Source organism: Cenococcum geophilum (genome assembly GCF_001692895.1).
Source record: "Cenococcum geophilum 1.58 unplaced genomic scaffold K441scaffold_54, whole genome shotgun sequence".
NCBI lineage: Eukaryota > Fungi > Ascomycota > Dothideomycetes > Gloniales > Gloniaceae > Cenococcum > Cenococcum geophilum.
Window position 1 is genome coordinate 832339 of NW_027137612.1, and position 141959 is coordinate 974297.

Here is a 141959-nt window from a genome sequence, read left to right on the forward strand (position 1 = left end):
ACTAGTGTCGTTACCTAACCTCAATGTAGTTGCCGCCGTTAATAGCGTTGTGGTAGCTGCTTTTAGTAGCATATTGTTTAACTTATTATATTAATACCGTAACTAGGTAGTGATTGTGTAACGGAACCTTATAGCAGGAACTACAATAGGCTCGTTATTAGGCTAGGTGTGTAGGAAATGTAAGTATAAAAGTTAACAACGTAATAATAACTGGTAGAGTGGTTGCCTAATAGATTAACTCTAATTATATTCTAAGAATCACTATAAGGAAGGAACTATCTAGGTAGGAACTAAGGGTCCTTAAATACACAACCGTACTCTTATAAAATCCTTCTTATACGTAATATACGTATGCTCTATCCGCTCTGTTATAGATCCCATAGATTATACAGATTATATAGATTACCCTACGTGACCTCGGTTACTACTTCTCGTTATATGGTTCTATCGGCTCCATCCTAGACCGTACTTGTATTAACCAACTAGCTTCTTCCGTCTCTTCTCTAAGTAGTTATAATATTGTACTTAAAGCGTCCGTAATACTATTATTTAATCGTTATCCTAATGGCGCGCGAAGCTTAAAGGCACGAACTCTTAGATTAAGGTCTATACTAATTATAAAGCCTTAGAGTATTTTATAATAATAAAGCAGCTTACCGGCCGATAGGCTTAATAGGCTAAAATACTCTTTTAATTATTCTTTATAATTATATACCGCCTAGGTATACAAAACTCTAAGGCTAATGCTTTAACCCAGAGAGAACAGGATATAGGCCCCTAGGATAAGCTAAAGGCGCAACATCGGACACGCGCCCTCTTCTGTCCTAAACAGCTCGACCTACGCATCCTTAAGGAACTAAGCTCTAAAGAGAACAAGCTAGCACTTATGGAAGGAGAGTTCTTAGACAAGCTAATGGGATTAATTAACTGCATCTTAACCGCAAACCGCACGGCCGAATCCCTAAAGGCCCTCCGTAACTAGGCCTTAAAAGGTAACCCTAATTTAGAAATAAAAGAAGGACTACTCTTATACTAAGAACGGCTTATAGTTCCGGATATTAACAACTTACGGATAGAGCTAATCTGTAAGGCCTACTATTAAGTCTTAACGGCGTACCCTAGTCGGGATAAGACCTACTAACTACTAGCGCCCTGTTACTATTGGTAAGGACTCCTATCTAATATAAAACGATTTATTAGAAACTGCTACGCCTATAAATACGCGGATGCCCCTAGGGATTAAACTCCTGGGTAGTTACGTCTATTGCCAGTTTTAGAACGCCTTTAGTAACATATTATAATAGACTTTAAGTTGTTTCTAAAGGACGCCCACGGCTATAACGCGGCCTTTATAGTAATCGACCGACTATATAAATAATCCGTCTCCCTCCCTTGCTTTAAGACCACAACTGTAAAGGATATAGCTCGCCTTTACGTTAATAATATCTATCGATTCTATGACGCTCCTAAATTAATTATCTCTAACTGTAATCCCTAGTTTATATCGGACTTCTAGAATAAATTCTGCCGTATCCTTAGGATTAAGATTAAGCTCTCTACTGTATTCTACCCTTAGACTAACAGCTAAACCGAGATTATAAACCAATACCTTAACTAGCGACTACGCCCCTTCGTAAACTACTATTAGGATAATTGGTTGGAATTACTGCCTATAATAAACTACGCGTAGCTTACGCTCCCCTATAATAGTATAGGGATGTCGCCATTTAAACTGTTTAACGGGTACGTACTACAAATATCCTTTAATTAGGATAGGCCTACTAAACCCACTACGGCTCGCGAACGCCTTAGCTATAAAGAGGCCTAGGTATTTGCCGAGAGAATATATAGGGCCTAGGAGACTGCTTAAATAATTATAAAAAAGGCGCAAGAGAAGAAAGAGGCTAACGTGAATTAGTATCATCGCGAAGTAGACTTCTAAGTAGGAGATAAGGTATAGGTGTTAATAAAGAACTAGAAAACCTAGAGGCCAAGCTATAAGTTAAACTACCAAATAGCTAGTCTATATAAGATTTTAGAGAAGGTAGAACACTCCTTTAGGGTTAAACTACTAGATTTAATGAAGATCTACCCTATTTTCTCCCTAAACCGATTATAAAAGGCTGCAAACGACCCACTACCTGGGCAGTATAACGACCCTCCGCCGCCAATTTAGATTGTAGAGGATAAGAAATGGGAAGTTAAAGAGATCCTAGCAGTTAAGAAGGTCCGTAGTGTCTTAAAATACTATATAAGCTAGGTTGGCCACAATAAGGACCTAGAATGGTATCCTACATCTAATTTTAAGTACTCCCCCTATAAACTATAAGACTTCTACCTAGCCCACCTAGACCTCCCCGGACTACTAAGTAAGTTAGATAGCTGGATTAAATACTAGGAAGAAGGGTTAGATAATTATAATAATCTAAATAACAATAAGGAACTCGGACAACGCCTAAGGGCAGGCTTTTTTAAGAGGGGGGGTGATATGACAGTGCTAGTGCGCGTCACCTGCCATATTTAACCAATTAGGATTTTCTATACCCGGCATGGAAAATCGCTATTGGCTCGCTTACCACTAGCGCCTTAGCGGCCCTCGCGACATGTCTACCTACTGCCCCTAAACGATTCTCCTTCTTCTCCTTAGCTTAGTATCTTTACTAAATAGCAATCTACAAGCTTTGGTTCAGAGGCATTTGTATAAGCCGTTACACTATCCTTATAGTTATAGTAGGTAGTTAACCTAGATATTATAGTTATAATAATCTAGATATATAGGGGACTGGTATAAATTATTAATATATATAACTCTAGGGTTAAAGGGGTCCTATAAATAGAGAATATTATATTAGTAATAAGCTTACTAGAAACTAAAGGTATAAAGTTTATCCTACTAGGAGATATAAACCTCTACTACCTATAGTAGGGGGGTATCTATATTGCTGCTAATTAATAGGTAGAGTGCCTACTAAGAGCTATAAACACCTAGGGCCTTAAGTTAGCTACCCCCCTAAAAGTAACTATATGGTAATAAGGAACCTCTAAAAGTATAATTAACCTTATATTTATAGACGAAGGCCTATACTAGAGACTTAAAAGGTATAACCCTAAAAAAGAATAGGCACTTGCCTTAGACTATATTCCTATTTAAATATAGCTAGACCTAGATATTAAGGCGCAACTAAGTAGTAAAAGATATATAATAAGGAAGCTTAAGATAGACAGTTTCCTTACTATAGTTAAATAACAACTCTAAGACCTAGAAAAAATCCACCTAATTCTAAACAAGCGAGGCTTATTAGCCACCCCTAAGGAAATTAACTAAAGACTAAAAAGGATTTAGGCAGTGATTAAAAATGGGCTAGAAGAGTACTGCCTAGTCTTAAAACCGGGCCCCTATACGTAATACGTATAGTCTATATAATACACAGTCCTTATTACTAGCTAATAATAAGTAAGAAGGAAATATATAAGTAGCTATAACCCTAAAGACAAGAGATAATATAAAGACACGAGAAACTAGTTAAAGAATACCCTAAAGAAAGAAGTAAGGAATAACTGGAGACGGTTTATAAACAAGCACACTTTTAACCTAAGCCTCCCCTATAATAAGGGCCTTTAGGCTATAGCAAAATAGGTAAAGAAAAAGGTAGGGCGCTTAGTAGAAGACTTATACCTATTACCCTTACAAAGAGTAGGGGAATTATAGTCTACTAATAATAATAATAAGAAGGTAAAGATTCTTATAGAAAGGTTCTTCCTCTAACCGGCTCTAGTAGACCTTAGCGATATTATAAGTAAAACACTAGTGACTTGCCTAAGGGTTAACAGCGATATAACAATAGAGGAAATGGCCAGAACTATTAGCCGCCTTTTAAATAATATAGTACTAGGACTAAATAGGATTCTAAATAAGGCCTTAAAAACCTATAGACTACTTATAGCACCCTAGCTTATAGATATAGCTAGGGCATGCTTTACTATAGGCTACTACCTATAACTTAGAAGATCTATAACGACGGTTATTTTACGGAAAGAAGGTAAAGTAGATTACTTAATTTTAGGAAGCTACCGCCCTATTGCCTTAGAAAACACCCTTAGTAAGATCTTAAAAAAGGTAATAGCGGACCGTATAGTAGATATAGCTAAGGAATATAACCTACTACTATAAAGCTAAATAGGGGCAAGAAAGAACCGCTTAATACTATTAGCACTTACGCTACTCGCTACTACTATTAAATCCGCATAGGCGATGCGAAGGGACTTTATAGTATTAATGCTTAGCCTAGATATTAGCGGCGCCTATAATAATATACCCTATAAGCGTCTCCTATATATCCTTAGGGTAAAAGGCTTCCTAGAATAGATTATATAATTTATTTAAGGGTTTATAGGTTAGAAAGAAATATTACTAGTCTTTAACGGATACTAGAGCCCCCCTATTATAGTTATAATAGGAATACTATAAAGATTACCCCTCTCGCCTATACTCTTCCTTTTCTTTATAAGTAACCTACTTAACTCCTTTAAGAAAGGGGCGACCTAGGGAATAGGCTTCGTTAACGATATAAACCTAATTATATACGGGCTAATAGCCGTAGAGAATTATAGAATACTAGAGAAAGCTTATAATACCTATATAGAATAGGTAAGACAATATAGAGTCTAATTCTTACTAAAGAAATACCAGCTAATCTACTTTATAAGAAAACGCAACTAATTTACAGATCTTTAGTATATAATTTATATCTAAGGCTTTAGGGGTTAACTAGTTTAGGGCCTAAGTATATTAGGAGTATAGGTAGATAGTAAGCTCCGGTAGAGCGTATATACGGCGTAAGCGGCCTATAAGGGCTAAGTATAGTACATTATATTATCTAGGATCGTTAATTTTATATAGGGTCCATGCTTCTAGAGGTTACGCCTACTATATATAGCAGTTGTCCGGCTAACTATAACGTATAGGTCTAGTATTTAGGCCATTAGAGAATCTAAGAAAGGCCCCCCTAAATNNCTCCTTAAACNACTCTAAAAGGTCNAAATAGCCTNCCTNTANAGTATAANAGGCGGATATAAGNNAACNGCNANAGNACTNCTTAAAAAGGAAGCNAATATTCCCCCCCTATAACTATATATTAAAGCCGCTATAATATAAAGGGCGCAAAATAAACGTAACTCTAATATTATAAAGTATATTAAAACACGCCTAAATAAACTATAGAGGGACCCTAGGGCGCCCTATAGGAGAATAAACTAATAACCCTAAAGTAAGGAAAATATATTAGAGAAATAGGTAAAGAAAGCAGAAGAAGAATAGTGCTACTTTAGGGCCTAGGCCTATATAGAGGAGGAAGGGAGACGTATAAAAGGCTAGTAAAGATAATAGTAAGAAAAAGAAAGGAGCTAAAGTAGAGTATAAAAGAACGCTAGGAAACTATCTACTATAATATAATACTGGCTAAACTAACGCTAGAGAGGTATATAGGAGTTAAAGGTATAGAGGCTAACTAAGGTAAGAGGAACCTAAGCTATAGCATAGTTAACGCTATAGGGGGTAAATACTTTAAGGCTCTAAGAAGGCCTAACAAAGGTAGAAAATATAATAGTAATACTCTTAAGAATAGGAATAATAGGACTAAAAGACTAGCTCTACTAGGTGGGTGTTCTAGTAGGCAGCCCGAGATATAAATATAGCTAGCTAAAACAGACACTAAAATATGTAATACTATTATGCCCTTTACGCACTAACTAAGAAGTAATACTCTTAGTAGCTAATATAAAGAACTATAATACACTGCTCTTAATATAAAAAGGCCTTAAGGTAGTTACCTAGTAGCTTATTAGCTAAAATATACTAAACTAGTTCCGGGTTATAAAGGAAATAGTAATAGAGGGTAGGGGGGGCGAGCAACGGGTGCCCTTTAATAACTCTATAGTGGTAGAGTAAAGTTTACAATACTAGTGCGTCCGTAGGCTTATTACGGCAGCAGTGGTTCCTAAAGAGGTTAAAAAGTAAGGTAGTAGAGTACTATAGGTGACTTGTAGGCGCCTTATAGGTATCTTATAGGCGAGTCCTAAAAGGCGGGGAGATAAATTACGGGGTTTTCTTAAATAGAGTTTTCTCCCTATATATATATAAGGAGTAGTCCGCGTGGGCCTAATAGGGATCCAAATCGGACGTTAAGTAATGAATAATAATAATAATATACTAATTCCTTAAGTTATAAAATATATAAATATAAAATTTTATATTAATGCGCCTTATGGTTATTAAGTTATTTAAGCTTAAAGGTGCCTAAAACTTGCAATTTTGTAGAAGTCTATCCCACCTCGTGCACGGTCCTACCTCGTACACAGCTACACCAAATTCCCCACCAAAAAAATGTCCGTTTTTATAACTTTTTAACACCACTATAAAATAACTTAAAATTTTAAAATATTATATTTAAAACCCTTAAAAACTTATATAGAAACTTTTTTTTTAAAAAAAAAATTGTTTATTAAGTTATTATTAATTATTTAAAATGGCTAAATAATTAAATAACTTAATAAATATTAATTTTTTAAAAAAAAAAAGTTTAATTACTTATTTTCTATATTTATGAGTGTAATATATTTAAATTTTAAAGAATTCCATTAAGGCGTTAAATTATTATTAAGGAAATAAAAAAGGTGTGCACAAGGTGGGGCCGTGTATAAGGTAGGATAGACTTCTATAGGAAAACTATACGTTAGGTGGGGAGTCTTAGTAGTTGACCCAATATTTATAAAATATTAGGTCGTCTCTCTAATAAATGAACTTTTAGTAGTATTTTATACCGTTATAGTTAAGCAATTCAACCGCGAGTATAGGGAAAACGAGAAATAAGCAAATTTTCCAAGGAAAATTTCTGAAATTGCTGACTTACAGCCGGCAATTTCAGTTCCTTGGAAAAGTTTACTTATTTCTCGCGCCTGCGGCGGGCTTTTGTCCTTTAGGACGAAGTCCTTTTAGGACAAAGTCCTACTACTGCCCTGCTACTGCCCTGCTACTGCCCTACTACTGCCCTACTACTACCCTACTGCCCTACTACCCTACTACCCTACTGCCCTGCTGCCCTACTGCTGCCCTACTGCTGCCCTGCTACTAGCCTACCGTTATAGTAGTAACGTAAGGATGCCTTTATGTGATAATCGCGTAATATAGATTCACATAATTAATCACGTGACGTATATTAATAATAGCTATTTATATTGTCGTCGTCGTCGTTATCTTCTTTTTCCTTAAGTAATAGCACTAGCACTATTACTATTACCACTGCCGCTGCTGCTGCTCCTGCTCTTGCTCCTGCTGCTACTACTACCACTGCTGCCGCCACCACTACCACTACTACTATCACCACCACTACCGCCGCTGCCGCCGCTATGTCCGCGCCCGGCCGCCGCCTCTCCATACCGCCGCCTATGCCGCCGCCGTCTTAGGCTAGGGTGCCTACGCGTAGAACTTCGGTCCCAGCAGATAAGCGTGCTGGTAAGTATTAGTACTATAAAATTTAAGAATTTAAGAATTTAAGAAGATACTGACATGTAAATAGGTACTGTAGCTATAGCTGCCGCCCGGCTTCTCCCCGCTCCTATTACTGCCGCTACTGCCGCCGCCGCTCCTATTGCTCCCCCCACGGCCGGCTTTACGGCCATTAATTAGCCTACCGCCCTCTCGCCGCCCGCTGCCCTCCTACCCTAAAATCCCTTGCCTGCCGCGCTTGCCGCTGCCGCTAAAGCCGCTACCACTAACATGGCTATAATGCGGGCGCTATATCCCCTGCCGCGCGTCTAGGGTGTATCTCTATGGTGGGCTCTTAGCCTAGGTGGAGCTCCTAGGGTCTACTAGGGGGTCCACCTTAAGGCTAGGGCCCTAAATACAAAGGCCGCCCTGGCGTAAAGCTGGGGTATAGTAGCCCTATAGGCTTATGCGTTGTATATATAGGGCGGTAGCCTATTTACGGAGTGTATATTAGTCGCTGGCTAGCTACGCGGCAGCTATACTAACTACCATTATAGCAGCAAAGGGGCGCGCTACTCCTTCTGGGCCTATAAGTTAGTAACATAATGGTAAAAAGCATAACTAATAGAGATAATAGCGTCTGCCCCTGCCGCGGCCGCGCATCCTCCCGCGCGTTATCCCGCGCCCCAGTCCCTCCTACTGCCACCACCACTGCCGCCGCTAATAACAATAATAACGACGACGATAATAACAACGACAATAATAATAAAGAGGAGGAGGCCCCGCCTGCCCGCGCCCGTCCCCGCCCTATAGGGCGCCAGTAAGTTACGGGGCTGCTTTATTATTTGGCGGATATAGTTAAGGAGTAAAAGGGGGGTAAGGAGGAGAAGTAGGGGAGGGGGGGTAGAGGAGGGGGGGTAGAGAAGGGGGGTAGAGAAAGGGGGTAGAGGAGGGGAGTAGAGGAGAGGGAGGGGGAAGAAGGGAGGAAAAAGGGAGTGTTTACTAGACCCTATGGGGTACTTATGGAGGTTTTACTGGCCCTATAGGGTAGTTATAGAAGTAGTTATATAATAAAATAACATACCTTATTATACTGCCACCGCTACTATACCGTCCCCCTATATCTTAGCCCGTAACGGCTAATAATATACTAAGACTATAGCAATACCTCCAGATATATAACATTAGTTATTATAGCATCCCCGTCCTGCGGCAGTAATAGCGAAAGCCTAGCTATATCCGTTACTCTTAATAGCGCAATATATAGCTGCCTATAGGTAAAGACCGGTATACGTAAGTTAACGCCAATAAAGTTAAAAGACTGCCCCTATAACTTATTTACGGTTATAGCAAAGCATAGCCGGATTAGAAACTACCTTCTACTAATAATAAACGGCAGTTCTCCTTCTATAGAGGTAAGCTTAATATAAGGGATCAGCCGTAGCTAGTTATAAAAGCTACCGCCAAGTATCTGAGTTTTAATACAGCGGCGGCCTATGCGCGTAATAACTATATAGGTGCCGTTATAGAGCCCTTTATTAAGGTAGAGGTTCCATAAAAAGATTACGGGCGCGCCTACCTTTAGGGAAAGCTTTAACAGAGGTAGGCTATTAGGGTTAAATGTCTGCAGAAGCTCCGCCAGTGGCAGTTCTATATAATCGTCTTCTCTATTTTACTCTATAGAGTCTATAAAATAAAAGGTACTTAAAAAGCTATAGAGCCGCAGAAGGATAGCGTTATTAATCTCAGCTATAGTATTATTATAAATAGTTAGGATAGCGCAATCGCGGAAGGTATTAGGGTTAGTATATACCTAAGTAAGCAGTTACAGAGGGTATATATACCCGTAAAAGGGTTCCTAGGACCGTAATAGGGCTATACTAGGCGGGATACTAATACTACTAGCTAGGGCTAGATTATAGGATAAGCTTTATACCTAAGCTGCGAACCGCTAATTTATCTCGCCCTAGCGGACACATATATTTAACCGTAAGGATAGTATACGGAAAGTAGGCTAGAGGAATAACCGCTATAGGCAGGCACCTACAATAGCTACGCGGTTCCCCCATAGGACGATAGGCAGTATTGTTGAGATTTATTAAGAATCGACCTTCTGGTGTCGTAGGGAGGCTAGGTACCCAGCCTCCCCAATATTGTATTATATAGCCACTAGCTCTCCAAGATTGGAGGCAGATAATATAAATCACTTTTCAACAGGTTATAAGCCCGGATTATGCAAATAAGCTAAGTCTTATAGTACCTTATAATTAAATATATAATCCACTAAAAATATATTCTAGAGGAACTTCACAGTCTTACAGCTGTCTTCCGCTACGCACCTCTGTAATATATATATACACTACCAAAAACCTAACATTATAAGAAATACGGTAAAAAGGAGGCCTGGAAGAACTCCTTATAAGAAGGCTGGGCGCTAAGACGCTAAAACCTAACCTCTTAAATTCTTTAAAAATCGTTAAACCCCTATACCAGCCTTCCAGTTATAGGACAACCGTGCTTCTAAACCCGAGATAACTATATAATCCAGTTAAAAACTACCATAACAGTAAAGAAACTAACTCCTTAACGTTTACGCCGAAGACCCAGAAGACCGGTTTTATACTAATTAAGACCTTAACCCTTACAACTAGCACGGTTCCACCGCTTCCTTAATACCTTCCTTTACTCCTATATAGTTAAGGACATTAGCGAAGACAACACCTATATTTTTACAGAAGACTTTAAGGATCAAGACTTTAACCCTAGCACTATACCCGTCTACTCCAGTGATTTAGATAACTCTTTAATATCTAACAGTATACTTTCTGTAGCCAGTTTAAATAAACTCTTCGGCCTTAAGGTTCAAACTCCTCCTTAATCACCTTCTAAGACCTCTACTATATCCATCCTACTAGATACGCTAGAGGATTCCGAAACTACATACGAATCTATTAAATTTAAAGGGTTAGAAACACTAAACCCCTCTAGCTCTACCACTAAGGACTCCAACCCTCTACCTAAAGCTTTAGCGGAACCACCTAAACCTCCCAAACCTACTGTCGCTTACACCTTACCTCTACCTTTACTATTACCTTTACCTGTCTCCCCCAAATATCCTAAACCTCCTCCTAGGCCTTAACGACTAAACCTATCCCTAATAAGCCTAAAAGACCTCTACCAGTCTTACCAAAGACACCTACAGTTAAGGTAAAGATAAATTTCACTGCTAAAAAAGGGACTAGAGGGCTAGATAAGATAAAGAAGCTGGAATCTACTACAGGATGGATAGAGTTCATTAAACAGATACGCCTCTACTTATTAATAAATGGGTATAGGGACCTACTTAAACGGAACGCAAAAAGACCAGAATAAGGGGCCCTATTGGAGACAGCATATAAAACTAAGTTAGACACCTAGCTTAATAAATAGGAATAAGCATATAGTATCATCCGAAGCAGACTCGGTTATAACGCCATAAGGGAAGTTAAAGAAATTAAAAATATAGATGAAATCCTTACTAAGCTATAAAAACGCTTTCGTCTGATAGGAAGTGCAGTCTACTAATATCTTGAAAGACGGTACCAGGAAGTTACCCTAGATACCTGTAAGGGGGTGATAAGCTATATGGAAAAGCTATGAGAAGCACAAACAGAGATTATGGAGCTTAACCCCGACTGCATAATTAGTAAAATCTCCCTAGTTAACAAATTCCTGACGGGACTCGGCCTGGACTATAACATGTTCCTAACCTCCTTCTACTAAAAATACTCCCTTCTACTAGAACGAAATGAAAAGAATAAGATTATAAAAGCAGCTGTAATATTTGATAAAGCTGTATAAGCGGCAGAAAGGGAAGAACAGAATATAAGAGGACGGGAAGACAATAAGACTGCCCTACTAGCAATCCCTTAAAATACCTAAAATATAAAAAGTTACACATACTGCCATAAGCTCTATTATATAAAGGATGAGTGTTAGAGACTACACCCAAACTTTAAAAGAAAATACTATAAGGAAAAGTATTAGGAAAGGAAAAGGAAACGAAGTAACTCCTATAATAAGGAGAATAAGAGACCTAAGGGTAGAAACGATAAACTTATAGAAGAAAACAAAAACGAACTAATAGTAGGTCTAAGCTACGCCATATTAGATAGCATAGAAGCCGTTTACCTTATAGCAGCCGATATAGATATAAATCTCATAGTAACCTTCTTCCTCAACTCCGGCTGCTCCTACTACTCCAGCTGCCAAAAAGAAGACTTTATGGAACTATGAAGCTATGCCGGTAGACCACTAAGGGGCTTTATAGGAGCGCGGGCAATACCAGAAGCGATTGGGACAATAAAACTATCCTGCCTTGTTGATAATAAAAACGTAGACCTCTACCTACACGATACTCTCTACGTCCCAGAAGGGGGTGTTAATCTAATCTCTATATCAAAGCTGCGGGCAAAAGGAGCAAAAATAGGTTTTAATGATAACGATATAATCATTACCATAAAGAAAACAAAATTCAAAGCATCCTTACTCCATAGCCTATACGCATTTAATATCTAATAATTAGAACCACCCCTAGGACTAACCGCCTATATAATTACTACCGCATGGCATAAAATCTAGCACGAAAGAATAGGCCACCTAGGGGAGCAAAATCTACAAAGACTTAAAACAATGTCAACCGGAATGGACCCCCCTCTAAATAACTGCGTATGTATCCCATGCGTCTAAGGACAAATGAAAGAAAAACTATATAAAAGGAAGTTTAAACTAGGAACTTACCCACTTGAATTTATCCACACTAATATCGCTGGCCCTTTTCCCGTTATAGGCTACGACTAAAGCTAATACTGGGTTACGTTTCTTAATAACTATACGCAAATAGCCGAAGCTTACCCCATTACTAAGAAAAGTAAGTTCTTCCGCTGTTTCTAATGTTTTATAGAAAAGTACTCCCGACCGGAATACTGTTGTTGACGCGTTAGACTTAACTAGGGAGGAGAAAACCGTTTAGATGAATTCCATATCTTCTGCGCAGACAGAGGAATTAATGTTAAAGTTATAGCTATAGAGCAGCACTAATAGAATGGAGCCGCTGAACGCTTAAACAGAATCCTTATAGATAAACTCTACCCTACGCTGCTAAAAGCAAATCTATATAAGAAATAGTGGCTAGAAATACTTATCTCTGTCGTAAAAATCCGTAACCGTAGCCCTAGCGCTTGTATTGGTAAAATACCTTATAAAGCCTGGTACGGTAAGGAGCCAGACTTATCCTTTATCCGAGTACTAGGATGTAACTGCTTAGTACTAAAACCCGAAAAGAAACGGCGAAAACTTGCTGATATAAAAACAATGCCGTGCAAACTCCTTAGCTTTAAAGGAAGTTAGAACTACCGTGTCCTAACCGAAAATGGCACAATTACTCGCTTTATAAATGTTATATTTATAGAAAACAGACCTTATCTAGGCGCCCTAAGTACTGAAGGGGAGACATAAAAACGGTTAAATAAGCGACTAGCTGAAGACCCTATAGGTCCCAGCAGGGCTCCCAAACGACTAAGAGTGTCTTACGTGGAAGATTTATACCCTACTAGTAGGGAAGATGGAAATCTAGTAGATAATAAGTTACTAGCCTGGCTATGGAACCTTAAATCCTCCGAAACCTTTAAAGGGGAAAACACTAGCGAGACATCACCTGAAAGGGAGACATTACCCGAAAGGGAGGGCGGCGTAAGCCCCTTAAATGGCAATAAAATGCTGGAAAGAAATAACGAAATGGACCTATAAAATACGGGTGAATTGTTAAACTAAACCAACACCGACCCTAATAGTAGGGAACCACCGTCCGAAACAGAGAATGTATACTTAGTACCTGGCAAGACACTTTAAAGCTACCCTAAGCTATGAATATCGACAAGAGCAACCAAAGGCCAATACTTAGAGGACTTAATAAGGAGGTATATGTTCGTCGTAGCGCTCCTAGGAGCGGCAAAAGCCGTAACGGAACCTTTTAAACTAAAAATACTGCTATAAGCTAGGGCTAATATATCTTAGAAATAATGGCTTGTAGCCATAAAGGACGAACATAAGTCCCTACTTGACAATATTACGTGGATCCTAGTCAACCCCCCTCTAAATAGATGGGTCTTATAAGGGAAATAGGTCTACAAACTTAAAAGAGGACTAAATGGTGAAATACTATGGTATAAAGCCCGCTGGGTTGTACGCGGATTTAAACAACAAGAAGGCGTTGACTACAACAAGATATTTATATTAGTAGTTAAACCAATAAGCTATAAGATGATCTTCGCTATTGCCGCTGCCCTTAACCTTGAAATTGAATAAATGGACGTTAAGACAGCCTTTCTGTATGGAGTAATTAACGAAGAAATATATGTTAAGTAACTAATGGGGCTAGAAGATGGGATAAAAAGAGTCTACCGACTAAATAAGGCACTCTACGGACTTAAACAATTACTATAAATCTAGTATTGTACTCTTGCCCTTTTCCTAAAAGGCCTAAGCTTCTTACCCCTCTTATCTGACCTCGGCGTATTCGTAAAAGGTTATATTTACCTAGCAGTCTATGTGGACGACCTACTGATAGTAGGCCCTAATAAAAGCGAAATATAAAAGATTAAAGACGCCCTTAGTAAACGCTTCTAGATAACCAACCTAGGGCCTTGCACCTACTACCTAGGAATATTAGTACGCAGAGACCGACTAACCCGCTCCCTTCGGCTTCACTAAAAGGGGTATATTAAAAAAGTACTACGAGAATTTAGTATGTGGGAGTGTAAACTAGTTGTAACCCCTATGGATACTAATAAACTGGAACCCTCTAAGAAAGGCTTTACAGCTATAGAAATGGACCAGAACTGGTACGCTAGGGCAATTAGGTCATTAATGTACGCTATACTAGGGACTAGACTAGATATTACATACGCGGTGTCAGTCTGCAGCCGCTACATAACTAACCCGGGAGAACCCTATATTAAAGCCGTAAAACGAATTTTCTAATACCTTTGAGGTACTATTAACCTAGAACTAAACTTCTCTGGTCCCTTAGAAGAACTAGTTAGATATACCAACTTAGACTAGGCGGGAGACATTGCGACTAGACGCTCTACCGCAGGCTACGTCTTTAATATTGGAAGCGGAGCAATTAGCTAGTCATTAAAAAGGCAACTAGTCGTGGCATTATCCTCCTGCGAGGTAGAATACATGGGAGAAACACAAGCCACTAAGGAAGCCATTTGGCTTAGGAACCTTCTAGCGGAGCTACTTAAGTTAGAAGAGCTAATAGCGACTATCATCTACGGAGACAACTAAGGCGCTATAGCCCTAGCTAAGAACCCCTAGTTCTACTCTAGAACAAAGCATATTGCGATTTAACACTACTACGTGCGGGAAAGACAGGCCGAAGGAGACGTGGACCTATAATACATCCCCACTGAAAAATAGGTGGCAGATGGGCTCACCAAAGCCCTACCAAAAGACAAATTCGTCGATTTTAGGAACGCGTTAGGGTTAAGGACGCACGAATCTTGAGAAGTTGTACGGACGAATAATAACGGTTAAGAAAAGGATGTAGGACCGGATCTATTTTGTAACTTCATAAAGGCACTCTTTCCCCTTTTTTCTAAGAGTTTTTTAAGGTTTAATGAGGCCTAAAGGAAGTCTTATTGTTTATCTAAATCCGCATAAGGATTAAGTGGGAGCTATATTTACGCCGCTAGTTTAAGCGGGAGCTATTGACCTACCCCAATCAGTTCAAGTGGGAGTGTTGAGATTTGTTAAGAATCGACCTTCTGGTGTCGTAGGGAGGCTAGGTACCCAGCCTCCCCAATATTGTATTATATAGCCACTAGCTCTCTAAGATTGGAGGCAGATAATATGAATCACTTTTCAACAAGTATCTAAGCAAAGTCACCGCCTAAGATAGTAGGGAGTCCGCTAAAGGTAGAGTTATTAAAATGGATGTCCGTAAGCATACGGTGTACGGCTTTATAGCAGTAGCGGTGCTATATTAATACCTTATCCTAGATAAGCAGAGAAGTACGGCGTAAAAGCTTAGCTAGATTTAAGCTTTTGGAGATATTACAAGTAGACTCTTTATATAGATTAAGAGGTATCTAAAAACGGGAGTGGGCAGTACAGCCGCCGGGCAGTAAAAGGGCCGTAATGCTAGAAGAAGCTATATAAAGAATAATCTTACCACATAAGCGGTAGTAGTGGTAGAGGTAGTAATAGAGAAACGTTTTACTAGTATTTATAGGGCCCTAGAGGAAAAAGCGGGCTGTTTACGGATCCGTATTTATAGCGGTAATAATAGTATTAAAGCATGCTACCTAATCGGCATTTAGCTGCTAGCGTAGCTTAGTAAACTAGCGACCTTCCTCTATAGGGTTATATTGCAGTAGCTCCGCTACAAGAAGCGGGTTACTTCCCTTAGCAATAACGGCTCACTAGTGCTGAAACTGGGGTAGGCTATAGTCTATAAGTGTCTTTTGGTGATCCGCAAGCATCTAATAGATAAGGTATAGGCCGTAATTAAGATAGGCGTTATTGTCCTTACCGACTATAGGAGGAGCATTAGGTTAGCGGGCTAGAAAGCGAGGCAGATTATTATAGATAAACTGTTTAAAGCGGTCCTATAAAGCAACTGGCTCCGTAATAGGGCCGTAAACTAAAGCGGTTATAAATAAGGAGCGTAGCTAGGCGCTAATAGTAAAAACGGCGGCCTCTGTAAAGTAATTAATCCACTTATAATTATCCTTTAGTAGCCCTAGAGCCACGTAGGCGGCCTAGAAGGTTAGATAAACTATACTAGTAATAGTATAAAGGTCTTTAAAGGAGGTAGGGCCGGGAACGGATATTAGCAGTAGCCGTAAGTAGAACCTCTTACCTATAGTAAGGCTGCAGTAATATATACGGCCTATTGCGGTACCTTACTAGCGAAGACGCCACTCCTAGTGCTTTAGATAAAAGATATACCGCTTAGAGAAGTCTTAATATAAACAGTTACGGCCATCCTTATACTCCGCGTTATACTTAAAGAAGGCCATTAATATAGAGTAGGAGAGCTTAAGGCGCTACTAGATCTCCTCTATAGACTAGTCTGGCTAAAAGTATACAGGCTGCTCGCCTAGAAGGTATACCGTAAGCTAGATTATAGGGGGAGACTCCTTATAAACAGGAAACTTAAATAGCCGCTAAATAGCCTCGGAGGGGCTAATATAACGGCCCTATAAATACTAGCTTACCTTATTACCGTCCATAAGTTATAAGGTAGTGCGGTTGTTCCCCTTATATATATACTTATAGATATACTTAATAGACTTTATAGAGGCGCAGATCTTAATATTTATATAGGCACGGTACTTTACGGTTAGATATAGGCTATATAGAACAATCTAGCGGTTATCTATTTTAAATGTAGCTCTAAAAGGCCCCGGTAAGCGGATAGACCATATCCGCCTATTATTATAACAGTAGTATTCTAGATAGCCGTTCTTATACATAACAGTAGTAGGGTTAAAAGGCTTAGGGTACTACTTTAAGTAGGTTAGCGAAAGACCTAGCCCTAGCAAAACTATATAGGGAGCTCGCGGATTCTAGGAGCCGCAAGGGCCATAAACTATTATTAACTTTATAATCTTAGTAAGACAACCGGTAGAATCGTCCTTCGGCTACGGAAGCTCCGTGGATATAAAACGGTCAATAACAGCTAGGTCTAGCAGCCTATCGCGGTTATATAGATATAGGAAGAGTAGTAGGTACTAATAGGGCAGGCCCCGTTTCTAGTACTTAATAGTCTAAACGCAGCCGCGGTACTAGCTGAAGATCTACTTCCGTTTTAGGTTGTGCAGGAGGTAGGTAACTTTTATATAGAAGACGCGCGTAACTAGATCGGGCCTATCTATAGCGGTTTACCCAGGCGGTAGCTTATGGGTAATCTTATCCCACCTAGGGTTAGCAGTAAACGTAAGAAATATACTTAGATGGCTGTATTTATAGACAATAGCTATTAAATCCTAATAGCACTGCCCGATAAAGTAAGCTCCGCTAAAGAAACTTAATAAAAGGACTACGCGGTGGCCTAATAATTAAGGGTCTAGATTAGCGTAGGTAAGAGTATCCGTAACGCTATTATATAGCTCTATACGGAGATTAGGTTAATAGAAACGGATCTAGTTAAGCTTATTCTAATTGTATAGCGCCTATATATCTACAACGTACTGCTAAAATAGCTAGTAGTAGGCAAAAGGGACCAACTTAGAGTTATTATAGACGTGTAGGTAGAACTAAAAGTACACCTACTGCGTTAAACGGTTTCACTATCAGGCTTAATTAGAGTCGCGTAGCTAGAGACCCTAGTGCCAGCCAGTATTACCGCGAGGGAAGAGCAGTATGTAGTAGAGCGGCATGTATACGGCATGCGTTAAGTTAATACGGCAGTAACGCGGCTGCTTATTAGGCACATAACGCTCTATAAGCATAATATTGCGGAAGCTAGTATTATTGTACTTATCTAGTATAATAACGGCCACCTCGTTACTTATTAGGAGGTTCTTACGGCGCTAATTAGCACTAGCCTCTAAGATAAGCCGCATCTATAGGTTTAAGATAATTTATAATAGGGCCGTTACGGGCTAAGCCTAAAGCCGTTCCCTTATAGTTTAATAAAGGGCGATAAAAGGGTTCCGTACCTTAGATAGCATAACAGTAAGGTATTGTAGAATAGTTATATCTAGCTAGATATTAGGACGGGCCCATAGCCGGATATCTATGGCATAACTAGGGTTATAAAAGTATAGCTAGGCATACTGCGGAGTAATATCGGTAGGAGGCTCTAACGGGCCCTATAGATAGTAAAGTTTACTATATATCTAGAAGCAATTTAGGCCGCCCCGGGCTATACTATGGTTAGTAACAGTATAGTTTACGGATGTAAAAGCTAATGCTACATTATATAAGCGGAGCCGCTCTCTAAACTGCCTAGTAGAAGTACTACGGGACTCTAAAAGGTCGCGTAGATATTTTAGCAAAGGCTAGAATAGAGGGAGGTCTATATTACCGTGCTTATAGCAGGCTTTAAACTATAGATTGCTGGGCTATAATATACTAATACGTTTATTAATCTAATATAGGGCCGCGTAAAAGTTATAGGCAACGTCTATAGGACTAAGATTAAGCTGCTCCGTAATAGGGCGGACTATAGTAGGACCATAATCTAGCTGCTCCGCGATAGGGCGGACCGTAGTAGGTTGCGGCTGGATTGATATAGGCGGTCGCGGCTAGATCAATATGGGTAGTATAAGGGGAGAAGCAGCGGCGGAAGCAGTAGCAGCTGTAGTTTGGTTTATAGGCTGCGGAAGGTCCGCTAAAGGTCGTTAAGACCGTCTATTTCTTTTCTCCTATATAAAGTTAGAAAGGTAGTAGGTTAGAAGAGTAAATAAAGGATTAACCTTATAAGATTTACAGGTCTTATACGGAGCTCCAAGACAGTTCGTTGTAAAGTTAGCAAAAGAGTAATACTGCTTACAGGCAGTACAAAATAAACGATTAGAAGGCATTTAGGCAATAGGTAGGGAGTAGTATTTAAGCAGTAAGGGTAGAATTTTGCAAAGCTTTTATAAAGTATTGTGCAGAGTTTTTACTAAGCTTCGTGCAGAGCTCCGTATAGAGCTCCATACACCCCCCGTAAAAAAATTTCCGTAGAGCTCTAAAGCTTTACATTAGCATAGTATCACTTAGCCTTTAGATATATAGACAAAAGTAGTGCCATTTTAAAGCGCTTTATAAATTCTATAAGTCTATATAAATAGAAATATTATTTACCTACTATTGGGGGGTGCATTGCAAGTGTAAGTATTAAGGTCGCTCGGTCGCGAATTGATGGGGTAGCACGTCCCTCATCAGGTGACCAGTTTTTTTCTAGACCAATTGGAAACTCAGGTTAGAAAGTAATTCAGTACATATAAGACGAGAAATAAGCAAATTTTCCAAGGAAAATTTCTGAAATTGCCGACTTATAGCCGGCAATTTGCAGTTCCTTGGAAAAGTTCACTTATTTCTCGCGCCTGCGGCGGGCTTTTGTCCTTTAGGGACGAAGTCCTTTTAGAAATAAAGTCCTTTAGGAACTAAGTAGCTGCCCTACTACTGCCCTTCTACTATTATACTATTATTACCCTTTTTCTACTATATATAGAATATATAAGAACTTACTTTATGTTTAACTACTACTCTATTTTTTTTTATTACTTCTACTTTTAATCCTATCTTTCCTTTTTTTTTCTTTTACTTTTACTACTACTATAGCCATTATTTTAATTTCTTTTTATTTACTAATTTATACCTATATTTATTACTACTTATATATATATATATATATATTAGTTACTAAACTTATTATACTATTTAGTTTAATACTATACCTTTTAAATAGAATCTTATTTATTTAGCTTAGTAGGCAAATATTATAACTATAATTATTACCTTTTTTATTCTTATTTTTATTATTTCTTTGCTATTATCCTATTACTACTTTTTTTACTCCTACTTTTACACCTACTTTTACTACTTTTACTATTTCTAATTTAGTTCCTCCTTTACTACTACTTTCTTTATTACTTTTATAACTATTTTAATTTTAATTATTATCTTTATCTTTATTTCTATTTCTATTTCTATTTTTAGTATTATCTTTATTTCTATTACTATTACTAACGTATTTTATTACCGAGTGTCCAACACCACTAAGTGTCCAACGTTAAAACGCACTAAAAATTAAGAAATTTATACCTTAATATCTTAACAACTACTTAATAATAAATTCCAAAGATTTATATTTGGACTTTTATATACACTTTACAGCTTCTATTAAAGTTACATAGTAGTTAGTTAAGTAGTTTTTAAGATATTAAATTTGGGGGCTAAAATAAGGCCAAAATTTTATATCTTAATAACCACTAAACTAATTACTATACAACTTTAATAGAAGCTGTAAAGTGTATATGAAAGTTTAAATCTAAATTATTAGAATTTATTATTAAGTGGTTGTTAAGATATTAAAGTATAATTTTCCTAAATTTTGGTACATTTTAACGTCGGATACTTGGTGGTGTTAGATACTTAGTAATAAAACACATTATTACTATTACTATTACGTTTTATCTATTATATTAATAAATTTTAATTTACTACCTTTACTACTTTAGCTATAGCTTTTACTTTTACTTTTATTTTTACTTCTATCTTTACTTCTACTTTTATTTTTATTTTTACTTCTCTACTTTTATTTCTACTATCTCTATATTTATTATAGTATTCTATATTTATTATTCTTTTTATTAATACCTTTACTATTATAAAGAGTACTTTATATTATAAAGAATATATTTTTAAGGTATATTCTATATTTAAAATTAAATTAAATTATTAAAGAGTTTATATAGTTATATAGTAATATAAAGAGATTTTATAAAGACTATTATAAAAGCTATTAATATTCCTATATATAATATATATAAAGTAGAAATAAGAATAATATATAATAAATATATTAAAGTTTTAATAGAGCTTTATATAGGCGTTTATATAGATATTTATAGACGTTTATTAATAATTAAAAGACTAAAAGATAAAAAGAATAATAAAGTTAGTATATTTCTCGCGCCTATAGTAGGCTTTTGTTCCTTTAAAACTAAGTACTACTATACTACTACTCTATTGCTATACTACTACTCTACTACTATATTACTACTCTACTGCTATACTACTGCCGTACTACTGCCACTCCCACCACCGCTGCTACTGCTGCTACTGCTGCCACTGCCTCTACTGCCTCTGCTAATTCTACTACTACCCCCACTGCTCCGTTTCCCGCTTCTGCTAATGCCCTAGCTATTATCTAGGCTGCTAGCAACCATCCTAGTAGCCACTACCCTACTCCTCCTCGTCCTGCTGCTGCCCCTCACATAATTCCAGATATTGCTGCCGCTATTCCTTATGCTGCTGCTCTTGCTCTTGCTACTGCTACTCCTGCATCTACTGTATAGCCTATAGCCGCTGCTGGCGCTCCTGTACCTGCTGCGGAGGCTGCTCAGGAGGCTACTGCGGAGATTGTTGCGGAGGAAGCTGCTAAGGCTACTGAGACTGCTGCTAAGACTACTGCGGAGACTGCGGAGGAAGCTGCTGCGGAGACTGCGGAGATTGCTGCTGCGGAGATTGCTGCGGAAATAGGTTGCGTACGCGATACGCGGTGGTTGTGTACGCGAAAGTTTGGTGTCCTGCACGTGATAGTATCCAGATGGGGAAGAGCTCCATGCACGGCTCCCCCTAAGCCGGTTGTAGAGCCGTTCGTAGAGCCGTTCGTAGAGCCGTTCGTAGAGTCGTTCGTAGAGCCGTTCGTAGAGTCGTTCGTAGAGTCGTTCGTAGAGTCGTTCGTAGAGTCGTTCGTAGAGTCGTTCGTAGAGTCGTTCGTAGTGTCGTTCGCAGAACTGTTGCAGAACCGTTCGTAGGGTCGTTTGTAGGGTCGTTCGTAGAGCCGTTCTAGAGCCGTTCTAGAGCCGTTCTAGAGCCGTTCGTAGAGATGATGCAGACCCGTCGTAGAGCCGTTCGTAGAGACGATGCAGAGCCGTTCGTACAGACGATTGTATGGGCGACTGTATGGGCAGTGGTAGAACCGTTATAGAGACGATGCAGGGCCGTTCGTAGAGACGATGCAGGACCGTTCATAGACACGATGCAGGGCCGTTCGTAGAGACGATGCAGGACCCTTTATAGACGCGATGTAGGGTCGTTCGTAGACGATATAGGGCCGTTCGTAGACACGATGCAGGGCCGTTCGTAGACACGATGCAGGACCGTTTGTAGAGACGATGTAGGGCCGTTTGTAGAGACGATGCAGGGCCGTTTGTCGAGACGATGCAGAGCCGTTCGTAGAGACGTCCGTAGAGGCGTCCGTAGAGACGATTGTAAGACTTCCTAGTATATTAGTGCTGCATATTAGTAGAGCTTTGGAGCTCCAGATAGGGCTTTAAGCAGAGCTTTGTAGAGAGCCTTTGCAGAGCTTCGTGTATTCGAGCAGTAAGGGGTAGGAAGAGGTTATGAGGTCGCGAATTTGCAGAGCCTGTAGAGCTCCGTGCACGGCTCCCTCTTCCGCAGAGCTCTTAAGCTCTATATCAGCATAATATATTACTTAGCCTTAAGATATATAGATCAAAGTAGTGTTATTTTAAAGCGCTTCGCAAGCTCTATAAATCTATATAAATGGAAATATTATTTAAGTAATATTAGGGGGTGCATTGCAAGTGTAAGGGGTTTATCACTCGGTCGCAAATTAATGGGGTAGCACGTGCCTAATCAGGTGACCCGAACATTTTCTAGACCAATTAAAACTCTCGCTCAAAATTAACTCAGTATATAGAAGATAGAAGACATAAAGTCGTGATTTCGAAGGTGCACCACGAAACGTGGTTAGTCACCCGCTTGCGGGCCGATTGACTCCGCACCAACGGAATTACGTCTGAGCTTGCTGAGGTAATCGTCAGCCTTTCGTGTCGACCTGAATCGAAATGTCTCAGTTACCTACCCCTTCACTCGGTCACCGACCCGGTACCGACTTAGTCTACTACCCCCCCTTCCTTATGTATATAAAGAGGCCCTAGAGCCACATTCAATAGACAGAGCCCTCATCCTTTATTGTCCGTTCGACATTTCGTCACCTACCTAGTGTGTATTATAAGGCTCTAGAGCCTCTTGTAGTAAGACGGAGTTCTCATTCTGAATTGTCCGGTCAACACTTGGCATGGCAGGTTTTGGTGGTTTTGCTGTTTAGGGGAAAGCTGATTAAGTACGCTAGGTACCGGATCCGCTATTCTGCTTTAGATTTGTCTCCATGATGCTTAGAGTTGATATAGCCGAGGATTGCAGCCTGGTTCGCGTGAGTCGCGAGGCTGAGATTCGACTTCGTGAGCAATAGCAAGGCGATGATGCATGGTGCCCTAGCCAATCATAGAGGTGTCAATAATAATAGAATTCATGCTATGTGAGGATGGTATATCTCATGAACTGATGTGGAAAGTAAGTGGGGAGAGTATGCTTACACTCAAGAAGTAAGGCGACGATGGTACCATCGGGAGCAAACTTCTATGGCTTCACAGTTTCGGGAGTAGAAATACTATTTACGCTAGTGTGCTCAATATAAATAGGGTTCAAGCGGGCAAATTATGAGAAAAGACAAAATGAAGGTCTAAGTCAAGCAAGGACCGTTTACTTAAAGCCTACGTATAAAGAGATGAAGACTAGGAGAATATTAGAAACCCAGTGCATTGGGCTCTGGCGGTTGCTAAAGCTTTTCAAGAGGCAAAAAAAGGCGGCCTGTTCACGTACTATTGAAGGAGTTGATCATCTACATATGGGTTGAGAGTGGATACAGGTTCATCCATGAAGTTTCTCATAGCCTGCTGGGATGGCCTCAAATCGAGCTGTATCTACTATGCTGACAGTCTTATGCGCCTTCACGCATGATGCGACATTACATAATGCGGGGATAATGGTAAGGCTCTCGACGTAGCTGCATTCGTCTACATTTGGAGCGCCGATCTAATGGTATGAACCTGACATAATTCTGCTGAGATCAGTGTAGTGGATGACCCTGACCTCTTAACTGCCGAGCCATTGAATGCCTCAAGAAAGAAAGGGGTAGCCAGGCTGTTATAGGATGATTAGTATCCTTTTAGATGATACTGCGACCTAATTGCGAGTTTCATGTGATGTTGGAGCGGTCTGTGCCACGTAGGCCTTTCTCGCATTTAGCTAAATGTCATAAAAGGGGTGTTCGTTGCAGGAAAATCTTCCTGCGCACCAAATGCAGAATGTGCAAAGAGGCCATATGGTGTAGAATTAGTATATAGAGATGTGTTAATCTAGTGCTGTTAATCTAGTGTCAGCAAACATTCCAGGGTGCTCAGTAAGCTTTTTGCGTTAGTGAGCAAACGGTGAAAACTTCTTCACGACTACTCTGATACTGCGTAGGATCTTCTTAATTAAGGACTGAGGGATTAAAGTACCCTTGTGGGCGGCTCTGTTCATTCAGCATGCTCAAATAGAGTTTCTATGAATCGGTTGAGCAATTTTGGTATCGGTTTTCTCCAGGTCAAGGATGAATAGCTCGGCAGAAACTAATATGCCTCAACAGACCTTGTAGCATGGTTCGGCATATATTGGCATATCACCCTTTAGGAGAGTACCGGGTGGATCACAGCCGCTCTGGGCAGTGTTCCTGCAAGACATCCCGAACCACTCGGTTCATCCTCGATCTGGAACATGGGCTGCAGAGATTTTCTCCAGCATGCCCGGAGGTCTGAGGGATAATAACATGGAAGATAACCAAGGCGATGCAGCAGGATATAAGGGAAAAGTGCGGAGGGCCAGGTGGCAGCCAGTTGGCAACCAGGTTTGTGCCCCTGAATTGCAGATGTTACCGGAGGGAATGGGCAGGATCAGAGGTATCCGACAAAGTACGGCGCCTATAATGGTGCATATAGACCTTGTTGTGAAGAAAATAATTCTTAATCTTTAGGTGGTCGGGTGCCCCTAAGAGTGAATTATTCGGAGAATCTTGAAAATTGGTGCGGTTCGTCTAACACTGCTGTCACAAGCCCAGCAAAGCAACAAGGTTGAGAGCGAGCTGGTTCTGGGATGGTCAAAGGGATGTTACAGGCCTCTTAACGAGCAAGGGTTGAGCTTACGCGGACAGCAAAAACTCCGGCTGTCCCGTCCTCTTCGGTCGCAGTGCGGAGAAGAGGGAGGTTTTAAGGGCTTCCTGTGGCTGATGTTCATAGGTCCTTGTGGCTAACCGGTCGTGTGGAAGCACTTGATTACTCTAACCTAGAAAAGGTCCTCCAATATTGCTCAAGTGTCAAAACTGGGAATACCTTCGTAGGGCAGATGCGTTGATTGACTATACGAGACGCGCGAACCCGGTGCCTCGGGACGAAGTCAAGAAAGTCCCGCATGGCTGTCCAGTATCGTCTGCCATTGTAGGTGCCACGACATTGCTTGGACGATTCGACGTTTTGCAGTATGCAGTTGAGGGACAAAAATAGATCTCTGATGATTGTGTAACGCTCCCAGCCATCTGCAGGACGCGCTCGTCCGACATGGAGAATTGAATGCGCTGTGGACCTTCAAATTCACTCGTACCCGCATGAGAGAGCGCGGCGTTGACGTTGGTGGTGGTGATTGTAGAGGAGTTGAAGACTAACTTGTAATCCCATTGCCTCTTCGACAAAGATACGCGCCGTCCAACACAGCGGATATGTTTGGTCATGATTGTTCCGTACCTGCAGATCCGCAAGCATGGAACCCTTCCTGGTGGAGATCCGGATGGCTTGACCAAGTAAGTGGAGATGGTGTGGGAACAATGGCCGCACTTGGCCTATGCAGAAAAGAGTAAAAGAGTAAAAGAGTGGCTGGGAGGGGTCGCACAAATGGGCCTGGGCTGCAGAGTGGTGGGGGGCCGTGTTTGAAACGCGGCATGTCGAAGCTGTTGCGTCACGGCTCGGGCCACACAAACTCGCACTTCGAAACTGCCAGTTCCCCCACGAGCGAGTACCTGGAATTTCCACGACGCACTCACTCTGGCACTCTATCGGAGCTCGGCGGCGCTTCTCGGGATCGTCGTCTTGCGCAGTTGTTGCACAGCGGCTGAATGCTAGCTTGACGCTCTCTCGTGGTGTAACACCGGGCCATTCTCATCGCGTGGCCTCAGCGGACACGACGAGGCAATGGCAACGGATATGGGAGACATTTCCTACCGTGGACCTTTGATGTGGGCACTGTCACTACCGTATGGGGGTGAAATGTGTATCACCATTTACCACCAAGACACCAGCGTATCGTTGCCCAAAGAGGCAGACTACAACATCCTGGTGGGAGGACGCGCCCATGCGGCCTCATTCTTGACCGCTAAAGCCTTTTCGCCTTGGCACGTATGCAAGGTACACAGGCGGCATATCGCTTCTTACTATCTGACCTTGCGATGTAAAACCTGTCGCTTCAGAGAGGAGGAATCCTTCACTCTGTTGGGAACGGGTCCTGCATTATGGCAACATGGCAATCGCTTGACGCCTGCGCTGTTGGCAGTGCAGGAGGGATAGTTCACGAGCTACTAAGCAAGATCAGTTGGTTTGCGGGGAAGTAAATGCAGTGTTGTTCTGCTCGTCTGCCGGCTGTTTCATCATCAATCTATCCCGATCAGCAGTTGATCTGGTGCTTGAAACGGCCAGCTAAGCTCTTCTGGGATGGAAACTTCTGGATTCAGCCATCCGACAAAATATCGAGATGTCGATCGACGAGTCTTTGCGCGCTTTGTATACGCATCCCGAAAGCATTAACCATTTATTCTAACCCCGGGGGGGACGAACGTGCCCCCCTGTAATTGTAGCTACTCAGGCGTGCCAGAGTAGATTTTATGGAGGAGCCAGGCCTGCCTCAGGGAATGATTGACCTCATCCTTCGGCGAGGCTTGCTCTCCCAGCACACCCTGGCTGTCGAGTCCTCTGCAGCAGCGCTAGCGCAGCCGACGGGCAAGTAGCCTAACGGCACTGAGCAGAAAACCTCCTTAACGGTTTTCTCCGCCAAAACAAGTCGCTTGGCCGCCCAATAATTCGTGGCGCTTGGTCGGCGTGGGCTGGGAGGGGGGAGCCAGTCAAGCTGGCGATGACAGGGAGTCTCTCTGTGAGACATTTCGAGAGAGAGTGAGGCGTGACAATGAGGGCCGAGGGCGGGCAGAGGATAACAAAGAGGGCCAGGTGCTGGGCCCAGCATCAAGCGGCTACTGCGACAATTTGCATCAATTTGCAGCAATTCGGGCGGGAGAGAGGTGAGACGGGGGCTCTGAGTGGCCCTCGCAGCAGTTTAGTTTAGCCGTTTTTCGTGGCTTCGACCATTCAGCTTGTGTCGCTGTGTTCCCTGCACGCTCATATGTGGAACCAAGCTACCGGGTGCAGCAGTTCGGGCCTTCTTTGCTTGACAGGCAGACCAGGGCCGAAGAAGTGCTAGACTTCATGCGGACCCCATCCTCCAGGCACTCCATCCCAGGCCCACCCGCGTCTCCCCGGCTCAGCAACACCATCGCATTGGCGAGCATGGCGGTGATGCTGCGTGCCCGGTCCTTGTGTATACTAGCCCGCCGTGAGCACAATTCTGTTCTCCACGCTACACCAACATGCCATCCCTACTGGTGGTGCTGGTGGTGCTGGTGGTGCGCAGGAGCCGGCATCACGCTGGAGCGTCACAGTCGCGGCACGAAAATCGCTGCTGCTGCTGCCGCTGCTGCTGCTGCTACTGCTGCTGCTGTTGCTGAGCCCATATACCCACGTCTCCCTTCGAGTCTTACTGTGCACCACTTCTGCCAATTTGAGGCGACGCCGCAATCATATCAATTCTCATTGCCAAAATCTCCCCGCCCTCTGCCCGTTAGGCTTATCGGAGCGCCCACGCCGTTACGCTTCTTATTTCCGACAGCTGCCACAGCGTATTTGCGAGAAGGCGTGCGCCTCAACCCTCGGTTCCCGCTCTCTTATTGTTCTGTTGTTAGCATCTACCTTGCCAATGACTGCTGCGCGTTCGTCTGTCATCCTGCTTAGAGGCCGTTCATTTCGCTATTGACCAGCTTCACCAGCCAATCATTTTAAGAGGTACGCATATATTGCTCACCGCGTTATTCCTGGTTGTCCTAGCTGAGCTATCCTCACCTGTCTGCCCGTCGCTGGTGGTATATCTCCGCCCCAGGTCCAGGTTCCTGCTCCTCTTTGGTCATACCCGAGATTGTCTCCTCCGCAGCCTTGGGTTCACGCACCAGATATACGGTCAATTGGTTCATTAACATGTCTAAATAGATTGCACACCTTACCCGCGCACTACCTCAAATCGTCGAAAAATATCAAGCACGCGTTCGTCGTTGCTCTTGCCATTATAGAATTCTCCGACTAGTCTTAACCCTCAACTCTTCATGGTTCTGTGTTTCACGAGCTTTGTCAAAAACCTGGGGTGCTCGGTCTAATTCCTAGTCTATATCTGCTATATACCGCGGCGCAGCCGTTAAGGAGCCGTTTTAATACCCAAGCGATGTTTTTCTTTAATAAGACGAACGCGTCGCTACTATATAGGCAATCCTCCGCAGACTCCCATGTCACTGACCCGTCGGCCACGGATTCCTGGGTCTCTCCATATTCAGACTCGTCCACGTATGGAGACATGCCTTCACCAGAACAGCGAGAACGTGGAGCGTTGGGGAAGAGGAGCTCTGTGTTCACGCTGCGTTCCAGGAGCAATACTGCCACCCCCGCCAAATCGTCTTTTCTCTCGCATACCTCGACGTTGGGCAGTACTGATAGCTCTTCACGCCGATCGTCGCAAGATGTCCGCTCTCTCACCGACAGTCAGACTAGTCTATCGGAGATACCTGGCCCCAAAAGATCGCTGTTCTCGCGTGGGAAGAGATTACGACGGCAGAGCAGTCAGCTGTTGTCTGCTTCTGTCCCGGATGAGATTGAAGAGGTAGACACGGGTAAAAGAAGTTCGGTCCTGCGGAAGAATCGATATAGAAGGGGAGGCTATGGCTCCCAGGGCTCAAGTGAGTGTTTCTGGTTGATGTTGGTTCACATCTAGGTGTTAATGGATAGTTGCAGTACCGGACCTGAAACATCGCATCTCGAGTCCATTCGGCTTTCAACACCTAACCCACACGCATCGGCAGCAATTCCCTGCTCTCGATCGCACGACGCAAAACGAACTCGTCGCTGAATTTTGGGCTGTTCGAGCATCTCAGGTTCCCCGTCGTGAGCTTCATGGCATCAAGGCGGAGGACCTGCATTTCCAGAACTTTTCTTCTGAAGCAGTCGATGCAACAAAACATGGTGAACGATCACGTTCTGTATTAGCAAGGTCCCCGCCACCTCTTAGCCCACAGCGATCCCGCGACTTAACGCTGCAAGATTCCCCATCGCCGGGTTCCAGTTTAAGGGGTTTACGTCACAGTCGATCTGTGGAAAGCTTCTCTCAACCAGTAGTGAAAGCACGCTCGCATAGGTTGTCGCATTCTGTTAACCCACCGCCAAGAGTGTCCTCCAGGATGGCTTTGACACGAATCGATGACTTCCATGGTGATGAGTATTCTGCAAATGCGGGCTCAAGTTCTGCACGCGGACGGTTCTCCCGAGCCTCTGGGACGTTGGATCGGTCCACACCGTCTAGTCGGCCCTCTACTGCAGGTAGTATATCTACTGTAACCTGTGATCCTGACTTCATTGCTCAAGCAGTTACGACCCCTGATGATACCGCATTACCTCTGCTGTCACCCGGTTTTGGCACAGAGCTGGAAAATGTTCCTGAGGAACCTGAACGATTCTTCAACCCACGGCCTGCCCCACGACCACCCATTAGAAGCCCACCCCTTGACTCCCCATTCCAGCGTTCTCCAAGGTCACCTACCGTAATGCGTTCAGCAAGCCGGACGAGTTCATATGGCACTACTAGGTCATTCAGCCAGCGAAGCCCGAAACCAAGACCCCTGTCTCAAATGTCGGATACTTTAGGTTCGCCAACCCTAGCACAACCAGGAAGGGGCTTCATACGCTATCCGCCATCTGCAAAGAGACAATCGTCATATTGGAAAAATTTTGACTCGTCTTGGGAAGATGATATTGACTACTGTTACGAACACGCCGCCGAAGCGGATTGCGATTTTGATTGGGATCGAGGCTCGATCGAGTGTGACGAAGAATCCGCTACTACCCAAGAACAACACGAAGACGATCAGGCTATTCGCTCGCCTGAATGCAATGACGAATCTGTTGAGACCGAGGACGATGCGACACTTCAAACTCGATTCTTCCCAGGAGCATTCCGCCCGTCACTCCTTGTACCAAGCGCGAACAATATCCCAGAGCTAGACCACCGGTCCGCTCTCTCGGCCTCCACTGATGCTGGTGCTTTAACGCCGTCAGATATTTTCACCCCGGCTCCAATTGACGTTGCAGCGGCGACTGCGTTTATAGATCCAGAAGGTTATAGCCTCACTCCTTCATTACTCGTCCCTCAAGACTTCAAGTATCAAGCTATGAGGGAAGAAATGTACGAAGATCTTCTGGCCGAGTATGAGACTTCAGATTGTCATTATCCCCTCATGGATGCAGCACAGAGTATCGCTAGCTCGAGCCGTAGTAGCCGTACCCGGCTTAGCAAGCGCAGCTCTTATGACAGCAGCCTCATTTCTGGCCCAGGCTCTGTCAGCTCTCCTGTCCGTCGGTCTGCTAGCTCCTCAGGAAGTATCCCAGAACTCGTACACAGCCGGCGAGTTCGGAAGACTTTCGATATGATGGTTGACCAGCTTACCGAGCAAGTCGCATCCTTCGCCCATCTAGACGAAGACGACGAGGAAGAAGCAGCAGAAGCCGCCGATGACGAAACTGCGTCTCTGCCCACTACGAACGGTAAGGGTACCTTCTTCGCTGCCGAAGATGACGACCGTAAGCGCGACGCCGAGACGAGATCTGATGTTAAAGGAGTCGAATACGAGCTGGAATTCGCTTCTTTAACCATCCCTGCGTCTGCCATTCACCATGAACGTGCGGCGTCGGACGGAGCCGCGAAACTGTTGGAAGCTGCTGCACGGCCAGCAGAGAAACTTCCAAAGACCCGAACGCGTGCTGCAAGCTCGAGTAACGCATACCGCGCCAGCAAGCAGGCTTACACGCTTTCGCTTTTCCCTACGCCATACAAGCCACGCAAAGCCACTCCATAGATATCGAACCGTATTTCCTACCCGAATGTTGATCTTCTTGCGAGGTCTTTCAAGGGGCCGCAGAAATAACGATCGAGTCTTGTATCATGCCCCACCTGTACCCCTACAATTCCCGATTTCCTTACACTGTATTGTATGCCGCCTTCCCCCCCTATTTCTCGCACTCTTTCCGGCTCTCGCCGACATAATGATGTTAACGTCTTGTTATGTATCGCCATTAATGACCTCGTACCAAAAATGAAAGGATCTGGTGTAATTTTTGGGCTAGGTCTATGAAAAGCATTTGGCTTTGATTCTGGGATTTTTTTAGGAAACGCGGCCGCGTCACTTTCCACATTGGGCTCTGTTTTCAACTACCGTTTTTGGGGCGAGTTAGGGTTATACCTATCTTCGCAGCAAGGCGAATTGAGAGGCTTTGACGTTGTATTCTTTTCCTTTTCTTCCAGGTTTTATTTGTTTGGCATTGCTGCAAAGAAATTGCGGCGCGGGTTCCCCTACCAGGCGTGGAGCGGGCCTTCGCGCTCCTCATACCCCGTCTGAGTGGCTTTTTTTCTTTGCCAATTTCGCTTTCAAGGAGGATTCGCGATTATCACGCGATTATGAAGCGAGTGGATACGAAGGTGGGGGGTTTGTCCGCAAGCCTCCGCCTGATGCAGCAGGAGGAGGATGTAGTTGACTTTCGAGCACGTCCCGTCTTTGTATCAAAGCTTGAGCGGACGGCTGCGAAGATATTACGTGCAGTGGTATTAAGAGATTATACTTCTAGACTTGCGTGCGTTGGTGCTGTGATGCACCCTATTCTATGATCGGCCTAACTAGCTTATGTGATTTGAAATACATCGTTCTTGAGCTCGGTCAAGCATTGTGCGTGAAGCGCTGTGCTTTAAAACGTCTGAACTCTTAGCAGTGATATCGCGGATGCTATCATGCGTGTGAAGGTCTCGTCACCTAGCCAAAAATGAAGAAAGCTGATTGCCAAATCTGGTGGGAAGACCCTAGTCTCTAACTAATCTATCAAGCCTGTAAACTCTGACTCCACCACGTTCTTGCGCCGTTGAGCTCAATGCTCCCCCATTAACGATCTCCCTCTCGCTCTACTGCACGCCCCACACTCCCAAAACATCCTTTGTCCCCTTTCCTTTGCGGCTCTCTAGCCTCCGCACCCGCCTCACCAACAACCCAACACCTAGCGGTCCTATAATCGTGCATAGCACGATTGCCCAGGTTACGATAAGGAAGATCTCGGAATCGCCCGTAGACGAGGAGCCGAAGATGCCGTTGCTTTCGGCAACGGCTGAGATTAGAAAGCCGATTTCGCCGCGGGCAACCATGGCGATGCCGAGGATAGAGGCGGGATAGAGAGAAAGTGGTTTCGGGGATTGATGGTTCGGTTGAGAATGGCCTGAGGGGGCTGCCGTAGGGGCAATCTGTTGCGCTGCTGGCATACTGCACTGCGGGAGTGCGGATGATGGTGCGGGAGAAAGACAGGGATTGGTTCCCGCTCTTTCTCCTTTCAGATGTTTGCCCCATAGGTGGGGTAATGCGGGGAGTTTAAGGGAGCTGATGCGCAGCTTGCTGGTGACGAGAGGAGTGGTGTGAAACCGGACGAGCCAAAGGCCGCAGATAAGTTTGCTAAAGGTCATGAGGAGTGCATAGATAATGCCGCGCCAGACGATGGGGCCGGAGAACATCCGTGTTATGGGAATTGAGAAGCCGATGGACGCCTGCGAGTGTAAGGTGGGTTGCATGATGATGGAAGATGGGTTGTAGGTGTGGAGGGAAAAAAAAAGGGGATACCGTACAAAGAAAAAGGGCTTCAATATCTTCTCCACTAGCTGCTGATAGTAACGTTCGTATACGGCGGAGCCGCTCGTGGGTAGGCTGCAGACGCTGCTGGAGTCAACGTCGGGGGTAGACTTATCCTGCTTTTCGCGTTTAGATCCGTCTGGGTGTTCTTCATTGGATACTACCTGGCTGTCTGAAGGGCCTGCCATGCTGTTCTCACCTTGGCCGGGGCTCGCTTCTGTAGATGCTGTACTACCGTGTGTAGGATGTGGTAGCTCACTGTCCCACCAACTAATTATTGCACCTGCAATATAAGATGCAAGCAGATTCGATGTCCCAGCATAGCTGGCGCCTATTACCAAGCCTAGCAGGATAGCTGTGTGGATTACAAATGCCGTCTGTCTGTAACATAATACCTTCTGTAGAACTCCAGACGGATTGTTCTCCCGGTGGCAGTTCAATAACAATGTCAGCGGTTTGACAAAATATCGACATGCAAGCGGAAGTACGACTGTGAAAGCAAGAGAAACAAGAATTGGTCTAACAACTGTCGTAGGACTGATGCTAGACCTAGACCCTCCAAGGTTGGAGATTACTTGGACCATGATAAGGCCAACAACATCATCCATCATGGCTGCGCTTGTAATCACAACGCCTAAACGTGTCGTGGTAAGCCCACTCGTGCTTAGGATCGTAAAGGTCGTCCCGAGACTAGTGGAGCATAAAGCTGCACCTGCAGCAAATGCTTGCAGAGAGGTAGTTCTTACTAATCCTTGAAGAGAAAAAGAAAGGGCAATGGGCACAGTAATACCAGTAAGAGCCACTGCTATTGAAACAAGGAGATTGGCCTTCAGGGAGGTAAAGGAAGTAGAAAGACCACCTGGGATAGAATTAGGGTGGCGAGGTTGAACCAGAGTTGTAAGGTGCAGAAATCACACCTTCATAGACAAGAAAAATCAGTCCGATATAGCCTAAGTGGACAACTGCTTCCTCTGCATTGTATGAGATCCATTTTGCGCCCGGAGTTCCCCATGTAATGCCAATGAGAACTTGTCCGAGAAGTCCGCAGTATAACGTGCGATCGAGAATGGAGTTGATGACGTTAAGAAGAAGGATAAATGAGGATTCGATAAGAATAGTGACCACCCCAGGTTCTTCATAGGGGAGGGAGGCGAAATTTCTACTCATAGTGGTTTGAAGCACCCTCGAAGCGTTCCTCTAGCCATCTTTAACATCACGCCAAGCCTCGTAATAACCACCTCTGCGCAACTACACCGTATAATTACTGCAAGTCGTGGCCGAGGAGGAACTTTTGGGTGGCTTATAACCTTAATTTAGTATATAATACTAAAAGCTCTACATAAACTCAATTAAGCGGTCAAGCAAGCAAGCAAGCCAAACGATTTCGACTAAGCAAGCCAAGCCAGCAAGCTCGAGGTACCCAAAATTGCAAGCCAGCAAGCTGAGGGCTCTCAGCTTGGCTTGCTTGCTTGTCACTCGCTCTAGCAGAAGACCTGTCCACTTCTCAAGAATCCAAAAAGGCAGGCGGGGGGCAGGCGTAAGACAAGTATTCCTTGAAACACCATAATTCCATAAAAAGCTCTTTGGATTAGATAAACGCTCACACCTAAAAACGGTAAAGCTTTCAATTTCTCCACCGGATTGTCTCGCAGGCGAGCTTTAAAAGCCAAGATAATCACAGCTAGAAAAGTCTATTAGGCCCGTGAACTTCCTAATCGCGTCTTCCTGACAGCTATTTGGCGCGGCACCCTCTGTGTTAAGACCTAATACGGCTTTAATTGTCATGCGGACCGCAACCTCGTCCTTTGCTAAATTTGCATGAGGCGTATACACAGCTAGGTTATCGGCGAGACAGGCATCTTCGACCTCTTTTTTAAACGCATCAACGTGATTATCGGCTTCAGGGAGACCTGTAATTGAAACAGCGACGGTGCGGACCATATCTGGAGGTGGCAGGATTGACGGATCAAGCCCGTAATCGACTGCACAGCTAACCACGATTTGAGTGCTAGCTCGAGGTAAGAGAGATTCGAAGGCTTTCGCTCCTATGTCCCCAATGAGGTCTCTAGGAGGGAACATTCCGCCTATTTCGTTTCTACCCGCGTTGGTGAAGGCGAGAAGGTAGGTAAGAAGGAGAAGCAATGATGATTGCCGGTGATGCATTGTAACGGTAATCGATCGGAAAACTGTTAATGGCTAGGATGGATGGCAGTTGTGGAGGTTATTACGATAAAAAAGGAAAGACGCTGGCCCGGACAGAACTGGTGGGCGTACTTGCTGATTCTTAAATATTTCCACAAACGGTGAAAACTGAGTGTTGCCTGCACTGCCCTAAGGCTAACCAAGCAGAAAATCTTTGCGCGATTGGCGTGAATTGCGCAAGACGGATTAAGGCGTTTGTATCCTCTTGTCCCCTAGTACTCCTTTTTGAGACGGCCACTATCGAAGGCATTTAACAATAGTTATTCTGACAATAGTTATTGCTAAAGTCTGATAATGGGACGGGTGGTTAAGTGTCGTTCCCGTTGCTGGTTGGTTGGTTGACAGGCGCAGCGACAGGCCCCTGCTGACTGCCAAAGCCAATCCCAGGCGGCCTTTGTTGTGGCCGCAAAACACATCACCATCGACTCCCACCGTAGCGCTGCCTTCATTCATACATGCCTCCACTACTTGCTCTCTTTGGCCATTCATACACTGCAGATGAGATTTTTTCAGCATGGCACCTCTCGAGCAGCAATGGGTCAAAGTTCAGCAGAAGACCTTCACGAAATGGTCCGCTGTCCCCCGCCGCAGCACATTGTGCGTAGCAACCACTGACTTCCTACTGCAGGCTCAACAGCAAACTCAAGGCACGAAATGTTGAAATTCAAGACTTAATCTACGACCTTTCCGACGGTGTGAGTGCTTGTCCGAATCCTCCATCCCTTCTAGCGCAATTATCCGATCCACCCACCGCTGTTTCCTCAAGTCCCGACGTTGATAGAAACAATATTAGGTTGTACTTATACACCTGCTCGAGATTCTTGGACAGGAATCTCTTGGACGATATGCCTCTCAGCCGAAGCTTCGCGTCCAACGGTTCGAAAATGTCAACAAATGTTTGGATTTTATTAAGGGTCGAGGGATACAAATGACAAATATTGGGGCAGAGGATGTTGTCGATGGCAACAGTAAAATTATTCTAGGTTTAATATGGACTTTGATTCTTAGATTTACAATTAGCGATATCAACGAGGAAGGGCTGAGTGCTAAAGAGGGGTTATTACTCTGGTGTCAGAGAAAGACGGCCTGCTATGACGAGGTGGAAGTGCGCGACTTCTCTACAAGTTGGAATGACGGCTTAGCCTTGTAAGTCGAAATCAGAGCTTCCCCATAGAATGAAACTAATCGGGAACCCCAGTTGCGCTCTCCTAGATATACACCGGCCCGATCTCATTGATTACGATAGCTTGGATAAGAACGACCACCGAGGAAACATGCAGCTCGCTTTTGATATTGCCTCGAAGGAAATTGGTATCCCAGACCTCTTAGATGTGGAAGATGTATGCGACGTTGCGAAACCCGATGAACGCTCCCTTATGACCTATATTGCCTACTGGTTCCATGCCTTCTCGCAAATGGAGCGGGTTGAAAATGCTGGCAGGAGAGTGGAGAAGTTTGTACAAAACATGCAAGGAGCATGGGAAATGCAAAACTCGTTCGAAAGGAGAATGCGGGAACTGCTCCGACAGATTGCAGAACAACAGCGAAAATGGGAGGAGGCTGAATTCTTGGGAACATACGCGGACGCAAAAAACCAGGCAGCCGAGTTTACGGCGTATAAACGGAAGAACAAACGGGCGTGGGTAGCTGAGAAATCGGATCTGGTGGGGCTTCTGGGTAATATCAAGACAAAACTCAGCACGTACCGACTGCGACCGTATGAACCGCCGGCAGAATTAAGTCTAGAAGCGCTTGATATTGCATGGGCGGGCCTTATGCAAGCGGAGAGAGAACGAAGCCAAATCATCAACGAAACCATTCGAGAGTATGCATATCTCTCGTGCTAATATTGAAGACGTACTGACTTTGCTTGTAGTATTAAAAACGCCCTTCGGAAATCTTTTGCTGATAAGGCAAACGATTTCGCACTTGCTCTGAACACACTGTCAATCTCGATATCAGGCCTAGAAGGGGATGTAGAGGACCAGCTGGAACATACTCAACAACTCAGCAAGAGTCTTCAACCCCTAGATCAGTTCCTGAACATAATAGCTTCGATAGACGAACAATGCCAAGAGGCTAATATTGAGGAAAATGACTATACTACCTACACTTACGATGAGCTCGAGTATGAGTTGGGCCTCGTTAGATCGAGTGTCTCAAAGAAGTTGGCGTTCCTTGAAAATCAGATGGTCGCTCGAAACATGACAAATCTGACTCCGATACAGCTGGAAGAATTTGAGTCGGTTTTCAGACATTTTGATCGCGATCTAAGTAATTCGTTACACGAACTAGAATTCTCAGCAGCATTGGCCAGCTTGGGACTTGTGTACGATGAGAACGAGATGCATGCAAAGTTTCGTCAGACGAGTGGCGGGAGAGATTATGTCACGTTTGAGCAGTTTATTCGTTTCATGGTGGATGAAACAGAAGACCAAAACACCGCGGAGCAGGTCTTTGAGAGCTTCAAGGAGGTTGCTGATGGAAAGGTGAGTTACGGGTTAAAGTCAAATTTACGCGTTTTCCGTTCTAACACTACGCAGCCTTATGTGACCGAATTGGATCTCCGACATTCTCTTGTGCCTGACGAGGTTATTGAGGATCTGCTTAAAACTATGCCAGAACACAAAGGTCCAGATCTTCAGGAAGATCGTGATATTCCCAAGTTCGACTACATTACCTTCATGGAGAACTTTATGGGAGGACTACCAACAAACGGAGGAATCAACGGCCAGCGTCACTAAATTGGAGCACAGCATACAAAAATGACCCTTTAACGGTGGGTTACATAAGGTTTTGGGGATTTGGCGTTGGAGCTTGTTTATTTGCACTGCATTGGAGCGGAGCGGTGCATTTTGGAGGTCGTATCTTTTTGGGCGACCACTCGAGTTTGTATACACCCGCTTCTTTATTTAGTGATATCCCTGCTAAACTTTCTAATGTATATTCTTTGCCACAGAAATGTAGGAACTAGCGGTGTCTAGTGGTCTCTTGTGATCACTCAAATACAGCCTGGTGTAAGCATGTTGGTTGTACTCGGGATTCGTTCTAGGTTAGTGCGAAAAGTATTTGGAAGCTGGTCCTGCAGAAACCCGGTGTTCGGGGCTGAGCTCTGAGATTACCTGGGTTTCTTGATCTGCTTAAGCATTTCAATTTTTGTTAACTGAGTATCATAATAAGAGGGTTTTCCTGCAGGTTTAGTAGCAGGGAAGGCGTGTGGAGCTTTTCGAATGTCCAGGTCTATTATTCAAATACTCTTCGCGTTAACAGGCTCTAGACGCGAGCAGATCTAAAGGTGGTTGCTTGTGAAGAGTGTAGATAAGCGAAAGAGAAACGGATGCCAGAAGTTCTGTTACTGGTTTGGAAGGACGCTGAAGGGGGAGAGATTACTCTTGTTAATGCAGCAGCGTTTGCTGCGGACTTATTAGAAATGTCAAAGAGAAGTGTGTACCATTTTGATGGGGGGGATGACAGTGAACGGCGGCTGGGTGAGTACTTTGCGTTACTGTCGGATGAAATATTTGGTAAAGTCCTTGTTTCAGGGCTATCCTGAATCAAGTAGCCCCCTAGGGTGAAACGAACGAAGCGGCCGACTAGTTTGCGCCATTGAGGGCACGAATGATCCTCACAGCCGCTATCCCAGAAATTGGAAGTCCGTACCACTCAAGCTTTCAGGCAGCCAAAGAGGCGCGCGAATGCTGCCGGCCTTCACGTCGCGTTCCCCGGCTTTGAAACGGGCTCGATGAATTGTCGTCTGCCTTCTGCATTTTGTGATTCAGTGCTGCTGCTGCTCGTCAGCGGAGAATTTCGCTCTTTTGCCTCTTTCCGTGCTACAAGGGGGGCACCTACAAATCTGCCAAGACGCTACCCCTTGTATTCGCGCGTCCCGCTCTGGCATTGGAGGCGCGCCCTAGCTTCAGCCACCCTGTTCACTCCCACTCCAGGATTCCGCCCCAATCACGTGTTTTGCCTGCCACTGCTTTAACGTCGCTAAACTTGTGTGAGGGGGCTCGACGCGAGTCGACTGGCTGCTGAGATACTTGAGCAACGCCTACGACTACCACTCACCTACACGCTCCCACCTCCCGCTATCGCCACCTTGAAGAGAGAGAGAGCACCTCCTGCCTTGTTGTGCTCTCAATGCTAGCCTCACCGCCCTAGACTGTTTGGCTCTACTATCGACTGCAGCCTGTCCGCCTCTCGCTCTTGTTAAAACCCTCAGTGCACTCCAGCTCCTCCCTCCACGCTCGTTAACGCCGTCACAACCGCCTCGCAAAAAATCTGGGACCTATACCGAAAACTACTGCAGCCTTTGCTGCTAGCCTAGCTGCTGGGTAGCGCATTCGCGCGGTCGCGTTTTGTCCGTCGCGACCCCCCACTTTTACAACCTCCGGAGAGGCCTTCAAAACACCCGTAATCTCCTAATCCTGTACTCACCCTGTACCTCAAAATGTCTTCCAACCAACCCACGTAAGTCTCTCAATATCTTCTGTTTGAAGCTGTCTCTCGTCATGGAAGATATCTTCAGAAATACTGTGTGAACTGACCGGGACTCATATCCACCCGTCACTGTATCTCAGGTATGTGATGACTGGGGCCTCAGGCAAGTGCTGATATTCTTCCGCGGCCTAGAATTTATAGTCGTGACCAGTTCATGAATCCTGGTCCGGCACCACGCCCGCCTACCGAACGCCCCCGCCTCGCCCTTACACCCAACACCAACTTACCCGGCAACATGTCTAGCCTCAGCTTGCAATCACCATCATTTAATAATTCATCGACCTCAGCATTGCAACGAACACAATCCGAGAAGCCAGCCGGTGGTGCTCTTCAGGTTGTGAAAGATGGTTGGGCTAAAGTTAAAAATGAGGGTCTTTTCAAAGGAATTCTATGGTCCGATAAATTCCTTGTTCTTCGAGAGTTCCAACTAGATTTTATGAAGAGCAACAATTCCCCGAAGGTGTCGTTTACGATCCAGCTCCGTGACGTAACAAGCATTACGAGGTCCGAGATCTACCCGTACTCCTTCGAGATTACACGAGCCACAAACACATCGAGCGGAGCATCTCCACCTCGTGATGCTCCCACCAAAGTAATTACTTGTAAAGTAAGCACCGACGATGAAGTTTATTCCTGGATTGATTGCATTTACCAACGATGCCCGAGCATGGGTGGGGTAAGCAATCCAACAAACTTTACCCACAGAGTACACGTTGGATTTGATCCTACAAGTGGAGCTTTCGTTGGCCTTCCGGTTGAATGGGAGAAGCTACTTACGGCTTCTGCAATCACCAAGGACGATTATGCTAAGAATCCCAAGGCCGTTCTGGAGGTTCTCGAATTCTACACCGAAAAGCTCGTCAAGCGCTCTGAGGATCCCGCCGCCTATCCAAGCTTAACACCTACCCCACCAGTCTCTTCAGGATCAGAAAAGCAGCTTGGATATGCCACTGGTGGGAATTCTATCGCTCCTCCACGTCCCGGACCTCCCAACGGTTTTCAACGTAAAGATAGTTACAACCAATCTCGAGAGAACACCCAGACTCCACCTCCCCAGTCTGGATATTCATCGGCTAGCGAGAAGTCGTCTAATTCATACCAACAAGCACAGAATGATGCTCGTGCTGAGGAAGAGAGACGTCGACGCCGAGAAGAGGAGGCCCGAACGCAGCGTGAGCGTGAACGTGAGCAACAGCGACGAGAACAGGAACGTCGCGAACGCGAACGCGAAGAGCTAGCTATATACAACGCATCTCTACCGAAGACCAAGACCCCAATCGCTAAGCAAGAAATCGGTGGATATGGCGGCGATGACTCGAAAGATCCGAGCCCATCGGGAGGTCCTGCACGCTACAATCCATCTCGCCCTGCCCCATCAACACCAGGTGCTCCCCGAGATCGACAACAACCGCCAGGCTCACTTCGCCAAATGGCCGCCCAGAGACCTGCTCCATCAGCACCGTCAACTCAGAACAACGGAAATGCTTATCCCAAATCTCCGTCAAAGCTCCCCACTTCATCAAATGGCCAGCGCCCTACTCAGTCTGGTGCCAGGTATCCTGCAGGATCTAATGGACAATCGACACAAGCTCGTGCTCCTAACAGCAGCGGGCAACCAGGGCAAACCCGCCTTCCCAACGCTACAGCACCAAAACCACTGAACGTGGCCACGAAGCAACCGACGGGGGCTCCAGTTAATGATGCTGTGAAGCAGGCCGAAAAAGCCCTCACTAGCAAGAAAGAGGAACCCGGCCGCAAGGATGTCCGCATGTCGAGCATGTCAGAAAGTGAGGTCATGGCTAAACTACGAGAAGTTGTTTCTAAGGATAAGCCCTTGGATTCGTATAACAAGCAGAAAAAGATTGGTCAGGGTGCATCTGGATCTGTTTACGTTGCTAGAATCCGAGAAGGTGCCACATCGCCAACGGCACGCAAAATTCTGAATGAGAACGGCCCAAGAGCGCAGGTGGCCATCAAGCAGATGGATCTGCGTAACCAGCCTCGAAAGGAGTTAATCGTTAATGAGATTATTGTCATGAAAGACAGCAAGCACCCCAACATCGTTAACTTCTTGGATGCTTTCTTACAGGAAGAGCATTCAGAGCTGTGGGTTGTGATGGAATTCATGGAGGGTGGTGCTTTGACGGATGTCATTGACAACAATCCTTCGATTAGCGAGGATCAAATCGCTACCATCTGCTTAGAGGTAAGATCGACTGCAGGAATATCGTTATCGGAACTTTTTCTAATTTACTGGTAGACCTGCAAAGGCCTAGAACATCTGCACCAGCAGAACATCATCCATCGCGATATCAAGAGCGACAATGTCCTGCTGGACGGCCGGGGAAATGTCAAGATCAGTAAGTACACTTGAAGTGTTTTTGAAGGAATAAGAGTCTAATGTTAATCTAGCGGATTTTGGCTTCTGTGCGAAGCTCACTGAGCAGCGCAGCAAGCGTGCGACCATGGTCGGTACACCATACTGGATGGCACCGGAAGTTGTTAAACAGAAAGAGTACGGCAACAAGGTCGACATCTGGTCACTGGGTATCATGGCCATCGAGATGATCGAGTCCGAGCCACCATATCTTAATGAAGAGCCATTGAAAGCTCTCTACCTGATTGCGACGAACGGTACTCCTCGCCTAAAGAAGCCCGACAAGCTCTCTAAGGAACTGAAGGCTTTCCTTAGCGTCTGCCTTTGTGTCGATGTCAAGTCCAGAGCCAGCGCGAGTGAGCTGATGAGCCACGACTTCTTGAAGTGCGGATGCAGCTTAGCTAGTCTAGCACAGCTCCTTAACTTCAGGAAGAACGGCAGCCATTAAGCAGCCCTAGCCAAAATAATCCTTCCCCCTCTACTTTTCCATAGGCTCTCGATATCCACTTTTGGGTTTCCTAACTCCGCTATTGCGCCGCTACTCACTATGGGCCATGTCAATTGGTGAATGGCGTCTGGCGGCAGGCGGTTCTCTATTTGGGCCTCGACTTATTTTGGCTGTCATCTCCTTTTGGTTCAAAGCGACAGCAGTAGTGCGCTGTTGCCTCTGAGAAACTTGCATAAATATCCTTATTTCATGCCACGGCCTCAGGCTTTCGGGTTTTTCCAACTATTGTTCTTCCTGCCTTGGGTGCGGCGGCTGCGGCTCTTTGTCTTTGCGGTTTCCAGTCAAATTCGTCCTTGATCGTATTGTGCTCGCATATCTCGTTTTCGGCTATAGCTGGCTGCGCGTCTCTGGGTTTTCTGTTGCGTAGGTGGCAAAGCGGTGGCCGGAAGACGGAGAAGGTAGGTCGAGGATGCAGCATGCATGAGATGAAATGGACGGAATTGCACATTCATGGGCTGTTTTGTTCTTTTGATTGTGTAGCGAGCGCCTTCTATCGTTCTTCCCTTGGATGGACGAAAATGGACTTTTTTTTCTGGAGTGGTTGTTGGGAACAAGCTATGTTATCAAAGGGTATAGCGATGGGTGACATAGAGATGATAGAGATGAATTGATGGGTTCGGATGGTGTTACCTTCGAGTGTTTTGGCCAGCGTGATGTGAGTCCTGCCGGTCACGCTTTGATGCCTTTCATTCCACTACGTTTTGTTTGATTAGGGAGAAATACATTATCGGTGTGACATAATCTCCAGTGACCCTTCGAGATTACTATCTGACCTATGTTGGCCATGTGCAGCTACTCTAAAATTGTTAATTATCTTTTAAGTATACTAACACTCCTGAGGTCTCTTCCACCGTATGCTCGTTAAATTTTAAACCGCCTTCACAAACAGTATTAGCGTTTCCATTTATGTCTAGCTAAGTTTAGGTTGTTTTTGTCGGGCATAGGCGTTCTCAACCGGCGTTAGAGTCCCTTGTATGCCTGCCGTGGCAATGCTCCTTGATGCTTCAGAGCCATATCCTGAAGTGAGTTTGGTGATCTCAGCAGTCAGTTGCTCGCTAGCTTTAATTGAAGCTTCCTGGACGCGATTCGTCTGGCGAAGTGTGTCTATGAGCGACTGTATAACCGTCTCCTGGGATTGCCCTTTGCGCTCGTTAGGTTCGCCCATTCTCAGTCTGCTTCTTTCCACTCTACCCCGGTTCATGTTTTCGATGGCACTCATTTCTAATCTCTTGTAGGCCGCGGGCGTGGCGTACAATGCTATGATGATCACAGTGCTAACAATAAAGATGATAAAAACATCCCGAGAGTCATTTCTTCCGCCCTGGGTGTCTAGGTGCCGCGTCCATAGAAATCCGAGATAGACCCCAAGACCTAACAGGAATGACCCTAGGGCGATGTTGATCATAGATGATGGGGCACTCATAACGAGAGCCGAAAATAATGAGGCGAATCTTGGAATTTGCTGTCGGGCTTGCTCCATGTCCGGCATGCTCGGGAGGTCCTTTTGATGTTCAGGCAGATCGTATGTCTGGGCGCCAGCGGGCTGAGCTGCTTGTTGAAGCTTTTTGATGCCTTCGACTGACTCAAGCATCTTCAAAGTCTCCTCGTCCGGTCTGGTGAGCCAGTCCCGGATGTCTTCTGCTCGATAAAGAACTCCCACGGTTCTCTGTAGTAGGCAAGCAAAATACACTGAGAGAGAACCGGAGATTAGACTCGCTATCCAAAAGGCGCGTGCAACCCAATGAGTTTCGCTAAGGAATGGTAATGATAACGCAGTGATCGCGACTTGAGCAATGATAGCACCCTGTTTGGTTGGGGGACGTTTAGCTTATGCGCCTCCCTAAGCATTAAGAAAGGAAAAGCTTACTGTAACTGCAGTCATGTTGCAATCAGAGATATAAGAGTTCCTAAAAGCAATCACTACTTCATCGTCACCTGGGAAAATCCGATCCTCGACCAATTGTACTCGCTGGAATACGTCCGGCATCAGGATCTTCACCATTAATGTAGGAAAGCTGCCATAGTGCGTGCGGAGCCTTGCTTCTGCGGGCTGTTGGAGGAATTGGATGGATTTCCGGATTCCGTAAAAAATTTGAAACCCAAGGGATGCAGCACCTATAACACTGCTCACAACGCTGATTGGATCTGCCATTTCAATTCGTAATTTAGGATAGAACACTGCGAAACGAGGCTACAAAGGTTAAGACAAACGCTGCGAGATCCGGATTACAATTTATAGCGGGCTCTTCTTCACCGGTGTGCCTTGTTGGACACGCAGCTGAGGTTTGGAGCTGATAAGGCTGATGCGGTGAAAGCCCAGCCTTGCTAGCCTCAGCCTTACCAGCCAGCATCCTCAAATGGGATGGATTTGCCGTCGTCTATCCACCAAATATACGAGCCGTTTCAACGATTTATTTACCCATCTATATACTGCATTTCAAGTTTAATAGTCAGCATTCCACAGAGGTGCCCAGAACTCCAAGAAAGCCGCTGGAAGAAATAAGTCCGATCCATGTTCCTAACTAACACATTCACAGCTACTTATAAAAAAGAGGCAGGACCCCAAGTCCCAAAGCGCCTAGTAATGCATGCCCGTACTGGAAACCGCAAAGCCCGCAATTCCCTATCCGGGGAACAACACGGACCAACCAGCCCAAAAAAACTCCCGACCCCCTTTCCGACCACTTCAACGTACAACCCATCCTTTTCTTCCCTTCTTTTCCGCCCATTTACTTCCCGCCGTAAGTGAAATTCCCAAAGGCCCCGCCGGGCGTCACCATCCCGCCGCCATGCCCCTGAGGCCCTGGCGTGCTCGCCAAACCAGCCGGATTCGTCGTCGGCGTGCTCGGTCCTCCTCCTCCGCCCTCACGATGCGTGTTCGGGGTACCGCCGGTATGGAAGCCCATCATGGCGCCATTCATGGTGCCCTGCTGCTGATACCCTCCGGCGCCTTGCGCGGCTAGCACGGCGGCCTGAGCAGCCGCCGACGCAGGCGCACCGACGCCGGTGAGGCCCCACATCTGGCCGTTCATCTCGTCCGGGATGGAACCGTCGAAGATCTTCTTGCGCAGCTCCCAGAAGACGGCGCCGGTCAGCCAGGCGTCGCTGCCGGCCGAGTGCTGCGCGCCGACGCGCTGGCAGCCCAGCTCGTCCGCGAGGTCCTGGAGCCCGCTCTTTGTGCCGAGGTTGTTGAGGATCGTGGTCGCCTGGCTGCCGATGGCGCCGCGCATGACGAGCTTGTTGGCGTGCCGCCACAGGAACTTGACGTCTAGCAGCCGCGGGAAGAATATGTTGACTAGCGCGCGGTACTGCTCCTCGTCTGTGGGCAGCTGGCGGCACCACAACATTTTGACTAGGTAGGCGAAGTCGTAGCCCGAGTGGAAGGATATCCAGTTTACGTCTGTGTTGAGGGTGAGGCCGGAGGTGATGAGCAAGGAGCCGAATTCTAGTGGGTTAATGCCTTGGGCGGCGTGTTTCTCAAAATCGGCGCCAGACTTTTTGAGAATCGAGATGCTTTCTTCGTTGTACATGTCGTCCTCTAGAGAGAACTGGAAGTTGAAAGTCCAGGTGCAGGGGCACATGATTAGGTTGTTGGCGTATTGCGGACGGGAAGGAACGCCCAAAGCGGATGAGTCTAATTGCGAGGGTGGAACGTCGCCGGTGAGGGAGAAAAGGGTTATGCCTAGCTGAATTATTTTGAGCAGATCGACGTTGCAGCGGACAGTTTGGTAGTGGTAGGATGCTTTGGTTTGGAACTCGCCCATGGGCCGGGCGACGACGCCGGGGAATTCAGTGTCCTGTGTCCAAATTCAGCCTCCATCAACACAAACCTATAAGTCCTATCAAGCGACAGAACTCGCAGCTATCTCCCTTCGGCTCCCCAATCTTCGTCTCTTGATATCTCCCAGTGATAATAAGGACCGAGATAACTTACCATACTAATGTACGGATACTGATCCACTAAACCCCTCAAAATCTCCATTTCCTGATGTAGATTCCCCCTCCATACCTCTCTAATCCTCTGCCCCATTCCCTTCCCGCCATCCGCTGCCCGTCCCATTGCCGCCTCTTGCTGCAACTGCGCGCCATGCGCAAACCCCATCTGCGCCGCATGACTTGCTAAACCCGTCCCTCCTGCTCCTCCCAGCCCGCCCGCGCCTAGTCCTCCCCCTATACTTGTATTAGCGCTAGGGAAGTTATTCTGATTCGGACCAAAGAGGTTCAGGTTATGAGGTGGGTTCCCTCCACCACCGAAGCCAGGGTGTGCGAGGTTCTGCTGGTGAGGCTGCTGCAAATGCAGTTGTTGATGAGGTGGGTGGTTGGGAAGGTGGGCGAAGGGATTGGAGAGATTGGAGCCCGGAAAACGGGACACGGTTGGTGGCATTGTTGTGTGCTACCGAAGGTGTAGATGAGAGCGCCGTCGGGGAGATTTGCGATGAGACGCGTTCATCCGGGGTGTTGGAAATTATTCGAGGGCTGGATGGACTGCAGAAGCTTTGTGGTGTTTGTGAGAATGATTGAAAGCTGTAGAGCTGGGTAGAGAGGGTCGTGGTGAAGGGCGTGGTGGGTGGGGAGTCCAGGTGCGTGTTTGATGCAGAAGAGAGCGGAAGGCTTGAAGCTGGTCAGTGCGGACTTTGAGGTGCTCATCAAGCGAGCCGACGGAGAAGCTTCAACGAACGACCGCGACGCAAGCCATATCGACTTCCCTCTCTTCCCATCGCCGGGAAGAAAATCCTGTGCGTATGATACTTATGTTTACATATCGACTAAAGATTCATCACATCAAGACCAATTGCTGACTCACTGTGCCTAGCATCACAATGGCACCACGCCCCTCCGTCACTGGTTTCGACCCTAAGAAGTTCGCCGCAGCAGGTGGTCATCCAAAGAATGATCCGTGGGCAAGAGCGTGAGTCTCTTTAATTACTTGGGGTTATTTCTACGGCGGGCTGAAGTGGAAATGCTGATGCCTACCGCAGAGAGGCATGGCGATATACCGGCCCTTTCACCCGCTTCAACCGATTCAAAGGCGCGTTCCCTGGTCTCGGCATAGCTACAGTGGCATTCGCGGGATATTTGGTGTATGAACAGATGTTCTTACAAGAAGAGCATGGTCATGGGGAGGAGCACCACTGAGGAACAGACCCACTAGAGGATATTTCGGCGCATCGGAGGCACGGGATTGGTTAGATATCATTGCTGCAATGGTTGTATATATGGGAAAAGTTATCAAGCAGTGAGAGGCTATTGGGGGAGGGAAGCTGATCACTAGATTTGGGCCCTCGTAAACTCTAGTAATGAACGAGAGGGCATGTATCATTGACCCCTAGCATAGCGGAATGATCGGTGTTTACGTCAGGTGCATTATCTCAGACAAAATATCTTTTGAAGCGCCAAATATCCCGGCCGGCCGGCCGTCCCGAAAGACAAAATTGTTGTGAGCTCAAAGGTCTGGATTTGAGTCTATTCCCTACTTTTATCACTTACAGTGCAGATAAAGACGACCGAGCAACATACACGCTTCATATAGATGAATAGGATACGGTGAGCGAACATCAATAATGATGCACATCTAACATTTGAAATGCAGTGAAGATCAATTTCATTGGTATCAATGCAAGCCTCTTTACATCTGGAACCTCGTCCGTACTTTCTCCATCCCCGCCTTCCATTCCCATTCCTGTCCACTTGTCCTCTGAATTCCCCTGTCGATTCTCCTTAGCTTCAAAGTAAATCTAGGGCCTAACTCCTGAAGGCCAGCTCTGATATCTTCAACACCCTTCACGACCTTCCCATCCGTCCCTACCACGCTCTTCTCAGTAGACCTCTTTTCTCTAAACACATACCGATGCCGGCGCAGGAAAATGTAATCACGCTGGTTATGTAACGTCACAACTTGTCTACCAGCGAGCTCTGGCTGGGGTGGGAACATTGTGCGGAAGAGATGTGCAGTCAGTAGACCTAACGGCGTGCGAAAGTTATTCAGAATGAGTTCTGGAAAATGGTTTGTTGGGTTGCCGTGGCCAGGTAACCTCCTGCCATCGACCCAATTGGAAATGGTAAAATGGAACATAGGACCCGATGGCAGGTGTACAATATCTAAACCCGCCGGCCGCTTTTGATCTTCCATAAGCACGATCAACGTCGTGTAGCCTCTATTTGAGGCAAATTTCGAGATCTCGCGGACGGAGAACTTGTGTCCATAATGATGTGCTGTACGGCGGATAAAGGTGCTGTTAGGAAATAATGAGGTAAGAAGCGAGCCTTCATTATAGAGGGTGCTGTTAATGGATGTCGTGATGAGAATTTTTGGTTCCGGGGGCGGTTTAAAGAGTGTAGGAAATTTGGAGAGTAGATATTCAGGACTGAGGTCGAGGTTAGTGCCTGTTGAAGTCGTTGGACTGGTTGCGCGATTAGTCGGAGTAGGTTGCAATTTGCGCTTCCGCATGGAGGATTTATCGTCAACATCGGATGCCTCATCACTATCCTCATCTAACATGCTATCCGCATCGTCTTCCACTTCGTCCACTTTCTCGCCATTTATTGCGGCTGCATCTTCTATGTCATTATTCGTATCTGCTGTCTTCTGCCTCTTTATTCGGTCAACATCAACAGCAAGCCCCAACGCATCCCCTTCATCCCCACCAATACCATCCCAAGTTCTTTTCTGGTCGATGGTAATTGGCTTATTCCGGGCCTGTCTCTCTTCGCGCAGCCTAGGATCCTTCTCCTCTTCTCTTCTCCGACGAAACCTCTCATCCCTTTTGATGCTATCCCTGGCTTTCTTTTGCTTTATGTGAAAATCTCGCCGCTTCGCCTTATTTGCTGTCCTGAAGGGGAGCGCAGACTTGGAGGAAAGAAATGTTTTAGAGGAAGCCATATTCTGTCTCGGAGATGAAGGCGATCACGATAATAGGCCGCTTAGTGGGCGGGATATGCAATTGGCGAGAGGAGAAGAAGCCAAACCCCCCAAACAGGAACGGGTCGTGAACTTGATTGACGTAGCTGTCAGTAAATCATTTAAAGTAAAACCTGGAACTTGGCTGTTAAGGCTATGAGATTCCAGCCGTATTTCGTGCGCTCGAGATTTGTGTGTACAGAAAAGATATATAATTTCCTCAAGAAGGTAGGATAGCTCGTGCTAAATAGTTTGGCCCTTGGCCTCGCGGGCGGAAGCTACGACGTTTCGATGTTTCATGGTAAGGCGTGGAAATAATTTTTGGAGTTGTCCGGAACTTTGTTCTGCCGAAGTTCTGGTGATCCGGTTTGAGAATTGAAAAAGTCACAGAAATCCCTCGGACAGTAATAGCTCCCACTCTACTAATTACTAACTCCTTCTCTTCCCCTCTCATCCAAGGGAGATATAGAGGTTTATGCGCCAGCTTTGTAACCTGTTGCGCTTCAGTTGCACCAAGCAGTTTCCTCGCGTCCAGCGTAGCGTTGCTCTCCAAGTTCGAACCTTCAAATCAGCACATGCCTCATTTCAGCATGACGGCCCGTATAAAGAAGCCACCATGGCCTATGCCATGATGATGAAGAATGGTAGGCCCTTCGATAGAGCTTCTCTTGAGTATCTCATGCGCAGGCGACTGTAAGACATCCAAAGACTTATTTCTGAGCGGGGTCTAATGACCGTAGCTTCTACACTCCCTCTTTCGAAATATATGGCGGTGTATCTGTAAGCTGTCTCACTATCGCCTTGTTCTTTTACTTCGCTAATAGTTTATGAAGGGTCTCTACGACTACGGACCTCCTGGAACCTCTCTTCAGGCCAATATAGTCGATACGTGGAGGAAACATTTTGTTCAAGAAGAGGATATTCTTGAAGGTATGTGGCATGCAGCTATAATTAGGAACGACAGCTAACAGTGTAAAGTGGATTGCACAACGTTGACACCCTATGAAGTCCTTAAGACCAGTGGCCATGTAGACCAATTCTCCGACTGGTTATGCAAGGACCCTCAAACCGGAGAAATCTTCCGTGCTGACCACCTAGTTGAAGAGGGGCTCGAATCTCGATTAAAAATTAATATGGAAGCCTGGAGCCAACAACATGAAGGGGAGCATAGACCCGAAAATGAAAAAGAAGAAGGCCAAGGCTGTTAAACTGGATAATGCTGTATTTCAGGAATACGAAAAGGTTCTCGCAAAGGTGGGGCTAACTCGGAATATTTCGCTAATGTGGGCTAACTAATGCTAGATTGACAATTACAATAGCGAAGAACTCGGTGTCTTGATGAAGAAGTACGATATCAGAAGCCCCGCCACTGGCGGCAAAATACTTTCGCCAGTTGTGTTTAATCTCATGTTTCAGACATCGACCGGACCATTGTCCAATAACCCTGCTTATTTAAGAGGCGAGACCGCTCAGAGTCAATTTTCGAACTTCCAAAAACTTTTTGATTTTAACAATGAGGCCATGCCCCCCCACCCAAATTGCATCTGCTTCAATTGGAAAATCCTTCCGAAATGAAATCGCCCCAAAATCGGGCCTGCTTCGAGTTCGTGAATTCCTTATGGCTGAGATTGAACATTTCGTGGACCCCGAGGGCGGAAAGAAGCACCACCGCTTCGCTGAGGTCAAGCATATTAAGCTAGATCTTCTGACTCGGGACGTCCAGCTTACTGGCAAGAGTCAGGTTCAGGTTCAGTCCACCCCGATTGGGAGGGCCGTTGAGACCGGGATTGTTGACAACGAGACGCTCGGCTACTTTCTTGCATGAGTACAGCTCTTCCTTGAAAATTGGCGTAAATAAAACGAAGCTCCGATTTAGGCAGCACATGCAGAACGAAATGGCGTATTATGCTACAGACTGCCGGGATGCGGAACTATTAACAAGCTATGGTTGGATAGAATGCGTTGGATGCGCTGATCGAAGTGCACAATTTATCAGTACACACTGAGCGAACAGGTGCTCCTTTACTGGTCAGGGAAGCACGCAAAGAACCGCTTCAGATCGAAGAATGGCAGGTCGATCTTGACCGGAAAAAATTCGGCCCAAAATTTAAGATAGAAAGACAGTTGAAGATGCAATTAAAGCCCTCACCGAGGACATGCGAGAAAAGCTTTCAACCAATTTAAAGAACAAAGGCAAAATTATCATTGATGTAAATGGTGTTGGTAATGGCAAAGTAGAACTAGACAAAGATCTCATCAATATCGAGAAGCGTACTAGGATTGAAAACCGATGGGAATATATTCCCAACGTAATTGAATCTTCCTTCGCATTAGGCGTATTCTATGCGTAAGTCCTCTACTCCTGATATGCTGACGGAGCCCAAGATTGATTGAACATAACTTCTGGGTTCGCCCAGAGGATGAATCCCGTTGCGTAAGCTCAGTCCAGTCAGTATGCCAGTACAAAGCATTCTAATCCCAATGCAGGTCATATCCTTCCCTCCAATCACCGCTCCAACAAGATACTCATTGTGCCGATCTCAACTCAAGAATGGTGGGCTCCTACTGTGCGAAGGCTTTCAAATAAGCCTCGCGCCCTCGGTATCTCTAGCCGTGTGGGCTACTCCGCCACGAGCATTGGCAGACGCTACGCACGCAATGACGAGCTCGGTACTCCATCCGGCTTCACCATAGATTTTCGTATGTATTCATAACGTTCCATATTGCGGAGAAAGACAGCTAATGCGTTACGGTTATAGAATCTCTCAAGGACAGCGCATTCACGTTAAGAGATCGTGACGTAAGTTCCATCATACGATTCTGATATAATGATGAGGAAACTGCTGACTTCCCGATGCCTTGCAGACGATGAAACAAGTACGCGCAAGCGAAGAAGAGATTTGCAAGGCGATCCGGAATCTGACAGAGGGCACTGAGACGTGGCAGGATGTAGCAATGAGGTTATCAGCCTCTAAACGCCAGAAAGTGGATAAGATAAATCCGGCGTCTGAGCTTTGTATTATACATGTACCTTGTGGTTAGCCGCGCGTGTTGTTGGCTAAATGCGGCCCGATCCAACGTTTTGGAAATGTATTAGCAGTTGCCTGCTAGGCAATTTTGACCTTTTCATGATTGCCACGACCGATACTGACTCGTACCTCCCGAGAACATCACGTCGACAATAGATCGCATGCATAGAAGGCGGTTGCTGTACTCCCCTTGGGCTTACAGGGCTCACCGGTCGCCGCTCAAATCGCTCAGTTTCCACTTCGCCCAAGGACAAGCAACACGCAGCTGCTTCCTCCCGCTTCCCCAGCAAGCACTTTCCCTGTTCCTGATTGCCAACTTGTACGGACAAAACCCCAGCGATGGTGGTGTTCCTCGAGGGCAGCAGCAAGATGTCCGGTTCAAGCCGTGTTCAGGGCCCCGAGGAACGCCCCCGAGACACAAGATGCTCGGGCAGGCCCAGCAGTCTCCAAGCAACCCCCAACATCCCCCAACACCCCGGCACGGTCGAAGGGCCAATAAGGGCAGTTACCGCGCGCGGGACGAAAGCACGGGGGTGCCGGATTAGGCCAGCGTCCGAGCGCGGGTTGTTGACTGACAGCACTTGCACAGGCTGTGATAGGGTGCATGCCCCTGGGGTCGCGGATTTGCTGGGAATTCTGGAGACTGCGGGTGCTTCGGCTAGGCAGAATGGCCTGCAGCCATATGCTGCCCTGGTGGGCAACCCGCGATCCACGACAGTTTGCTACACGCCTAAGTCCGGGGTGTTTCTCCAGCTAACGAAGGCGAGGTGCGCATATCCCGCCATGTTCCCTTGGAACCAGCAGCCTTCCCTCCAGCCCGATCATGCATCATTTCACTGCTGCTGGCCGACGCATTGCGGCTTTTTATTGGGTTGGGCTCGACTGGCAAGGCCTGGCGGAGCGCAGGGACACTCGAGCGGGCTTGCTTGCATTTCGCCTGGCCTTGTGGCACAACCCCTCTACTAACTGTCATCAAGGAGTCCAGGACGCTGCAGGCGTGCAGTTGTGCAGTTGTGCAGTACTTTTTGGGGCCTCGTCTCCTCTGATAGCGCACGCTGGACATATTGCGCTTGACGTTACGGTGCAGAGTAGCCATCGCTTCTATCTATTTTGTCTAATCTACGCAAATTCCACTCGTATCTCGCATCTTCTGAATTCTCCTTCACGTGAATGTAATGGCATTGTCGCATTGTCGTGCTGGGTAGACTTGCTAGTTGCTGGTTGCTGATTACAGGTGCCTGGGTGTGTGGTTGGGGTTCTCCAAAACGCTGGGGGGGTTGTGCTTCTGGACTTGTGGGCTTGTGGGCTTCGGTGTTTTCTGTGCTTCTCTGCTTCTGGGCTTTCAGTGCTTCGTACTTCTGGTCTATTCTTGCATATCCATGCATTGCTCGCATTACTTGCATCTCCAATTTTCCATTCTGTCTGCCCCGTTGTGGCTGAATGATCAAGACTATTGTTTGCTTAGTCTACAGCGAAGGCTGAACATTTCATCTCGTCCTCCGCTATATTTGTTTGCTTTCTACATCCACTGTGACTTTATCGAACTGTACTTTACTCCGGTTCTCGGAGAGGAAGAGATATTTACCTAGCCGGCATACGAGACATACCCACCTACCCATCTTCCTACCTACCCATACCTCCCTGAGTCAGGTGCAGAAAGGGCGACCTGCAGCACTCATACTGCCTACTGCGTCACGCTATATTCTCAGCGCCATCTCTGGCTCCAAACGACTTACAAGTCTAATCATAGCTCCAAAATCTGTGGGTTACTATTTCGTCCTTCGTGATAATTTTATGAGGACAACGAGGGACGTTGAAACTAGTTGTACTGGCTCCCGGACCCGTGGCCATGGAGGAGGACCCGCCACCACCCGACAATCCGGCAGATGCTCGTACAGCCACACAGAAACGCGGAAGGGGAGACTCGGAGTCGTCGGGCACTTCCACATCGTCTATGTAAGACAATCGTTTCTCTTTCCCTCCAATTCTATCGAACTGTCCATCGTTGCCTTTTCTCCCCTACTTCTCAGCGCTATCTTCAAATTCACATGCATTTACTTGGTATCCCACGGCACTAGTCTCGCACCGACACAAACCCGCACAGCGACCTATTACTTTCCATCTCCTCCATTCCCTGACCTCGTAAAGCATGCTAACATCCTATTCCTAGAATCTCAACCCGCACCCTACACTCCACCGATCTAACTACCGTCACTGAAAACTCCCGCACCTATCCAAATGCTTCATACTTCATGCCCTGTGATGCTGCCGAGCAAACTCGCTTATCAGTTCTCCACCAAGTCTACCTTTCTGCACTTTCAGGTGCGCTCACAACCGCACCTATCACTGCTGCCGTTACCCGGATCTTGGATCTTGGCACTGGGCCTGGCGACTGGGCTGTTGGAATTGCCGACCGTTTTCCCTACGCAGATGTCGTGGGGATTGATTTGGCAGTGTGGGATGTCGAAGCCGTGGAATTGAGCGGGAGGGAGAGGAGTGGCACTTTAGGTACAGAAGTAGAGGAAAGGGGGGTGCGATGGGAAATTGACGACTTGGATATATGGAGTATGGAAGGTGGAATAGATGAGTCTCAGGTAGGGATAGAGGCGCTAGAACTAAAAGCGAGCAAGAGAAACGGTCAAGAGCAACGTATTATAAATACCACAGAGGACTCCTCAAAACACAAGAATGCAACCACAGCCGCCGCCGCGCGAAGCACAGGGAGCACTACCACCCAACACACCGACGGATCTTCTCAGCAAGCACCAAGCCTCTCCTTAAAAGGCAAACAAAAACAAGCCGTAGAAGCCTCCACTCCACCTCCACGTTTCGACCCACACACCCTCGAAAGTTTTGTAGAGCCCCCCATCGGCTGGAACTTCTCCGAGCCTTTCGATTTCATCCACCTTCGCGGTCTCAAAGGCGCCTTCGCAAACTGGCCCGCCGTCTACAAGGAAATCTACAAAAGCCTTGCTCCAGGCGGCTGGGTGGAAGTTGCAGACTACGAGATCGAAATCCACGAGCCCGACGACAGCCCAGCATCCGCCTCCTGTTCTACCACCGCAAAAGGGAAGTCTCGGAAAGTTCCTGCGAAAACATTCCCGAACTTAAGAGTGCTCTACAACGCGACCGTGCAAGCGGCTCGAACCTCTGGTAAAGCACTCGGAACCGCGCACATCACGACGTCCCTCCTCGAAGCAGCCGGCTTCACTGACGTCCGCACCACGCAGGTTAATGTCCCAATCGGAACCTGGCACGAAGACGAGAAGCAGAAAGCGATTGGCAAGATGTTTCTTGTATGCGTCATGGAAGGGCTAGAAGCAACATGCCTACGGCTACTAACAAGACATGGAGGCGAGGTCGGGGGTCCACCGTGGAGTGCGGCGCAGGTCAGAGAGGCATGCGACAAGGCGAAGCAGGAACTACTGGAGGTGGGGACAGTCCGTGAGGGCGGAGGGAAGAAAGGGCCTCTGGCGGGGGAAGGATGGTGTGCACAGTTCAAGTGGGCCGTAGGGCGACGAAGTCGGAGTGGGCGCTGACAGCGGGGTTGGTAGAAGCGGAGACGATTAAGCGGTGGGACCTCCCGGATGCGCTAATTAGCTGCTACTCTCAACAGCCCTTGAAGCGGTGAAAGAGATGCATTTGGAGGTTGCTTCTCCCTCTCGCACTTTTTTACATCCAGTGCCGTGTGGAGATGCGGGCCTGAGCGGTCTGTATTATGCGAGAGGGTGCATGAGGTGCGGGACTGCTTGCCTCAAAGGACAGAGTGTACATGATTAATGCATTGAACGATTACATATGTATGATAGGTAAAGGGGGGCCTTAAAAGACTCTACGAAAAGGAGGGTGGGACAGCATTGTGCTTTCGCAAGTTCAGGAATGCTTTTTGTCATCTATGGTCTGATCTAAAATCCCATGTACTTTCTGAACAGGGTTTTGCCGCGAAGTTACTCTGCAGTCCGCTTAGGATATGCAGACTCGGCAAATGGTTGTTATAATACAAGGAAATGATGCCAGCCAGGATATGTCGAGATGAGATGCAGTACATTACACTTGCTACAACCTCCCAGCTCAGAATCCAGCTAAACATTTGTGAACACTTCTTAACCAAACTTCGAACCCAGATACCGGTACTCGAAACTATTCAGAATATACTTTCAACAACGGACCTCCTTACGAAACCCCATATTCAGGATCTGGCTATCCAATCTCTAGCAACCATCCCAGACAAAGACGATTGTCTAGTTTCTACCTTCATCTCCACCCCAGTGTCTCTGAATGCCCCACTCTCTTAAACAGCCATTTATTCATTCCTGTTGAGTATGTCCTTCCTCTGATAGAGGTCATCCAACGCATATCGCAGCTTATCATAACAGTGCTAATATTCCGCAATAGGAAAGAGTATTAGTACATTTCCTCCATACACTCGTTCTAGTCCACCACCGTTAATAGAGATATACAGAGACAAAATTGCTAGGCAGAATACCTTTGGGAAGCTAGAACAAATTCTGAGTGTAATTTTCTCTGGAGTTGCATTTATTTAAGTATGTTTGTGAACAAGCCGTTCTGCTAGTCATCTAATTAAAATCTAGGAAGGAGATGAAATTACCAAGTGCGTTGTGTCCAACAGACGGTGCCTCCCGCTATCCAGCTCTGCTAAATTACGCATGACATTGAGACCGTCGTAGCTCTTCCAATTAGATGTTTCGTTGGACAGTTATGGATGATAAATTACGGTATTAAGTAGGGTTGTAATTAACTCGGCAAAATGTAACTTGTTCGCATGTGGTGCTCTGTGGTCTGCGGTGACACTCAAAGAAACCCTATAAAAGGGTTGTCAGCATGTATATTTCTCCATTAACTAGGGTAATATTCAGCGAGTATCCTGACATTTATATCATCGGTGGTCCCTTGCTGAGGCGGTTTCCTTTCTGAGATATTACTGCTGTAGTGGGGCGCAAGGTGAACTCATCTACAAGAGCAAGGAGTGCTCAGTCAGCCATTCGCCGGCACATTGATCTTTGGCCTGCGCATACCCTAGTCTGCATTATTACAAGGGTTTGTGATGATCCTAGTTAAGAAAAAGATTATCAAAGCAGGATGAGCCACTGGCTTCCGAGAAGACTGTGTTGGAGTGGGTGGATGTGCCTCGCTTGATTCATCTCTTTCACCAGTACCAACTGGTCGAATCAAATCAGAACAGCTCCAAATAATTGAAAGCGTTTAACTCACTACTGGATTGATGTTTGTTATTGGCGTTGATAAGGCAGGATTAAGGTTTCTCGATTCGATCCCATTGGTGGTGTGTCTCCGATCGTGATCAACCAAGCGCTGCGAAGCGTCTTTGGCTTTCGAGGCTTATCTCTTCACCAATCAAGCTTAACTCTTGGGTCGGATCACCACGGGTATCACCTAAATGCGGGCGTGCGGGGTTGCAAGGCTGTGATCATGTAAGCGAAATTAAGGTGAAATTGATTGGTTGCAGCCCCTGAGGCCGACGCGGCCGACACCACGTTTTAACGAAAACTGTTCCTTCTGGTGTGACTTAAGAGCCTGCATGCACTCAATACAGCTCCGTGCTGATAACACGAGGTGAGTGGCACTTTGTAAATCCAGCCTCCTACTCGTCGCTTTTGAGCTATGGCGTTGCCTCAGGGCCCTCCCGTTGGTAAAGCGATGGACGCCCCTATGTTTCCTGACTCACGGCCAGCTTGGCCAACCAAGCTTCTGGTTTTTACCGCTGACCGAGAGACTGAAAATCCAGGTACGCGAAACAGTGATTATCCATTGGCCCTGGGGACCAATGTGCACGTGCCGTAGGGATGGCTCTCGGAACTTCGCTGTCACAATGCGGGTTCCTCTACAATGCATGTTCTCACGATGCAAGCCGACCTTTTCAGCCTACATTATCACACCAAACTCGACTCAAAAGGCACCAGCTGAGCACGGGCTTTCCACATCCTCTGCAACATGACATCCAGGCACTTCTATGCAGTGTGGCCGTTATCACCCTCAAAAATGGAGATCCAAACCAGCCTTCTCTGCGAAGAAACAATATTCTCGTTTTTCTTCATTCATTTACCGTTGCCTCGGCCATGAAGCTTCTTCTTCCAATCTTTATTGCTTTTCCTGCCATCGCTCTCGCAAGTGGGCCATACACGACCACCGTTGTTCCCTGGAAGCCCAAAAATGCTACGAGTGTTGATGTAAGTACAGTTTACTATTTATCGGATCGTACCAATGGCATTGTTCACATTGTCGACCTCTCATCTGCCACAGAGACAGGTAGTATATCAGGCTTTGTAGGGGCTCACATTGTTAATGGGACATTGGATAAGCCAACGTCCGGTCCAACTGGCCTTCTCGGAATCCCGGGCCACAATGAACTATTCGTGGGAGACGGTGATGGCACTGTGAAGGTGGTCGATCTCAGCAGTAACAAGGTCGTTGACAAGGTCCAACTCGAGACCAAGAAGCGCGCAGATGAGATGACCTTTGACGCCAAGCACAATCTAGCAGTTGTCACAGGCCCTGACGACGATATCGCCTCCATCTGGTTCATCTCAGTTACGGACCGTAAAATCGTTTGGCAACATGACGTTCCCCAATGCCACGAACGGAGTCGAGAAGCCAGCATGGAATCCAGTGCTCTTATCAATATCGAATATTGATTACTGAATATTCAATATTGAATATTGAACGTCAAATTCAATATCAATACGATATGTTCAATACTGAAAGATATTGAATATTGAATATTTTTAGAGTTAAGGTGGCCTTACAATACGTGCTCGTTTCAAATTTGTTAGGTAAACCCATAGAAAGCAAAAATTACCGAACATTAAATTAAATCTTGCTAGTCATTGCGCACAATTTTTATACCCCCCAGAGCTCAACCCCCCGTACACTCTACCTTTAATTAACGCCATGCCTCCCTCATCTACCGACGTAATTAGGGATGATGATACATCCTCCTCTGCTATTTCAGAGCTTAATTCTAATTGATTTACCCACTCTAGCGGCGACGACGACGACGCGCCGAGCGACTCTACACCAAATGTAACCACCCCAAAGTTGCCTCGTAAAAGGCGCTGGTTAGCTACTTCTACGTGGCAGCTTTCTCGCGATCCTCTCCCTTATAAAGCTATTCGCGAAGGCAAGAATCGAATATGGTACTGTTCAATGTGGGCTTATGGCGACGAATGTGGTACAAGAGGCTTTGGAGGCCTTGGCAAAATCTAGAGAGCAGTCGACATCTACTACACCACGCCAAGGATCACGAAGGTGATAATGGTGAGAGAGCAGTCGCAAGAGAGTAGCTATTTTGAAGCTTTACTAGAGCCCAGGGGTGTACGGAGCCTACTTTCGGATGGAGCGCTATGCTGAGGCTGTACTGTATTCAATATTCAATATCTTTTCAATATTAATATCAATATGGCCTTTTACGAATATTGAATATTGATAAGAGCACTGATGGAATCCCACAGGCGGCCTCCTCTACCTCTCAATACCTGAGACCAACGACAATCCGGCGGAGAAATTGATGTGATTGACCCATCGACATTCAAATTCACTAAGATTCTACCCGTGCCCGAGTGCAGCAGCCACGGCATTGCGTTCGGCCAAATCCAGCAGCTCTTGCTAGGATGCAGCCAGGACTCCATCCTCGCGTTCAGTGTCTCCCACACACTCATCATAGACGTCACGACAGGCAACATCACCACAACCATCAACGCTGTCGGCGGTGCAGACGGCGTAGTGTACGACCCCACCGCCAACTACTTCTACGTTGCAAATTACCAGGATCAGGTCAACGGCAGCAAGACCGGCGCACCGGACCCAAAGCTTGCCATCATCGACGCCGGGACGGGTACGCTGGTTCAGACTATCACTACTGATAATATTACGGCCCAGTCTGTGGCGGTGGACCTGAAGTCGAATAAATTGGTGGTCCCGATTGTGGCGAAGGGAATTGTGATTTACGACTTGAGTAACTCGAACTTCACGCCGTCTGGTACGCTGTCTGCAACTGGAACAAATGCACCAGTCGTTACAGCAACAAGCTCAGGAGCGGCGAGGGGTAGCTTGGTGTCAGTTGTTGCTGTGATTGGTGCTGCTATTGTTGCGGGGGCACTGTGGGTTTGAACTAAAAGATTCTCATCTGGCGTGCAATACAGTAAAACCTCCTTAGTACGATATGGGGTATATAACGATATCCTCTGTATTACGATCTGCACTCCTTAATCAAGCCTTTTTTAGTGTAATATTACGATAATCTGACTTTTGACAATATCGTTAGGCACCCACCACCAATATCGGTATAACCAGTAGAGAATTTGTATGGGAAGGGGCCCTATTTATCCCGCGAGGTAGACATCCTAAGCCTTTTTAGACATTAAGCCCTTCTCTTTCCTGCTTATTCACCCAACACGTGACTCCTGATATAACAATACCATTGGTATTACGATACGCTCGGCCGAACAAACCGTATCGTACTAAAGAGATTTTACTGTAGCAGCTTTGTGTATTAATTACTTTCTTGTAATTCCTCGTCCAATTGTATACTAGTCGGCCTAGTGAAATTCTGTAATTAAACCTTTCTTTTATTGGCTAGCCCCACGAAGTGTGGGCCCCCAGTCTTAGCGTAGAACAGGAGTTCGCCCGAGACTCCTGTTCCGCCTGATGCGATCTAGGGCGCTAATCTCACTCCTGTTAAGGCGGGACTTGGCCCACAATTATCTTCTGCTTATCTGTCTCCAACGAATTCGGGCTTCTCGATGGAACTTCCAGTCGTATCAGCATCACACGAAATCGAGTAGGTGGGCGGTCTTGTTCTTTTCGATCACGTACGACACATCTCCGTTGTCGTATGAATGAGTAGCTCATTCTGATTTGCGTCAAACACCTACTACATCCTTGGTGTCTCTTCTTGGTGGAGTTTCAAAGAGTCTCGAGAAGGAATACACTCGAAATGCATCTTACGAAGCGTTGTCCAATCTGGCGAACATAATCTCTTCCTCGGATATACCTATGGATCATTGGCGGTTTCAGCCACAGCTAGTGGAAATTACCACGGTTTTTATCCCCATTCCCAGCCTTCTACCTCAAAAGCTTTGCGGGAGTATCCAAAGCATCCCCGTCCAATTAACACGAGGTCCACATCTAGATAATATCTTGGCGCACCCGGCTGCCAACTCAGCGTCCCAAATGGAACGAGTCACCACCGCGGGCAGTATTGGAGTTGGGGGCAAGGATGGATATTGTTAAATACAGGGGTCATGTGCCGAGGCCAGTTTGACTCCCCCAAGCCAGATGTTTGTGAGACAAGAAGCGCTGAGACCGAGGTGTTTGGCAGGAGAGAGGAGTTGGATGAGTGTTGTTGGACTAAGGTTAACATGTGTTAGAGTGAGACATTTTAGTCCCCTGGAAGCTGGTGGGTATCGGCGTTGAGGTGGTGTGTGCCGTCTACGCTAAGGTACTTCGGATTGGGGCAACAGGAGACTATGTCGAAGATGCCGAAAGCGTACCTAACGTTTGGATAGAGCTGCTGGAGGCTAAAAAGTGGAAATTCTTCATCTCCGTCGTTACCGCCATTGGCCTGTCTGACATAACTTTCCGCTCCATCCGGTCCAGTAACATCGGTTACCTCGAGATGCAAGTATTGTAACCTGCTGAGCAATGTATCTGGAAGCGCACGGGGAAGCTCTACAAAGTCATGGGAATATGGTAATGAAAGCTGAGATTCTTAAGGTGTTCGAAACTTGATGCGCCGAGCCCTTCCGCAACGCTTGGGTCACCTTTGCCAGATGTGCGAGATTCAGTACCAGCTCCATGGGTGGGAATCTGCGGCCTCTGTGGTGCTCTGCTGCCTCATTGCTCATCCAGATATTTATAAATACTTCTAAGCTCTCAAGCCTCGAAGGTTTAGACAGGATATACGGGAGCTTTTGGACGAAGGGTAATATAGAATCTTCATTTACCATATCATAGTGGCTCTTCTTGTAGGTGTTATTGGCTCTTAAATCGAATTTGACTCATCCGATCACCGGCGCTGCTATAGTGGTCGTGCGTAATATTAACCCATTTATAGCAATTTAGACCTGGTGACCACTCCCGAAGTGCAGAGCTCCATACCATCTGTACGTGGCGGAAAACAGCATGGCTGGCAGCTTGGTGGAAGACTTTGGGTGTTAATCTGGGGTCGAGTAGTGTACCGACGTTTTCCCAATGTATCCCTCCAAAAGTTTGGTGCTGCGAGGCACGCTTTTGGGTACTGCGGACGCTTCGTGCCACATTCCTCTGAAAATTGTCGCTGTCGACCAAACATAGGAGGTGAGACAATCTTTATTCCTATTTTGGTTGATACACATCCTTCGAATATAGATTTCTCTTTTTCTTTCAATGGAAAGAGCTGGATAATATAATCGTGTCAAGTATGGAAGCTGCGTTGGACATACTTCATCGTACAACTCGAGTAGGGGGTAACTCAATCATTGTAAAGTCTCTTAGCAAATCTTGAATGGCAATTGATCTTATTGGAAAACGGCTATTCTGAGAGGCGCCGGGGCAATTACTTATGCAGCACAAAATCGTGAGCCGAGGTGTTTTAGGCAAGACAAGAGTTCGCGGAGCCCTCAGTCAGCGTTGATTCCGCCGCTTTAGATAGCAAGGAAACCAAAAAGGCTCAGAATAAGTACCCCGATAGAGGCGCCTTTCTGGCTGTTTCGCACTATACCAACCCTAGCACCGCCTGTCTTAATAGGCTGCCCGGCTGAAATAGTCTTAGTGAGGAGTGGTGCGGTTGTCGTTGTTCCAGTCCGCAACACCGACGTCGACGACGCGGTTGGGAATGGTGTGGCATCCGCCTTCCACGTGCTAGAGGTGTCCTTGAAACGAATGGAGTTGCCATTTATGTACCTGAAATGCGGCATTGAGGAATCCGAGGTATCGAGCTCAAGCTGAGGGTACCCAGCTGTGAAATTGGTGATACAGTCGCCGGTGAAGGAGAGTGTCATCGAGCTATTGGTAATATTTGTAGTGATGGACGCCGTGGCTGTAGAGTTGGAGAAAGTTACGCTATATGTGAAGAGGGTGGAATCACTCCTGTTTTCCATCATCAGTGTCATTTAAATCATCTGATGATATGATATACATGTCCGAGATGAGCAAGGAGCCGGGAACATACCAGGTGAAATGACTCGACTAATCAACATTCGCATCGTAACAAAAACTCAATAAATTAACTCCATTTGTTGCACTTCTTTCTGTCATACTATTTACCCAACTAGTCTGGTCCCCACTGACATTATAACCATCTTCCTGGCCTACTTTAACTTTCTCTATTTTGGACATATTCAAATTCAACAACTCTTCTCCCACAAAGTGGTAATCGAACTTTATGAGCCCACAGGGTGTTCCATCGTCTGCCCAACACGCATATGCTGCTGCTGTAAAGTCGAGGTTGTAGATGCTGTCATTGGCGAAGGTAAAAAATCCTGAATTTAGGCCGGAAGTGAGGTGATAGGGTTCGAAGAAGAATGGATTGCTGTCCCACGGCGGATTGACACCAACATAAAGATATGATTGAGCGAAAGGACCAAGCGCTTGTTGTGAACAGTATTTGTTATCGGTTTCAGGTTTCAGTTGGGTAGGACACGGTTGCGCTAATGGTGCCGTTGAAGGCGAGGTACTGGGAGCCCGCTTCGTCTTCAGTGGCATAGGATGCAGCCACAAGCTGCAGACACGTCAAGGGTAAGGATTAGGTTGAATGACAGACATAGTCGCAGTCATCGTTAAGTTTGAAAAGTAAATATACACGAGGCCGTTGAATAAATAGGACAGGAGGAAAACTACAGAAATGAGAGGATGGCTCCCTAAGAATACTTTCCTGGCGACTGAGTTAAATTAATATCAGCGAAGTAGCCTCGTATCTGCCTCATCCAACAATACGGGAGATGCGATTTTGAGGAGGTGGCTTGTCGGAATCTACAGGTTAGAAATAATAAGAAATATCGGCGAATTACACTAGTTTCGATAAAATGCTGCGTTCGTCAGCATCGTTCTTGGTTTTCAGAGTCGCACAACTTCAAAGTCACAATTTCATATTGTAAGAGCATGGAGCATAAAGACTGCATATAGGGAAATTTTGCTAGACGAGAACTTCAAAATTTTAAGTCGTTTTGCGAGGCGTCCTGGTCACATCTGCGTACACAAGGTACCGCCATAGTAGGACTTAGCGAAAATCGCGAAAATCAAAGTTCCCTATATGCAGTCTTTATGCTCCATAGTCTTACTGTCGTACCCATCCATACGAGTCACCTCGATCGCGATCAAATCGGCCCCTCTACAGCTTGTACGAGCTCCGGTTTCTCCCCGGTACACACGCAATTTCGCTAACAATTAAGTGCACCATCCAACGTAGACACTGTACACTTACCAAAAAGGTTATGCACTCCCAGGCAACGTATATGCACTTACAAGAGAGGTAAAATTTTAAGCTTAATCGTATGTGCAAGGAAGCGAAATTGCGTGTGTACCGGAGGGGAGAAACCGGAGCTCGTATAAGCTGTATCTAGGCAAACAATCGGCAATTCGTGCTACGTATGTATGTATGTATGTATATTCTATTATGGCCATGCACCATCTAGGGTATGGGCCGTTACAGAGCGCTAACTAAATACTTCCTGCCATCAACATGCATGCTCCAGTTCAGAAGCCAACTATGAGAACTATGAATCCATTACCTAACACCATGCTCAACCAAGGAAATAACAATTCGTGCTACAAGGGTGTGGCCGATGCGGGTCGGCCGTCCACTTTCGGGTAGTTTTATTAATAAACATTTTGCTATAGATCTAGAAGTTTTTAGAAGCTTCTCTCTGTAAAGTGGCAAATAACCCAACTATATATTCGCCCTTACCCCTAGGCCCCTTTATGACATAGAGATTTAAAGTATATTTGTACTGTTAAAATGTATTAATATTAGGGCTAGAAGTCTAACAAGCTCGTAAGAGCTAATCATAAAGTGTGCATTACCATTAATTACTATCAATTATAAGTAAGCCTTAGTTAGTTTGAGGTATAGACCGTCTTTTTTTTTAAAAAAAAAAAAAAAACACTTAGGTAGAAGCAAAGCAATTCTCAAAAGTATATGTAGTGGCGCCTGTCGCTGCGTCCCAGAGCTGTACTGTATCGTCGCCCAAGGCCAACGCAACCAGCTTGCCGTCTGGTGAAAAGGCGATAGCCTTAACAGACGTCGCCCCCTCTTCAATCGAGTCATCATTTCTTTGTCAAAATTCCTTGCAATCTGGGCCACTGCCCCATCAGTGATCAGGACATCGCCCCCTCTTCGATCAAGTAGAAGTGTCATTATTTCTTTGCCACCCCCCTCCCCATTCCCCGCCACTGCCTTAACCACCCCTTCAGTGATCGGGGCGTCGCCCCTCTTCGATTGAGTAGAAGTGTCATTATTTCTTTGCCACCCCCCTCCCCATTCTCTGCCGCTGCCTTAACCACCCCTTTAGCGATCGGGATGTCGCCCCCTCTTCGATCAAGTAGTAGAAGTGTCATCATTTCTTTGTCAAAATTCCTTGCAATCTGGGCCACTGCCCCGTCAGTGATCGGGGCGTCGCCCCCTCTTCGATTGAGTAGAAGTGTCATTATTTCTTTGCCACCCCCCTCCCCATTCCCTGCCGCTGCCTTAACCACCCTTTCAGTGATTAGGATGTCGCCCCCTCTTCGATCAAGTAGAAGTGTCATTATTTCTTTGCCCCACTCCCGATTCCCTGCAATCTGGGCCACTGCCCCATCAGTGATTAAGGCATCGCCCCCTCTTTGATTGAGTAGAAGTGTTATTATTTCTTTGCCCCACTTCCCCCAATTCCCCGCTGCTGCCTTAACTACCCCTTCAGTGATCGGGACGTTGCCCCCTCTTCGATTAAGTAAAAGTGTCATTATTTCTTCGCCACCCCACTGATTCCCCGCCGCTGCCTTAACCACCCCTTCAGTAATTGGGACGTCGCCCCCTCTTTGATCGAGTAGAAGTGTCATTATTTCTTTGCCCCACACCTGGTTCCCCGCAATCTGGGCCACTGCCCCATCTGTGATCGGGGCGTCCCCCTCTCTTTGATTAAGTAGAAGTATCATTATTTCTTTGCCCCACCCCCCCCAATTCCCTGCCGCTGCCTTAACCACCCCTTCAGTGATCAGGACATCGCCCCCTTTTCGATCAAGTAGAAGTGTTATTATTTCTTTGCCATTCCACCCTCTCCCTGCCGCTACCTCTACCACCCCTTCAGTAATTGGGACGTCGCCCCCTCTTCGATTAAGTAGAAGTGTTATTATTTCTTTGCCCCACCCCCAATTCCCTGCTGCTGCCTTAACCACCCCTTCAGTGATTGGGACGTCGCCCCCTCTTCGATCAAGTAGAAGTGTCATTATTTCTTTGCCACACCACCCTTGATTCCCCGCCGCTGCCTTAACCATCCCTTCAGTGATTAGGACATCGCCCCCTCTTCGATCAAGTAGAAGTGCCATTATTTCTTTGCCACCCCACCCTCTCCCCGCCGCTACCTCAACCACCCCTTCAGTGATTGGGACATCGCCCCCTCTTTGATTAAGTAGAAGTGTCATTATTTCTTTGCCACCCCACCCCCAATTTCCCACCGCTGCCTTAACCACCCCTTCAGTAATCGGGACGTCGCTCCCTCTTCGATCAAGTAGAAGTGTTATTATTTCTTCGCCACCCCACCGATTCCCCACCGCTGCCTTAACCACCCCTTCAGTAATCGGGACGTCGCCCCCTCTTCGATCAAGTAGAAGTGTTATTATTTCTTCGCCACCCCACCAATTCCCCACCGCTGCCTTAACCACCCCTTCAGTGATTGGGACGTCGCCCCCTCTTCGATTAAGTAGAAGTGTCATTATTTCTTTGCCACCCCACCCTCTCCCCGCCGCTACCTTAACCACCCCTTCAGTGATTGGGACGTCGCCCCCTCTTCGATCAAGTAGAAGTACCATTATTTCTTTACCACCCCACCCCCAATTCCTCACCGCTTCCTTAACCACCCCTTCAGTAATTAGGACGTCGCCCCCTCTTCGATCAAGTAGAAGTGTTATTATTTCTTCGCCACCCCACCGATTCCCCACTGCTGCCTTAACCACCCCTTCAGTAATTGGGACGTCGCCCCCTCTTCGATCAAGTAGAAGTGTCATTATTTCTTTGCCACCCCACCCTCTCCCTGCCGCTACCTCAACCACCTCTTTAGTAATTGGGACGTCGCCCCCTCTTCGATCAAGTAGAAGTGTTATTATTTCTTTACCCCACTCCCTATTCCCTGCTGCTGCCTTAATTACCCCCTCAGTGATCGGGACATCGCCCCCTCTTCGATCGAGTAAAAGCGTCATTACTTCCTTAGATGATTGTGCAATCCTAACTACCTCTTTTTCTGTAATCTGAGTGGCGTGCTCTTTTCGCTTAAGTAGATCCGTTATTACCTTTAGCTCCTCTATCCCCTTTAATTCCCTTTGATCCCTATAAGCTGACACTAGGTTGGCAAGTGTATGAAATGTGTCTAAGTGTTCCTCCCCTTGCACACATTTTCTTATCTGTATTACTTGCAAAAGCAATTCCTCTGCCTCCTTCCATTGCTGGCTTTTTTTGTATATTATCGCGAGTTTATCTATAAGTTCCAGTGTGCGTAGATGCTCTTTTCCAAATGCCCTTTTATAGCCTTCTATTGCTTCTTGAAGCCTCTTTTTAGCCTCTTTATACTCTTCCAAGTCCTCTAATATTAGCGCGACATTATACAGTCTTGTCGCTTTTCTCATGTAATCTTCCAACTCTTTTGGACAGCGCTCCGGGACTTGTCCATTTGCTTCTATTAAGCTTTCATATTCTTCTTGATCTTGTAACCTGTCTGAGGCCTTTTCCCAGTTCCAGACAAGCAGAAAGTCACGCAAGAAGCCTGGCCATCTATCACTGTCACTCTCCGTTCCTATGGTCTCCGAAAAAGTAGCTGCTATCATAGTAATGGCAAAATGATCTTTATATGGTCGGATGATTGTAGGTTTTGAAGCTCCTTGTAAAAGGCAGACGATGTCACCCTTCTGGACGGATTTTGCCGAAGCCTGGAGGTTCCAGTGAGCCTTACATTCTTTGGTGTGTCCTAGGTGTTGCGATATATTCTTAAAGTTAATATTCACGTTCTGTTTGCCATCCTGATCTCTCTCTGCCGAGGACACCTGGCCAAGAACATACCCTCTGCTATTAATTATTGCCATCTCCTTATCGTTCCAAGTCTCGACAGATACCTGCTTGTTAAGAAGGAACTTGACAAGTCGCTGCAAGAGTTCCTTCCATGAAACCCGATAGTCAGGAGATAAGCCAGCTGCGCTAAGATCATCTGAGCTCATGCCGAGCAATGCATATATCTTGTCGTGGCGGTTGGTAGCCTCGTGGGTATGGTACATATCTATCAGCTCGCCTAGAGGGCATATGTCTAAGGAAACCCTCCCCGGCCTACTCGATACGTATTTAGGCCGGAATATTGCTTCCCTTATAAGGTAGGTTACTGAACGGATTAGGCCCTGCAAGTCTGAGCGAGTTCCACGGAAACCTTTTAATAACTCTAAACCTGAGCAGAATGCGTATCCATCAATCTCCGTGGGACCACACGAGATCATGATATACCGAGCTGCGGCCACTTCTTGCAGTACCTGTATGGACCTTTTAGTAATTCCTACGGATGTTGTCGAACGTCTGCTGCCTTACCCAGATGCGCCGAAACCACGGTCGTTGAAGCAGTGGGAGAATTGCTTGCTGGATCATTTCTTTATTTGAAGTATTCGTGGGCTTGCCTGCAGCGCGTATTGCTTCAAGCGCTATATCGCTATCGTCTGCCCTCTCTCCAAGCCAAACAATTACACGGCTTGCTTTACCATAGATTTTCGCCATAGACTGAATCTGGTGTTCTTTCTCTTGTTTATCTTCTTGGTTGATGCAAACAGCATCTACCCAAATGATTCGTGGAATATCGCGATCTCGAAGACGTAATAACGCGGCGTGAAGGTTTAGCGTAACGGCCAAGTATTGATTGTCTATAAAAATAGACTGACGCTTGTCTGAACCGCCCCATACGTAAGATAATGCCTCGTACGGATAAGTCGCTTTATCCGATTCTCGTAGGGCGTGCTCAAAGAGTTCGCATCGTATATTCGCCGTGTTATTTTCGTTTGGCATTAGGCGAAGCAAGCGAATGTTAGACATTTGTGAAAGCGGAGAATAACAGTACTGAGACATGGCGCAAGATATCGTACCTAGAATCTTGAACTTGTGCAGATTTGATAGTCCTGATAAGTAGTGTAATGAGCCAAGTTGTTGTCTGCGATTAAGTGCATGCTTCTGGCACTGCCACCCCCGCTAAGTCGCCAGCACATCTTCGTGGCCTTACGCCGCGAGAAAGATTCTTACACCCACTTGCGCTAGCAGGGAGGGCAACCCGCACCGGCCACACCCTTGTAGGCCTCTCACGCTAATATCCCTTACCCTTTCGAAGCGGCGTATTTGACTGTTCCGAATAACTAAACACCTTGAGCGGAATTAAGCCATTTTAAGAACTATGCTCGTCTCTAGCAGAGAGAATGACACATTGAACAGTAATAGAGCTGTCTCTTTGACCATGGAGATGCCACTATCAAATATCCCCCGCAACGGTGGCGTCCACACGGTAGTAGCCGTGCGGGAACACCAGAATCAGAAGTACGTGCAATCAATCAATATATTTTTATCAACCATGCTTTCTAATCGTATCTCTAATGATATAGACTTTGTTCCACTGACTTAATACCTATTCCACCAACTCGGAAGGCCAAAAAACCTCTCCCGAAGCCCCGGCCGCTGCCCGCATTCGAACCTCTGCGGGTTGAGGGTTACGACTCCTGTGGCACCCCAAACCTCCCTCCCTACATCGATCCTCACGACGCCTTTACTATATTTAAGCCGTTCTTTACGGATGAGATCCTGGATAAGCTTGTAGAGTGGACAAATAAGTGCGCAGAGCTTTATCCACTGAGGAGGACACTAGGCGGTTGCATCGCCCCCGCATAGCTGCCGACATGCAAGGAGGAATTGTCACCTGCTTTAGTGTGCTTATTCATATGGGAATTACTATAGAATCAGCCATCGAGGATTACTGGGTGCTTGTGAGCCAGGTGGCGTAGGCCTCGATAGATTGAGTGTATATAGGAATATTGTATTGCAATCGACAGATATCATCCACCTCATATTTCTCAGCACACCCCTAGATCCTATTGATCCTATTGGCTAAGCCTTATCGATAACGTGTGGACGAATTTTGCCGTTGCAGGGGATACGTAAGAATCCGTCTGGCGGCGGTTCTAGCTCTTTCTTTCGGATTGGCATGGCCTACAAAGCTTTCTTCACGCGTGTAACGCTTATCTCCCAGCAGCCGGACCCAACCAGTAACGCAGCAGCTCTCTAGGCGAGTGTTTTGTTCGTGGTACTTCTTGTCCACTCTGCGGGGAAGAAGCGGAGAGAAAGCGTCGATCTAACCATTTTAGGTGATAAAACCCGAGCATGTCTTATCGTTATCATCGGCCTTCGCCCACCGACGCGGGCTTGGGAAAGCACTGCGAATTGTGGAGGAGGGGTAGCTCCATTATCGTCGTCCATGCACCATAGTAGGAATAGAAATAAAATCATTTTCAGTCAAATCCGCTCCGTTCTTTTTGTGCACCTTTGGCTAATAAATTGCTCTCTTTCATATAATCCCATCTGCTTATCTTCGTAGTCCCAAAGCTCTAGAGCTATTTCCTAGGCTTTCTAGATACCCACACCACCGAGAATCCACCGCAATTCCACATCATGGTCTTAGACCGTCTAAAGCAGGTAGCTGCGCACGTTACAGGGCAGGCAGATCCTCCTTACCCATTCGACCCACTATCTGAGACCGAAATCGAAAAGGCTGTTGCCATCATTCGAAAAGAGCATGATGGCCCCTTTTTCAATGCCGTCACGCTATGGGAACCACGCAAGGCAGAAATGATGGCATGGATCGCGGACCCGAGGAACGCTCCCAGGCCACATAGGATAGCTGATGTGGTAGCTATTGGGAGAGGGAGCAAGGTATATGATGGTATCGTGGATTTGGACGAGGGTAGGATAGTGCAATGGGAGTTGACCGAGGGTGTGCAGCCATTGGTATGTGACGGAACACAGCATAGGCAAGTTTGGGATTGACTCAAGATTCTAGATCACCATGGAAGACCTTCAGATTGTGGAATTGGTGGTACGGAAAGATCCCAAAGTTATTGAGCAGTGCGGGATAATTGGCATTCCCCCAGAAGATATGCATAAGGTGTACTGCGACCGTATGCAGAGTCCTTCCCAAAGCTTCCTTCAGAGGAATACTAATTCCATATATAGCCTGGACAGTCGGTTATGATGAGCGTTTCGGCAGTAATGTTCGCCTCCAACAAGCTCTAATGTACTACCGCCCACATGTCGATGATAGCCAATACAGTTATCCTCTCGACTTCTGCCCAATTTTCAACGCCGATACTCAAGAAATAATTCACATTGATGTCCCTGAGGTCCGGCGCCCTATCAACAAAGCACCCCCGAACAATTATCATGCCGCAGCCATCGAAGCTGAAGGAGGATTCCGCAAGGACATCAAACCAATCAACATTTCTCAGCCCGAAGGTGTATCTTTCACAATGGATGGCCGTATTATCAGCTGGCAGAATTGGAAATTACACGTCGGATTCAACTACCGTGAGGGGATGGTTCTTTCAAATATTACCTTCAATGATAAAGGCAATGAGCGGCCCGTTTTCTGGCGCATGTCGCTCGCTGAGATGGTCGTCCCGTATGGTAATCCAGAGCACCCACACCAGCGCAAGCACGCGTTTGATCTAGGCGAATACGGCGGTGGCTACATGACCAACTCGCTCAGCCTAGGCTGCGATTGCAAAGGCGCAATCCACTACCTGGATGCAGCCTTTGTGAATCGTGCCGGTGCACCCACAACCATCAAAAATGCCATCTGTATCCACGAAGAAGATAACGGTATTCTCTTCAAGCACACAGATTTCCGTGACGATTCCGTAACCGTAACGCGTGCCCGCAAGCTCATCATCAGCCATATCTTTACCGCCGCAAACTACGAGTACTGCGTCTATTGGATCTTCCACCAAGATGGCACTGTCCAGCTTGAGATCAAGCTTACCGGCATTCTGAACACCTATGCCATGAATCCAGGCGAAGACCTCCACGGGTGGGGTACGGAAGTCTACCCGGGCGTGAACGCGCACAACCACCAGCATCTTTTTTGTCTACGTATTGATCCAAATATCGATGGGCCGTCAAATACAGTCTTCCAAGTTGATGCGGCTAGAGGGCCAGGCGAGGTTGGCAGCAAGGAGAACAAATACGGTAATGCATTTTACGCAAAGAAAACGCGGTTCGAGACTGTGGAGCAAGCGATGAGCGATTATGACGGAAGCAGCAGCAGAACGTGGGAGGTGTGCAACGAGAATAAGCTGAATCCCTACAGCCACAAGCCGGTCAGCTACAAGCTAGTGAGTAGGGAGGTCCCGACGTTGTTGCCGAGAGAAGGAGGGTTGGTGTGGAAGAGAGCTGGGTTCGCGAGGCACGCCGTGCATGTCACGAAATGTAAGTTTGGACTAGTTCAATCTAGCCGGTAGATCTTCTGGGCGGTACTGACCAAATCGCAGACGACGACTCCCAAATCCACCCGGCCGGCCGCCATGTCCCGCAAACTTCCGGCGAGCCCTCCGCTGGCCTTCCCGCCTGGATTGCTGCCAACCCCTCCGCTTCCATTGCCAACACCGACGTCGTCCTCTGGCACACTTTCGGCATAACCCACTTCCCCTCTCCTGAGGACTTCCCTGTCATGCCCGCTGAGCCCATGACGCTTCTTCTACGGCCTAGGAATTTCTTCACCAGGAATCCGTGCCTCGATGTCCCGCCTAGCTATTGTAGTGTGCCGAGTGGAGTCAAGCAGGGCGGCGCCTTGGTGGATAGGTTGAGTAGGTTAGCGTTTAGTGAGGGGACGGCTGGAGCAGCGGGAGGTGTCGCGGGAGGGGCTGGGTGTTGCGGAAAAGGGTCAGGATTGTCAATGTCAGGGGACTTGTACGTGTAAGAAGTGAGATTTTTTAATTGAATTAGTTTCTGGAAATGAGATTGTATGTTTGGAGTCGGAAGGCATGATACTGCCCGGATTGGATGCGAAAAGCGCTCGGTAGATATTTCGGTTTTTAGTGCGAATGTGAATAGGCGGGCGCTGGAATGGGTTAATGGAGTATGTATCGTATAGCTGGTAGCAGAGATGTCTTTCGTCCATGATAATATCTGGAGGCACTTGCTTGACATCTGATGGAGATGCCGGAACTTTCAGTCTTCTGAATCTTCTATTACGTCCTTGAAGTTAGCTAGAAATCCTGAATGCCAAGAATTTGTCTAAAGGCGTCCAATTGAAGGTATCGAGGCGCGAGCTGGTTAGCTGATAATTGGAGATGTTTCTGAGGGCCTTCAAAAGGGTGCATTAGGCCCAAAAAAACCCCAACCCCGAAGGGTTTCAATGTCTTATCTAAAGTACTTACGGCATGGTATCGACGCTAAGAGTCGCGCCTCGTATCTGGAACATGTGCAGCAGATCGCCTCGGCCCGGTGGAAAAATCCTGGAAGAACGGACCTACCATCTTCGAAGCTGTGGCATGACGCCTCACGTCAACATCAGGAAGCTATCAAGGATGCGCGGATATCCACCGACTTCACCTTTTCAACATTCGTTACTTATACTTGGCACTACCTTTTGGTAGACCTCTCATTTCTCCACAATTGGTTCCTTGAAGGATGCCAACAATATTGCACTCCATCTATCAGTATGCCGCGCGCCCTTCCGCCAATCGAGGGCAAATCGGGCACCAACATCTCGCCCTCCGTCGTGGAGACAGTCGCAGGCTTCACTGCTGGCGTAGTGTCGTGTCTGGCCGTTCATCCTCTGGATCTTCTCAAGAACCGCCTTCAGCGTATGCGTTGGCCCACGCGCTCTGTGGAAACAGAGGGCTTACAGTTCCGCAGTCAACACGAAGTCGGGGTCGAAACCCGGTGACTCATTGCGCATTATTCGTAATGTGGTTCAAAACGAAGGAGGTGTGAGAGCCTTGTATAGAGGACTATGGCCTAATATGCTTGGGAACTCGTTAGGCTGGGGACTCTACTTCTTATGGTAAGCCATTTCCGGCTAGTGCTTCTTGTGGCAGCCGAGATAACTATCTAGGTACCGGAACTTAAAGGATCTTATGCAGTCGCGCCGTGGAAAAGATGAGCGCCTTTCGTCCGCAGAGTTCTTCACTGCATCTGTTATCGCTGGTGAGCATATGGATCATATCTCGTCTGCGCTACCCTTCTAACTACCTCAGGACTGCTCACTGGAGCTTGCACCAATCCGATATGGGTCGTTAAGACCCGCATGCTGGAGCGTGGCTCTAATGATCCAACTGCTTATAGAGGCATGTGGGAAGGTTTCCGGCACATTTATGCGACGAAGGGTTTGAAAGGACTCTGGGCAGGGTTTACCCCCTCAACACTCGGCGTAGCTCATGGAGCTGTGCAATTCGCTATATATGAGAAGATGAAGCACCGTCGCGGCGCAATGATCGGTGGAGAGTCGGAGCTGTCGAATTGGGACTATATATACATGAGCGGTGGATCTAAACTGCTTGCTGGAGGGATTACATATCCTTATCAGCCTGTCCGGGCACGGATGCAGACGTATGACGCAGCTCGCACATATTCCGGGTTACTGGATGTGCTGAAGAAGACTTGGAAGAATGAAGGGTTCCTAGCGTTTTATAAAGGGTACGTATTTCCCGGTTTTCACAAAAAGCGTAAAATATTAGCTGATGCGTCGACGTAGCGTGATCCCAAACACGGTCAGGGTCATTCCAACCACCATTGTCACATTCGTCGTGTACGAAAATACGAAGATATACCTCCCGAAATTTTTTGATGAGGAGATGAGCCATGAGGAAGATTAAAACATGCGAGCACGACTGCAATCCATCCCGACTTTCAGACGCGTATTTATGCTACTATTTACATACAAAGTGTGGCATTGGAAAAGCCTTGTATGATATATAGATTTGGATGGATTCAGACGGATTTAGATGATTGAGGATTTAGGGTTACGAGATACGTACGGCCGTTTAGGATCTTCGTTTGAGCGTGGTATGAATGGAATACCTCGTTATACCCTTAACTGAATCATGGAAAGAAATCGTCCTAGAAAAAGATCGATATGTTAGTAATTAACATCCACTTATAGGTGACAACTTCAACCATCATTTCTTTATTGCGTCTCTTTCTTTCTTCACGAACCTGCCCTAGCTCTTGATCCATGTGGTTTCTCCTTTCCGGGGTTGCTAACAAGCAAGTCTTGATTAGCAACCAAGGCCCATACGGATTAGCAAACAAGTCGAGGAACGCGCAAGTCAACAAGCAAAGCTTGTTGCTCAAACAAATTTGCTTCGTCTATGTCACGTATAAAGAAAGTCGAAGGATCGGTTCCCTGGAAATTTCAAAAATGCGCGCCGCTCTATTCATCTTGTGGTTGGCAGCTTATAACATCCACCTGCTAACGACTGAATCACAGGATAGATAACCCAGCAGATTTGGCCAGTCTGAGACAAACACAGAGAGGCTAAGGATTGCCACTCGACTGTGAATTGGTCGTAACATTATCAATTTATCCCAAGATTATTCCCCAAACAACCCCTCATCCTATTAACGGGGTCGGCTCTTTTTTTCCAAGTCTGGCTTGTTGATCTGGACTTCAGTATACCCCAACTAGAACACCCTTTACGGTATATTTACCAAAATTTCTCCGGTCTTTCTCGAGATATTCTTTAAGATTCACCTCTAGCCCACACGCTTAATTCATAGGGGGATCAGTCATAGCAACCGGCTAATGCTTTTGAGTTTCTAGCCCACACGTTTCCCACTCTCTATACTTTTACCTTTACCCTACGGAGGCCCCAGTCGACAGTTATTCAGCATTTGTATTGGAACACTATGCCACTCAACAAGGGGTTTGGTCGAGTCAAGCAGTATTTGGGCATTCCTGGTAGTCCGACTTCCGTACAGATCCGCGAATCCAGGACCAGACAACAGGTTATTGTACCGCCTGCATTCCTAAGGCGAAATCGGCCGAAGTCTCCTGCCCCATCAGCAACCCTCCAGCCTAACGGGCTTATCTCCCATTCAGCCTCGCCGAATCCAGCCCCTTCGCTTCCAATCCTGCCAACAGTTCGCATCTTCGTGTTAATTACCAAGGAACCGTTGAGCAATTTTCTGACATGGTACTTCTATTTCGACCTTGTCGAGCTCCCCATATTGCCTGCCGAATGATGTAATTATCTGCTAAAAATGGACATGCGCGAATGGATTGTCCTTGGGAATTTTCTGAGAAGTAACAAAATTCCTAGCCTTGGTAACTTGGACAGCGTTTGCACTGCACTGGGTGTAAGTAAGCCCTTTGTTCGCTTTCGCATCATTAGGGTATCCGAAGCTCGACAAATGAAGTTCAACGAAGTTGTGAGAGCTTTCAGGTCCATAGAGGGTAAAGCTATTAAAGAAGAAAAGATCCTAGAAATCGTATAAGAATAGCTCATGGTGGGCAAGCAGACTGTAGAGCCGTTGGAACTAAGCAAGGGGGAAATCTTCGAAGAATGGCAGCACGAAATCTTAACGAGCTACGCAATTCCTGCAACTTGTTATAAACCCTAGGTTATTTATGCTGCAACGGCGGATGGGTTTGCAGACGGAAGCCTTTTAAGACGACATACTCCGAGTAAAATATCTTCACACTGCTATGCAGCAAGAGCGATCGGTTCCATTAGAGCTCTATAGCATTGACATGGGTCCTACCTTGATTCTCGCGCGCGGAGATCTCTACAGCTAACACAACTCAACCGTAAATCCCTAGCGATATCACTTATGGATGATGAAGTTTACTCAACGGCGCAACTTCGTCACGAAAACTGTCATCTAAAGGCCAGTTGCGATGCTGGAGAAAGAAAATAAGCAGTTGAGGGCCAAGAGCACAAGCAGATTCTCATCTATTCAGTCTCCCTCCGCCTCTATACCAGCGCGTAAGCCTGTACAGGGTTTATCGAGACCGCTCCGGCAACGCCGACAGCTTCAGACCTACCTTTCAATAGGGCGTCTCCAACAAGGTCTCGGCCAAATCCCATGAATCTACTCGTTCATAGTGCGGCCATCCCTGGGCCAAGCATGCAGAGGTCTCCTTCAAAGAGAACAAAGCATGTTTCACTACCACTACCCCAGAAATCCATCCCTCTTGAGGGCTCTTTGGGCACTCATCTGCTTGTACCCGAACCATTATTTTCCAAAGTGCTGAAGCAACCATCCTCGCATGAGTTCCTACGCTCCAGTGAAGGGACAATTGATCGCCGTTGAAGTCAATCGACGAATGCGCTGGAGGCTTTTCAGACTCGATATGAAGGGATTTTACCGGTACGGAACAATGAGGGGTCCTCATCTAGAACTATGGATTTCCCTGCTTACAGAGGGTTGCCATCCCCGTCTCTGTTCAGAAGAGATGAAATCTCACAGCTTTATGAGAGTCTTTCGCATCAGAAGTAGCTGCTGGCTACGTCTGCGTCGGTCTGATTTTTGGACAACGGGTTTGTTACCAAAAGGCGAGCAAGAAGCGTTTGCTATGGTTTGGGAGCGCGTTCCTCTGGTTTTCATGATATTATTGGGGTTTTCTGAACTAAGGTGTTAAGGTTCCGGAAATGTCTCTCACAATATCAGCCAAGGCGTCCCAAGACAAAAGGTTATATAATTGGGGTGGGAAAACTTCTCTTGCATTTTGTCCTAGTGAGCGATAGTTGGCAGGATGAACATATTCAAAGAGAAATTTTTGTTATTGCAGCTTGCCAGGTAACGAAACGTTTGGGGAAAAGGAAATATGTCTAAAGGTAGGTTACACGCGCAAACCATACGAAGTCCGGTGAAGCGCCGTCATTGGTCCTGTGATTGGCTCAACCAGTTCATCTTCTGTGTCAGCCCTGCGACACCTCGTGAATGCAGCTCAACTCAACCAATCTTGCATCTTCACTCCCAAGCCTCGCCTAAGTTTTTGTTTTGCTTCTCAAGCCTCGCTCACCTCACCTCGCCTCACATGCAGCCCAGCTTCTTTAATCCAGTGTCTTGTCACTGCATGTCATTGCATATTATTGCCGCTCATCACCTTTGATTGCCTTTCAATCTACCGATGACCTAGACAAAACAGCTCCCTCCGCTTACAATTATAAAAGAGCTCACAGCCCCGCTGCTAAGTCTACACTCAGGTGTAGCCTTGCTCGCACCTGGGCAGCCCCACGAGATTGATAGACCACCCCACTACCCCGCAATCCACCATGGAGAGATACAAGGTCACTGTGACCATTGATAGAAAAGAAACTCGTCTTCTCATCCCGATGCTACCAGCCTCACCAGTCTCGTCCTTAGCCACTCAAGTCAAGTTGCGTATCGGCCGCCTTGGTATCGAGACAAATTCAACAGGATTCACTCTCCACCTTGAGCAAGCTGACGGTCCGATCCTTGATGCTGACGATTTGCTATCTGATGTACTTCCAAATCCGAAGAATGAGAGGCTCTATGCTACTCCCTCTCACTTCGAGCTTGGTCCTAACCACCCTCATAGTCATCAGGTCAGTCCACTTTAGAACCAATGACATATTCATGCAAAGACGGATGGGCCAAATGGTTCTTACTCCGTTTTTAAACCCTTATTAGAACAAGGCTGACACATTTGCAAATACAGACGTCACATGACACCAGTTCCCGAACTTCAGGAGGGGCAGAGCCAATTGGAAGTTATGAAGAGCTCAAAGTACGGGTCATTACTCCCACTTTGGCTCGAGCTGAGAAAGACTTCCGCTCAATCCCACTGCTTCCCGGCCATACCATCACCACAAATACTACGCTTCGGGAACTCAAGACTAATATCGCGAAATATCTTGGCGTATCCACGGCTAACGATCTCCATGAATATGATGATTTGGAATGCAACTGTTCTTTCGCACGACATATCGACGAGCGTGGAGGTTTGAATCAACCAGATGTAGAGACTTTGCAAGCAATGACCAGCCTCATCGTGGTTCACGGCAAGAACAAGGTCACCTGTCTTCAGACACCAAATAACTCCAAAGCATTATTGCTAGACCAGGTTCGCATCCAGCTCCCACGTCAGACCTTCGGAAAGAAAACTCTAGTTATTGGTGGCCTCGAGGCTCCAGATAGCATGCAAGTACCGTTCCTTTGTTGAGTCAGTCTATTGTTAATTCTCCACCACATAGGTATTTGAAACTCCCTGTTATCTCGATATGTTCTCCAAAGCGCCATGGTGAACACAGCCGATCAAGTCTCCCAGAAATAGGGACCTCGTCTCCATATGTGCCAAATCCTCGAAATATTACTTTCCTAGACCTCCACACGGCGGAAGCGCCGATTGAACTGTCTCCGGCTAACATGGATCTTACAATGGATCAACTGTGTCTTAAAGATTGCACTATTAACGGCGTGCTTAATATCTATACTGTCGAGCGGAAGGCTTTTCAAGATAGTGCAGAGGAATCTTCTGGCAAGGATGGCATTTTCGGGGACAGTGCTGCTTGGGTACGTGCATTTCGTCCATTTAGGGGACATCTTGCTACCCATTCTAACATAATCTACGTTCTATACAGCAAGATTTATGCTCATCAGCTAATCTGTTTTCCGTAGGAGCACCCGGTTTCTCAGTCAGAACGTGGTCGAGCTATGATGCTGTCTTCTCTTCGTGTCTTTGCCGAGCTCGTTGGTGCTAAAAACATGGAAATTCCTTCGCAAGACGCCATCTTGCATATTTTCAATTTGCTTACGCGATTCCCTCCAGCTGTTAGAACAGTCCACATTCTGATGAGCGGCAAGTCACCTCGGTCATGTGAGCGCGCAGCCCTAACTCAAGCTCTCTATGAAGTTCTTAAAGATGTGGTACCGCGACCTCTTATCAAATCTAACAATGGTCGAATCTTTGAGGGAGCTCGTCTTTTGTTCGGCCTTGTTATGGAGAAAGCCAAGCATTTAAAGATTTCTGCTAGGGACCAGGATAGTTCGCCTTACATGAGCTCCATGAAAGTTCTTGATCTTCGAAACACATTTACGATGGAGCCCATCGCGAGACCTATTCAGACAGCTGATGGCTTGGTTGAAGAAGGATTCTACGAAGCGCTCCGAGATGGCGGGGTTTTGAACTGGACTGATGGTATGAAGTTACCTCCGCTGCTGGCTATAGATGCAAAGACAAAAAGAACGGTTCTATTGTGTGGAGGTGTAATCTCACAAGTCACAATATTTGACATGGACTCATTAAATGCCATGACTCGATATGCCGATGGTGGGGACGTAGATCGAGTTATTGTTTCGAAAGAACTCGCAGATATTCAGCACCTTGCAGCCCTATGTAGCCGAAATAAGCTAGGGGTTCTACCACCGTCGACTCTCCCATCCGCAGAACATCCTGCATTAACCTTGGATCGCGAAGGCCTCCTTGCTGTCTACGTTGGAAGGCCTGCCTGTGCTACTCCCGGAAAAGATATCGCTATCTTTCGGCCAACTAGGGGCGGAGAAGAGCATGTTGATGTTTCCATCATAACTCAGCTTTTAATACCGATTCTTGAGAAACGAAATGCAGACGGAACGGCAATATTCGACGCCTTTGGGGATCAGAATCGACAGCTTAAGGATCCCGACGAAATTATTATGCTATGTGTTGACTGTAGTGGCAGCATGATGGAACCGAGTGACTTCCTCGAAATTTCAGGTGGAGACAGTCCAACCAGCTCTGATATAGATGGGTTTCTAATCGAGAGCGAGGATGAGGATTCGATGAGTGTGGATGACGGTGAAAACGCTATCGGTTTGATGACGCTTGACGAATTGAAAGGTGAGATTCCAATTAGTTCTAGCATGGGGGCGGTTCAACGTTCCACGTTGGCGACTATTATATCACAACAAAAGCTGATAACGAATAGCCTGGCTTGGGGAGTCCGACTCATTTTCCGACATGCTGTTAATCGTTAGGAGTGGGGCGACTACCTCAATTCGTCGCAGAAATGCTCAGAAGGTTCTCCAGATCATGAGTGGACTTACGTCTCAAGAATTAAAAGGACTAACTGCACAGTTGGGGAAACTAAAGATCACCTCCACAAGGCACCAGTACCGTAGTCAAGCTGAGTCTTTGGAGAGTAGAATTGCAAAGCTCAAGGATCTAAATGCGCACCTAAATCGACAAAGGGACCTGGAAGCGCTTTGTGATTTTTTAGTCTACCGCGCTGAAAATTCCGAGATTCTCGATGAGCCACTCACTTGGAGAATAGGGGATGCAGTACCACGAGTGCCGAAGGCAGTACCAGATACAACATCCAGCGCTCTGGCTCGAGTAAAATATTCCATCCCACCTGAATATCTCTGCCCAATCTCGCAAGAGCTTCTTGAAGACCCTGTTATTTCTTGCGATGAGTTCACTTTTGAACGTAAGAATATCGAACGATGGTTTCAAATGCGTCAATCATCGCCACTTACGGGACTGGCACTGGAAAATACAGACTTACGGTACAACGGAAGAATTGCCAATGCCGTCAAGACTTGGGTTGAGGCAACTGATATTCTTGACGCAGCTAAATCTGCTGCGTATCCGGATACGTCTTTACTAGAAAACGCCCAAGCATCTAATGATGCAGAGGTTTACAAAGTAGAATTCCTAGGCCCCTTGGGGTCTTTCAGCACACTCATCGTCCCATCCCTTACTCTTGAGGACCTCTACCTGGTAGCTTTCAGGGGGATGAAAGGACGACATGTCAAGTTTGAACTACACAGCAAGAACACGTTTCTGGAGCCATCCGAAGACCTGTCAATCGCATCGACTAACGTTCGCAATGAATCCGTTGTACATATAACTGTTCAAGATAGCCCATCAGCCGCTAATTCCGCCAGTGCGGGCGCTGGTGCTGGCTCAAACCGTGAGTTCGAAGAATTGTGCCTTGTGAAAATTTACCATGGTTATAGCAACGTCGTAACTTCGTATTGGGTCCCTATAACGACGACAAAAACATTGGCCTCTGTCATTTTCCGATACTGGACGGAGATGTTCAAACGCGGCTCTCCAATACCCCAGGAATTTGTCTTATGGACAAATTTAGTTGACGAAGGAGATTCAAGGTTCGTTGGCCAAACGCAAGATCACTGGGAGCCTCTTTCAAAGTTTTTCAACCCCTGGAACGCTACCGGGAAGCTACGTGAGGAGTTGGTTTATGATAAGAAGAACCGCACCGCAAACGATGACTCTGACGACGAAGAGATGGACGAAGACGTTGATCAAGCTCAGCCGCTAGTTCTAAAGATCGATTTGGGCTATGAACCATCTAAGCCTAATACTAAGACACTCTCAAGGCTGGATGTTTTGAAGCAAATGTTCGATGCATTTGTCAATAGGCTTCTGGCGTACAATTTTCAGACCCATATGGGATTGATCACATTTCACTCTACTACGAAAGTGTCTCAGAGTATAACTCACGCTGTCGAGAATTTTCGGCATAAGCTCAATGATATGACGGCTTCAGGGGACACCTCTCTATGGGATGCACTAGCACTCGCCAATGATCAGTTGAACCAATACGCTTCGAAGTTCCCCTCCGCTAAGAAGCGAATTATCTGTCTTTCAGACGGCATGNACACGAACTCGGATAAGCGTGCGCATGAAATATCTTATAGCCTTTTGCAAAGCAAGGTTGTTGTAGATTCGTTCTGTTTAGGAGATGTAGATAATGAGGATCTCCGAACAGTCGCCTACTTAAGCGGTGGATATAAGTTTCAACCAGAGTCCCTTGAACAGGCAATGGCAATTTGTGAGATGGAGCCAGTCCTCAGTCAGTTGGAACGCCCTGACATCGTTCTACCACGTGCATCCCAGGTTCACACATATGATACGCAGTTGAGGTTCATTTGGGCCAGAGAGAAAGCAATTCCAGAGACTGTCACTCGCGATGAATTCCCCGAGCGCAAGACGCATCCGAACTTCGATGATCGTTTCGTTGAGCTTACTACTATTGTGAAGTCGAACAGTTCCAGCACCGGTAGATCTTGGACTGGCTTGAGTTCGGACCGCTCGAATGCGAACCTGAGGACGAGTAGAATATTGACCGAGATCCGCAATATCGTTGCCAATCCCCACCCCCACTATGACATCTACGTTTCAGAGTCGAATATGGCGTTTTGGAAGGTTGTGATGCAGGGTGTAAGTATCAAAGAGCCGCACTTTGTACATACCTATTGGTCCTAACTGTCTCATAGCCGCCAGAGAGTGCTTATGCTGATGGAGTGTTCGTACTCTACCTTGACATGGAAGAAAATTACCCTGCTTTCCCGCCAAAGGGCCGATTCAGCACTCCGATTTACCATCCGAATATCAATCGTCATGGCAGGATCTGCCATAGCATCCTGGATCGTATGTATCAGTCTCGCTTTATGACACTATTTGACATGTGCTGATTCTGGAAACATAGGTAACTGGACTTCTGACACCACAAACCTCCAGGTTATCAATACGATCTACTCACTCCTTCTTGTCCCCGAATTTAGTGACCCAATGTGAGTATTTTCTTCCTTGCTGGCGAATATTTTTCGCTGACATCTGATAGCAACGCTGTGGTTACCCTTGACTACCATTGGGACGAGGTTCAATTTAAAGACGAAGTCAAAGAACATATCATAAAGCACGCTACGACTACAAGGGCAGAATGGAGGGCGGTGCTTCTCGAAGAATGAGAGTTGCGTATCTAATGCCGTATATGGGATTTCCCACATCTGGCTATGCTAAACGTATTGCAGTTGATGGTGGTGGTAAGTACTGATTGACAGCATAGATCATGGATAGTTCTGCGCAGCGCGGCGGCTGAGTCGTCGGGGATTGGTGGTTTCTGTTTAGCTAGCTGGAGCTGATGAATGAGCATGAAGGTCGTGGGAAAAAGGGTACCTCTTCTCTTAAGGTTTAAACGCCTGTCTTTCGACTCTAGCGCATGTGAAATTCTATTCATATTTTCCCATTCTGTTCCGCACAAATGGCAGAGTCGTGATTTATTTGTGTTGTGGACGGTCCGCTAACTAAGCGGAAGCTTATCGGGCCTCGACACAGGGGTTCGCGTTTGAGTCGTTACTAAAAATACACAAGGTTGACTGAGCCATGGATTTCAGATTGGAGCCGAGAATTTCGCAGCCATGGCTGTGTCGAACCGGATTCGGAAGACAATTCGTGGGTGGACGCTCAGCTCTGTGAGGCTGAAAACACATTCACCTCCCTCTTCTCATGCTACTGGCTTTCTGTCATTACCAGCTCACCTTCCCTAGACCTCTTTTCTTATCATTACACCGTTCCTTCTATCTCTAAACACCTCCCTGACGACCAGACGTTCACTTCGCTCCTGATTCCTCATACTCGAGATGCGGATCCCGCAGAGTTACATACAGAAATGCAAGACCGTCGCACACGTTTTCCAAGCCATCTTTATCTTCATTGGGGGATGCATCACTCTGGCCGTCTTTACTAAGGATGGGACAACCGGTGGAGCATCGAAGTGGTACTTTGCCTTGGTATACATCTCCTTCTCAGCTCAGCGTTTATCGCTAACAAGAGCCCTGGCAGTGTTTTTTGACCATCCCGGCCCTTATATACCTCGTCATGGTCCCAATGTGGACTCGAGCTATCAGATTCGCAAATGCGTATGCCTTCGTTGCAGTTGATGTCTTATACACAAGTAACACTAGCTCCATACCAGCTTTGATATTCAGATATGCTGAGTGTTATCGTTAGTCTTTTGGTTTTCAGCCTTTATCGCGATCGCATTTTGGAACAGCAAAGGTATTCGACAGGGTGCCATAGATAAGAAGATTGACAAGAATTCTGGTAATTGCACTACTTTCGCGTACGGCCCGGAGGGCAAGTGCAAGCTCAGCCGTGCGACATTTGGCTTCGGTGTTGTGATCTGGTGAGCCTTCCATCAATTCGTCTCAAATGCCCAGACCCCATTTGGGATTGCATCGAGTTCGAATTGAATGGTCGCTAACTCGGACGCTTTGTCTACAGGATCCTCTTCGTCATCACTAGCTGCATCTCTGCCTACTACCTCGTCAAATTCCGCCAGACTGGTGAAATCCCCGGCCTAAAAACAGACCCTCACCAAGCTGCCGGTGGCATCGAAGCTCAGACCAAAGATGCCTGGTCCGCCGATACACACGAGATCGATCACCCGAACGACGTCGAAGACGAGACACGTACCGAGCGGGGTGGGAACCAAGAAGAGGACGAATACGCTCTGTTACACTCTACAGATACCGATGAGGGAAGACACCCTGGTCGGCCGCTGAGCTGGGGCGAGGATAGGTATGGAGGCCAACCAGCACCACCGTATGGGGCATATGAGGAGCAGCATATGCCAAGTGCAGTGAGCCCAGGGGGCTATGAAGAATATAGACAGGGCGGCGCGAATTATAGCTTTAGCGGGGGCGAGCATAGATAATTGACCTAGAACTAGGGCACTTGTAAAAGTTTGGTTGGCTTTGGCATGAGGGCCATCGAGGAGGTCTAAGCGTGTACCTGAGAGGAGCAAGGAGTAGAGTCTTGGAGTTTCTTGGGCATCTTTTCGACATCCTAGGCGCTTTAGCGACGTATCTTGTGTTTTTATCTTGGTGTCTCCATATAGGGGATGTTGGACGTGGAGTGGAGTAAGAAATCGCTCTCTGGTATATCAATGGATTAATCTAGAGATCCTGATTTGCAAAGATCTAAGGAGAGTTAGAGAACCAATGGCTCGCTAACCGTGTGCTATTGTTGTGCTTACTGCTATATTTCTGTTTCTTACAGGCCTATTCTATCCGATCTGTAACCCCATTTCAGCAGATCTCTCGCCTCGATGTCCTTTTCTTTCTCCATCAACTCATCGACATCCCAAGTTGCCGAGAGCAGTCTACCATTCTGCCACATCCTCTTCTCTTTCGTTAACCATACACAAAAACTGCCCAAAGCATCTGATCATTGACAAGATCTATGAAGGCATAAGAAACTCTTCGTTTCAGCGCTGGGAATAATAAAAACCCAACTTACATTTCTTGAAGCATTCTGGACTCCCCTTCGCCATCTCCGTAGCCACGGCTCCCGGATGTACTGCCACCGCAAACAACCCCTCATTCCCGTACTGCTCCACTAAGAACTCGACGAATCTGCTCTGCACAGACTTACTCAGGCAGTACCCTGTGTTCGCAATGGGCCCTCTGATGATACACGCGGCCATTGAGCCTATGGCAATGAACGATTTCACACCACCTTCGGCTCTTCGAAGGAGCGGAGGAAAATAGTGGGCAGCGATGCATGTTCCTTGAATATTAACATCAAATGCTCTCTGGAAATCTGCAGGATCACCGTCCTCGACACGGAGGATAACGGGGCTGGAGAAGCCGGAGTTGGTAACCAGTACGTCAAGCTTGTCAAACTCCCTTGTTACGCAATCAGCTAAGTTAGCTACACTATCCGCCAAAACGATATCGCAATCCACCTTCAGCGTGCGGATGGAGGGGTTGATATCTTGCACGTGGCGCTCTACATCTTCCAATTGATCCGCAGACCACGCAGCTAGAACGAGGCTGCTGGCACCAGCGAGGGCGTATGCGTATGCAATTGAAGCACCAATGCCATAGGAGGCTCCAATGATGCAGACCACGAATGGGATGGGAGTGTGACCCCAGCGGGGTCTGTAGACGTCGTGGGCTTAGAGTGGATTGTTGTGGTGAAGTTGTCGGTTAAGCGGACATTTGGGGTTCTCGGGGGTATTTTGAAGCTTATTTTATCTGTTTGAGACCTGGACTCTAGGTGTGCCGAGTAGTTTGTATAGCCAATTGCGTTGTGGAGGTGGGGAATCAGGGTCCGAAGGGTCGTGACCCCGCGCTTGGACGCGAATCCTCCAAGCGCGTCGGACTATACTTTTACGTCACGCTCATTTTGAGGTGAACTATTGCTCCAATCACCTTTATCTTTATCCGATCATACAAAAAGATATCTCGGGGACTATTATACAGTACCAATGAGGTGTTAGTAGAACTGCCGGCTATGTATGCTTTTTCTTAGTATTAGATGTCCGGAGATTCTCTTGGAATGATTTGCAGCTTATTCATCTGGACCGCTGAAGTTTTTGACAGGCTTCTTCCGCATGCTTGAATATCACCCTGCCTTGTGGCTTTCAGCGCCCAATATTCATGTTCATCTGGACTCTGTGCCGCTGCATCCCATGGTTCTCGTACGGCTGTCAAATGCTTCGTAAGCGCTCCAGTTCTGTCTTCCGGTATCTATTCTTGACCACGCCTTCGAAATGGGGTAAGGCCTACTTAATATAGAGCTCTCTGAAAACATCTTTGAAGCATCTTAGGCATCTTAACTACTAGCCAACCCATTTTGTGAAGCACTCTTGTTGTGGTAAACGATATCAAACATCGACCTTCGAATCTGTTATAGACGCTACTGAATTACCAGATTATTTCCACTAGTTATCGCCGACTCTGAATTAACCGTTATGGAAGCTGCTAGCAAGCCGGAGCAATACGACGCACTTATCGTTGGAAGCGGTGCTGCAGGAAAATTCATTTCTTGGAGCATTAGTTCTACCGGAAAACGTGTTGCACTTGTAGAAAGACGCTGGGTGGGCGGTTCTTGTCCAAACGTTGCTTGCCTACCAAGCAAGAACGTCATTCACTCCGCAGCGATAGCACATGATGCTCGCAATTCGGTCACATCTGGAATGTTACTTTCCAGTACACCTCAAATCGACATGGCCGTTGTCCGAGAGCGAAAACGGGAGATGGTCCGAGGATTAGTCGAAATGCACGAAGGTAGCTTCAAAGGTAGCGGTGTAGAATTCATTTGGGGGTAAGATATTAAAGGATGTTACAATTAGTCTCCTTTTAATAATTAACTCTACTAGCAATGCTAAATTTATTGCCCCGAAGACTATTGTGGTCGAGACTTCAGATAGCAAGACGCGAACTCTAGCTGCAGAAACCATCATTATTAGCACTGGCTCTCGTGCTACTATTGATGACACTCCAGGCCTCAGGGAGTCAGACCCACTTACCCACATAGAGATTCTGGAGATGGATAAAATCCCCACGCATCTCGTCATCCTTGGCGGTGGCTATGTTGGTCTTGAATTTGCCCAGGCTATGCGACGTCTTGGTTCGGATGTCAGTGTCGTTGAACGCAATAACCGTATTCTAAAACATGAAGACGAGGACATTTCTTCTTCGCTCACAGATATTCTAAAGCGGGAAGGAATCCGTTTCTATCCCTCTACTACCGTCTCAAAAGTTACTGGACGTTCTGGCGAGTCTATCGCGCTCACTGGTAAGCGGTCTGATCAGCCATTTGAGATCACCGGCAGCCACCTCCTTGTAGCCAGCGGTAGGACACCGAATACCGATGGCCTTGGTCTTGAGTCTACTGGCGTATCTTTAACACCGAAGGGCCATGTCCAGGTCGACGAGTACCTCCGCACTACCTCACCAGGTGTCTTCGCTGTTGGAGACTGCGCTGGTTCTCCCCACTTCACTCACATAGCCATCGACGATTTCCGCATTGTCCGAGACTTCCTAGCAGGCAAGACACCACTCCGTTCAACTACAAACCGCCAAGTTCCCTACACTCTCTTCACCTCACCAGAACTGGCCCACGTCGGACTGAGTGAGGATGCCGCACGTCGTGATGGCATACCATACCGACTTTCTAAGCTCGATATGAAGTTTTTCCTTCGAACCCGGACGCTAGGTCAAACGGAAGGCTTTGCAAAAGCGCTTATTAGCACTACCGACGACAAGATCTTGGGTTTTACAGCGTTAGGCGCCGGGGCGGGGGAATTGCTGACGCCGGTACAGTTGGCCATGGCGGCTGGCTTGCCGTATACCAGCTTGGGGGACCTGATTGTGACGCATCCCACACTGTCAGAGGGATTAGCTGACTTGTTCTCAGCGCCTCCACAAAAGATATAAGAATGATGCATATGTTATAAGATTTTGAGAGGTTTGATGTGCGGGAGTTAATATCTTCATCTATCTTGTTGAGTATAAGTTAGGAATTGTTGACTTCGGATCTAGAGACTTCAAATTTAGCGCGTAATATCTACTCTTAACATTATAGTAATTTGAGATTACTCTGGCATGTGTTAAAGCCAACCCCAAGAATAATTATGCTTAAGAACATGCAGTATACAGCGTGTTATTTCTCCAGACTGAAAGCAAAAGAATACAATTGAAATACCTGCCTATAAATCTGACTGTCTAGCCCAACCCATGAGCCTGTCCTACACTCCAAACGCCCGAAATGCAAGCCAACGCAGCATCTTCCTACCTATGCGATACAAAACGCACGTCGGAATCTACCTTCCCTTTTTTAAAAGAGCAGCGTCGATATCCTTTTTCAGTCCCAGCAAATCCTGCTCACTAGCCTCAAACTCCAACGACTGCCCAATCCAGTCTCGCGCCTCCTCCAACCTTCCCATCTCCAGCAAACACTTCCCCCGCCTCCACCACGCCTTTGCGTTCCCGACCTTCTTCATTTCCACACTGCATTCCGTGTCAACTGCGCCCTCCGGCCATTGCTGCAACGCCATGTGCGCCTGTGCACGATTTGCATAGAGTCCCGACACCTCCTCCCGCACCAGTCCCGACGGCTCCCAGGCGGGCCGACCCAGTGCCATATCAATGCCCAGGCTATACATGCGGATGGCGTCGGCGTGCTGGCCTTTGCGGAACGAGGTATTGCCCGTTTCGCGGAGCTTGCTCACTTGCGCGCTGCGTTTTGGGTTGACTGGGACTGGGGGCGGAGGAATGCCGTTTGGAGAGTCTACGTTGAGGAGAGAGCGGTGTAGGGTATTGAGTTTGGCTAGTTCATCTTTGAGAGCTGACGGGGGGGTAGTTGTGGAGGATATGGCTTTGCTGGTTGGATCGAGGTGGAGGGGGAGCAGGGTGAAGGTTTCTTCTTCCATAGTGGGTGGGTTGATCCTTGGTCAAGTAAAGGTATTGGGAGGCGAATGGTTCCCCCTGAGAGAATTGATAGCTTGGGCATATGTTGCTGGTGCGACAAATGTGGTGTGGAATCTTTCAAAAGGACACCTCACATGGAAATCGATATTCAATTGTCTTTATTACAGAATGAGTAAGCAAACGTTATTTAATTACGAAGGTTACCTCAGCGAGCTCAGACGTGATTTTTTTAGCTAGCGTCGGAATAACCTACGCCGTCTTCCGAATTGCAAAATCACGTCTGAGAGGGTTTGGCGAGTTTTGTTAAAAACGTAAGTAAAATCCACAAAACGGATATTGCGGATATTTAATTTATTTATTCACACAACGCGTTATTATTAAACCCTATAGTCACATTTTTTTTAAGACTTAGGGCTTCTAAATAGTATCAATTTTATTATACGGCTATTGCTTAGTCCTAACATTAATTTCGTTAAAGTTAAAAAACGCGTTATTAAAAGCGTAAGCATATATTATATCTTATTAAATAGTCTGCTAATATAGATAAAATTATACAGATATATAGATATCTACTACTTAAAGCTATTGCAACACCTAGTAGGTGCTATAGTTGGGTCCTTCCTTAAAAATATCCTCCCTTGGCCCGGAGTGTCTCTGCTACTACTAGGGGGCAGAGCCTCGTGCAGAGCCTCGTGCAGAGCCTTAGTAGAGCTTCGTGTAGAGCTTAATGCAGGGCTTCGTGTAGAGCTTCGTGCAGAACCTTAGCAGAGCTTCGTGCAGAGCTTCGTGTGGGGCTTCGTGCAGAACTTCGTGCAGAGCTTCGTGTAGAGCTTCGTGCAGAACCTTAGCAGAGCTTCGTGCAGAGCTTCGTGCAGAGCTTCGTGCAGAGCTTCGTGCAAAGCTTCGTGCAGAGCTTCGTGCAAAGCTTCGTGCAGAGCTTCGTGCAGAGCTTCGTGCAGAGCTTCGTGCAAAGCTTCGTGCAGAGCTTCGTGCAAAGCTTCGTGCAGAGCTTCGTGCAGAGCTTCGTGCAGAGCTTCGTGCAAAGCTTCGTGCAGAGCTTCGTGCAAAGCTTCGTGCAAAGCTTCGTGCAGAGCTTCGTGCAAAGCTTCGTGCAGAGCTTCGTGCAGAGCTTCGTGCAGAGCTTCGTGCAGAGCTTCGTGCAGAGCCTCGTGCAGAGCTTCGTGCAGAGCTTCGTGCAGAGCCACGTGCAGGCGTACAGACGTGTAACTGTGCAGACGTGCAGACGTTCGTACGGGCGATTAATTGCAGAGACGTTTGTAGAGACGATTGTATGGCGTTCGTACGGGCGTTCGTACGGGCAATTGTAGAACCTTCCTAGTATATTAGCGGCTGCTGTAGTAGAGCTTTGGAGCTCTATATAGCTTCGAACAGAGCCTCGAGCAGAGCCTCGGGCAGAGCTTCGAGCAGAGCTTCGAGCAGAGCTCGAGCAGAGCCTTCGAGCAGAGCCCCGAGCAGAGGCTTCGAGCAGAGCTTCGAGCAGAGCTTCGAGCAGAGCCCCGAGCAGAGCTTCGAGCAGAGCTTCGAGCAGAGCTTCGAGCAGAGCTTCGAGCAGAGCCCCCGAGCAGAGCTTCGAGCAGAGCTTCGTGCCGGAGCCTCGTGCGGGGAGCTTCGTGCAGAGCTTTTGCAGAGCTCCGTGCAGGTCTCCCCCTGAGCTTCGTTCCGCAGAGGCTCTCGCAAAGCTCTACGCAGAGGGCTGGCGGCGTGGGCGTAAGCGTTCAGCGTTGGTGTTTACTGCGCGGCTCGGCGGTGCAGAGGTAGAATTAGGGCCTCTACGGCGACGAATTCCTCTTAACGTCGCGCGCGGTAATAAGGAGCTGAAGATCTCATAGCTTTATAGAGTAGGCTTTTCTCTATAATTTGGTGTAATTTTTATATTAATAGGTATTGTGGGAGGGTAGATCAATTTCGTTAAAGTTAATAAGGTCTTCTTATATAAACCGTGTTTAGGTTTTCTATAAATCTCGCCAAAGGCCCTCAGACTAAGAAAACGATTACCGTCCTAAATCAGCTTAGCGGACGGTGCGGATATTCCTATATCCGCAATCGATTTCTTAGTCTGAGCTTCTGAGGTAATTACGAAGGCCGGGTTTGAAAATCGGCCAATTTTTTAAGCGAGTATTTTGCGTATTCCAGGCCCGCGATAACAAATAAATAGCAATTGCGCCTTGAATTTAACTATCGCAAAATTCCATAGAATAACCAATCTGCTTCTTCTCTATCGCATAATACTTTAATTAAGAATTTTGGGTGTTGGGTTGAAATTGCATACGAATTCCAAAAGGTAGAGATTTTGATGGACGGTTTTCAAGTGCGTACAGGTCGGCCAGACCACGCTAAAAGGTCGGCCCGATAGGCGAAACCTCCGCCCGCCACACCAAACCCCACCCTTCCCCTCCCAACCTGACCCTACCATCCACCCTATCTTTTCTTATATATCTATCTTAATGTCAGAACGTTAATCATATGACGTGGTCACGGGACCACGTAGCGAGGTTAGCTAACCTGACCTTGGAGCAACCCCTTACTTCTAGTAAAAACAATCAACTACCAACTTCAACACCACATACGTACCACTATAAGTGATATTCGTGCACGTTAATAAAGCGAGTTATACCAACACTAATCAGTAGACGTATAAATTAGGAAATACGTAATAGCAAAGCTTAAAACCACGCATTAGCTTAACTACTAACGCGTTAGATCGCAGAGCTATCACCCTATTTTAGTTAAAGGAGAAAGCTACGTTACCCTTAAAGCTTAAGACTACGTATCAGCTTGCTAACGCGTAAGATCGCCTAGAGAATCATATCTTTACTTAGAGAGAGCTACGTTACCCCTTAAAGCTCAAGACTACGCATTAACTTAACTGTTAACGCGTTAGATCGCCTAGAGGACCTCAAAGCTTAAGACCACATATTAACTTAACTGCTAACGCGTAAGATCGCCTAGAGGACTATATCTTTGCTAAGAATCGTCTTTAATCTTTAGTCTTCAAAAACTATAGATTTGTTAAGGGGACACGCACACACCCTTATACCCTTACCTTTACACCCCCGACCTTAACCTTAACCTTAACCTTAACCTTAACCTTAACTTCTAAATAACGACTACCCTTATATACAAAGACACGATAATATAAAAATTGACTAAAAGGAAAGAATTGCTAAATACGGCTACGGAATCAACTTGGAGACGGCTATAAATAACGATCTAGCGGAGTATATGGAGACTAAGATGCACCTATATACACGGCATAACCTTATAGACTTTTCACTGTAGACAGTATATTAGGAAGACTTTAAAGACTTTATACTAAAGCTCTTTAAACGAGTACAATCTAAAACTAAAGTAGGAATCTATAACTACCTAGTTAAGAGAGGAGTATACGTTATTAAGTAAGATAAGAGGCATACCCTTAGCAAGGTGCTAACGGACGTCGCCTATAAAGAAGAGTTTTATAAATAGACGGATAAGGAGCTTATTACGGCCCTTATAGAGGTAAAGCTAATAATTATAATAACTCTATAAGACTAACTTAATTCGACCTTAGACAAGCTTACTATACCTCTAGCCCCACTACTAGGTACTCTACTAACTCCACTAGCTATTTTAGCCGCTATACTACCAGCTACTTCGGTTGCTGCACCGCTAGCTACCCTAATTACAGCACCGCTAGCTACCCCGGTCGCTGCCCCCGCTACCCCTACTACCCCCCCCAGATCTACTCTAATTGCTACACCGCCAGCTACTCCAATCGCTACCCCTATTAACCTCGCTACCCCTTCTAGTCCTTAATTCTCCAATTATAACCAAATCTACGCTCTTATTAACCAACTACTATAGCTAAGAGAGTAGTAACTACAGCAGCTATAGTAACCGCAGCAGCTATATATATATATACTACCCGAACCAGCTATACCTAGCGTAGAGTAAGGACCTAAGCAAGGATCTAGATATAATAAGGAGGTAGCTATAATTATAAAGATCTATATAGACGACTAAAAGTACAATAGAGTTAACGATAGCTTTAACTTTAAGCTAACTATCTTCTATAATATTTGTAAGAGATCTAGCTTACCACTAAAAGGCTACATAGTAGTATTCCCTAGTATACTAAAAGGGCTTGCTTAGGACCACTACTATAATAGCAACCTTAAGTTAAGACCTTTTACTAAAGCCTACAACTATATATAACAGTTCTTTAAAGGGCCAGAATACTACCACAAGAATCTTACGGAGTAAAACAGTATAACCCTCTAAGGAGTTATAGATAAGAACCCTAATAAGTTAATCTATTAGAACTTCTAACTACTTATAAATAAGCTGCTAAAGTAACGCCACGGACTATACCTAAACTTCTATACGAACCGTATTTTTATAAATAAGCTGGTTACTGCTTACTAGGGAGTACTAGTATGCCATATTACTATCTCCAACCCTTTAGAAGACCTCTCTTAGTTAATTAGCAAGCTATAATCCTCTATTATTATATAGGAAAAAGAACACCCCCTATAGGCCTTAATAAGATCGTCTCATTAAGCCTTCTTTATGGATTAACGCTATTACCGAAATAACCAAAATCGAAACCAAAACACTAATCACTATAGCAGTAATCGCCCCTATAGAACTAACGGTAGACTAAAGGCCAAGTGCTACGTCTGTAAGAAGAAGAACTGCCGTTTATAAAAACATATAGAGGAGGAGCGTAATCGGTCCAGAGACAACTATAAGAGACGTTTTATTAATATTAAGGGCCGCAATAAGGGCAACTTTAACAACCACTTTAAATAATATATTGCCGTCTGCGAAAGAGATAAAGAGGATAACTTAGACTTTAAAGCCTATATATACGACGCTAACGACTCTAAAAGCGATGCCGGAGAACCTAACAATAGTTCTACCTATATCACTACCTTTAGAACACTTACTATAGAGAAAGTAACCTCTATAAGCGTAGAACTAGCCAATAAGGCTTATATACACCTGCTTACGGCTTTAGAACTCACTACGGAGTCCATTACAGAACCTTATATAGAGACCGACCCATTTGCCTACAGTACGGCTACAGCCACAGCGTCATAATACACCTTAACGGTCTTTATGGGAATTATAATTGATATAGGTGCTTCGCGCAAGTCTATAGCTAGCTACGGTTAATTCTAAGCTCTATAGGCCGTAGACAAGTCCGTAAGTCTTAACACGTTAACTAAGGGCTAAGTAACTGTCTAATTCGGGATTAGAGCCTCCACATCTATCGGAACTATAGACGTTAACAGCCCTATAGGCAAGGTACAATTCCATATCATTAAAGCAGATACTCCCTTCCTACTTTACTTAGCAGATATGGATAGACTCTATATTAAATACGATAACCTAAAGGACGTCATTATTACTCGCACTAAAAGGGTGCCAGTAGTTAGACAATTTGGCCACCCATTTCTCTTATAAAGCTTCTCCTTACAGTCTTATTTAGTTAAGTCTTTTAATATAAACCCTTGCTACTTAACTAACGTAGAACTACAACGTCTACACCGTTAATTTAGTTACCCGTTAGTTAATAAACTACAAAAGCTTCTTAATAAGGCTGGCTACGGCTATAACACTAATAGATCCGCTATTAAAGAGCTAACTAGACTCTGCTACTATTACTAGAAGTATAGCAGATCTTTAGGTAGATTTTGCTTTACCCTATAAAACGACGTTAATTTTAATTACAATATTATCGTCGACATTATATATATTAGCGGCTCCCCCCTACTATACGTAGTTAATAAAGCAACTTAATTTCAAGCTGGTAGATAGCTACGAGATATTAACGCCAAGTACACTTAGGACATTCTACGGATGTGCTAGATTAATAGCTACTTAGGACTATTAGACCTAATCACCACAGACGCCGGAAAGAACTTTGTCAGCAAGGAGTTTAAGCACTACGCTGCCACTATAGGAGTAACCATAAAGTTAGTTCTAGTCGAATCACACAATTCTATTAGAATGGTAGAGCGCTACTATAGTCCGCTACGACGAGCCTACCAAATCATTATAACTAAAATCCCTAAAATCAGCAAGGAAATAGCCCTATAAATGGCCTTTAAAGCTATTAATAATACAGCTGGCCTAGAAGGCCTAGTCCCTACACTCCTAGTCTTCGGAGCCTACCCCTAAATGGTTAAATCGGACGCGCTATTACCTTTAGTTACACAGTAAGCTGCGGCTATTAAGAAAGCAATAGTGGAAATCTAGAAGCTATAAGCTAAACAATAGATCGCTAACGCTCTTAATATGCAAAACGGACCATGAACTAACGCTATTTACGGCCTCCTACCTAGTTCGCCTATCTTAGTCTAGAGAGAAGGCAATACTAGCTAGAGTGGTTATTGGGATAGGCCATATACGCTACTTACCGTTAATAGTAAGACCTACACCGTAAAGCTACCGAATAGGCCTACGACCTTCCGCTCTATAGTCGTAAAACCTTACCTACTGGACCTATAAGACCCAGTTAAACCACAAGAGCCTGTCAAATCAGCTAAACTAGTACCTTTACTAGCTAAACCTCAATCGTTACCTAAAGCTAAACCACAGCTACCGCTAAAGCGAGGCAGAGGTCGCCCCCGTAAATACCTATTACTTACAGCTATTATAGACACGACTACTATAGACGCTACAATAGATATAGGTGCTTTTATAGGTAATATTGCAGATATTGCTAATATCGCTATCTACTTACAGAACGATAATAACACCTAATTTAGTGCTTTATAACAAAAGGAGGTTATAGGCCTACTTAAGAAAGGCGTCTTTAAGATTATTAAGCTACGCGATATGCCAAAGGGGGTCAAACTCTTTAACTTACAGTTTGTCGATAAGATTAAAAATAAGGAAACCGATAGAGCCTTTAAGAAATCACGACTTATTATATAGGCCTATAATAATTTAGAGAAAGAGCTAGTTCTTACTTAGTCACCAATAATTTAACGGGTTAGCCAGCGGCTAATTCTCTATATCGCTGCTATACTACCGTAGACACGACTCTACCTCTAAAACATCTTATAAGCCTATGTCCAGTCTACTATAAACCTAAACCATAAGTTCTACGTACGACCACTACACAAGCTAAATAAACAATTAGGAATTAATACGGACTCTATTCTAAAGGTTATAAAGCTACTTTATAGAGTACCTAAAGCTAAAAACCACTGGTTTAAGACCTACTATTTATACTACGTTAATTAGCTGCGAATAGACTAGTCTACGTACAACCCTTACTTGCTCTACAGCGATAAGCCTTTCGGAATTGTCGGCCTATAGACTAATAATACACTATTCCTTATAGATAATACCTTTATAGAGGCTAAACAAAGCGAACTATATAAGGCCAAATTTATAGCTAAGAAGCGAGAGTAATTAACCGCTAATATACTAATCAAGTTTAACGGAGGACTTATTTAATTAATATAAGATAGGAGTATTACGCTAACGTAAAAGCGCCAGTGTAAGAACCTTAGTGTGGTTAATACTACGCTAGTAGATAGTACTAGCTCCAGAGGAGTTACGCGTGGCCTACTTACGCTAAAGGACTAGTATATCGCTTAACGCGCCAGAGGAGCCTATATCGCCTTAGTCTGTTAGCCAGAGGCCTTATTTAACCTATCCTTTACTACCTAGGTAATTAACCTAGTTAAAGATAATATAAAGAGTCTTAATAAGTAATTAAGCTGGCAGATTAAGAACGTAAATAGAGGCCTAAAGTTCGTTAAGTTAGACGTTAACATCTTACAACTCCTAGTATTTACGGACGCTTCCTTCGCCAACAATAAGGACTTATCTTTATAAATTAGCTATGTACTTATATTAGCAGACGCCTTAAATAAGGCAAATATCGTCTACTAGTCCTTAATTAAGTGCAAAAGAGTTACTAGGAGTGTATTAGCTTTAGAGTTATATAGCATAGCGCATGGTTTCGACATAGGCGCTATAATTAAATCTACGCTAGACAAGGTCTTACAGGTTAACTTACCACTTATTCTCTATACTAATTTAAAGTCTTTATACGACTGTCTTATCCAACTAGGAACTACGCAAGAGAAACGCTTAATAATTAATATAATGTGCCTTCGCCAAGCTTATAAACAAAGATAGATTACTAAAGTTAAGTGGATCGATGAAGATACTAACCCTACGGACGCTATAACAAAGGGTAAGCCCTATACGGCACTATTATAGCTTATTAACACAAATTGAGTTAAATTACGGGCTATAGGGTGGGTTGAGCAAACGGATTCAACTTTAGTTTAGCGTCAGCGCTAGTACTAAGCGAGCCAATAGCAATTTTCTATCCCGGGGATGGAAAATCCTGATTGGTTGGTAGAAGTTAGGTTCAGCAGAATTTGGCAGAATTTGGCAGAATTCAGTATTATAGCAGAATTCGGCAGAATTTGGTAATATATCAGAATTTGGCAGAATTTGGTAATATGGCAGAATTTGGCAGAAAGTCGCTATTGCGTATATACTACGAATAGCCTAGAAGTAGACTTAACTTTAAAGTATAGATTAGTCTTCTTTTTAGAGTTACTCTAGTATTAGAACGTTAATTATATAACGTGGTTATGGGATTATATAGCGAGGTTAGCTAACCTAACCTTAGAGCAACCCCTTACTTCTAGTAAAAACAATTAACTACTAACTTCAATACCGCATACGTACCACTACAAGTGATATTTGTGCATGTTGATAAAGCGAGTTATACCGACACTTAAATCTATTATAAAAATATTTTTTATATAATAATTATTACCTTAAAGAGCTATATAAGCTATTTATAGCTTATTTTATAGTAATTTTAATAGTTTAAGCTATTTATAAAGCCTATTTAAACTAAAATAAAATCCTATAAAGATAAATAATAAGTTTTTTCTAATATATTTAAAACATGTTTCTAATACGTTTAGAATATATTTATAACTAGTTATAAACCTATTCTAGCTATATATAATTAAATAAGGTAGTAGAGCACCATAGGCGACTCGCAGGCGCTAAGTAGGCGAGTCCCAAAAGGCGGGGAGATGGATCACGGGGTTTTCTCATTTTTCTAAATAGAGTTTTCTCCCCATATATTAAATAAGGAGTAGTCCGCGTGGGCCCAATAGGGATCCGAATCGGACGTTAAGCAATGAATTATATTTATTATTATATATAATTAAAATATATTAAGAATTATTATTAAATATAATTTTAGTAGTTTAAGCTACTTTATTATAACTAAAAACTATATATCTATATATATATATAAATAACGCTTAAATATAAATATAAAATATTTTATATACTTATTATTATATACTAGCTTTTATTACTTTTAATAATAATAATAATATATATATTAAAACTATTTTACTTTTATTAAAAGCTATTTACTCTTTTTATATTAGATCTTATATTTTATAAAAACTATTATAAATTCTAAGGGTATTTATAATTTTTTTACCCTTTATATTTAAAAGAACTAATATTATTAGCTTAAATATATATATTTTAAGTTAAGGTGTAACGTGGCCCGCCTCCACGTCGCCATACGGCCAAAAAGACTGAGAGTGCTTGCGAACTTGTCGCAAGCGCGGCGGGACCTAATATATATACTCTTACATAAGGCTACCCTATATAGGGATTATATATTAGCGCTTATCCCTTCCAACGGTAGCATCCTACGAGAATTGGACCGTGCGCGAACACCAGAATCAGAAGTACGCGTATAGTCATAGAGCCTTAATCCTATCGATTCTATTAGCTAGCTCTTATCGATAACCGTAGGACGAATTATACCGTTGGAAGGGATAGTAGGCTAACCTTTTAGTATAGTCTAGCTGATTTAAATTATACTATTTACTTACTTTATATTAAACCTTATATCTTTTAAGGGGGTTTAAAAAATTTAAGGGTATTTATAAAATTTTATTTTTTGCCCTTTATATTTAAAGAACTAGTATTATTAGCTTAGGAATATATATTTAGCTAGTTTATATTATATTTAAATATTATAAACTTATTTATATATACTTTTTAAATAAATATAATAAATATAACTTTTATTTAGTACCTAAAGAGTTTAAATAATTTTTAGTTATAAATATAATAAAAGAACTTTAGATTATATATATTTAAAACTAAATTAAAAAGTANCTAAAATTAGATTAAAATATATTANAAACTTAATTAAATTTTATAGCTATANTTAACTNTAAGATACTATTTTATAGGTTTAAAAAAATTATTTAAATTAGAATATATATTAAATATATTTTAAATACGTTCTAAATACGTTCTAAATACGTTCTAAATATATTATAAGAAAAAGATTTTGGAGCTCTTGCTACACCCAGCCTAAAAAGACTAAAACCAACCAAAAGAACCCTGAAAAACACCTAGAGAATCCCCCTAAGATACATATATCGCAGGGGAGGCACACGTCAAATGATGGTGGTTTATACTCGCGCGCGTCCACCAAAACTACGCCTAGTAATAACCCTCTATAATAAGAATAGGCGAATACTACACTATAAAGCGGAAAGACCTCTATTAAGAAGGTATCTAACAAAATATAAAGCCTATTAGACGCGTTTAGTATCCGTAGTTATAAGGGAGCAACCGTCAGCTATAACGAACTAATATAGCTAGTAAAATGGCTCCGCCAATCTAGCGAACCTTAGGCGCCCCTCCAGCAAACCCTTAATTAAATCCTCTAACGGCTAAGCAAAATTAAAAATAAATAAAACCCCTCTTTACTGGCGAACCGCACCTAGGCCGCTATAGCTGCGCGTCTATAGTATAGGGAACCTACCCCCTTAAAGATAATATCTAGGTATATAATTATAATATAACCAAATACAGAAAAAGCAGAGGGGCTTAGGGGATAATTAGAAATAGAAGTCCTTATAGAGATTTATAAAGAGGTTTACAACGCTATTATAGTCCAGTACTTTAGAAGCGGAGATATTAGAGTTACCTTAAGGGACTAATAGGCAAAGGAATAAGCCGTTAGGGTAGGGGATAGGCTAGGAGAATATATTAGCATAAAAGTACTCCGTAAAGATTACCCAGTTAAAGTCCTAGTGGTTCCCCTAAGCCTTAGGGTAGAAAAGAGATGCTAGGCGGACAATATAGCAACTATATATAAGATAGTAAAACAAACGGAACGCCTTATACTAGGACTTAAGATTACCTAAATCTAATAGCTTTAATAGGAAAATGCAAACTAAGTATATAATAAGAATAATAAAAGAATATAAGGGTCGCTAGAGACTCGCTAGGGAAACGCCAGTTAAACGTATAGCTCCCTTATCGTTAGTATATATATACTAGGAATGCAAAAACTCCTTATTTAAAAAGGTATTATTATAAATAGCCTTATATATAACGTAAGGCTCTATAACTATAGACTCCGCCTAAAATAATATTATCGCTGCGTATAATAGGGATACACTTAATCCATATACGTAGTATAGGTATACTGCGGCCACTATATAGGCCCCCATAATATAAGACACTACTTAAATTAAGACTAAATAAAATGCGTAAACTGCTACTAAAGTACATATAAGGCGTGGGAGAGAAAAGACTGCATTAAATACAGAAGACGGAAGATAAGGGCTTAACAGCTACGGGAATAACTGTATGCTAGGTTATATAAATGGAAACAATAGGCGATAAGCTAGGGGGGTGTAGGTGCCTTTCTAGCGTTTCCTACCTTTAATACTAGGGGGCTAGGCTAGCTATCCCAAGCCTTAACGGGCCAAAAGCGACGCCGCGCGACATTACCAGACTATATAGGGATATAAGGGTTATAGGGGACATAAGGGAAAGAACGCCCTATAGGAAGACCCTTATAAACAGCTATAGTAAGCTTAAGACTAGGACAATTAAGAATTAGACTTAACGCGGCAAATATAATATTTATAGCCGACTCTTAAAGGGTATATAGCTAACTAATAAGAATAGGGGAAGAACTGGAGACAATATTAGATTTAGATATAAAAGCGCTAGTAGGAATATAAGATATGGGAATAGAAAGCTCTATATAAAATAAGTAGTAACTAGGGTATAGATATAAGAGATAGAAGTTTTAAATATCCTAGAGAAAGTGGAAATAGAAAAAGTAAGAAATAATAAAAAGGCGAAGGACCCTTACTAGGGGTCCGCCACCTATCCATTATATAGTATAACTATAGCAACATAAACTACTGTCTTATAAGGCCCTTATTAGACAGTCTAGACCTAGAGAAATACTATATCCTTACTATATAAGAGCCGTATTACAATACCTACATATAATTAATATACTACCCCTAAGGATTCTAGCTCCTATACAAACCAAAAGCAGCCACACGCGTATACTTTATAATTAGTAAGACTATTAGCCTATCCTTATAGTTATAGCAGGCGGCCGTCGAAATCGGACTCTGTACCTATACGTAGTGACGGCTACGAACCTAGGTCTTCGAAGATTAGATCCAGAGCCAACGCAGAGACGTCGCACAGCGTGCGGACAGGACCTGGTGGTGGTTGTGGGCGTTAAGGGCGGTGGTAAATTTTTTTTCGGATGGTGAGATCTTAAAAACCACCACTATTGGCCCTCTACAGTACGACGACTACTACTGTTCTCCTATCCAGGGCACCTATACAATCCAATATGGATAGACAGTACTCGATAACATCCCCCGACCCCTAATTAAAAGCATCGACGACCTTATATCGATAAATAAGTAAACGCGTAAATGAACGAACGAACGAGCAAATATACGGCCCCTCCTAACCCCTAAGGCGATCGCCCGCGGAGCATGCGGTCACTCGCCGTTTTTACTGCCATAATACTGCTAGCAGCCTAGATTGCGACCCACGGTTTTCCTTATCTTCTTTTAACGGAGTGGTGACCCTTTAAAAGGGCCTAGCTGGGGCCTAGGCATAAAAGATACCCAATACAATATATCCCGCTGCTTAGTATCACGGTAGTTAGAACAGATAAATCCCCCTTACGCCTTTAATGGCTCTAGGGGGGGGGAGGCAAGGCGTATATAGTAATGGTTAATAAGAGATAGCATATAGGGGATGGTTAAGATATAGGAGAGGCAAATACATGGCGATTAATTAGTAAGGCCTAGCTAGGACGTAGTAAACCCTAGCTTTGGATAAGCTAGAGAGGGAAGTAGTGGTTCCCAAGGAGTTCAAAACATCTAAGAAGGAGGACGTGCTGTAGGCCTGCAGGGCCGCAGCTATGTGCAAACATGGCAAATCGGGGTTTTTCATCCTACTGAGGCTGCTCATAGGGTTTTTCCTCCCCCAACTGCAGGGGTTTTCTTCCTGTAAATATATAAGTTTTCCCCCCTGTGCGGAGTAGTCTACGTAGGCCAGTAGGATCCGTATTAGACGTTAATTAAAGAGTTACTACTAGTTATAGCAGGCAGTTAATCTAGATATTATAGTTATAATAATTTAGATATATAGAGGACCGGTATAAATTATTAATGTGTATAACCCTAGGGTCGAAGGGGTCCTACAAACAGAGAATATTATATTAGTAATAAGCTTACTTAAAACCAAAGGCATAGAGTCTATCCTATTAGGAGATATAAACCTCCACTACCCGCGGTAGGGGGGTATCTACGTCGCTGCTAAACAATAGGCAGAGTATCTACTAAAAGCTATAGACACCTAGGGCCTTAAGCTGGCCACCCCCCCTAGAGCAATTATATGGCAATAAGGACCCGCCAGAAGTATAATTAACCTTATATTTATAGACGAAGGCCTATACTAGAGACTTAAAAGGTATAACCCTAAAGAAGAATAGGCACTTACCTTAGACTATATCCCCATCCAGATATAGCTAGATTTAGACATTAAGGCGTAACTAAATAGCAAAAGATATATAATAAGGATGCTTAAGGCAGACAGTTTCCTTAATATAGTTAAACAATAACTTTAAGACCTAGAAGAAATCCACCTAATACTAAATAAGCGAGGCTTATTAGCCACCCCTAAGGAAATTAACTAAAGACTAGAAAGGATCTAAGTAGCAATTAAAAATGGGCTAAAAGAGCACTACCCGGTCTTAAGACTAGGCCCCTATACGCGATACGCATAGTCCGCATAATACGCGGTTCTTATAGCTAGCCAACAACAAGTAAGAAGGAAATACTTAAGTAGCTATAACCCTAAAGATAAGAGATAATATAAAGACACAAGAAACTAGTTAAAGAACACCTTAAAAAAAGAAGTAAGGAATAACTAGAGACAATTTATAAACAAGCACACTTTTAACCTAAGCCTCCCCTATAATAAAGGCCTGTGGGCTATAGCGAAATAGGTAAAGAAAAAGGCAGGGCGATTAGTAGAAGACTTATACCTACTACCCTTATAAAGAGTAGGGGAATTATAGGCCACTAATAATAATAATAAGAAGGCAAAGATCCTTATAGAAAGGTTCTTCCCCTAACCGGCTTTAGTAGACCTTAGTAATATTACAGATAAAGCACTAGTGACTTACCTACGGGTTAACAGCGATATAATAACAGAGGAAATGGCCAGAACTATTAGCCGCCTTTTAAATAATATAGTACTAGGTTTAGATAGGATTTTAAACAAGGCCTTAAAGACCTATAGACTACTTATAGCACCCTAGCTTGCAGATATAGCTAGAGCATACTTTACTATAGGCTACTACCTATAACTTAGAAGATCTATAACGACGGTTATCCTATAAAAAGAAGGTAAAGTAGATTACTTAATCCTAGGAAGCTACCGCCCTATTACCTTAAAAAACACCCTTAGTAAGATCTTAGAAAAGGTAATAGCGGACTATATAGCAGACACGGCTAAGGAATACGCCCTACTACTATAGAGCCAAATAGGGGCAAAAAAGAACCGCTTAACACTATTAGCACTTACGCTACTCGCTACCACCATTAAATCTACATAGGCGATGCGAAGGGACTTTATAGTATTAATGCTTAGCCTAAATATTAGTGGCGCCTATAACAACGTACCCTATAAACGTCTCCTATATATCCTTAGGGCAAAAGGCTTCCTAGAATGGATTGTATAATTTATCTAAGGGTTTATAGGTTAGAAAGAAATATTACTAGTCTTTAGCGGATACTAGAGCCCCCCTATTACAGTTGCAATAGGAATACTATAAGGATTACCCCTCTCGCCTATACTCTTCCTTTTCTTTATAAGCAACCTACTTAACTCCTTTAAGAAAGGGGCAACCTAGGGGATAGGCTTCGTTAACGATATAAACCTAATTATATACGGGCTATTAGCTGTAAAAAATTACAGAATGCTAGAGAAAGCTTATAATACCTATATAGAATAGGCAAGACAATATAGAGTCCAATTCTCACTAGAGAAATACCAGCTAATCCATTTTATAAAAAAACGTAACTAATCTGTAGATCTCTAGCATATAATCCGCATCTAAGGCTTTAGGGGTTAACCAGTTTAGGGCCTAAGGGTATTAAAAGTATAGGTAAATAGCAAGCTCTAGTAGAGCGTATATACGGCGTAAGCGGCCCATAAGGGCTAAGTATAGTACATCGCATTATCTAGAATCGTTAATTCTATATAGGGCCTATACTTCTAGAGGTTACGCCTACTATATATAGCAGTTGTCCGGCCAACCATAACGTATAGGTCCAGTATTTGGGCCATTAGAGAATCTAAAAAAGGCCCCCCTAAGTCGCTTCTTAAACCACTCTAAAAGGTCTAAACAGCCTACCTTTAAAGTATAATAGGTGGATATAAGCAAACGGCCACAGCACTTCTTAAGAAGAAAGCCAATATTCCCCCCCTATAACTATATATTAAAGCCGCTGTAATATAAAGGGCCTAAAATAAACGTAACTCTAATGTTATAAAGTATATTAAGATACGCCTAAATAAACTATAGAGGGACCCTAGGGCGCCCTATAGGAGAACAAACTAATAACCCTAAAGTAGGGAAGATATATTAGAGAAATAGGTAAAGAAAGCAGAAGAAAAATAGTGCTGCTTTAGGGCCCAGGCCCATATAAAGGAAGAAGGGAGACGCGTAAAAGGCTAGTAAAGACAATAGTAAGAGAAAGAAAGGAGCCAAAGCAGAGTATAAAAGAACGCTAAAAAACTATCTACCGTAATATAATACTAGTTAAACTAACGCTAGAGAGATATATAGGAGTTAAAGGTATAGAGGCTAACTAAGGCAAGAGGAACCTAAGCTATAGCATAGTTAATACTATAGGGGGTAAACACTCTAGGGCTCTAAGAAGGCCTAATAAAGGCAGAAAATATAATAGCGACACTCTTAAGAATAGGAATAATAGGACTAAAAGACTGGCTCTACTAGGTAAGTGTCCTAGTAAATAGCCTAAGATGTAAATATAGCTGGCTAAGACAGACACTAAAACATATAATACTGTTATGCCCCTTACGCACTAACTAAAAAGTAATACTTTTAGTAGCTAGTATAGAGAACTATAATACACTACTCTTAATATAAAAAGGCCTTAAGGCGGTTACCTAGTGGCTTATTAGCTAAAATATACTAAACCAGTTCTAGGTTATAAGGGAAATAGTAATAGAGAATAGGGGGGCGAGCAACGGGCGCCCCCTAATAACTCTACAGTAGTAGAGTAAAGTTTACAATACTAGCGCGCCCATAGGCTTATTATGGAAGCAGTGGTTCCTAAGGAAGTTAAAAAGTAAGGTAGTAAAAGCACTATAGGTAACTTACAGGCGCCTCGTAGGCACCTTATAGGCGAGTCCTAAAAGGCAGGGAGATAGATTACGGGGTTTTCTTAAATAGAGTTTTCTCCCCACATGTATATAAGGAGTAGTCCGCGTAGGCCCAATAGGGATCTAAATTGGACGTTAAGCAATAAATTATTAATATATTATAACTAGTTACTTATAATAATTAATTTTAATTTAAAGGTAAGTTGTGTAGTAGAATAAGCGATTTAGGCTCGGTTAATTATACGACTTAGTATTTTAAGCTGGGGCTGCCCCGTATAGGGATTGTGCATTAGCGCTTATGGTAGGCCGACCTTTTAGCGTGGTCTAGCCGACTTGTAACCACGGTTTTTTAAAACCGTCGGCCTTTTACCTCAGCGAGCTTAGACGCGATTTTTTAGCTAGTATCGGAATAACCTACGCCGTCTTCCGAATTGCAAAATCACGTCTAAGAGGCTTTGGCGAGTTTTGTTAAAATCCTAAGCAAAATCCATAAAACGGAGATTGCGGATATCTAATTAATTTATTTATATAACGCGTTATTATTACCAAAAGTCTATATATTATTTTTAAGACTTAGGGCTTCTAAATAGTATAAATTTTATAATACGGCTATTGCTTAGTCCTGATATTAATTTCGTTAAAGTTAAAAAACGCGTTATTAAAAGCCTAAGCACGTATTATATCTTATTAAATAGTCTGCTAATATTAATAAAACTATATAGATATGTAGATATCTACTACTTAAAGTTATTGGAACACCTAGTAGGCGCTATAGTTGGGTCCTTCCTTGAAAATATCCTCCCTTAGCCCGGAGAGCCTCTGCTACTACTAGGGGGTAAGATTTGGGCAGAGCCTCGCGCAGAGCCTCGCGCAGAGCCTCGCGCAGAGCCTCGTGCAGAGCCTTAGTAGACCTTCGTGCAGACCTTCGTGCAGACCTTCGTGCAGACCTTCGTGCAGGCGTGCAGACGTGTAGATGTGCAGATGTGCAGACGTTCGTACGGGCGATCAATTGCAGAGACGTTTGTAGAGACGATTGTATAGGCGTTCGTACGGGCGTTTGTACGGGCGTTTGTAGAACCTTCCTAGTATATTAGTGCTGCGTGTTAGTAGAGCTTTNGNGCTCTATATAGGGCTTCGAGCAGAGCCTCGAGTAGAGCTTCGAGTAGAGCTTCGAGCAGAGCCTCGAGCAGAGCCTCAAGCAGAGCTTCAAGCAGAGCTTCAAGCAGAGCTTCGAGCAGAGCTTCGAGTAGAGCTTTTACAGGGCTTCGTACGGAGCTTCGTGCAGAGCCTCCGCAGAGCCTTAGTAGAGCTCCGTGCAGAGCTCCGTGCAGGTCTCCCCATAAGCTTCGTTCTGCAGAGCTCTCGCAAAGCTCTACAGCTCTATACAGACGCGGAGCTTGCAACTCTATTAGGGCCTACACCATAACCTGTAAAGGGCTGTAAAGTAAATAAATTAAATAGGTATATAGCAGACGGAATACCCACTGGTTGCGAAGAGGGCTGGTGGCGTAGGCGTAAGCGTGTTTACTACGCGCCTTAATAGGGTAGTGGAATTGGAGCCTCTGCAGCAACGAACTCCTCTTAACATCGCGCGTGTATAAGGAGCTAAAGATCTCATAACTTATAAAGTAGGCTTTTCTCTATAATTTGGTGTGATTTTTATGTTAATAGGTATTATGGGAGGGTAGATTAATTTCGTTAAAGTTAATAAGGTCTTCTTATATAAACGGTGTTTAGGTTTTCCTACAAATCTCGCCAAAGTCCCTCAGACTAAGAAAACGATTACCGTCCTAAATCAGCTTAGCGGACGGTGCGGATATTCCTATATCCGCAATCGATTTCTTGGTCTGAGCTTCTGAGGTAAGTCGGCCTTCGTACCTTCAATTATCTCAGTAAGCGACGCAGATGACAAGGGCAGAACTTAAGGCGCACTCACTAATACTAAAATATCACTAGTCTCCGCCTAAGAAAACGCCATTTTTTTTTAACTAATCAGCTATCTACCGACCTTAAGTTTGCCCTGCCGTCTAAGGGCCTTTGGTGCAGAACTATATGGCGCTTAACTTTAATCTAAGTAATTTTATATAACAGATACTCTCTCCTATATATTTAATTCCTTAATAATACCTATTTAACCTAATAACCTAATAAGTTAAGTTAGACTAGTCTCCTCTATAATTAATTACTTTTTTATAATAGAAATATTACTTTTGTAACGTGTCCCGCACTAGGTCACTATACGGCAAAAAAGATAAAGAGTAATCGCGGATTTATCGCGACTCTTACGGGACCTAATATATATACCTTTGCAACTTATTTATAAGCTATACGCTTTTAGTATTTAGGTAAGTATTAGATACCTAACTCCTAGGTTACTTAGACTGCATTCTAAAATACCTTTAGTAGCTTAATAACTTCTCTACCCTAGTTTTACCCCTTATAGCTTTAACCTAAAAGAATAAAGCCTTTACTTATCTAAAGGTTATATTTATTACCGCGTTTATACTTTAATACTTTAACCTAAACTAAATAAGTGTTATAGAAGCTAACTTATCTAACTATACTACTAAAGGTATTCTATCTTAATATAATAAAGATAGAGTATTACACCCTATAGTATACTACTTAAAATAACTAAGCCTAGCTAAATATAACTATAAGATTTACGATAAGGAGTTACTAGCTATTATTAGATATTTTAAATAATAGTAATCCAAACTAAAAGGCGCCGGATTTCTAATTAAGGTCCTTAGCGACTATAAGAATCTATAGTACTTTATAACTATAAAACAGCTAAGCCATTACTAGGCCCGCTAGTTAGAATATCTATCCCATTTCTAATTCTTAATTATATACCGCCTAGGCGTTTAAGGTTAGAAGCCTAATACTCTAACCTAATATTTATAAGACGCGCTAGTACTAGAAGAAGCGTACTCTTACTAAAACTAAACCCTACTTTATTTTAAACTATTTAACCCTCTTACGGTATACGTTCTTAAAATAACTAACTAATTAATTAAACAGATTATAATTAATAAATACCTAAATAATAAGTTTATCTAAGAGACGCTTAAGCTAATCTATAATGGCGTTAGATACTTTAAAAAGATCTCTTTAAGTAAATATAAAGCTTATGGAAACCGCTTATATTACTAAAACCATCTAATTATCCCTAATTATAATAAACTTAAGCTTAAGCTCCTTAAATATATATACGACCTACTAGTAGCCGGCCACCTAGGCTAAGAAAAAACTCTAAAGCTACTTTAATGGGAGTACTACTAGCTAAATATATATAACACGATATAAAGGTATATCTTTAGCTACTATATCTACTAATAAGCTAAAGCTTCGCATAAAGCGTATAATGGCCTTTTAAAGCTACTACCTATTATAGACTAAAGATAGAAGGATATCTTAATCGACTTTATTATTAATCTCCCTATAAGTAAAGTGTTACAGTGCTGCAATAAAGTAGACTAAATAACTACGTTATAGTATAAAGAGGAGAAGAAGGTAGAAAGGGGGTATTATATATAAATAGTAGTGCCGGCCGCTAAGGCACTAGTAGTGGGCTAGCTAATAGTAGGAAATAGTACGAGATAGTATAAAACAGTATGCGTTAAGTTAGTACCGTAATAGTACTCCTCTCCCTTAGATAGTTTAGTCCCTAAACTAAATAAATAACTCTAAAATAGGCAGTATATAGGGTCGCCTATTTTTTACCGCAAAGATATTAGTTTTGCTTACCGCCCTTAACTAAGCTAATAGTAATTTTCTATACTGGGTATAGAAAATCCTAATTAGTTAGTTTAGTAAGTAAGGTTAGCAGAACTCTATACCACTATCTAAATTAATCCGTATAGCGTTTCTTAGCAAGGATTTAGCTAATTAGATAACTTTAACTACTAGTTAAAGTTCTATAATATCTCAACCACCATAAATTTTAATATGGTGGTTAACTACGACCTTAGCGTGGCTTTTCCTTATCTTATACCTAGTTTAGGGGTTCTAGCTTCTTAAGGTATTGCTTATAAAAGCGCTATACAGCTTATTTATAACCCTTTAGGTCTTCTTCTAGCTGCTAGGTTATGTCCTTATAATATTTCTATTTAATCTTATAAGTTAAGCCTTAGGGGTCTTTATTATATATATTAAGGATTTTCTTAAACTCCTATTTATCTTCTATATTACTATTATTATTTCTCTTTACTACTTATCCTTGTATATTACGGTGCTCTATAGTATTAATATTTACTTAACTAAGAATCTTTTTAGTAGCTTAGAGGCGGACCTTAAATATATAGAAGGATTTATTTACTTAAATATAGTTTAGGAGGTCTACTATAACTACCCCTTAATATACTGCAAGTACGGGGTACAGGCCGTCCTATTTATTATCCCATTTCTTCTTAAGTTTATTTATCTTTATATTTTCTAAGCTAATTATAACTATATTACCTTTATAGAATAACGCACTCTTATCCCTATAGGTATTAGTATTATCTTTATAGCGTTACTATAAAATCCAGGTTAGAGCCTTAAGCTATATTAATATCCGCTTAAAGCGGTTAGCTATAGAGTCTACGTAAAAAACTCCTTCTTTACTTATACTAATAGTATTAGTAGGTAGGGGCCAATAGGCTTAATTTTAAGGTGAGGGTTAAAGCTATAGTTTATAAAAAATAGGGAGATACCTATGCTCTTATTAATTTAGTTATTTATAGTAAACTTAATAAGCGGTAGGTAGTTAACTTAGTTATCCTATATAAAGCTAATAAAAGCATAAAGGTACTTATTTACGGCAGCGTTAATAATTTTAGTTTAGCTATCCGTTTTAAGGTACTAGGCTAAGCTTAGTCTTAAGGTTATCTTAAGGCGTTTACTTAGTTGTTACTAGAAGTTATTAATAAATTATATACCGTAATTAGAGATAATTATGCTTAGTGCACTATAGAGCTTATATACGTTATTAATAAAGCTATTAACTAGCTCCTCTATTAAGAGTCCTATTACTAAAATAGGGTATTATATTTTAGTTAGGCGGTCTATAATAATAAGGATATATTTATATACCTTACTATAGCGTTAATATACCGACAGCGTTGTAATATAGTTAATTAAAATATTAGTTTATAGGTAAGCGGGTAGTTCTAGTAGCTTTAAGAAACTAAGTAGGGTAGAATAGGGGGTCTTAGTGCAAAAGTATAGGGTATAGTCTTTAATAAAGATAGCCGTGAATTAGGAGATTTCTAGCTACTAATATATTTGGTTTTATAGGGATTGGGCCCCCTATTAAATACTAGATTGTCCTCCTACACCTCACGAATAGGTGCAAGGGCCTGGGTTTGGGCCCTAGGGCAAAAGCGATACCAAGTCATATACACCCCGTTGTAGAAACCCTTTGATGGAGGAGTGGATAAGAGACCTCAGCATGCAGGCCCGGGCGGAACGCAAGTGTTATTTATTAGGAGATATTCACAGGAGACTTGGAAAAGGAGCTAGGGACAGGCATACGACTTAGACAAGCAATATATAAATATAGCAAAGATGGTTTAAATGGCAGATGGGGCAAGATAGGTATTTAGACACTCCTGTGTAAAGGGAGTCTCAAAGCAGCAACCTAACAGTGTTTTTCCTCCCGTTGATGTAGTATGGATGTTATCTGGAATATTACCTCTCACGTCTCCCCTGGGGGTTTTTTGTACACTTAAAAATGGGGTTTTTCTCAGTAAGGAGGTTTTTCCCATAGGAATTAGTCTGTGTGGACCCATTAGGGGGACCAGGTCGGACGGTAAATTAAATCTTATATCTTATAATATATTTGGTTTAAAAGGTTAAGGGTTTTAACCCAGCTAGGGTAATTAGTAGGGCCGCTACTATAAGAGTAATAAATAACTTCTAAGCGGAGGTTTAGGGCGTTAGGGATAATAAGATATTAGCGGAAGTAAATTTGTCTGTTAATAATACTATATTCTAACTTATTGCAATAAAGTAATTTCCTAATCTTCTTTAGCTACTAGCGAGCTTTCCAATTATATAAGGCCGCTATTATATCTCTTATAAGTTTATTCTCCTAGTATTTTAACTAAATTAACTTATCTAGTGACTTTTTAGCTATTTTAGGGTCTAGAGTGGCTATAAACTCTATATTATTAAAGATATAGGACTTATATAGTAATTCTTCTAAGATTATAAGGTTAACTTTTTAAGGCGGTATAATGACTTAGGCTTAGTAGCGGAGGCGTTTATTATTAGCATCCTTAGGCCTTATTCCTAGTAGCTAGCTTAAGGCGTTAGGGAGCGTGGCTTTATTATTAAGTCTATATATAATTACAAAGTTAAACTATAAAAGGAACTCTGCTTACTAAACTTAGCGCTAATTTAGCTGCTTAGTAGTTATAAACGTCTATAGGTTTTTATAGTTGGTAATAATTTTAAACAGCTCCTTAGTCCCTTATAGCTTAGGACGCTATTCCTTTAAAGCCTTAATAATAGCTAAGAGTTCTTTATTATAGATTATATAGTTACACTTTAGCGTAGAGTGCTTTATAAAGAAGAATGCGACTAATCTTAATTTACTATTATTATTATACTAGGAAAGGACTCCGCTAAAAGCCCAATTTAATACGTCTATCTCTACTACTATTTTTTTCGTATAGTTATAGTATGCTAGTACTAGTGCTAAGGTAAAGGCTCCCTTAAGGGCCTTAAATGATTTAGCTTATTTTAGTCCCTATAGCTATCTAATATCCTTCTTTAGAAGTTTTATTATAGGTATAGCAACAGCAGAGTAACCTTAGATAAATTATTGGTAGAAGTTTATAAAGCCAAGAAATTATTATAGTTCTTTAATTAATATTGGGTCCTTCTATTTCTATAAGGCCTATACCTTCTTAAGGTCTATAGTTATACTATTAGTTAAGATAATTAAGCCGAGGTATTTTGTTTTAGTAGAGTAAAACTTAAACTTATTAATATTAATCTAAAGTCTAGCATTACTAAGTCTTTAGATAACTTTATTTACATACTTAGTATACTTAGCGCGTATTTTAGAAAAGATAAAGACATTATTAAGGTAGGTAGTGCAGTAGTTATTAAGGGCGTTATACAAAATATAATTAATATAGTTTTAAAACGTAGCGGGTGCGTTATAAAGGCTAAATAGTATAATTAGTATTTTATAGTGTCGGTATCACCCGGGGGTACTGCAATTGCAATAAGTAGTTCTGGTTCTTAGTTTATTCGTGTTCTGTTTTCGTCTACTAACGTAGTTGACCAGGAAGCGAGCCACCCCACGTAGCGAGCCACACAAGAATATTCCTACCATTTTTTATTTCATAGCAAATTACACCAAAATCGAAAAGCCTCAGCATATTGCACGATGCCAAATCAATCTTTGCCCTCTCGTAAAGCCGAAACCACCATATAAAATATTATACAAGATCTTTCTTCTAGTGTTGAGCTGTCAATTCGCAAGGCCTCTAGCGCCTATGGAGCACCTAGATCTACCGTTAGACATCGTCTTACTAGCCGTCTCCCACGACATAAAGCTTACCTAGGTTTATTATATCCGTTATAAATATAGTAAATTACTAAATAGCTCTACAAATATTAATCCTAGGACCTTCCGTTAAAGGCTTATATACTTTTAGAAATAGCTTATTCCTATTTAGGCGAAGGCCGTACCTTAGGCAAGTATTAGGGGCAAAGATTTATTCAACGCCACGGTCTTAGTACTATACTAAGTTATTAGCTCGACTGTTAGAGAGCTTAGAATGGCGATCTAGCAGTTATATATAATTAGTTTAGGTTCTTCCGTGCTATATATAAGCGATATTAAGTTAAGTATTTAAATTTTATCTATAACTTTAACGAAAAGGGGGTATTACTAGGCCTTATATTGGTAGCCTAAGTAATTATATTAGGTAAGATATATAGGGAAAGGTTAAAAAATTAAATAGTTATATAGCTAGGTACTTNTANGTNAGTATCTATAATTAAAACNATTTACGCTAANNGCTCTCNACCNCCTACCTTCTTAATTTAGAAGACGTAATACTACTAGGAAGGATAGTATTAAATTAGTAAGTAAAATAAGAGCCTTCGCGGATATACGTACACTATATTCCCTAGTAAGTAGATATATAACTCTTTAGGCCTATATTATATTAAACATTATAATAAATATACAAGACATCTTATAGAAGATTCTGACGGTAAAATATAGTAATATTGCCTACTTTTAATAGATAATTATTAGAGCTACCCTATCTAGCAATTTGTTAAGTATACGCTCGCGCATAAGATTGTCTTAGCAACTTTACCACCTTATTCGACTTATAAGCTTTAACTACTAGATATAGGTTATTTTAGGCCACTTTCTTACTACTATGGGAAGTAAGTAGATACCTTCTATTAATATAGCCACTTAGGCGTTAATAAGGAATTTTTTAAAGCTCTACCTAAAGGCATATATATAGGTATTTACCCCTAATACGACCTATAGCGCCTAGAAAGCTATAGGCCTTCTATCTTATAATTCTACTACTATCTTAGAGACTCTTACCCGTATAAAGGTAAGTTTAATATTAATTATGCTTACTAGGGTTTAGAACAGCTCTATTTAATATAGCGACGTTAAGCTCTAGTAGAGTCGTTAGTGTCTTTAGAGTGCGTAAAGTAGTAGGTATATTTAATTCCTTTATATCTTGGCTTTTAGAAGGCTCTATTATATATTTAGGTATAATCCATAGCCTATAAATAAGTAGATTAAAGGGTCGTTGATCCAGAAAGGGACGTCGCAGGAATATAGTAGTCGTCCGTGCCATTAGTCGGCGCGTGGGTCTATATCACTACTATAACGTAGTTAAATTAATTTAAGCAATATTAAGATCGAAAGAGTAATATAAAAGCTTTAACCTAGCCTATTTGAAATATATATAAGCTCGTTGTTGATTTTATTATAAATTGATCAAATATCACCTGTATGTGGCTCGCTACGTGGGGTGGCTCGCTTCCTGGTCAACTACGTTAAAAGAGAAAGAAAGGGGTAGTAAAGGTCGGGCTATCTATCGGCCCGTAGGCAGTTAGGTGACCTACGCTACGCTATACAGCCCCTGCCGCATACGCTCTGCGTATAACGTTATTTACAACCTCTACTTGTACAGACATATAGAGTCCAAACTAGGTAATAAATACTATAAGCTACTTATAGCCCTCTATAATCCGGATCTAGTTAAACGCAGCAATTATATTAAGTTTAGTAAAGTACTTAGCACTATAAAGTACGTTAAGTATCTTGTAAATTAATAGTAGTAGGTACTAATTCTTAATAGTAACTGTATTTAGGCCTTAGTAGTTATAGTAGATTTATATACTACTGCTAGGCTTAGCAATAAGGAGAAGTAGTACGGTAGCTAGTAAGGTTAATTCGTGGATAAAACCCTTATCTAGCATCTTATTAAACCATTTTTTTTATACACCTAAGTTTAGCAGATAAGAGTGGTCTATTTTTATAGTATAGGGCCTAGTTTCCGGGGATAATCTTAATTTTATAGTCCTATAGTTAGTAAGAGGACAGCTTATCTACGTTCTTAAGGAGAAAGTGCTTAATATATTTATAAAACCCCTTTAGTAAGCGTTATAGAATATCTTTATAGGTTAATCCTAGTTTACCTTTTAGGAATTTTTTAATATCGGTGTTGACTATCTTCTAGCGTAAAAGCTTGGGCTTAGTTTTTAAATTTATTTTAAGAAAGTTATAAAAATAGGGGGGTAGCACTTTATAGGCTTCCTCTATTATATAGTTACTTTCTACTAGCTAGCAAAAAGACCTTTTTAATAGGGTTAGTACTTCTATTAGGTCTATAGGCAGCTCCTTAAATAGCCGTTAGCGCTTTTCTTATTTAACAAGTTCTACGAGCTCCGCTATATAAATCCTTATTACTATTACGTCTTTTTATTTATAGATGTAACGGAACTAGCCTAGTTATAGTAGGAATGTCTCAGTGAAACACTTAACAGATAAATTCTAACGCTTTGACTGAATTCTGCTAGATTAATTAAATTCTACTAAAGTCTATTAAAGACCGCGTGCGTATTATAACGGCGCTATCGCACGTTACCTGCCAAATTCTGCCAAATTCTGCCGACCTGCGATTAGCCCGCCCAAAGCTAGCGCCTTAGCGGCTTACCCTATATATTTATTTACATCGGTCCTAGCGACCCCTTTTTCCTTCTCTTTAGCTTAGTATCTTCGTAATACAGCATTCATTTAAGCTTTGGTTTAGAGGCATTTGTTTAAGCCGTAACATTATACTAAGCTCTCCCTACCTTGCCTAGGAAGGCCTTAATAATATCCCACCCTAAAGAAACTTCGTCTGCAACGACGCGCTATACTTAAACACTAAAACAACTCTACATTACCTGGGAAGGCCTAGATAATATCCCACCTTATAAGCCAGACAGGATTAGACCTGTATCCCTAAAATTAAAACTAAAGTATATAATACTAATAAACTTTAGGAAGCTAACGATAGCACCTAAAGCAAGCTTATTTAAGAGAGCTGCCTTTACCCGAAAGGAACCCAAGATCCAATTAGGATTAGAAATTAAAGACAATAATAATATTATAGACATACGCAAGCAGATTCACGCCCTTATAGCTAGCTAGAAAGCCGATTGTCTTAAAGCAAGAAATATATAAAAGACCCTATAAGAGATCCTAGAAAGCCTTACGGCCCTATAAAATAGCCTAGCTTCCCCTTTTTAAAGCCCTAGCTAACCTATTTACTCTACTAAATATAATATACTAGGGAGTACGGATATAATAATAAAGTAATTAAAGTCCGCTAAGTTCCTTAACCCCCTACTACTATCTAACGGGATAGACCCTACCTTTAAGAATTAGAGGATTTAAGTATAAGGAAAGCTCTGCATTAACTACAACTATTTCCTTTCTAAAGAAGCCAAAATGCTCTATGTCTTTGGTTGAACTACTAGGGACGCCTAACGGCACCTTTAAGCCAAGTTTAAGGACAACTCCCTTATCTAATTTATATCTGTTAACAAGATAATATAGCACCTAGCGGCTATCTATATTAACCTAAATAAAGTATAAGATACCCGTTATAACTATAATCGCCTAATAATAAAACTAAACTAACCCTTTATTAAATTCTAGACTTAATTCCTATACCTTATAAGAGAAGGCCAGGTTCCCTTTAAGAACTACTAATTAGACCTATATAATAAGCTAACAATCCAGCTATAAGAAAAGATTACTATAACCTTAAATAACCTACTAACCTACAAAAGACTTGCAGCTTATTGCTTATTATTAAACTTAGAACTAAAGCGGATTAATGCCTACCCTAATTAGTAGAAGCAACTCCGTAATAATCGGAACTCGCTAGCTACGCCTATAGGAGCTAGAGCAGGAAGATAAGTTATAACTACTCTTATACTAAAGGTGGTTATAACTACGCACTAGCAAGCCTCGCCTAATCAGTTATATACTACGCCATTAACTAGTATTCGCCGCAATACTCTAATTAACCCTGCCTTGGCTACGTGCTTTAACTATAATAAGTAAGGCCACTTTACCTTATCCTACCCGGAGCTAAAGGATATAGGCGATATTAAGGAGATAAAGGAAGGAGAAATATCTAATAAGTTAGGAAAAGAAGAACCCTAAGGAAAGACTCCCCCCTAAAGTACCCTATCGATCTTAAAGAGATTAATCTTAGTTAGTTAATAGGTGGAAAGCATTTTACAGTTCTATATATAGTATCTTAAAATAGATATAGAGTTAATATAACCACCCTTATTAACACTAAAGTAAATAGCTTTACCTTTATAAATACTGCCTATATAAATAATATTGCTAAGTTTTTAAATATAGAAGCCATCTAACTAGAGAAGCCTATCTAGGTAAAAGGTTATAACGGCTAAGCTAGTTGGCCTATTACCTATATTTTAAAGTTATATATCGCTCTTAATGGATAACGCTAATACGGTATCCCCTTTTATATCCTAGACCTAGGGTCCTATAATATAATCCTTAAACGAAAATAGATATTCTATTTTAATATTTGGCTAAATATATAATAAAGACGGTTTGTTTAGCTGGAGGATAGACTAAGGTTACCCTCCTTTATTAGGGAGATTTAAACTAACCGTAAGACACTAGCCGCAAGGGCTAACCTTACCTACCAGTAGGATATCTAGGCCTGTGACCTAGCCTTTGCCTAAAAAGACGCCCACCGCGAAGCTGGAAAGAACTCTATACTAATAAAGATACTCTTTTAAAGCGCTACGTTTAAAGAGGACTCTATGTATAAAAGTGGGATAGATAGTAACGTAGACAACATCTAAATTATATAGATTTAACCGGTATAGAAAAGAACGTATTAACAGAATATAAGGGATAACTTCTAAAAAATATAATAGGAGCTAAAAGGAGTAATAAGGACGCCAGTACCCCGGAAGTCCCTAAAGTTATATACGCCCCTATTATTAGGTAACCCCCCTACTATAAATATCACTATAATTAGCGCTATAGCGTTCCACTTTAATATATACTAAAAGGATAATAAGGTCTTTATAATAAGCCTATATAAGATTAACCAAATTATTAATAATAGAGAGGAAAGGCCAACTAAGGAAACTAACAAGGAACTAGTTAAATACCTCCTTTCTACTATTTATATAGACTATAAGGATGCATTCTTAAAGGCGGCCTTAAATAAGTTACCCCCCTACCAGACATATAATTATAAGATTTAATTAGAAGCTAATAACTCGCTAGGCTATAGCCCCCTCTACTATTAATTAATAAATAAGCTAAAAGCAATAAAGTAGTACTTAATTAATAACTTAAATAAAGGGTTTATCGAGCCAAGTTAAGCCCCTTTTACTTCCCTTATCCTATTTATAAAAAAGCCTAATAGAGGCCTTTGTTTTTATATTAACTATTAAAAGCTAAACGCTATTACTTAAAAGGACTAGTATTTTATTCCTTTAATTAACAAGACCCTTACATGTCTAAGCTAGGCAAAGATCTTTACTAGACTTAATATTCGCTAAGCTTTCTACCAAATTAGGATAGACCCCGCATCTAAAGATTTAACAACGTTCCGTACCCGTTATAGTTCCTATAAATATAAAGTTCTTCCTTTTAAACTAATAAACGGGCTAGCTACGTACCAAAGGTATATAAATAACGTTCTTTTTAATTACCTTAACAAATTCTATACGGTATACCTAGATAATATCCTTATATACTTAGATAACGAACTTAAGTATTAAGTTCATATTAAGAAGGTCCTAAAAAGACTATAAAACGCGGGCTTATAAGTTAATATTAAGAAATACGAGTTTAGGGTAAAACATATAAAATACCTTCGGTTTATTATAACTATAGAAGGAATTAAGGTTAACCCTAAGAAGGTAAAGGTAATCCGTAACTAGAAGCCCCTTTATATAGTAAAAGAAATCTAATCCTTCCTTAGCTTTTATAACTTCTATTAATAGTTTATCCATAACTACGGAATTGTAGTAAAACCTCTTATATAACTAACTAGGAAGGACACGCTTTTTATCTTTAATAATAGCTATATAGAAGCCTTTAAAGAGATAAAAAATCGGCTTATCTCTTCCCTAATCCTTTATTACTATAACCTAGACCTTAAATTAATACTAGAAACAAACGCCTCTAATAGGGTTATAGCGGAAATCCTATTATAGTTACATCTAGATAGTAAATAGTACCCTATAGCTTTCTTCTTAAAGATAATAGACCTAGCTAAGTATAACTATAAAGTACACAANAAAGAAATACTAGCTATTATTTAATTACTCTCCTAATAGCGCGCAGAGCTTAAAGGTACGAACTCCTAAATTAAGATATATACAGATTATAAAGCCCTAGAGTACTTTATAACTATAAAGCAGCTTAATAGATAATAAGCCTAGTAGGCCAAAATACTCTCCTAATTCTTCTTTACGATTATATATCGTTCTAGTAAGCAAAACTTTAAGGCTAATACCCTAACCTAAAGAAAACAAAACGTAGAACCCTAAGATAAGCTAAAGACCCAATATTAGACGCGCGCCCTCCTCTATCTAAAATAGCTCAACCTATAGATCCTTAAAAAGCTAGACTCCTAGTAAAACAAGCTAGCACTAATAAAAGAGTCCTTAGATAAGCCAATAGGGCTAATTAACCGCCTCCTAACTGTAAACCGCATGGCTAATACCTTAAGGGCCCTCTATAAACAAGCCGCGAAAGAAAAACCCAATTTTAAGACGGAGGAAGGATTACTCCTATACTAGGAGCGGCTTATAGTCCCTAACGTCAACAATCTACGGACTAAACTAATCTGTAAAGCTTATTACTAAGTCTCTACGGTATACCCTAGCAAAAACAAGACCCGTAAAATTATTAACTACCACTACTATTGGCCAAGAATAGTTATAAATATTAATTAATATATATAGAACTGCGAAAACTGCTAGAAAGCTATAATCCCACGGGATAAGACCCTAGGACTACTTAAGCTACTCCTAATACTAAAGCGCCCTTAGTATTACGGACGCTTTAAGTACAATATTATGACTACTTGGAGAAGAGACGGAAGAAGCTAGTTAGTTAATTCAGGCACAGTCTAGAATAGAGCTGGTAGAACTATATAATAAGGAATAGTAACTAAGGTCATATAATATACTACGTATTAAACGGGAGGAATAAGAGGAACTTACGTACCTTACGTATAAGACGTACATCACGTATAAGAAGGATTTCATAGGAGTACGGTTGTGTATTTAAGAACCCTTAGTCCCTACCTAGATAGTTCCTTCCTTATAGTAATTCTCAGAATATAATTAAAGTTAATCTATTAGGCAACCACTCCACCAGTTATTATTACTTGTTAACTTTAATTCCTTTACCTATATACCTAGCCCAATAACGAGCCCATTGTAGTTCCTGCTATAAGGTTCCGTTATACAATCACTACCTAGTTATAGTATTAAATATAGAAAGTTAAACAATATACTACTAAAAGCAGCCACTATAACGCTATTAACGGCAGCAACTATATCGAGGTCAGGTAACGACACTAGTATAGCAGATACTAACTTATAGCAACCTATAACGGTCGGACAACTATAAGAGATAGTTAACTAGCTAATAGAAAATAATATAATGTTAGAAAATAGGATTAACGGGATAGGCGTAGTAAAGGTTAAGTTACCATCAATTAAAAGATACTTAGGAGAAAGATTAAAGCTTAAGGGATTTCTTACGCAAATGCACTTTAAGGTAGCGCAGGAAGAAGCAAAGCTAGTAATACCTATAGATTAAATAGCATACGTAGGATTGTTCCTAACGGGGAAAGCACTTAAGTAGTTTAAGCTTTACCTTACGGAAATCTAGGCAAACGGAATAACAACTATAAACTAAGAGGTATGGTTTATATTCTTAAGCTAAAATAGATTCGTGGAACGACTTATATAGATATTTGGAGACCTAGAGGCAGTAACCACAGCGGAAAGAAAACTCTAAGACATTATATAATAAACCTCAGCAATTAAGTACACAACGCAGTTCTAGACGTTAGCAATATAAGTTAAGTGGAATAATAGGGCGCTTATAGCATAGTATAAATAGGGACTTAAGGCTAAAGTCTAGGACGCGATTATCCTAATAAAAGATGCGGATACCCTAAGGGAACTAATAGATTAAGCGATTAAGATTAATAATTAGATCTACTAAAGGGAACAGGCCAGGCCTCCCCTTTGCTCCTCCGTCCGTCGTCGCAAGGGCGCCGCCGGTTGTATACCCCCTAAAGACACGTCACCACGACGCTAGCCACCACAACCAACGATTCCATTACGACCCGTCTGCCACAGAGCAGACGACCTCCACTACAACCCGTCTGCTGCAGGGCAGACGACCTCCACTACAACCCGTCTACTGCAGGGCAGACGACCTCCTCTATAACCCGTCTGCTGCAGGGCAGACGACTTCCTCTACAACCCGTCTGCTGTAGGGCAGACGACTTCCTCTACAACCGTCTACTGCAGGGCAGACAACCCCTCTACAACCCGTCTGCTGCAGGGCAGACGACCTCACTACAACCCATCTGCTGCAGGGCAGACGACTCCTCTATAACCCGTCTGCTGCAGGGCAGACGACCTCCTTTACAACCCGTCTGCTGCAGGGCAGACGACCTCTTTACAACCCGTCTGCTGCAGGGCAGACGACCCCTCTACAACCCGTCTGCTGCAGGGCAGACGACCCCTCTACAACCCGTCTGCTGCAGGTAGACGTCCTCTACAACCCGTCTGCTGCAGGGCAGACGACCCCCTCTACAACCGTCTGCTGCAGGGCAGACGACCTCCTCTATAACCCGTCTGCTGCAGGGCAGACGACCTCCTCTACAACCCGTCTGCTGCAGGGCAGACGACCTCCTCTACAACCCGTCTGCTGCAGAGCAGACGACCTCTACTGCAACCGGTCTACGGCTGTCGCGTATAGGCAATTAAACTATAGAGGACCGCAGGCGTACCGCAGGCGCACCGTAGGCGTACCGCAGACGATGCACTGCTAGGGTAGCTATAGTAGGGGATAGGGGAAGGGGGCGGCCCGGTTACTATTAGCACGTTAAATATAAGGTGTATAGGCGAATTGGTGTTTATACCCTATACAAGACAACCTCGTAAAAATTTTCCTATGGGAGTGGGTTTACGTAACGAGGTTCGCCTTATAAAATACCATTAATAGGTTACTTTTGGGGAGAGTACCTATTAATTACTAATTCCCTACCCATTTCTTTAGCAAGGAAAAGAGATAGGGTATAGGATAAAAAGTCGCTTTAGGGGTAATTGGTAGCTGCTTCCAAGCTAGCAAGCTATTGTAACGCCTCTTATTCTTAAGTGCAAAACTATTTAATAAAAATCTTTCTTTTAGAGCGCTTTNTCTACTCTAGGAACGGCAGAATACGGCAGAAATAGATAAAAGAGCNAGGATTTCCTTAGTGCGATTTTCTTGGCATAAACTAGACCATAGTGAGCAAGATATNAGGACAAAACACTAATAGGCTAGGAGCTCCCCCTAGTATTTAAAACGGGCCAGAGTGTCCACTTAGCTACTAGTACATNTTAAGCTGCCTAGGAAGGATTCATGTATATAGAACTATAGCGCCATAGCCTAGAGGCTGCATGCGCAGTATTGTACGTAGTATAATACAATGGATATTAAAAAAAAAAAAAAGGAACAGGCCAAGAGAGGTTAGGATAGAGTTTTATAGTTATATAAGACGTAGAGTACGCAACAACCAAAGCTAAGTTAGAAACTATAGTATAGCGCAGAGCTAATGGACCTAAATAGTACCAAAGAAGCCTATAAGAGATAGAGTAAGAAACTATAAAAACCTAGAGGTTAAAGATCTAGTGATTATAGGACTAAGGAGCAGAGGCTAAACTAGGGATCTTAGTAACAGAAGACGTTTAGGCGGACTCTATAATAAAGTCAATAGTTTAAAAATAGAGCTTGCATAAATTACGGAAAATAAGGTTACTTCGTAAGGGATTATAAAGATAGTTAAAGTTACTATATAATAAAGGGAACCAGACCAACGGTAGAAGACATATATGTATAAAGGGATAATAGTATACTACGCGGAATAAAAGAGTATTTAATTAAAAGTTGTGCATTTTATTATAATAATATATACTAAATTTATAAAGACGCTAAGTATAGCGTAAGCTATTAGCTATAGGAGCCAGAATCTATAAAGTATAGAGAAACCAATAAACCAGTTCGCAGATCGGATATTAAGAATAATAACTTTAATATAGGCAAAATATTTTATAACAATAAGGCAACGAGAGTAGCTTACTAGGAGTATATGGACCTCTAAGATGTTATACTAGAAGTAGAGGATAATTCTACTATAAAATAGGGAACATTAGTAGGGATTAAGACCCCGCTAGATATAATATCTATTACTTTACAAGACGCAAGAAAAGTAGGATAGCGAACCACTTCGGCACTTAATAAAGGTAAAAGGCTAAAGGCTTAAGATTCTTAAGACGAGATAAGAGACGACTAAGATTCTTAGGACGAGATAAGGCAAGCTTAAGAACCCATAACGGACAAAAACTAATAGAGTAGAGCAGTAGCTTAGTTTAAAGATATACAAATAAGCTTAGGACGAAGTTTCCTATAGGTATAAGACTCTTAAGATAAGATAAGTAAGATTTAAGACTTTTAAGATAAGATAAGAACACTAAGCAAGCCTAGTTGGACTAAGGTAGGAGTTAAGCTTAAGTTAGAAGCAAGCTTAGGATTAAAAAATCTAAGGAACTAAGAATTTAGGGTATAAATTAGGACACCTATAAGTAAGAGGCAAAGAGCTTCTTTATAGATTAAAGAATCTGCGATATAAATAGCAACTAGACTAGGAGACAGATATATAGACTTAGAGGACTTACCAGTAGAATATAGTGTTTAGGCTAAAGATTAAAAAGTTAATATTAAGATTAAGAAGCAAGAAAACTTTAAGGATTAAAGCGCAAGACGCAAACTAAAAGAAACCATAGAAGAATTTAGATAGAGAATTATCGCATAGCAAGAACAGAAACTAGATAAGAGATCTAGCACATTAGGACGTATAAGGGATAGAGCACTAGTACAAAAAATCACTAATAGGCTAAGAGTAGGCATACTAAGAGCTAAGTGGCTTACCGAACTAGAAAATAAAGAGGATTTAGGAATTCCTACTAGGTTTAAGGAACGATATACTAAAGGCTATTACGACGTAGTAATAAGAAGATACTTCCTTACGGACAAGCTATATACACTCTAGCAGCTATACTAAAAGTGGTATAGACAACGACATAATAACAAGTGGGAAGATTTCTATATATAGTTAGATAAGAAAGTTATCTAGGACCACCTAATTACCGAGAAGGCTATAACTTATATTAAAGGATCTAAAGGAACAATTAGAGGACTAAAGAAGTAAGAAACGCATCTTAGTACCTACAAATAAAGTCGCAATATTTAGATTAACACGATAGAGGTTTAAACTTAGGGATAAAGATAAGCTAAGAGTTAACCTAAAGCACCTAGCATACTATACGCTATTATGGATTATATATGTAAACAATATATATAATATGCATAAGAATCTAAAGAAAAAGAATTAGAAATATCCTATAAGAATATATTAATTAACGGAAGAGCAAAAGTACAGAAATGCTAAGTATATATATAGTTGGCATCTAGTAGAAGTTTAAAAGTTAGAAGACTTAATACTTTAGCTAAGAAGATTCCTTACGTAAAAATACCTAGATGGATAATAGTAGTAGGAATACCCAGAGAATACGTATCTATAGTATATTAAAGATAAAAAGCGAACTAAGTATTGGCCTAAGTTAGACCAAGTATAAACAGGATTAAGTAGCTAATAGTTAGGAAAAGTAGAGGCCTATAAAATTAGAGGGAACTAGTAATAAAGCCTTAAACCCTTAAAGGAATTTAAGAACAATACCTAAATTTATAAGTTAATTGGCAAGATTAATAGTTTAAGGCGTTAATAGATAGTAGAGCAACAAGGAACTATATCTCGCTAGTAGTAGTTAAAAGGATAGGTTTACTATATAGGAAAAAGAAGTACCTTTACCTATTAGTAATAATTTTAGGAGATCCAATAACCTATAGAGGAGGGATTATTAATCTTAAAATAGGACCTATTTAGTTAACTATTAAAGGGAGATAAATTAAGATATCTTTTAATATATTACCATTAGGGAATAATAAGGCAGTATTAGAAATGCCTTAGTTACAGGAATACAATCTAAGGATTAATTAGATTATAGGTTAGGTTAATATTAGGGATACTTAACGCCGCAAGATATAACAATAAGCTAAGTTAGTATAGTATTAAGTAGGAGCGACCTATAAAGAAATAGAAAAAGGACTAAGTTACGTACTAAAGAGATACTATAAGTATGGTAAGAAACTATAGTTACCGGAAAGTAAAAAGCTATTAGAGTATATAGTATAGGACTATAAGATAGAATTAAAACTAGAAATAAGTTTAAGGTTCTTTCCAATCTATAAGCTTACTAAAGAAGAAGGTAAAGCATTAAAAGAGTTTATCTAGGAAAATCTATAAAAGGGATACATTAGACTATCGTAGTTATCAGCGGGTTATCTAGTACTATTTATACTAAAGAAGAACGGCAAACTAAGGCTTTATATCAACTATAGACAGTTAAACAGTATTACTAAAAAGGATAGGTATCCTTTACCCTTAATTAGCAAAATTTAAGATAGGATAGGCAATACGCAAATTTTTATAAAGATAGATCTAAGATGGGCGTACTATTAGATTAGGATTAAGGAAGGCAACAAATAAAAGGTAGCCTTTAGGTTAAAGGAAGAACTATATAAACTATTAGTTATGCAATTTAGGCTTATAAACGCACTAGCAACGTTTTAGAAGTATATTAATAATATATTAGGAGAATACTTAGATGAATTTGTTATAGTATATCTTAATAATATTATTATCTACTTAATAACTAAGAAAGAACACGGGGAATATATTAAATAGGTTTTAAAGAGACTACAAGAAGAATAGATACTAGTAGCAATTAAAAAATGCGAGTTCTTTACTAGGAAGACTAATTTTGTTAGATTTATTATTAAACTAGGCTAACTTAGCATAAATTTAAAGAAGATTAAGGCTATAGTAAATTAGTAAGAACTAGAGAACGTTATATAATTAAGATTATTTCTAGGGTTTTATAATTACTATAGAAGGTTTATAGCGCAATAGTTAAAAGATATTAAGCCATTTACGCGATTAATGAAGAAAGAAGAACTATAGGCATAGGGAAAGGAATAGAGAAAACTCTTTAAAAAAGTTAAGGAGTTGTTTACCTAGGAGCTAGTTCTTAAAATCTATTAACTAAGACTAGAGACAGTTATAGAGATAGATGTATTAGACTATATACTAGAGGCGTACTTTATATAAAAATATTAAGATAGATAGTACCTAGTAGTATATTACAGTCGAAAGATAATACTACTAGAGTTAAACTATAACATCTATAATAAGGAGTTATTAGGTATAGTTACAGTATTAAAGAAATAAAGAGCATTTTTATAAAGTATAGAAAAACTATTTATAGTTAAGACGGATTATAAAAACCTAATAAGATTCCTAATAATAAAGGAACTTAACTAAAGATAGGTTAGATAGGTAGAGATACTTATAGAATACTATTTTAAGATTTAGTATACTAAGGGTATAGATAATATACGAGCAGATACTCTAAGTTGGAAAGCTAAACTATAAAATAATAAAAAGCCATTAGGGGCTTTACTGCGAAAAGACATTAACGGATTAATTAGGTATAATTATTTAAAAATTATAGCAACTTAAGAGGAACTAGAGAGAGTTTATAAGTTACTAAGAAGCTTTTAGGTATAAAAAATCCTAGAGGTATAACTAGAAGATCTATAGATAGATATATACGAAAATTAAAAAGCGATATATATCCTAAAAAGTATAGTAGAGCAATTTATAGAAGAGTTCTATAGGGGATTAACTTAAGGACATAATAGAGCTACGGGTTTAGTATTAAGACTCTAAGAGGAGTATATTATTAATAAAATCTAGGGACTAGCGCAAAAAGTTATAAAGAAATGCCTAGATTTCTAAAGGAATAAACTAATAAGGTATAAGCTATATAAAGGGCTACAACCTATTAAAATACTAGAGAGACTATAGGAGGTCATATTATAGGACTTTATCGTTAAGTTACTAAAGTTAAGAGATCCTATTACTGGATAAGATTATAATGCGATCTTAGTAATAGTAGATAAGCTTATAAAGTAGGGATACTTTATAGCATATATAGAAGAGATATTAGTAAAAGATGTCGTTAGAATCTATATTAAAGAAGTATTTATAAGATATAGAGCACTAAGTAAAATTATATTAGATAGGGATTTAAGATTTATAGCAGTATTTTAGGAAGTATTCTTAGCGGAGCAAGAAGTTAGAGCAGTAACTTCTACTATATATTATCCGCAGATAGATAGTTAAACGGAAAGACTAAATTAGACACTAAAGCAGTATCTAAAGTACTATATTAATTACGTATAGAATAATTAGGTATCGCTATTACTAGTTATATAGTTTGCATATAATACAATACCTTAAGAAGGAATAGGTATATTACTATTTAAGGCGAATTACGGATATAAGCTAAGGATATCACTATCACTATAATAAGTAAAGAAGACGAGTAGCATAGCTAAAGAAAGAATAAAGATGTTAATAAATCTTTATATAGACCTTATAGAATTAGTAAAGAGAGTATAAAAAAGAATAAAAAAGCACTATAATACTAAGAGATCTAAGGGACCAGATCTTAAGGAGGGAGATAAAGTATGGCTACTATATAAAATTTTTAAAAGTTAACGACTAAGCAAGAAGTTAAACTACGTTAGACTAGGACCTTTTAAAATTAAGCAGAGAATTTTACTAGTTATATTTAAGTTAAACCTACTAGCTAAAATGAAGATCTACCCTATATAGTATATTGCAATGCTAGAGCTAGTATATAGGAATGTTAAGCTACTAGTTTATAAAGTAGATACGTATAGAGGATAGGAAGAAGACAAATAGTAAGTTTTAAAGATCGTTAGTTATAAGGACATTAACAATAAAATATAGTATAAGGTTAAGTAGATAGGCTATAATAAGACTACCTAGAAACTACTAGAAAATTTAAAGAACGCTATAGGAAAGGTATAGGAGTATTAAAAGAGATTAGGTTAGGCAGTATTAATAAAGAAGGATTACTAAAGAATAAGTTACCTAAGGGGGACCTAAAAAGAGTAGCTACTAAACTACTCGAATCTATTTCCTTCTCTATTAAAAGAGAATCCGTTCTTTTATTACTAAGTTCCTATAAACCCTATTTTATAAGTTTCTACTCCTTAAAACGAACCTTCTTATAAACCTTCTTAAGATAAAGCAAATGAGTAGATGCCGCGATCTAAGCATTTAGGGCCTTCTATTCTATATCGCGAGAATATTTTAACTTAGCAAGGGCTTAAGATAGTTTACCATCTAGCTATATAGTAGTAGATTAAACACAAGACCCTAAGATAAATTAATTAGGGAACTAGATGACTATTAAGAGTAATAAGTTATATATATTTAGTATTAAAGGTAGAGTAAACATTATAGGACAAACAAATATTCGCTTTAGTGCACTTTAAGTAAGAAAACAGTTGTCGCGAAGATAGGTTCGCCAACGCAATATAAATAAACCCCTCTTTTGAACAGCGAGAATATAGAGATAGTATAATCTCACTAAAAAATAATATCGCAGCAATAGTGCGGGCACGACGTTGGGCGTATAAAGAAGAAATTGCTTTAGGTATAATAAGCAATAATATTAACTAAATTAATTAAATAGATATTATACCTCTAGTAAATAACTTAAAGATGTTTTAAATCTTTAAGGATAAAGATAAAGAGGAGGGAGATGGTATTATGGACGCTTTAAGTATAATATTATAACTACTTAGAAAAGAGACGGAAGAAGCTAGTTAGTTAATTTAGGTATAGTTTAGGATAGAGCCAGTAGAACTATATAACAAGGAATAGTAACTAAGGTTATATAATATGCTATATATTAAATAGGAGGAATAAAAGGAACTTACATACCTTATATATAAGATGTATATTACGTATAAGAAGGATTTTATAGGAGTACGGTTGTGTATTTAAGGACCCTTAGTCCCTACCTAGATAGTTCCTTTCTTATAGTAATTCTTAGAATACAATTAGAGTTAATCTATTAGGCAACCACTCCACCAGTTATTATTACTTGTTAACTTTAATTTCTTTACCTATATACCTAGCCTAATAACGAGCCCATCGTAGTTCCTGCTACAAGGTTCCGTTACACTTAGTAGTATATTTCTATAAACTTTTATAAACTACTTAGGGACCGTAACGGATATAATATAGTTATAGTTATAGTTAACCGCTTTAGTAAACGCCTGTTCTTAATTCCCTATTATAAAAACATTAATACTAAAGAGGCAGCCCGGCTATATATTTATTATATCTACTAAATTTACAGACTACCAGATACTATTATATCTAATTATAGGCTATAGTTTATATTAGCCTTCTAGAATAAGTTTACCCGGATTTTAGGTATTAAGCTAAAGCTTTCTACGGCTTATTACCCCCAGATAGACGGTTAGATAGAGATTATAAATTAGTACCTAGACTAGAGGCTTAGGCCCTTTATTAACTATTTCTAAAATAACTAGTTTAAACTACTACCCTTAATAGACTACGCGTAAGTAACCCTACCCTATAACTCTATAGGGTTTACCCTAATTTAGCTAAAAATAGAATACTTACCCCATATAAGCTTTAACTGGAAAAGGCTAGAAGAACCCTAGACTATATAAGAGAAGCTATTCTATACTAAGGCCTAATAGTACGCTAAACGATTAGAGGAAGCCTAGACGGTAGCCCATAAGAACCTAAAAAAAGCTTAAAGGTTAATAAAATAGTAGGCGAATAAACACCGTTAAGAGCCTAATTTTGCCCCTAGCAATATAGTATAGGTTATAATAAGGAATTAGAAAACTAAATAACCTAGCTATAAGCTAGACTACTAGATAGCAGGACCGTATAAGGTTCTTAAAAAAATAGGCTACTTATATAAGATAAAGCTCCTAAATTTAATTAGGGTTTACCCTATCTTCTCGCTAGATAAGTTACGGAAAGCTATAAATAACCTATTACCTAGACAAAAGAACAAGCCTTCCCTACTAGTTTAAGTAAACGGTAACAATAAATGGGAGGTTAATAAAATACTAGCCTATAAGATAGTACGGGGAACGCTAAAATACTATATCTAATAAAAGGGCTACAATCCTAACCCAACCTAGTACCCTATATAGAACTTCATAGGCTATCCCTAGAAGCTTAAAGAATTCTATAACTAATACCCTAATATGCCTAGACCCCTAAAGTACCTAGACAAATAGATGGAATGCTAATATAATAAAGATAATAAGTTACCGGAAGAATATAGGGATAAAAACGCCCTAAAGCCCTAATACAGCTGTCTACTAAATTCTGCTATATTCTGCCGTTTTCTGCTAGTACCGTAAAATTTCAGATATTAAGAAACTTTAACCGCCGGTTAAAGTTATCTAATTAGTTAGATCTATGCTAAGACTTTTAACGGCTACTCTTTCTAGCCTAGTGCTTCCACTTAGCCCATAATTGCCCTTTATACTTAGTCTGGACGTACTTATATCCCCTTTATCTCCTTATCTTATATTTTATAATCCTACGTTTATAAGCCTAGTGCTACCCTATTTCTAACTAAGCCTAAAGGCAGGCTTTTCTCCTAAAGAGGGGGGTAATGTAACGGCGCTATCGCACATTACCTGCCAAATTCTGCTATATTTTACTAACCTATAATTGGCCCGCCTAAAGCTAGCGCCTTAGCGGCTCACCCTATATATTTGTTTACATCGGTCCTAGCGACCCCTTTTTCCTTCTCTTTAGCTTAGTATCTTCGTAATACAGCATTTGTTTAAGCTTCGGTTTAGAGGCATTTATTTAAGCTATAATATATATATATATACGCATCGACCACTAAGCCCCTAACTATTTAATTATATAATTCTCTTCTTTACGTAACGTCTTATTCTTAGCGAGAGCTATATACCCTTAGATTTAGATAGAATTTATATTATTCCTTTAAATCTTTCCTAAAGTCTCTCCGCGCCCTTATATTACGTTACATTAATATTAATACCCTTAAAATGGTAAATAAACTTAAATCCGCTATATTAACTATTATGGCCCTAGTTAGGGAACAAATAACTATAATATAACAGTCCTTTATAGATGCCTTAGCCCAGTAATAAACTATACTAAAAGCCTAGTATTAGCAATTAATTAAAGTAATATACAAAGAACTCTATAACGCTAAAGTACTTATATTAGAGACCCTAATAGTAACACCTATAAATAAAATTAAAATAATTATATATAAACCCAACCTATTAAATATAAACCCTAAACTAGTAACGGTAGCTTAACCTATACCTATAATAAACCTAATACTTACTACAAAATCTAAAAAGCTCCTTAACCCTCTAATATTTAATAGAAATTAAAATTATCTATATCTCTTTATAACTAAGCTTTATTTTAAACTTTTAATAAACTATAACTAATACCCTACTAAAGCTAGTAAGATTAGCTATAGAATATCTCGTTTAAGTAAAGACGCTATATAAACTATAGACCCATTCTTCCGTAACGGCACCTTTATTAATTTTAAAATCTTTATCTCTTTACTAAAATAAATATATAATAACGCTAGCCGCGAATATATAGCTATTACTAAACTTAAAAACCTATAATAACGGAACCGAGACTTTACCAGCTTTTTTTTTTTGGAATTTTTAGGCCTTATTAATAAACTAGATTGGAATAAAGCCGCTAAAGTTACTACTTTCCGTTAAGCTATTTTAGATAAAATTAGAGTATAGTTAGTAGGTAGAGAACTACTAAAGGATTTACCTAAATTTGCTATAATATATTAACAAATTAATAAGGACCTTTAATATAATAAATAGACCTATTCCCTAAAGCTAAGTACACCTTATATTTAAAACTTTACAAAACTAGTATATACCCTAAAGCGTAATCCGTCTCTAGGACTTAAAAGCCCTATATATAACTCTATAGACCTTAATACTACCCAATTCTATATACCCTTAGGAACTAATAAATAAAGAATATAAGCTATAAATAGAGAATGCTTTAGATGTAGTAAAAAGGGATATATTTAAAGAAATTGCTAAACTCACCCTTTTAAAAAGGTCCGCCGTAGCTCCTCTCAGTCCTTAAGTTACACTTATTCTATAAATTATATTTAGTTGCTATAAAGTATCTTACCTTTAGTTAATTTGGAAAACAAATTATCCTAAGGCTAAGTTGCGCCTTAGGATAAGAAGTAGAAGAGTATAAGTATTTAGGCTCTTCTAGCGCTAATATATAACACAACTCCCTTAATATACTTAGTGAAATTTAAATACTTAAAAAATNNAANAAAGTANNAATCCTTATNGANAGCGGAGCTANTANTATAGGCTTTATTAATATAAACTACGCGAAAACTTAACGCTTAAATTTAAAGAAACTTAATAAGCCCTAAGACCTATAAGGCTTTAATAGTAAGCCCTTAATATATAGCGAACTAATATATTACGCTTTTATAAAGATATAGATAGGCAAATACCTTAAATACATTTCCCTATTTATAATACCCTTAAAGCATTATAAGGTAATACTTAGATACGGATAGCTAAAATAACACAACCCTTTAATTAGCTAGGTTAAAGAAATACTAAAATTCCGTACGACCTACTGCCAAAATTATTACTTAAAATACTACTTGCCCTACAAACATATATATAACTATTTAAATTTAATATAATATAAATTACCCTTACTATAAACCTTAAACCAATATAATAAAGTTATAACTACCAATTACGGTAAAGAATGCGAAGATAATATATTAAAACCCCTTAAAATTTATATAGTACAAGCCACACCCTTTTATTTATTAGTAAGAAAATAAGACTATAAGATCTTTGCTATAATACTAGAAGATATTAAAAAGACGTTAAAACTAAAGCAATATATTAACCCCTAACCTCTTATACCTAAAGAATATTATAATCTAATTAATACGTTTAAGAAACAATTTATAAACTAACTACCCCCGTATTAAAATAAGCACGATTTTAAGATAGAACTTAAACCTAGTATAACTGCAACCGACTACCGAGGCTCGCATCACGTCGTGACTTACCACCTCGTATGTCTTACTACTTATGTCTCACTACCTGTTTCCATTACCTATTGCCGACTGTAAGCGCTGTCTACCGAGGCAATTGTGCATCATCGTTATTATCTTCTTGCTACCATTTCATGTATATACCTCTTGATTTCCATAGATTTACAATCAAGTCGCTTGTTCAATTCCCACACACTACAAAGCTTACAATAACGCTAAAGTTCGGCCCGTTATACGGTATATTATAAGAAGAGCTACTTATAATATAATAATACCTTAAAGAGCATCTAGAGAAAGGATTTATTAGCCCTAGTTAATTACTATTCGCCTTATTTATACTATTTATTAAGAAACCTAAAGGAGGCTTAAGGTTCTATATTAATTATTAAGCCCTAAATATAAATATAATTTAAAACTAATATCCAATTCCTCTACTTTAAGAAACGCTTAACTACTTAGTAAAAGTATAATACTTTATAAAGCTTAATATAGTCGCTACCTTTAATTAAATCTATATTTATAAAGGAGATAAAAAGTATATAGCTTTCTGTATATAATAGGGACTTTTTAAATACCTAGTAATGCCGTTTAGTGTAAAAAACGGTCCTAGTACGTTTTAGTAATACATTAATAATACACTTCGCAAATCCCTTAATATATTTATTACCGTATATACTAATAATATCTTAATTTATTCGTTTTTACTTTTTAAGCATTAAAAATACATCTAAATGGTCCTTAAACGCCTATAAGACGTAGGCTTATAATATAACATTAAGAAATATAAGTTCTATACGTCCAAAGTTACATACTTAGGCCTAATTATATCCTATAACGGAATTAAAATAGATTATAAGAAAATCGCTGCAATTATAAACTAGGAAAGTCCTAGTAGTATATAAAACATCTAAGGATTTCTAGAATTTATAAATTTCTACTATTAATTTATTAATTACTTCTTAAAAATTGTTTAGCTATTAGTAAACTTAATAAGGAAGAATATAAGATTTAAATAGACTACTAAATACGAATAAGCTTTTAATAACCTAAAATATTATTTTATAACTGCTCTAATTCTTACCTACTTTAATCTGGACCTTAAATATATTATTAAAATAGACTTATCTAATTATGTATTAAGAGGAGTATTATCGCAATATAATAAGAACGGCGAGCTACGCCTAATAGCCTTTCTCTTCCGAAAACTTACCCTTACTAAATTAAACTATAAGATATATAATAAGGAACTGCTTATAATTATTAGATACTTTAAATAATAGCGTCTAGAACTTAAAGGATTATTATTCCTAATACGCGTATTAACGAATCACAAAAACCTATAGTACTTTATAACTATAAAGTAATTAATACAGCGCTAAATTCGTTAGGCCGAATATCTCTTATAATTTAACTTTAAGATTATATACTAACCTAGTAAACTTAATTAGAAGCCTAACTTATTAATATAATAATTATAGGACTTATCTATAAACGCCTCTAATGAACGGATTACAAATTAATTATAAATTCTACTGCCCCTTAAACACTTTAGGAAACCACGCCCTATATTTTTAGATATGGAGCTTAATAGGAATAAATTAGAAATTAATAAGTAAGATATAAAAATTAATAAATTAATAGAGCATAAATATAAAAGCGACCTTTAAATAATAGATATAATAAAAGCGATTTAAATAGGGAAACGGTAATATAAGGATATTACACTCGCTAAATACAAAATCCATAATAATTGGTTATACTATTAATAGAAGATAGTAGTCCTAATTTCTAAACCCTTACGATTTAAAATACTCGAATTTATATATAATTCCCCTATAGTAGGGCATCCTAGCTATATAAAGACCTATAAGATTATCTAATAAGTATATTACTAGCCTATAATATATAACTATATATAAAAATACGTTTAAGTATACAGAATATGCGTGTATAGAAAGACCTCTTATATAAAGAAGTAAGGAGTACTTTAACCGTTATTAATTCTAATATAAAGATAGTAAGATATCTTAATTAACTTTATAGTTAACCTACTTAACAGTAATAGGTTTATAAATGTTATAGTAGTTATTAACTATTTTATAAAAATGCGATATATAATTTCTATGGACTTAATTAATATAATATTAGTAGTCGAATATTTTGTTAAGTATGTCTTTAAGCTATATAGACTTCCTAATTTAATAATATCCGACTATAGAAGCTAGTTTATTTTAGACTTCTAGTAAGCCTTATATAAATAATTAAGTATATAAACATAACTCTTAACTATATTTTATCTAGAGATAAATGGTTAAACTAAAATTGCAAACGTAATTATAGAACAATATCTATAAATATACTACTTTTACCTACAAGATAACTGGGAAAAGTGGCTACCTTTAGCTAAGTTTATTGCGAATAATATAAGAAACAAATTAATAGGCGTGACGCTGTTCTACGCAACCTACAGATAAAACCCTTAACTTAGATTTAAACTATAACCCAAAATTAATATAACAAGACCTATAATTAAGAGGATTTAACTAATAAATGTGTATAACTTTACTAATTAAATAAAGTAGTTAACGGAACTATTATAAAGTAAATTAGCATATAATTAAATAATATATAAATAATATATAAATAAAGGACGAGCTCTTATATAGGACTTTAAGGAAGGTAATATAGTTTACCTAAATATATAAAACCTAAAGACTTAACAACCCTTAAAGAAACTAGACTGGAAGTTTACGGGCCTATACTAAATTAAGAAGAAACTAAGCCTATACGCTTATAAGCTTAAACTACCAACTAAAATAAAAATATATCTAACGTTTTATATAAACTTGCTATAACCCTTAAAAGGTAAACCTATAACTCGCGAAGTACTACCGCTATCTTTTATAATTGTTAATAATGGTAACGGTTCTTACTTTATTAACTTAATTAATAATATATAATAGAAAATATAATCTAAACAATTTAAACTTCTTATTAAGTGGGAAGGATATAAAATATAAACCTAGAAAACTTATAACTAGATTAAGGCTAACGCGCTATCCTTAGTAAAAGAGTTCTATAAGGACTATTCTTTGCGGCCTACTTTAGCTAGATAGATATAATATAAAGGTAAACAACTGCTACCTAATATAAATACACGAAATACGATAGCAGAAAGCTTAAAATTAAAAAGAACTTAAAATACGTTATAACGTTTATAATATAATTATATAATATATAAGATATTAAAAAGAACTTAAAATACGTTATAACGTTTATAATATAATTATATAATATATAAGATATTAAGGAACTTTAACTAGCGGTTAAAGTTATCTAATTAGTTAGATCCGCCTTATTAAGACCCACTATAAAGATATTAGNTCTGCTTACCGCCTTAACTAAGCTAATAGCGATTTTTTATCCTGGGGATAGAAAATCCTAATTAGCCCATTTAATGAATTAGAACCGGTAAAACCTTATACCGCTATCTAATAAGAAAACATAATACGCAATAAGTTATAAGTCTTAACTAAAATTAAATTATTTAGACCTTTAGCTAAAAGGGAGGGTACTATAACGGGACTAGCCTAGTTACAGTAGGAATATCTCAGTAAAATACTTAATAGATAAATTCCGACGCTTTAACCAAATTCTACTAGATTAATTAAATTCTACTAAAGTCTATTAAAGACCGCGTATATATATACGCACGCATCGACCACTAAGCCCCTAACTATTTAATTATATAATTCTCTTATTATTCCTTTCTCTTCTTTACGTAACGTCTTGTTCTTAGCAAAAGCTATATACCCTTAGATTTAAATAGAATTTATATCGTTCCTTTAAATATTCCCTAAAGTCTCTCCGCGCCCTTATAATAGAACTAGGTAAAATTAATAGTATAAGCGTATCTAATATCGTCTAGGTTAGGGCGTATCTAGTTCTCTAGTGCTATAGCTAGGCTAGCACCGCTTAGTCGGCCCAAGGGGGCGGAAATAATGCGGTAGCCTTATATAGTACGCGCGGGAGATAGGTATAAGGTTAGGCGTTACAGTGGCGCGGTTTCTATTATGCGAGTCTTAGTGGTTCTATAGCTAGTCCTTACTATAATATAAGCTATAGTGTGCGTATATAGTATATAGCTTAGTTCTAGGTATTAGGCTAGGCGGCTAGGGTTTAAATAGTATTTAGGTTAGGGTTAGATCCTTAATAGTAGCGGTATAAAGTAGACCTTTTTCCTTAGTCTCGGTAGGGCTGGCTAGCCTATTATTTTAGTTTTAAGTGCTAGGGTAGTCTAGTCTTTTACTATTTTATTACTTTGTAGCTATATAGGCTCCCCTTTATTAAAAACGTCTTCTATTATTAGGGCTTTATATATAGTCCTAGGCACTAGGCTTAGTAGTGCTAAGTATTTATATAGGGCGTCCATACTACCATTAGTTATCCTCTATAGAAGGTAGTGCCTAAAGTAGTAGTCTAAGTTAAAGCGGATTTTAAGCTTTCTAAAGCTGGGGCGAGACTTATACTTCTAAAGCTAAGGTATACCTAGAATAATTAGGGTAGTAGGTAAGAGTTTAGTAATAAAAAAGAGTATAGCTTTAGTATAGAGGCTAATTAATATTTAGGTAGTAAAGTAGTCCGTAATAAGCGAAGTTAGAATGCTATCTATAAGGCGTAATGGCCTAAGTGCTAACAGCTTCTTAGTTATAATGTTATATTTTCTTATAATAGACTCTATATTGGCAAATACTATTATAGTACTACTAGAGTCCACTAGGCTTACTATATTAATATAAACTTAGGGGTATAAGTTATATAATAAGGAGAATTGGGTTTGAATAAGGATTAATTTCTTATTACTATTTGCTAATCTAAGATTAAGTAGCAGCTTACTAATAGAAAGGACTAATTTATCTAGTAATAGGGACCTAATTTTCTTGTCTTCCTCCTTATATGGTTTGAACCCTTAGATATAACTTAGTTTAAGGGTCTGCCTTTTAATAACTAGGGTATAGAGTTGTCTTAGCAGGGCGGTCTAGTGTCCGTTTAGCTAGCGGTATTAGTATTAATCTTAGTTAGGGTATAGAAAGACAATACCTCGCTAATAACGTGGCTATATTTATATTTACTAGCATAGAGTTGCTAATACTAGGTGTTATTAACGGGTTAGACTCCTATATAGGGCATTATTTAGAGTAACTAAGCCGTAGGGTTAAAGGGGGGGGGGTTATCCGCTATGGCCGTAATAGGCTCCGCGGTTGCCGCGTCTATAATAGACTCCATAATCGCCGTATCCGCGGTTATTAGTTTACGTTATTTAATAGGATAGTATTAAGACTAGGTTTACTATCTTAGCGGGGTTATAGGCGTCCTTTTAGTGGCTAGGTAGGCTATAGGCAAGGTATAGTCTATTATTAATGCGGCGCTTACGCTCCATGTTTAAGATTCTATTAAGGTCTATAGGTTCTCTAGTTACTGCTAAGGTTAGGGTTAATATAGTTTATAAGGTTCTTAGCAAACACATTTATTTACTTACTTTAACCTATATAGTTGCTATTATTAATTTTATAGGCAAGTCTAAGTACCAGCTCTTCTATCTTTAGAGACATCAGCATTTTGTTGGGGTGCCAAGATCCTGGAGGCCTCCTGACAGGATTTTGATTGTCCTGGAGGTCCTGGAGGTCCTGACAGGCTCCTGGCAGGATTTTGATTTTCCTGATCGTCCTGGTTGTCCTGACAGGCTCCTACCAGGATCTTTGATTTTCTGTCAGGGTCCTGTCAGGTCCTGACAGGAAACTAGTATTTCCTGATCGTCCTGTCAGGTTCCTGGCAGGATACCCCTAAGCGACACCCCTCCTAATACCCCCCCCCCAAGCGACACCTCTGCACACCCTCAAGCAACACCCCAATGCGACACTCCCCTCATGGCGACCCACCCCCCCCACCTTAGGTGCGCGCGCGCGCGACACATAGTGCTATCGGGCGCGACACACAGTGCTATCGGGTCCCCACTATATTCCCGATAGCCTACACGTGCCTCTACCAAGTTACCCCCTTTGTAGCCACCTTATTTTTTTACCCTTCCTTACATCCTCCCTTACCTTAGGAGGCACTAGAACAGCAGCCAGCAGAGGACCGTCGCTAGAACCAGACGACCGTCGCTAGAACCAGACGACCGTCGCCAGAACCAGACGACGTCGCCAGAACCAGACGACCGTCGCCAGAACCAGACGACCGTTGCCAGAACCGATGACCGTCCTAGAGCCAGACGACCGTCCTAAAACTAGACGACCGTTACCAGAACTAGACGACGACCTTTCGAACAACCCAGCAGCGATACCACGAACGATTCAATTGATCGATCGATCGAATTAAACCAGAGCTTCGATATCGGCCATCACCAAATCGAAT

General features: G+C 42.3%; 19 protein-coding genes across 19 annotated transcripts; 12 read left to right on the top strand and 7 right to left on the bottom strand.

The window, feature by feature from the left end:
* Window positions 1-28753: 28753 nt before the first annotated feature.
* Window positions 28754-31301, top strand: K441DRAFT_583035 (uncharacterized protein; the record flags this gene model as incomplete). Its single annotated transcript, XM_067644484.1, has 2 exons — window positions 28754-29132; window positions 29188-31301. 2 exons carry the CDS (start codon window positions 28754-28756, stop codon window positions 31299-31301), a joined length of 2493 nt encoding a protein of 830 aa, XP_067499222.1.
* Window positions 31302-32275: 974 nt separating this feature from the next.
* Window positions 32276-34274, bottom strand: K441DRAFT_699700 (uncharacterized protein; the record flags this gene model as incomplete). Its single annotated transcript, XM_067653177.1, has 2 exons — window positions 32276-33966; window positions 34025-34274. The coding sequence occupies 2 exons, from the start codon at window positions 34272-34274 to the stop codon at window positions 32396-32398; spliced, it is 1821 nt and encodes a 606-aa protein (XP_067499223.1). The 3' UTR covers window positions 32276-32395.
* Window positions 34275-34399: 125 nt separating this feature from the next.
* Window positions 34400-35579, bottom strand: K441DRAFT_667339 (uncharacterized protein). The gene has a single exon (XM_067649820.1). The coding sequence runs from the start codon at window positions 35268-35270 to the stop codon at window positions 34767-34769; it is 504 nt and encodes a 167-aa protein (XP_067499224.1). The 5' UTR covers window positions 35271-35579; the 3' UTR covers window positions 34400-34766.
* A 244-nt stretch (window positions 35580-35823) lies between these two features.
* On the top strand, window positions 35824-38053 carry K441DRAFT_582730 (alpha-actinin-2; the record flags this gene model as incomplete). Its single annotated transcript, XM_067644473.1, has 6 exons — window positions 35824-35879; window positions 35938-36004; window positions 36103-36455; window positions 36508-37134; window positions 37186-37798; window positions 37853-38053. 6 exons carry the CDS (start codon window positions 35824-35826, stop codon window positions 38051-38053), a joined length of 1917 nt encoding a protein of 638 aa, XP_067499225.1.
* A 1706-nt stretch (window positions 38054-39759) lies between these two features.
* K441DRAFT_680963 (Pkinase-domain-containing protein) lies at window positions 39760-42634 on the top strand (the record flags this gene model as incomplete). The annotated part of the gene is made up of 5 exons (XM_067651422.1): window positions 39760-39779; window positions 39809-39889; window positions 39942-42015; window positions 42070-42169; window positions 42222-42634. 5 exons carry the CDS (start codon window positions 39760-39762, stop codon window positions 42632-42634), a joined length of 2688 nt encoding a protein of 895 aa, XP_067499226.1.
* A 1279-nt stretch (window positions 42635-43913) lies between these two features.
* Window positions 43914-44705, bottom strand: K441DRAFT_498002 (uncharacterized protein; the record flags this gene model as incomplete). The annotated part of the gene is made up of 2 exons (XM_067642004.1): window positions 43914-44498; window positions 44562-44705. Coding segments are annotated over 2 exons (729 nt in total), but the record flags the coding sequence as incomplete, so codon positions are not given.
* A 2802-nt stretch (window positions 44706-47507) lies between these two features.
* Window positions 47508-48090, top strand: K441DRAFT_667344 (uncharacterized protein). Its single transcript, XM_067649821.1, has 2 exons — window positions 47508-47603; window positions 47674-48090. Exons 1-2 carry the CDS (start codon window positions 47515-47517, stop codon window positions 47828-47830), a joined length of 246 nt encoding a protein of 81 aa, XP_067499228.1. The 5' UTR covers window positions 47508-47514; the 3' UTR covers window positions 47831-48090.
* Window positions 48091-48176: 86 nt separating this feature from the next.
* On the bottom strand, window positions 48177-49872 carry K441DRAFT_667345 (Brix-domain-containing protein). Its single transcript, XM_067649822.1, has one exon. It carries the CDS (start codon window positions 49572-49574, stop codon window positions 48321-48323), a length of 1254 nt encoding a protein of 417 aa, XP_067499229.1. The 5' UTR covers window positions 49575-49872; the 3' UTR covers window positions 48177-48320.
* A 336-nt stretch (window positions 49873-50208) lies between these two features.
* On the top strand, window positions 50209-52634 carry K441DRAFT_689915 (glycyl-tRNA synthetase; the record flags this gene model as incomplete). Its single annotated transcript, XM_067652346.1, has 13 exons — window positions 50209-50285; window positions 50333-50372; window positions 50426-50522; window positions 50571-50689; window positions 50781-50846; window positions 50895-51025; window positions 51111-51381; window positions 51419-51572; window positions 51607-51665; window positions 51713-51939; window positions 52042-52292; window positions 52352-52392; window positions 52458-52634. The coding sequence occupies 13 exons, from the start codon at window positions 50209-50211 to the stop codon at window positions 52632-52634; spliced, it is 1710 nt and encodes a 569-aa protein (XP_067499230.1).
* A 2013-nt stretch (window positions 52635-54647) lies between these two features.
* On the top strand, window positions 54648-56183 carry K441DRAFT_667348 (uncharacterized protein). The gene has a single exon (XM_067649823.1). It carries the CDS (start codon window positions 54874-54876, stop codon window positions 56158-56160), a length of 1287 nt encoding a protein of 428 aa, XP_067499231.1. The 5' UTR covers window positions 54648-54873; the 3' UTR covers window positions 56161-56183.
* Window positions 56184-58181: 1998 nt separating this feature from the next.
* K441DRAFT_667353 (uncharacterized protein) lies at window positions 58182-59020 on the top strand. Its single transcript, XM_067649824.1, has 3 exons — window positions 58182-58213; window positions 58386-58827; window positions 58901-59020. The coding sequence occupies exons 2-3, from the start codon at window positions 58444-58446 to the stop codon at window positions 58925-58927; spliced, it is 411 nt and encodes a 136-aa protein (XP_067499232.1). The 5' UTR covers window positions 58182-58213; window positions 58386-58443; the 3' UTR covers window positions 58928-59020.
* A 4259-nt stretch (window positions 59021-63279) lies between these two features.
* K441DRAFT_680971 (uncharacterized protein) lies at window positions 63280-64411 on the bottom strand (the record flags this gene model as incomplete). The annotated part of the gene is made up of 4 exons (XM_067651423.1): window positions 63280-63724; window positions 63807-63823; window positions 63926-64355; window positions 64398-64411. The coding sequence occupies 4 exons, from the start codon at window positions 64409-64411 to the stop codon at window positions 63280-63282; spliced, it is 906 nt and encodes a 301-aa protein (XP_067499233.1).
* Window positions 64412-65548: 1137 nt separating this feature from the next.
* K441DRAFT_619221 (HET-domain-containing protein) lies at window positions 65549-69995 on the bottom strand. Its single transcript, XM_067645864.1, has 2 exons — window positions 69393-69995; window positions 65549-69337 (listed from the first exon to the last, which is right to left on the bottom strand). Exons 1-2 carry the CDS (start codon window positions 69918-69920, stop codon window positions 65990-65992), a joined length of 3876 nt encoding a protein of 1291 aa, XP_067499234.1. The 5' UTR covers window positions 69921-69995; the 3' UTR covers window positions 65549-65989.
* Window positions 69996-71099: 1104 nt separating this feature from the next.
* K441DRAFT_619223 (uncharacterized protein) lies at window positions 71100-76071 on the top strand. The gene is made up of 10 exons (XM_067645865.1): window positions 71100-71139; window positions 71201-71840; window positions 71893-72010; window positions 72066-73316; window positions 73379-73737; window positions 74416-74695; window positions 74748-74895; window positions 74947-75038; window positions 75089-75527; window positions 75586-76071. The coding sequence occupies exons 2-10, from the start codon at window positions 71505-71507 to the stop codon at window positions 75704-75706; spliced, it is 3144 nt and encodes a 1047-aa protein (XP_067499235.1). The 5' UTR covers window positions 71100-71139; window positions 71201-71504; the 3' UTR covers window positions 75707-76071.
* A 668-nt stretch (window positions 76072-76739) lies between these two features.
* Window positions 76740-77075, top strand: K441DRAFT_680973 (uncharacterized protein; the record flags this gene model as incomplete). The annotated part of the gene is made up of 1 exon (XM_067651424.1): window positions 76740-77075. One exon carries the CDS (start codon window positions 76740-76742, stop codon window positions 77073-77075), a length of 336 nt encoding a protein of 111 aa, XP_067499236.1.
* A 1729-nt stretch (window positions 77076-78804) lies between these two features.
* K441DRAFT_708188 (uncharacterized protein) lies at window positions 78805-84834 on the top strand. The gene is made up of 8 exons (XM_067653761.1): window positions 78805-79405; window positions 79519-80000; window positions 80054-80372; window positions 80478-81678; window positions 81767-84027; window positions 84084-84237; window positions 84296-84380; window positions 84431-84834. The coding sequence occupies exons 1-8, from the start codon at window positions 79112-79114 to the stop codon at window positions 84555-84557; spliced, it is 4923 nt and encodes a 1640-aa protein (XP_067499237.1). The 5' UTR covers window positions 78805-79111; the 3' UTR covers window positions 84558-84834.
* A 138-nt stretch (window positions 84835-84972) lies between these two features.
* Window positions 84973-86599, top strand: K441DRAFT_619227 (uncharacterized protein). The gene is made up of 4 exons (XM_067645866.1): window positions 84973-85379; window positions 85432-85543; window positions 85600-85774; window positions 85873-86599. The coding sequence occupies exons 1-4, from the start codon at window positions 85230-85232 to the stop codon at window positions 86303-86305; spliced, it is 870 nt and encodes a 289-aa protein (XP_067499238.1). The 5' UTR covers window positions 84973-85229; the 3' UTR covers window positions 86306-86599.
* A 1749-nt stretch (window positions 86600-88348) lies between these two features.
* Window positions 88349-89838, top strand: K441DRAFT_619231 (FAD-dependent pyridine nucleotide-disulfide oxidoreductase; the record flags this gene model as incomplete). Its single annotated transcript, XM_067645867.1, has 2 exons — window positions 88349-88701; window positions 88757-89838. 2 exons carry the CDS (start codon window positions 88349-88351, stop codon window positions 89814-89816), a joined length of 1413 nt encoding a protein of 470 aa, XP_067499239.1. The 3' UTR covers window positions 89817-89838.
* Window positions 89839-89908: 70 nt separating this feature from the next.
* K441DRAFT_644619 (tetratricopeptide repeat domain-containing protein) lies at window positions 89909-90935 on the bottom strand. The gene has a single exon (XM_067646761.1). It carries the CDS (start codon window positions 90809-90811, stop codon window positions 90203-90205), a length of 609 nt encoding a protein of 202 aa, XP_067499240.1. The 5' UTR covers window positions 90812-90935; the 3' UTR covers window positions 89909-90202.
* Between the last annotated feature and the right edge of the window lie 51024 nt (window positions 90936-141959).

Excerpts from the sequence above, each read along its gene's own strand:
- K441DRAFT_667339 (XM_067649820.1), bottom strand. The coding sequence starts at position 35,270 with ATGCATCACCGGCAATCATCATTGCTTCTCCTTCTTACCTACCTTCTC.
- K441DRAFT_667344 (XM_067649821.1), top strand. The coding sequence starts at position 47,515 with ATGGCACCACGCCCCTCCGTCACTGGTTTCGACCCTAAGAAGTTCGCC. Across the intron at positions 47,604-47,673 it reads AATGATCCGTGGGCAAGAGC|AGAGGCATGGCGATATACCG; the intron begins GTGAGTCTCTTT and ends TGCCTACCGCAG.
- K441DRAFT_667345 (XM_067649822.1), bottom strand. The coding sequence starts at position 49,574 with ATGGCTTCCTCTAAAACATTTCTTTCCTCCAAGTCTGCGCTCCCCTTC.
- K441DRAFT_667348 (XM_067649823.1), top strand. The coding sequence starts at position 54,874 with ATGCCCTGTGATGCTGCCGAGCAAACTCGCTTATCAGTTCTCCACCAA.
- K441DRAFT_667353 (XM_067649824.1), top strand. The coding sequence starts at position 58,444 with ATGGCTCTCGGAACTTCGCTGTCACAATGCGGGTTCCTCTACAATGCA. Across the intron at positions 58,828-58,900 it reads AAAATGCTACGAGTGTTGAT|AGACAGGTAGTATATCAGGC; the intron begins GTAAGTACAGTT and ends CATCTGCCACAG.
- K441DRAFT_619221 (XM_067645864.1), bottom strand. The coding sequence starts at position 69,920 with ATGTCTCAGTACTGTTATTCTCCGCTTTCACAAATGTCTAACATTCGC. Across the intron at positions 69,338-69,392 it reads CGTGGTTTCGGCGCATCTGG|GTACTGCAAGAAGTGGCCGC; the intron begins GTAAGGCAGCAG and ends AGGTCCATACAG.
- K441DRAFT_619223 (XM_067645865.1), top strand. The coding sequence starts at position 71,505 with ATGGTCTTAGACCGTCTAAAGCAGGTAGCTGCGCACGTTACAGGGCAG. Across the intron at positions 71,841-71,892 it reads CCGAGGGTGTGCAGCCATTG|ATCACCATGGAAGACCTTCA; the intron begins GTATGTGACGGA and ends TCAAGATTCTAG. Across the intron at positions 75,528-75,585 it reads TTCCTAGCGTTTTATAAAGG|CGTGATCCCAAACACGGTCA; the intron begins GTACGTATTTCC and ends GCGTCGACGTAG.
- K441DRAFT_619227 (XM_067645866.1), top strand. The coding sequence starts at position 85,230 with ATGCGGATCCCGCAGAGTTACATACAGAAATGCAAGACCGTCGCACAC. Across the intron at positions 85,380-85,431 it reads CGAAGTGGTACTTTGCCTTG|TGTTTTTTGACCATCCCGGC; the intron begins GTATACATCTCC and ends GAGCCCTGGCAG. Across the intron at positions 85,775-85,872 it reads GGCTTCGGTGTTGTGATCTG|GATCCTCTTCGTCATCACTA; the intron begins GTGAGCCTTCCA and ends CTTTGTCTACAG.
- K441DRAFT_644619 (XM_067646761.1), bottom strand. The coding sequence starts at position 90,811 with ATGGAAGAAGAAACCTTCACCCTGCTCCCCCTCCACCTCGATCCAACC.